The sequence below is a fragment of the Sturnira hondurensis genome, unplaced genomic scaffold, assembly GCF_014824575.4.
Source record: "Sturnira hondurensis isolate 20B ecotype Veracruz unplaced genomic scaffold, ASM1482457v3 Scaffold0009087, whole genome shotgun sequence".
NCBI classification, from domain to species: Eukaryota; Metazoa; Chordata; class Mammalia; order Chiroptera; family Phyllostomidae; genus Sturnira; species Sturnira hondurensis.
Window position 1 is genome coordinate 517019 of NW_028081718.1, and position 137152 is coordinate 654170.

General features: G+C 50.5%; 9 protein-coding genes and 2 long non-coding RNA genes across 27 annotated transcripts in view; 5 read left to right on the forward strand and 6 right to left on the reverse strand.

Annotated features, from left to right (window-relative positions):
- The first annotated feature begins 5897 nt into the window (after positions 1–5897).
- On the forward strand, positions 5898–21703 carry TIMM44 (translocase of inner mitochondrial membrane 44). 2 transcript variants are annotated; one of them, XM_037056601.1, is made up of 13 exons: positions 5898–6030; positions 7668–7769; positions 10149–10319; positions 11311–11391; positions 12134–12262; positions 13994–14133; positions 14429–14514; positions 15133–15225; positions 15332–15456; positions 16870–16920; positions 19899–19988; positions 20724–20834; positions 21132–21703. In XM_037056601.1, the coding sequence occupies exons 1-13, from the start codon at positions 5986–5988 to the stop codon at positions 21249–21251; spliced, it is 1344 nt and encodes a 447-aa protein (XP_036912496.1). In that variant the 5' UTR covers positions 5898–5985; the 3' UTR covers positions 21252–21703. The 2 variants fall into 2 exon arrangements, with proteins under 2 accessions (XP_036912496.1, XP_036912497.1); XM_037056602.1 differs by lacking the exon at positions 7668–7769.
- A 357-nt stretch (positions 21704–22060) lies between these two features.
- CTXN1 (cortexin 1) lies at positions 22061–23662 on the forward strand. The gene is made up of 2 exons (XM_037056603.1): positions 22061–22366; positions 22702–23662. Exon 2 carries the CDS (start codon positions 22722–22724, stop codon positions 22968–22970), a length of 249 nt encoding a protein of 82 aa, XP_036912498.1. The 5' UTR covers positions 22061–22366; positions 22702–22721; the 3' UTR covers positions 22971–23662.
- A 1331-nt stretch (positions 23663–24993) lies between these two features.
- Positions 24994–27990, reverse strand: SNAPC2 (small nuclear RNA activating complex polypeptide 2). The gene is made up of 5 exons (XM_037056604.1): positions 27654–27990; positions 26775–26894; positions 26548–26616; positions 25989–26259; positions 24994–25894 (listed from the first exon to the last, which is right to left on the reverse strand). The coding sequence occupies exons 1-5, from the start codon at positions 27834–27836 to the stop codon at positions 25563–25565; spliced, it is 975 nt and encodes a 324-aa protein (XP_036912499.1). The 5' UTR covers positions 27837–27990; the 3' UTR covers positions 24994–25562.
- Positions 27991–29714: 1724 nt separating this feature from the next.
- On the reverse strand, positions 29715–32303 carry TGFBR3L (transforming growth factor beta receptor 3 like). Of its 2 annotated transcripts, XM_037056609.1 has the most exons (6): positions 31927–32303; positions 31535–31828; positions 30800–30920; positions 30534–30692; positions 30255–30345; positions 29715–29775 (listed from the first exon to the last, which is right to left on the reverse strand). In XM_037056609.1, exons 1-5 carry the CDS (start codon positions 31993–31995, stop codon positions 30278–30280), a joined length of 711 nt encoding a protein of 236 aa, XP_036912504.1. In that variant the 5' UTR covers positions 31996–32303; the 3' UTR covers positions 29715–29775; positions 30255–30277. The 2 variants fall into 2 exon arrangements, with proteins under 2 accessions (XP_036912504.1, XP_036912503.1); XM_037056608.1 differs by having other exon boundaries at positions 29733–30692.
- A 2966-nt stretch (positions 32304–35269) lies between these two features.
- On the reverse strand, positions 35270–43237 carry MAP2K7 (mitogen-activated protein kinase kinase 7). Of its 3 annotated transcripts, XM_037056606.1 has the most exons (12): positions 43039–43235; positions 41251–41298; positions 38102–38243; positions 37858–37924; positions 37636–37749; positions 37429–37548; positions 37169–37276; positions 36894–37073; positions 36697–36777; positions 36432–36574; positions 35824–35869; positions 35270–35690 (listed from the first exon to the last, which is right to left on the reverse strand). In XM_037056606.1, exons 1-12 carry the CDS (start codon positions 43160–43162, stop codon positions 35556–35558), a joined length of 1308 nt encoding a protein of 435 aa, XP_036912501.1. In that variant the 5' UTR covers positions 43163–43235; the 3' UTR covers positions 35270–35555. The 3 variants fall into 3 exon arrangements, with proteins under 3 accessions (XP_036912501.1, XP_036912502.1, XP_036912500.1); XM_037056607.1 differs by lacking the exon at positions 41251–41298; XM_037056605.1 differs by lacking the exon at positions 41251–41298 and having other exon boundaries at positions 37636–37924; positions 43039–43237.
- Positions 43238–45066: 1829 nt separating this feature from the next.
- On the forward strand, positions 45067–54124 carry LOC118994077 (uncharacterized). Its single transcript, XR_005067988.1, has 3 exons — positions 45067–45078; positions 47230–47234; positions 53880–54124. It is a non-coding gene; the product is annotated as an uncharacterized LOC118994077 (long non-coding RNA).
- On the reverse strand, positions 45261–52417 carry LRRC8E (leucine rich repeat containing 8 VRAC subunit E). Of its 5 annotated transcripts, none has more exons than XM_037056612.1 (3): positions 52252–52417; positions 49336–49474; positions 45261–48008 (listed from the first exon to the last, which is right to left on the reverse strand). In XM_037056612.1, exons 2-3 carry the CDS (start codon positions 49471–49473, stop codon positions 45765–45767), a joined length of 2382 nt encoding a protein of 793 aa, XP_036912507.1. In that variant the 5' UTR covers position 49474; positions 52252–52417; the 3' UTR covers positions 45261–45764. The 5 variants fall into 5 exon arrangements, with proteins under 5 accessions (XP_036912507.1, XP_036912505.1, XP_036912506.1 ...); XM_037056610.1 differs by having other exon boundaries at positions 49336–49478; XM_037056611.1 differs by lacking the exon at positions 52252–52417 and adding an exon at positions 49666–50349 and having other exon boundaries at positions 49336–49478.
- Positions 54125–55005: 881 nt separating the features above from the next.
- On the reverse strand, positions 55006–60820 carry LOC118994079 (uncharacterized). The gene is made up of 2 exons (XR_005067989.1): positions 60736–60820; positions 55006–57921 (listed from the first exon to the last, which is right to left on the reverse strand). It is a non-coding gene; the product is annotated as an uncharacterized LOC118994079 (long non-coding RNA).
- On the forward strand, positions 57560–61867 carry PRR36 (proline rich 36). The gene is made up of 6 exons (XM_037056615.1): positions 57560–57638; positions 58173–58441; positions 58550–58649; positions 58862–58974; positions 59068–60876; positions 61035–61867. Exons 2-6 carry the CDS (start codon positions 58180–58182, stop codon positions 61553–61555), a joined length of 2805 nt encoding a protein of 934 aa, XP_036912510.1. The 5' UTR covers positions 57560–57638; positions 58173–58179; the 3' UTR covers positions 61556–61867.
- A 2376-nt stretch (positions 61868–64243) lies between these two features.
- Positions 64244–97038, reverse strand: EVI5L (ecotropic viral integration site 5 like). 9 transcript variants are annotated; one of them, XM_037056620.1, is made up of 21 exons: positions 96866–97038; positions 90899–91042; positions 85338–85521; positions 82822–83038; positions 82210–82434; positions 82032–82106; positions 81229–81354; positions 79670–79813; positions 79434–79523; positions 78225–78322; positions 78081–78141; positions 72202–72255; positions 71050–71082; positions 69927–70067; positions 68135–68263; positions 66665–66805; positions 66398–66553; positions 66155–66301; positions 65977–66072; positions 65800–65895; positions 64244–65663 (listed from the first exon to the last, which is right to left on the reverse strand). In XM_037056620.1, the coding sequence occupies exons 2-21, from the start codon at positions 90948–90950 to the stop codon at positions 65385–65387; spliced, it is 2544 nt and encodes an 847-aa protein (XP_036912515.1). In that variant the 5' UTR covers positions 90951–91042; positions 96866–97038; the 3' UTR covers positions 64244–65384. The 9 variants fall into 9 exon arrangements, with proteins under 9 accessions (XP_036912515.1, XP_036912516.1, XP_036912511.1 ...); XM_037056621.1 differs by lacking the exon at positions 96866–97038 and adding an exon at positions 94995–95052; XM_037056616.1 differs by lacking the exon at positions 96866–97038 and adding an exon at positions 94961–94975.
- A 39326-nt stretch (positions 97039–136364) lies between these two features.
- Positions 136365–137152, forward strand: part of CD209 (CD209 molecule) — a 2696-nt gene continuing 1908 nt past the window's right edge. The window contains 3 exon segments of the mRNA XM_037056554.1: positions 136365–136395; positions 136569–136649; positions 136769–136855. Of these exon segments, the coding sequence (XP_036912449.1) occupies positions 136365–136395; positions 136569–136649; positions 136769–136855 (199 nt within the window).

The window sequence follows — 137152 nt, forward strand, 5'->3', positions numbered from 1 at the left end:
ATACTCATTTTAAACCATTACAATTTCTGGATGCTTCTTATAAAAGTGCCCCAAAGCCCTGGCTGATGTGGCTCAGTGGGTTGGATGTCCTCCTGCAATCCTAAAGGTCACCTGTTTAATCACCAATTAGGGCACATGCCTGGGTTGGGGGCCAGGTCCCCAGTTGGGGCGTGAGAGAGGCAACTGATGGATGTTTCCCTCACACATCGATGTTTCTCTCCCTCTTTCTCTCTCCCTCCCCCCTCTCTAGAAGTGAATGAATAAAATCTTTTTTAAAAAAGTGTCCCACAGAGATCTCTTGCCTCGTCCACTATGTGAGGTTTATTGAGGTATAATTGATATACAAAACCTGAATTTAACACATGTGTATGCATAATGTATTTAATTAATACATTTTAATGTATACAGTTTGATGAGTTTGGATATATGCCATAATCAAGGTAATAAACATATCTATCACCTCCAAAGTTTCTTCCTATTCCTTTGTTTCTTGGGGCATTGTGGGGGAGAGTAAAGAACACATAACACAAGATCTACCCTCTTAACAAAATTGTAAGTGTACAATAGTGTTGTCAACTACAGGCACTATGTTACACAACAGTTCTAGAACTGATTCATCTTAAATGTCTGAAACTTTATACCTGTTGAATATCACTCATGGAACATTTCTGGCAAAATGTGAAACTAATCATGCTGTACAAATCAGTTAGCTTCAGAATGTGGGACATTTTTACAAGACAACAGGATTTCAAGACTCCCCATCCTCCCCCCAAAATTGAGGAGATTTTTCTAGATTAAAGGAAACTGAAAGAGATGTGACAACCAAATGTATATAAGTGAAATTTGATTGAACTCTAGATTTGGGTTTACAAAGCTGTAAAGAGAAAATTGGGGAAAGGATAGCATAGTTTTATCTGATTGAATTTGAATGATTTACTCCACGGTAATAACTGGCTTGGGGTGAGACTGGCATTGTGGCCTTATAGAGGATGCCTTTAGGGAATACATGCTTAAATATTGAAGGGGAAGCATCATGATGTCTGCAATTCTTTTTTTTCTCAGAAACATGATTTTTTTCTTTTAATATATTTTACTGATTATGCTATTACAGTTGTCCCATTTCTCCCCCTTTATTCCCTTCCCCACTGCATACCCCGTCCCACCTGAATTACCCCACCCTTTAGTTCATGTCCATGTTTCATACATATAACTTCTTTGGCTTCTATATTTTCTATACTATTCTTAACCTCCCCCTATTTTCTACCTACCATTTATGCTACTTATTCCCTGTACCTTTCACCCCCATCTCCCTGTCCCCCTCTCCATTGATAATTTTCCATGTGTCTGTGATTCTGTTCCTGTTTTAGTTGTTTCCTTAGTTTGCTTTTTTTAAAAAAGGTTTGGTCGTTAATAGCTGTGAGTCTATTGTCATTTTACTGCTCATATTTTTTTATTTTCTTCAGTTTCTTAGATAAGTCCCTTTTTTAAAAAAAGATTTTATTTATTTATCTTTTAGAGAGGAAGGAAAGGAGAGAAGGAGAGAAATATCAATGTCTGGTTGCCTCTCATGAGTCCCCTGCCGGGAACTGGCCTGCAACCCAGGCATGTGCCCTGACTGGGAGTCGAACCACGATCATCTGGTTTGCAGGCCTGCATTCAATCCACTGAGCTACACCAGCCAGGGCTAGATAAGTCCCTTTAATGTTTCATACAGTAAGGGCTTGGTGATCATGAACTCCTTGAACTTGACCTTATCTGAGAAGCACTTTATCTGTCCTTCCATTCTAAATGATAGCTTTGCTGGATAAAGTAATCTTGGATGTAGGTCCTTGCCTTTCATGACCTCAAATACTTCTTTCCAGCCCCTTCTTGCCTGCAAGGTTTCTCTTGAGAAATCAGCTGATAGTCTAATGGGAACTCCTTTGTAGGTAACTGTCTCCTTTCCTTTTGCTGCTTTTAAGATTCTCTCCTTATCTTTGGTCTTGAGTAATGTAATTATGATGTGCCTTGATGTGTTCCTCCTTGGGTCCAACTTCTTTAGAACTCTCTGAGCTTCCTGGACTTCTTAAAAGTCTATTTACTTTGTCACATTGGGGAAGTTCTCCGTTATTGTTTCAAATTAGTTTTCCAGTTCTTGCTCTTCCTCTTCTCCTTCTGGTACCCCTATAATTTGGATGTTGGGACATTTAAAGAAGTTCTGGTGGTTCCTAAGCCTCTCATTTTTTTTTGAATTCTTGTTTCTTTCATTCTTGTTTCTTTGAATTCTCTTCATTCTTTTCTGGTTGGATGTTTCTTTATTCCTTCTAGTCCACGCCATTGATTTGAGTCCCAGTTTCCTTCCCATCACTGTTGGTTCCCTGTACATTTTTCCTTATTTCACTTTTCATAGCCTTCATTTTTTCCTCTAATTTGAGACCATATTCAACCAATTCTGTGAGCATCCTGAGTGCTAGTGTTTTGAACTGTGCATCTGATAGGTTGGCTATCACTTCATTGCTTAGTTGCATTTTTTTCTGGAGATTTGATCTGTTCTTTCATTTGGGCCATTTTTTTTGTCTCTGCACACCTGTCACGTAGTAAGGGGCAGAACTTTAGGTGTTTACCATTGTGGGGCAACCCACATGGCTGTGTTGTGACACTGTATGTGGAGGAGGGATCCGAGAGGGAACAATGTCGCTTGTTCTGCTCTCTGCAGGTTTTCAGTCACTTCCCCTACTACCCACAATCAAGTTGGGTCCCTCTGATGATGATTCCTGGGTAGGTGGATTTGTGTATATTCTAGGACTCCTACAAACTCTCCTGTGAGGCTGGGGGTTTCTCCCACTGTGGCAACCCCCATAGGTGTTTCCAGTCAGAGGCTTTGAGGCTTTATTTCCCAGCACTGGAGCCCTGGGTTGCACGATATGTCTCACTCCCCAGTTGCTCTTCCCAGTTTATCTGCATGGGAGTGTGTGATAAACACTCACCACAAGCTGCCACCTCACCTCAAGTCCTCTCCACCCAACTGCCAGTCTCTGCTCCTTCTACCAGTCTGGGTGAGTGCTTTGTCTCTAACTCCTTGGTTGTTCGTCTCCCATAGTTTGATTTTCTGTCGGTTCTGGTTGTTTTTGTTTTTTTTTTTAATTTTATTTTTTTAAACGATTTTATTTATTTATTTATCTTTTAGAGGGGAAGGAGAGAGGGAGAGAAACATCAATGTATGGTTGCCTTTTGTGCATCCCCTGCTGGTAGTTAGCCTGCAAGGAACCCGCCTGCAACCCAGGCATGTGCCCTGACTGGGAATCAACCACGATCGTCTGGTTCGCAGGCCCGCGCTCAATCCACTGAGCTACGCCAGCCAGGGCTGTTTTTGGTTTTTAAATTTGTTGTTGTCCTTCTTTTAGTTGTGCCAGGAGGCACAGTGTGTCTACCTATACCTCCATCTTGGCTAGAAGTCTGCAATTCTTTCCCAATGGTTTAGCAAAACAAACAAACGTTTTTTTGTTCCTTGATTTACAGTGGAGTTGTGTCCTGATAAATCCATCATAAATTTAAAATGTCTTAGGTCGAAAATGCACTTAATACACCACATCTACCTAATGTCACAGCTCAGCCCAGCCCATCATGACCATGCTCAGAACACTTACATTAGCCTCTGGTTGGGCAAAATCCTCTTCCTGCTGCCGCCTATGGGAGAGTATCTGACTGCATATTGCTAGCCCAGGACAAGATCTAAATTCAAAATCTAAAATATGCGTATCCCATTTGTACCATTGTAAAGTCAAAAATCATAAGTTGAACCATCAAAATTGGAAGCCATCTGTGTATATTTGTATAAATATATTTGTATATATATAGATGTACAATACATAATGCTAAAAACAAGTGTGGCTAGGTGAAGGGTATATGAATGTTTATTATACTATTCTTGTAACTTCTTTGTAGCTTTTAAATTTTTCAAAAGAGGAGGGAAAAACAAACCACTCTCACTCCTCCACATATGTTTCTCAAGCTGTTACCATTTCACATACTACTCACAGCAAAGATCCCTGGAAGGAGTCTATGCACACTCCGTGTGCTGATTAAATGTTTAATAACTGGCCCTCAAAACAAACCAAAAAGCTCTGTCAATTTCTGTGGTGTAAATACTCCCATGGCCAATTTCAAACTACTAATGTGGCACCATTAGACACAGAATTGGTAAGCAGTGCATGCAGCAGCATAATATCATACAGTGTTTCCAGCCTACAGATGTGATATATGTAAATAACCTCAGCAGTGTATATAGTAACATGTAGTAAAATAATTAAGAAGCGTTGAGTTTTGATTACCTTTGTTTTATTTATTTTATTTTTTAAATTTTTATTTATTAATTTTAGAGAGGAAGGGAAGGAGAGAGGTATCAATGTATGGTTGCCTCTTGTGAGTCCCCTGCTGGGAACTGGCCTGCAACCCAGGCATGTGTCCTGACTGGGAATCAAACCGTGATTGTGTGGTTCACAGGCCTGCACTCAATCCACTGAGCTACACCAGCCAGGGCCCTGATTACCTTTGTTTTAATACGATTCATTTGATCATAGTTTATACAATCAATTTTTAAATAATGACTGTGTTTAGCAACTGGTTCCAAAATTTCTAAAAATTTGACAGTTGTTTCTCACCAGCCAGTACATGCTGGCTCCAGCACATCCCTGTAAAAACAAAAACAAAAACTCAGCCACTGAAACCTGGCTTCCACAGCACTTTTCAACAAAACCCTCCTGCTCACCCTACCAAGGACCTCCATATTGTAAATTTCAAAGGATGATGATTACAGCTCTGCCTGACCTGCCTTGCCTGAGTTATCTCAGCATTCAGCACTGTTTACCCCACCTACCTTCTCCAAGGCCCTCCTGTTTTTTTTCCTACCTGTTGACAAGTTCTGCCTTGCCTCCTTTAAGGGCTCTTCTTCCTCCACGGTACCTTTGACCCTTTGATCTGCCACTTTGACACATTCTCCGTGGGTGCCGTTGTCCAGCTCCATGGTCCCAACAATACCTAAGAAGCCCAGACCTTCTCAGTTAGTTTGCTCCTCTTGGAATGAAGACATTTCAAAGCCAGAGTGGAGTTCGCACCCCTTGCTCCCACCACAAGGAGGCGCTTGGGAAGGTGAGTGAACGCGGAGGAGTGTCTGTTCACTTACTTTCAAGTCCCTTATCACAATTTAATAATGCAAAAGGCTTCAATAGGGCAAACGCAACATAATTAACTCCCCCAAGTAGTAGCTGGGTGCTGACAGGACACAGGCGTAAGCTTCTTTAGTGCAAGGTGTGTCACTTCACACCGAACCGATGGAGGGAGGAATGATATACACCAGCCTGGTCTCAGCTTCCCCTTCCTGTTTCGACCAAAACCATCAGGAGCTTTCCCAAAGTGCTGTATACTAAAATGGGCTCATTCACTCATGTTTTTGGAGCACCTCAATTATCCGTCTGGCAGTCACTGTCAGTCAACCAGTCCTTGGAGTAGATAGATCACTATCTGGCTGGTTCACTGGCAGGCCAGTCACAATCCAACTGAATTCGTTCTTGGGGTGGGTTGCTCGTTCAGTCTGCCCGCTCTTCTCGCCAGGAGAACCCTGCGCACTCCGCCGGGAAACCACCTATCTCACAAAATCCGAGCTCTTAGGCTCCGCCCCTTCGTAGTCTTATCCAATCATAGGTCTCTGCCTCACAGGAGTTCCCGCCCTCCGGATCACATCCAGTTACAGGCCTAACTCTCTCCAAATCTTATACTATCAGACGCCTAGCTCTCCAGGAATTCTTGGCCTCCATTAGGCATAGCCCCTATTGGAGACCTCTCTCCAAGCCCGCCTTCCTTGGAAGTTCTACCAAATCTGAGAGCTTTTCTCCTCTCAACACCGCCCCCAGGGCCTCCAGCTTTTCTCAGGCCTCCAGCGTTCCTGGCTGACGCGATAGATGACGCCATCAAATCGCGCGGGAAGAAGGTCACGCGGTATCCTCCAATATGGCGGCGGCGGCGCTGAGGAGAGGCTGGTGCTGCTGCCCGCGGGTGAGCGGATCCGTGGGGGTGGGGGTGAGGAAGGAGGCCCGCCTTAGGGAGCTCTCGGCCCACGACCTCTAGGAGCTCCTTCTTCTCAGGCCTTTGGTCCCGACGGCCCTTTGCTGGTGTCCGCGAGACGCTTGGGGTCATCTCGTTTGGTCAGCGGAGCCTAGGACAGGGTCTCGGAGCGAGGGCTCCGAGCGTGACGGGCTGGGGCGGCGTTGCGCGCGGCGGTGCTGGAGCGGATCCCTGCCCCTCGCCTCCTGGTCACATCTCAGTGGGTTGACGCCTAGTAGAGAAAAAGTAGCGAGGAGAAGACGAAATCGTGACAGTTAAGGCTCACGTTTATATGCCAGATTCTCTACCGAGAGCATTTCCTGTATTGCCTCTCCTATCCGCCTCTTGCCTTAGTTAACAACTGTCTCAGATTTGCGATGGGGGTTAGGCGTGTAAAATTCACTTAAAAATAGTACTTTATGTTGTTGCTTATCAACCAGGTTAATCAACCTGCCCACAGTCTCGGAGCTAGGGGGGTGGCAGACCCCCATCCAAAGCCAAGGTGTCATTGTGACTCCAGAGGAAGTCTGGAGGAAGGAAAATAATTCATTGGCATCTGAGTGCTGGGAGAAAGACGTTGTTTTTGACCCTGGACTGATTTTTTTTTCAACTGTTGCCTTGAGTCAGCGTTTAGAGGTTGAATTTGAATGTGTTTGAGAGAACCATCTTCAGGTTTAGTGTGTTATGGGATTTTTGTCCCAACTTAGACAGCCATCATCTTGTTTCAGACTGCTGGAGTCAGTTGCTCCAGGATCCATAAGTGTGGGCACATAGAGAAGTCCAACAAGTTATTTAAACTCCCAAGCGTTAACTCTAGAACAGCTATAGGAGATCGTGGCATCTGTTTAAGTTTGGGATGTTGCCTAGGGTGTGAAACAGGGAGAGGGAAAGGCCCAGGGAATGTGGAATTGGAAGGCTGGTTCTATCAGATCATTGACCATCCATGTGCCTGGCTCCGTGCTCGGTGCTAACATGCAGCATTGAACAGGACCAGCACAGGCCCATCTCTCATGGAGCTTAATCATTTGGTAAGAGAAGAAATGCCTTACACATGAGGTTAGCAGCATCTTTGCCCAAGTTGCCCAGCTTGAAGCCTGGCCCTGGACGAGGACGTGGTAGGTTTATTCCAGGGTTGTGCCTGGTACCATAAGTTTTCAGTGTTTGTCTCTCAATGCCCAGGTCTCTGGTCTTACAAGGCCAGCAGAACTGGGGTGGGCTTGTGAGAAAAGACTACTTGCCACCGGTATTGAGGCTCAACCTCCCTCAATAGTTTTCAAACTAATGGATTAAATTGGGGATTTATCCTTGTTCCACCATAGGTTGCATTACCCGGGACCCATCTGTGTCCCCCTATTCAGAGGCTGGAGGGAAGATATGGGCCCTAAAGGTGGGGATCCAGTGTTTTCTCTTTCCACCAGATTCCGCTGGCTTCTCAGAATTTGGGAAGGTTGTCGAGTGTTCAGAAAGCAAAAGGCGTATGTAAAAATTGGCAAATGAGTCCCAGGTGATTCCTGTTTTTTAGCGTGGCCTGCTTTCTTCCTAGTCACCCTCTTATCTGAATAGAGCTTTCTCGTTTCTCCCCCAATTAGAGATGCCTTGTCAGTGGAGTCCGGTTTCTATCCAGCCACAACCTTCTGCCAATACCTCGTGGTACCTATCAGATACGCCGGCCTGATGGAGAACTGCCCCTGGTGAGTAACTCGGGACAGGAGCAAACGGACAGAGGGAGGAGCCTGAAAAATTAGAACCAGCTGATAGGAGAGGGCTCCAGGATATTGCCCATGCTGCCATTAGCATCTGATTGGCAGGCATTCCATGTCCAAGGCCTTTGCAGTTACAGAGCCTGGTGTACCTGGTCCTTTCTGTATCCCCAGAAGTGCTGGGCATGGCTCAAGGTAGGAACCTTGCCTCATAGAGTAGCACATTGTAAGGCATCCCTTGTGTCTTCCACCAGTGGGGCTTTTACGGAGCAAGGCTGTTCCCTTTTCTAGGTAACATCCCTGTAAGTGCTTAAGCAGAGTGACCCAACATAGCCTGGGGCTCAGCTTCCCAGGCTACCTCTTCCCAGCCTTTATGTTGTTCCCAACAGGTAGCATTTTCTAGAGCTTTTGCCCTCCCCATTACCTCTCTTTAACCACACTTCTGTGGGTGCTTCACCACCACAAGAGGAAAGCCCACCACCTGCTACTCTTCCCCAATCTGCAGCTGGGGGCCACGCTCCCTTTCCAGCCTCATCTCACCTGTGTCTGTGCAGGCAGCTAGGACCTGAGCCTGACTGTCTCACTCAGGCTTCATCTTCCAGATCCTTTCCTGGGGCTGATCCAGGCATGGGATATAGGCTCTGTGGCCCACCCCTTAATTGTCCAGCCCCACTCATCTACCTACAGTTTGTAGCACCTGAATGAGTGGTAGGGCTGCTGCAAGGTGGCATGGTCTTAGAGCTCGGAGTCCCCTGGAGATAAATTTGGGTCATGGTGCATCTAGAAAAGAGGGCAGCCTGCTGGCAGCAGGCCTGGATGTCCCTCTTGTGGAGTAGATCCTGGGCCTATTGAAACTTTCCTTGGGACTTGATGGGTGGGGAGGCAGCGGCTCTTGAAACCAGTAAGTGGACCCGCAACTATGGCAGCATGCCCAGCACAGTGTGGAGAGTGATGGGAGCAGCTGAACGCACACAGTCACTTCACTGTGACTTGACTCTCTCATGGTCACCCTTGATGCATTCTCTTGCTCTTAGTTATATAGATGCCAAAGCAGGGATCTAAAACAGGCTCTGGCTGACCTTGAAGCCAATGTCTTTTTTTTATTATTATTTAATTTTTTAAATTGATTTTAGAGAAAGAAAAGGGAGGGGGAGAGATAAAGAGAAAGAAATACTGATTCATTGTTCAACTTATTTATGATGTTTGCTGACTGGAGAATGAAACCTGCAACCTCTGCAGCCTTGGCATATCAGGACGATGCTCTAATTAACTGAGCTACCTGGCTTAAGCCTGTGTCTTGAGCAGTGTATGGCACTGGTACTTGTGCCTGGAGCTGGGCCTCTTCTGGCTTCCCTGGCCTCTGGTCTCTGACCTCTGGGTGTGTTGGGTTTTCTGGTGGAGGGAAACTCGTAGCTTGAGCTCTAAGTGATTGTGATCCTGTGGGCTGAGAGAGGGAGGTTTGGACCAGTCCCTGGGCCCCTGAGAGACATATAAGTCCCGACTGGGGACTTGGTAATGGCTCCCAGAGAAGTTACCTGACCCTGAAAGCCCGGGGAGCAGGACCCTGTGCCAGCTTCTTTGGGATGAGGGGCCACAGAGGCCTTTCAACTCCAGTCCTGGGGCAAGGGCCCCTCTGGTGTTGACTTTGGCCTTGGGTGAGCATGTTGGAATCCTCATGATGATTCTAGGCTGCACCTGTTTCTTGTCGAATGTTTCCTCTGTTGGTAAAGGAGCCTGGCATTTTGTTATGTTTTTAATAGAACTTTTTTTCAAGTTTTAGATTTACAGAAAAATTGAGCAGAAAATACAGAGTTGCCATATACCTCTTCTCCCCATCAGCACAGTTTCCCTATTATTCTTGTCTTGCATTAGAGTAGGATGTTTGTTGCAACTGATAAGCCAGTATGGATACATTATTATTAACTGAAGTCCATAGAGCACACTTAGGCTCATTCTCTGTGTTGTACATTTTGTGAGTTTTACAAATATAATGATGTGTATCCACCAATATAATATTACACAGAATAGTTCTGTTGCCCCAGTAGTCCTGTGGTCTTCGTCTTTATCCCAAATCCTAACCTCTGGCAACCACTGATCCTTTTACTGCCTCCATAGTTTTGCCTTTTTCAGAATTTCATAGAATTGAAATCAGATTGGCCCCTTTCACTCAGTGACATACTTTTAAGGTTCCTCCATGTCTTAACATGAATTGGTAGCTCATTTCTTTTTATTGCTGAATAATGTATACTTTATTGTCTGGGTGCCTCACAGTTTATCACCTGTTGCCTTTTAAATTTGTCTTCATTGTTAAACCTGTAGAAACAGAAAGGAGAAAATTAAAAATTTTTTATTGCTTTTACATCTTTTCAGTCCAAATCCTATTCTTCTGGAAACAGAAAAGGCTTTCTCTCAGGCTTGCTAGATAATATCAAGCAAGAATTAGCCAAAAACAAAGAAATGAAAGAAAGTATAAAAAAATTCCGAGACGAGGCCCGGAAGTTGGAAGAGTCGGATGCACTCCAGGAAGCCAGGAGGAAATACGTGAGTCCCTTTGCTTTGAGTCTCCCTTGCTGGGGCACTTGCCTTCAGAGTTGGGATCTTGCTGGTCCCAGACAGTATGGAGCTCAGTGCTGGTGTGAAGTGGGGCAACAGCTTGTGAGGAGGTGAGGTCATTCATTGAGGATAGCTGCCTCGGCCTAGTTCTCCAGTTTGGCCGTGTGACAGGGTGGAACCCTCTGTGCCCCATCTGCACTGGCCTCTGGGTACCTATGAGGAACACAGGGCCTCAGAGGCCACTCTGCCTGCAGAGTCAGAATCTGAGTCCTCACTGGCCCCTGTGACCCCTCAAGCACTGGGTTCGAGGTGAGCTGCTCCTTAAAGCCTCCTAGTTGTGGTCCTCTGGGCCAAATGGGTACTAGTGTAGTTACTAACTGCCACCTCTTACCAAGTAGCTGCCATGTGCCCGCCACTATGCATGGGGCCTCACACACTGGCCGGGTCCCTTGGTGTTTGTTCTCTTGGCTTCCCTCCCAGGCTGAATGCAAGCCCTGTTCCCTCTGGGTGTCCCTAAGCCTCTCACATGGCTATAACCACCTGTGGGGGGATTCCACCCAATGGAACATCACCCTTCATTTTCATTAAGGAGGGGATGAGCTGGGGGTCCTTTGGGGGCAGAGCATGCTGAGGTTGGGTGAAATGGCTAGGGTGTGGGAGATGCCACAGGAGCTGGTGGCTGGGTGGAGGGTAGGGTGGGGCAGGAGAGTGCTGAGGAGCTGGTAGGCAAGACCACCCCCTGCTGACCAGAGAGATGCTGGGCCAGGGTGCCTTTGCTTAGAAGTTTCGGTCGTCCTTCAGCTGCTGAGACCCACAAGCCAGGCAGTGGGGCAATAAAGGGCCTTTGGGATGGGGAAGAGGGAGGCTGCATGAGGGGAGTTTGAGGAGGAAGGAGCTGCTGAGAAAATGCTTCTTTGACCCTTTGGATGTCCAGTAACTACTGTGTGGTAATAAAAGGAACCAACATCCTTTACTATAGAAAACCATTGAATCCGAAACCGTGCGGACGAGTGAGGCAATCAAGAAGAAGTTGGGGTCAATCACTGGCACTGTGAAGGAGGTAATGGCCTCTGGGTCCCCCTCAGTTTTCTGGCAGCAGCTCCCAGGGCCCACCTGTGCCTCACCTCTGGAGAGAACAGTGGTGCTGGCAGCCCTGGATGAGCAGGCATGAGTTTGGGGCTGGGTGACTGACAAGGGAAGAGCCAGCCAGGCCTGGAAGCTTCCTGAGATCAAATACTCAACCCCTGACAAAGGAGGGGAAGTCAGATTTGCCCACCTGCAGGGCAGTTTACTCCTTAAGTTAGAAGTGGGCGGCTCACCAGCCAGAACACTGGGATAAAATGAGGTTTTTTTCCACTTGCCTAAAAATAGAAGGGGTGAGGATGGCTCTCCCCAAGGAGAGGGTGGATATGGGGGTGAGACCCCCCCCCCCGGATGCTGTGAGACCTTTTCTTCTTATTGCTTCTGTTGTTTGTGTGGGCAGGAGAAGAGGGGCAAGTCTTTGCAGAGTCTGGGCACACCTCACCTTTCTTAACACCTGCTCCTGAGCTGCTGTCACTGTGGCATCCTGTGAAGACTCCCAGCTCCTTCCCATTCTGGGAAAGGGTCCAGCACACCAGAAATTGTAGGCAGTGTTCTTGAACATGCATGCCTGAGCCCTGGGGCCTCAGGAGCCAGATGAGTTCAGAGTGCTGGTTCCCACCCACCCTTGGAGGCCAAGGACTGGCCTTAGTTCCGGGGATGCTCCTGTGGTTCCCTGAGAGAGCCTGTGCTGACATCCTCACCCTTTTCTGTCTCAGTAGAGTCTGGATGAAGTCAGTAAAAGCGACCTTGGCCGGAAAATCAAGGAGGGTATGGAGGAAGCAGCCAAGACGGCCAAGCAGTCAGCCGAGTCCGTGTCCAAGGGTGGGGCCTTCAAAGCCCTCTCCCAGGTGAGTTAGATGCTAGGGCCTGTGGCTGAGGACAGTCTGGGCTCTGGCTCCCTCTTACACTCAGAGCAGAGTTCCCCCCTTGGAGCTCAATCCCAAAGAGCACTGGCTGCACTGAGGGGGTGCAGTGGGGCTGTGAGGAGGGTCCACCCAAGGGGCCAGGTCCTGCTCCTTTCTGGTTGGGTGGCCTTGTGCAAGCCATAGCCTGGGGGGTGCTGCAGTTTGATACGCTGAGAGCCTCTTGCCCATTCTCAGCTGCCAACACCCTGAGCTTAGGTCCATAGCCCAGAGGTCCGTCATGCCAAGGGTGACTCGAGATCCTGAACTCATTCCAGTAACGCTTGTTGGACCTTAGCACACAGCAGGCCTTCTGTTGGCCAAGGGAGCCACAGGAGTAAAAATCCCAAGTTTCTGCTATCAAAGGGTTTTAGGACAGGGAAGGGGACAGGCAGTTCCTGAGTGACATGTGACAGGAGCACACAGGGAAGGGGCTGCAGGCAGAGGGAGCAGATCCTGCAAGCACCACCAGCCTGGGATATGCCCTGCAGCCTGGTACAGCTGGCACGACCGCAGGGGTCAGAGGGAGGCTGAGGCAAAGTAGGGACTGTTGGCATAGCCCTGCAGGTCACTCAGAGGACCTCTGGTTTTCTCCCAAAAGTGACAAGGAGCCGAAGAAAGGGTATAGGCGAGCTTGGAGATACTGCAGGCTCAGCTCCAGACCATTGCACTAAAGCAAGAACCACAATAAAGCCAGCCACTGAAATGTGGATTTCCAGGGCATATAAATGTTATGTTGCACTGTGCTGCAGTCTGTAAGCATGCAGTAGTATTGTGTCTAAAACACACAGTGTACATAATTTAAAATGCTTGAGCCCTGGTGGTTGTAGGTCAGTGGGTTAAGCACTGTGAACCCAAAGGTTGCTGGTTCAATTCCTAGTCAGGGCAGTTGCCTGGGTTGCAGGCCAGGTCCCCAGCCCTAGCCCAGGGCATGTGAGAAGCAACCATCTACATATCTCTCCTTGTCTTTCTCCCTTCCCTTCTCTCTAAAAGTAAATAAGCCTAAACAAACTAAAAATAGTTCTCTGTTAACAAAAAATGCTGACCATCCTCTGAGCCCTTAGCAAGCTGTAATTTTTTTTTACTGGCAGAGGGTCTCACCTTCAAGTTGTAAAAAAGGAGTGTCTGTGACTGCAATAAAATTAGGAGTGCCTGTACTGGGTGTGGGAGAGGCACAGCCATCCCATCTGGGCTCTGGCAGTGGCACAGAAAAGGCCTGAGAGTGTCTTGGGAGGCCCTAATGCAGCTGCCCTTGGCAGGTGGCGGGGGTGAGTTCCAGAGATTTGGGAAGGGTGGCTCACAGACTCAGTCCACTCTAATGGGAGCGTAAGGTATTGGTAGAACCTAAGATGTGTTGGGTTTCCAGGGAGAGCGAGATATTGGTTTTGAATCTGAGGGTCACCTGGGGGCAGGGGAGGTATGTCTGCTGCTCCTGGATTGGCGGGGGATGGAAGTCAGGCAGAACTGGAATCTCCCTGGAGGGCCAGGCCTGCTATTGCCCTGCACCAGGCCAGGTGAGTGCTCTGGGGAAGGCAAGGCCCCAGAGTGCCATCAGGCCCAAGGCCGGGGTTCACAGCAGGTACTCCCTACCTTCCAGGCACAGTTGCATCAGCTGATACTGGTCTGGGGGTATCATGAAGGTCCCTGGTACCCACCCTGAGCTTTATTCTCCTCCAGGGGGTGGAGTCAGTGAAAAAGGAGATTGACGAAAGTGTGCTGGGCCAGACTGGACCCTACCGGAGGCCTGAACGGCTCAGGAAAAGGAAGGAGTTTGCTGGAGAGAAGTTCAAGGAAGAGAAAGTGTTTGAGCCCAATGAGTAGGTACCAGGCCGAGCGGGGATCCCCTCACTGCCTCCCTTTCAGGCTCCCAAAAGTCCCACCCAAGTCAGTTATCAAGTTTGTTTCCTGCTTTAGGTTCTCTGGCTCTCCTGAGAGAATTTGGGGGAGAGTAGGTGGTGGGAAGGGCAATAGAGAAGGCAGAAAGCTGAGAGACAAAGGCAGGGTCACCTCAGCCCCTGAGCTGGGGCCATCCTGCTGTCCCCTCCCTGCAGCAGTGGGCCTAGACCCAGTGGCTCCCCAGCTGCTGCTCACTGGCCACTCCATCTTCCCCAGGGAGGCCCTGGGGGTCGTGTTGCACAAGGACTCTAAGTGGTATCAGCAGTGGAAGGACTTCAGGGACAACAATGTGGTGTTCAACCGTGAGTGTTCACATTGCCGACACTTGGTCACAGCAAGGCCATGACAGGGGACACTTACTGAGCATTCCTAGGGCTCTGGGCACAAGCCAGACCCCCGTTTTACAGAGGAGGAGACTGGAGTGAGAGTGGACCACTCATTCCTGCATGGTTACCCAGTGAGTGGCCATTGGGCGGGCACATTGCTCTCAGGGCTGGTGGCCACAGCAGGGCAGCAGGTGCAGTGGCTGTGCATTCCAAGAGATGCTCCCTCATCAGGGAGAACAGGAGGACAGGAACCCTGGTGCTTGTAGAACTAGAGCCTGCTCAGGCCTTGGAGTTCTCTGCTCTCTCTGGGGCGGGGGCCTTCCCAGATGCTGACAGAGCGTGGGGCTGCACCACCTAGAGGCCTGAATTTCATAGTTTGCACATTTCCTGATGCTTACAGTTGAGCAGCTTCTGCAGCCTCTGAGGCCAGTTGGCCTCCGACTGTGTGCCCAGCTGAGGAAGCCAGCTCAGGTCCTCTCACTTACCCAGCCTCTGTCTGGAACAGTCATGCAGGGGCCACAAGGCACTCACAGAAGTCAGGGGTGAGGGGTATGTTGCTGGAACAGAGCCCTGACCCCGGCTTCTCTCCTACAGGGTTTTTCGAGATGAAGATGAAGTATGACGAGAGTGACAACACATTCATCCGAGCCTCCCGAGCACTGACAGACAAGGTCACAGACTTGCTGGGTGAGTGGGTGGCTCCAGGACCATCCTGCCCCACACCTGCACCCCTGGGCTGGCAACGGGGTGGGGTTCCTGCCCCCCTGCCCACTCCTGCCTTGGCTGCCCTCAGGAGGCCTATTCTCGAAGACAGAGATGTCAGAGGTGCTCACGGAAATCCTGCGTGTAGACCCTGCCTTTGACAAGGAGCAGTTCCTACAGCAGTGTGAGAGTGACATCATCCCCAATGTCCTGGAGGTGGGTGCCAGACCTTGTAGGCCACTCCTTGGGGCCCTCACTGCCCTGCCTTTGGGGCACCACCAACCTTGAGACCAGACCAGAACTTCCTCCGGGATTACTTGGCTACAGGGGGCTGTTTTCTCAGCAGAGGTAAAGCTTCAGTCTTCATAGCCTGAGCACCCGAACTCCCGGACCCTGTCCGTCAGGTACCTCTGAGAAGGCACGTGACCTCTCTGGTCCCAGTGGTGGTAGCTCCAAGCCATGCTGTAGGTCTGCTTCTGGGACTGAGTCTCTCTTCCCGCCTCTTGCTTCTCCCATGTTCTCTGCCTGGAGCTGTTCCCTCATGGCTGCCAGCGCTCAGGTATTTGTCTTCCAGGTACCAGAGCCTTTCAGGAGTCAGGGAGAGGCTGGCTGCTGGCCCTTGGAGAGAACTGTGAGGAGGCCTGTGGGGGTGCACAGAGCTCAGGCTGGACCTCAGGCAGGGGAACAGGACCTGGGCCACTATCACAGGAGGGGGCTCTCTGCCCTCTTCCCTCACAAACCTCTCTGGAACCCCTGAATCCTATTTTTCTGGGCCCCTAACCCCTCCATTTGGCTCAGAAATGAGGAGAGGGCCACTTACTCAAGGTCCCGCTTTACTTGAAGCCCCTTCCCAAAGCTGCCTTCTGTCTGTCCGACCACAGCCCCCAAGACATGGCCAAAGCCTTGGCAACCTCTAGCCCAGCCAGCCCAGGGCTTCAGGAGGCCTCTAATAGGACAAAAGAAAAGCTCTTGACCCCAGGTGGATGCCGGCCCCTCTGCCAGCCCCCTTCCTCCTGCCAGCCTCCATGTGGTTCCCTCTCCATCCTGAGTCTGGGTCTGGGTCTGGGTCTGGGTCTGTCTTGCCACCTTGGGCAGGGCTGGGCAGAGGTAGGAGTGGGGCAGTTCCTGAGAGCAGCAGCCTAGGCTTTGGCGGTGCCCTCTGGGGTGAGGGTAGCCTAGCACCCAGCCTGTCTGTAGTTTCCCACGGGCATCTGGCCCTCCCCTCTCTGGGCTCCTCCTAGATGCTCCCCAGACCCAGCCCTGACTCCAGATTCCTATGGAAGCATCCCCACTCCCCTTCTGCTCCCTGGCCATCCAAAGCATCATTTCCAGGGGAGGCAGAAAGCTGCTTGTCACCTCCTTGGCTCAGTGTCCCTGCCCAGGTGACAGCCTGGTATGCTGCCACCTTCCTCTCCTACCAGGCCCTGGGGAACCCACCTTAGACCACCCAGTAGTCACACCACAGGGGCTTTGCTCCCCGAGGCTTCCCTACTACAGCCTGACTCAAGCTACACACATACCCCTTCCTTCCTCAACCAGAATCTGTGGGCAGAGTGGGGGTAGCGGGGAGGGATGTCTGTCTACAGAGGAAAGGATCACATTTACGTTTTTTCGTATTTCCCTTTGTAGGCCATGATTTCTGGAGAGCTTGACATTCTCAGAGACTGGTGCTATGAAGCTGTGAGTACTTTTTTTTTTTCTGTTTAGGCCTAAAAAGAAATCACAGTTTAGAGATCTGATCGGATAACTGGGCTGGAAAGACTATGACAGGGCCTGGCATCCTGGTCAGATGGGGGTCCTTACATCTGACACAGTCTCGGGCATAGCCCCTTCTGCCCCTTATGCATATTCGTGCAGTAGACTGGATGCCACGTAACCCACAGGACTCACCAGGGCCCAGGTGGCTGGTCTGTTCAGGCTAAACGGGATGGTTTAGGGATGGTCCTTCTAGCTCGCTCTATCCTCCTTCACTTGGCCTAAAGGATGGCTTGGGGCTGAACCGGGCTTCCTGCTTTGGCATGCAGGACCCTTTCTCTGTCCTGATGCTGGTTAAGGAGGCTCATAGGGCAGAAGGGTGATCCTGGGGAAGGCGTCTGAGTGAGATGAGGATTCAGTGTGGCCTTTTCTGTTTCAGGTGGCCTTAAGTGACATAAAGCAAGGCCCCATGGCCAGGTGGGCTGGGGGCCCAGCGGTCAGATGGAAAGGGACAATGATTAATTCTCAGGTGCATTAGATATTCCCCCAGAGCCCATGGGCGCTGAGGAGAGAGCAGTTGGAGGCCCCAGTGGACTGCGTAACCTCCGTTTTCTGAGCCAGAGTTGTACTGTTTCCTGTCTTGTGGGTACAGCATGAACACAAGTGATGTTTTTGACGTACACAGTGCTAGGTGAATTCATTAGCTAGTCTTGCTTTGATATCCCAGAAAACAGAGCAAAACAGACTGAAACCAGAATAGACACTGGCGTTTGTGCTGCCTGTCACATGTCAAACCCAGTAAGCAGAAACAGGGATTGAATCTTTATGGGCACTTTTTTCAGATGGCCAGTGATCTGAAAAGATGGTGGGTTTGCACCCTAACAGACCATCTTACATTTTTTTTCCAAGCCAACATTTTTATAACGGAATAAACAAAGTGCAGTGAGGGTTTTGAAATTCAGGGAGGATTAGGTGAAAGAAACTGTAGCATTCTTGTCCTGGGCAGTTAGCTGTTCCCAGGGTTGGGTAGTTGTCTGTCTCTCCATGGAACACAGTGGCCTGGATGCCTCCAGTTGTCCCCAGGTGGTAATCTCTAGTGATGCCCCTGGAGGTTGGCTGTTTTCGCAGGAGCCAGGACAGGCCTTATCTATAGTTTCTGAAACAAAAGTTTTGACATATGCATCACCTAACTAAACTTATTAACTACTTTAAACTAAAATTTTTCAACTTTCAAATCCTGTCAAGATGTTAATGAATTTCCTGCCTAGGGAGGAGCCATGGGTCCTGATGAGGCCCCAGTGCTCCCCAGGGTCAAGGCTCGGGGGCCTAGGGCTCCAGGCTATGCTAGACTATGAGGAGCCAGTCAGGTGTCCCCAGGAGTCCATTGATAGCCTCATCCCCTCAGGGTTCTTGTCTCCTCTGGTCACTTCTCCTCACCCCACTTGCTCCCTGACCTGTGTCTTCATGGGGTGTTTTCTTCCATCTTCTTTGTATTAAGAAACCCAGAGGCTTTTTTGACTGATTTAATTCTGTGCCCGCTACAACCAACTTGGAAAAAGCAGAGACATTGTCAGATTTTCTTCAAATACTCCCGGACACAGTGACTAATTCAGCAGTCAGTTATGAGTGTTTGTTTGTTTGTTTGTTTGTTTTAACTTCAGGGCCCTTAGGGCGTGACAGACTCTTTCCAGAGAGCTGCCTAGCTGGTACTTTTAGAAATGCAGATGAAGCTATAGCTGCTCACAGAGGTGTGGGTTTGGGTTTTGTTTTTTTTCTAAGAATTTATTTATTTACTTTTAGAGAGAGGGGGTTAAGGGAGGGAGAAAGAGAGGGAGAGGAACATCAATTGATGTGAGGTCTCTCCCACACCCCTAACCAGAAACCTGGCCTGCAACCCAGGCATGTGCCCTGACCAGGAATCAAACCAATGATCCTTGGGTTTTGTAGGTTGGCGCTCAGTCTACTGAGCCACACCAGCCAGAGCCACAGAGAAAAGTGTTATCTTTAACGTCCTGGCTTGAGCACCGGCCTGCAAACCAAAAGATCGCCCATTCAGTTCCTGGTCAGGGCACATGCCTGGGTTGCAGGCCAGGTTTCTGGTTAGGGGTGTGGGAGAGGCCTCACATCAATTGATGTTTCTTTCTCCCTCCCTTACCCTCTCTCTACAAATGAATATATAAAATCTTGTAAAATTTCATCTTTAAGAAACCTCACAAGAAGTAGGATGGGCACCATTTTTTTATCTTGGCAAATCAGTTATTTCGATAAAAGTAGATGCTATTGGAATGTCTTCATGCTTGTCTGTTGTGATAATGAGACTGCACACATCCCAGAAGTGGCGTTTTGGTCTTGGGAACAGGCACGAGGGGATTAAGAGTGTCATTTGGGGTGCCACTGTCCCTGTAGGGAGAACAGGTTGCCTGTGGCAGTCAGCTGCCTACGAGGGACTAATCAGTGAGAAGATAGTTTCAGAGCCACACATGGGTTGGGGCAAATCCTAGAAAAAGTGTTGGATTCCAGGCCAAGACTTGGAGGGAGGTAAATGTGGGGACATTTAAGATCAGCCAGCAAGGCCTCAAGTCTACCCTGTGAGTGCATTTCAGGTGGCTTTCCAGGGGAGCTGCCTGCTTCGCTGATGAATGCCACTCTCGTTTGGCAGTTGTGACATGGCACCATCTTTGTAATGAGAAGGAAGCGGGCCAGCAAATGGGCAAGCAAATGGGTAGTACTGGCCTCTGTGCTTAGAACCATGCTCCTGGCATCCGCTGCTCCTGGCATAGCACATCATTCACCAGGGTGGTTTCTGGAAGGTGCAAGAGCTGAAATCAGGAAATTCCGCCAGCGAGCTGCCTGCAGAAAGAGTGCCCCAGGATGCCAGCACCAGCCCTCACTTGTGGCACGGTGTCTTGATGTGGCCTGGGCTTGGGTGGTCCTCAGATGGTCATGTTGGCCTCTTGTTGCAGACCTACAGCCAGCTGGCCCATCCAATCCAGCAAGCCAAGGCGCTAGGCCTCCAGTTCCACTCTCGTATCTTGGACATCGACAATGTCGACGTAAGTGTCTCTTCCCGAGTGGGCTGGACAGACCCTGGGGTTGGGAATGTGAATTGATGAGGAGTGAGCTCCCCATCCCTGGAAGACTTCCAGCACAGGTGGGCATTTTGATTAAATGACCTCAAGGGTCCATTACAGTGAAAAGTTTCCATAGTCCTGTGGTTGGAATATTCTTAGGCTAATGGTGGGCCTAGGGGGTGCTGCACCTCGACCTCAGGACCCCCCAGGGACTCCCAAGGTGGTGATATACCTGTACCTTCACTGGGGAGGTTGGGGTTTTGTCAGGCCTGCTGAGGCTGTTGCTCTGCCAGTCATCTTGCTTTCTCCATTTGGGGCTGAGGGCATGCCAATGCCAGCTTCCCTATCCCGTCTGTGTGCCAGGTGCCCAACTCTGAAGTCCTGAGGCCCCTCAAGGCCCCCATTCTAGGGACCAATGCTGCCAGGGTGTTGGGAACCCACACGGGTTCTCAGCAATGCAGACTGCATCTTGTAGTGGAGGGCTTGGACTGGTGCATGGGGAGAGTCTCCCAGGAAATCCCTGCGTGGAAACAGGCCAGCAGGTGACTGATTGGGGTGGATCCCTGGAGTCCCTCTAAGGGGATGAGTCAAGATGTTGAAGTGCTGGGGCTCCCTCCTGGCAGCACCCCAGGAAGCAGGGTAGGGGATTGGGTCTCTGCATCAGGGGGAGCAGCAGGGGACTATTAGTGCCACCCGCCCTGTTGGCTCCCCTCACAGTTGGCCATGGGCAAGATGATGGAGCAGGGGCCTGTGCTGATCGTCACTTTCCACGCCCAGCTGGTGATGGTGATCAAGAACCCCAAAGGAGAAGTGGTCGAGGGCGACCCGGTGAGTGAGGGTGGAGACCAGGTAGGGCAGGTGGCCAGCCACCTTGCACAGGTGGCAGTTCAGAGCCAGCAGGTTCTGTGACTGGGAAGGAACAGCAGGGTGGTGCCTTGAGAAGCCCCAGGGTCTGTATTGGGCCTGGTAGAGGTCAGAAGGTGACTGACGTGTTCAGTTTCACCAAAGCCTAACTGAGCCTCTGCTCTGGACCCCAGGCCCAGGTTGACACTCAAACACTCCTCCGCCTGGCAACCTCATCCCACTGTGCCTCTCTCTGCCCTGGGGCCATCCCCATCCTTGCAGGACAAGGTGCTACGCATGCTGTACGTGTGGGCACTTTGCCGGGACCAGGATGAGCTCAACCCCTATGCGGCCTGGCGGCTTCTGGACATCTCTGCTTCCAGCACAGAGCAGGTCCTCTGAGCTCGGCGGCAACTACAACGGGGACTCTGAGCTGTATCATGCAGGGCAGCTGCACGGCTTGGGACCGATGTCCACCTATGGCAACAGACCTCTGGGGATAAGACTGTGGACTCTGGTCCATTCTGCCATAGTGGCTACAAAACCAGCTGGGCAGGGAAGGACCAAGGACTGTGGAGGGATGCTCCCCACAGTGGCAGCCCCTGTACCACCCTGTGCTGCACAGGGTCTGCTGGCAAGCAGGTCACCAAGGCACACAGGCCAGACAGTGCCAAGAGGACGTGGCCCAGAAACAACTCTGGAGATGGGGTGGCGGGGCCCGCTGGCCACATTAATCAGGCTGCTTTAGCTCTGTTAAAAAAAAGATAAAACATTAACAGTGCTCTTGTTGCCCTGTATGTATGTCTGAGATTTGGAAGTGATAATAAAACACCAAAGGGTAAGAGAGCAACTTGGATGATCTGAGGTGTCTGTCATTGGGGTGGCTGTGCTTTCCAGGTCACTGAAGGAACTGGGGACCTAGTGGGGTGCCTTGTCTGGTTGGGACCCTGTACCTCTCAGGGTGAAAGGAGACCAGTGACAAGAAAAGCTAGGGAGGGGTTCCTCTAGGGTGGGATCTCAGGGTTGGGGTTCCTCCAGGGCTGTGAGAACTTGAGCGGCCATGAGTGGTGCTGCGGGTGGCATTGGGATTCCCCAAACGGGAAGTCTGGGTGAAGGTTCCATCGGGAAGAAGGGGGGATGCAGGAACTAACAACTGGGTGGAGGCATCTGGGGTGCTTGGGAGGACGGGATCCTAGATGCCTGCAGATCCGCTAGGCCTGGGCACCGTGATCCTGAGGCTGGGCAAGGTGGCTGCCGAGCAGGCTCCCGGCGCAGCCTCCGCCCCCCCTTTCCCGCCACCGCCCCGCCCCCGTTGCTATGGAAACAGCCGCGGCGGCCGGCTTGCTCGCGCCTCGCCCGCCTAGGTTTCTGCTGTTTCCAGGGGCGGATGGGGTGGGCTGAGCACCAGCTGCCTCCACTGTCACCACCACCGGGAGAGGCCGAGAGCGGAGCCAACACAGGTCCCAGAGGAGAGCGAGGCTTCTGGGCACTCGGTCCCCATCTCGGTCGAGGCCAGGGTGAGGGAAACTGCAGGGATGGTGGGGGAAGGGGTCTCTGGGACGGAGAGAACAAAGAGCGGGCAGGAGCCGGGCCAGACTCCACTGCGCACCCCACCCGGGCCGCACGGTCGCACCTGTTGTGTGCTGGCCGCCGGGTCAGAGCTCCGTCTCCCAGCTTTCAGCGCCCCAACCTGTGCGGAGTTGGGTCCCCTGTGTGGCGGTCGCGGCGTGTCTACGGGCGGGGGCATGGGCGTTTCCCGGAGACGAGAGAGGTGGGACAGGCTAGGTTGGGGGCGACGTGGGAAGGCAGAACCTCATCCCCGTGCCGGGCCCGGCCGACCCCTTGCCCACAGGGCGTGCGGCGATGTGAGCCATGAGCACGACCTGGACACTGTCCCCCGAGCCGTTGCCGCCATCGACGGGGCCCCCGGCGGGCGCGGGCCTGGACGCCGAGCAGCGCACGGTGTTCGCCTTCGTTCTCTGCCTGCTTGTGGTACTGGTGCTGCTGATGGTGCGCTGTGTGCGCATCCTACTCGACCCCTACAGCCGCATGCCCGCCTCGTCCTGGACCGACCACAAGGAGGCGCTCGAGCGTGGGCAGTTCGACTACGCGCTGGTGTGAGCCAGGCATCCCCCAGTGGCCCTCCACTGTACAGGGGTGCCGGCTGGCCCGACTACCCTCAGGATCCCACCCCAGAGCTCAACCCAAGGGTGGAACGTGAGAAGTCCAACCCACCCCACCCAGGCTCTTCCCATCCTCAGGCCTCTCCTGTCACCCTTCCCGGCCAGCCCGAGCCCCACTCTGTGCCTTTATCCCTCCCTGTCCTGGCCCCCCCAAATTAACCGAGCCCGCATCGAGTAGGTGGCTTTGCTATTGTTCCACCGCCAGCATGAGTGGTCTGTCCATTCCTGGGTGCGGGGGCTCTGTCTCCTTCCCTTCCCGTCTGGCCATCCCAATGACATCCCCGCTGAGTGTTGAGCCCCTGCATGGGCTCCCTCCTGTCCCCACGGGGTGGATGTTGCACGCCCCACGCAGGCCACCCTGGGACCTAGCCTGAAGAGTGACAGCGGCTGCTGTGTCCAGGATGCGTGGCGCCTTCCGTGCGGGTAAAGTGCGGGCAGGCTCACTCCCGCCTGGGGCTCAAGCTCTAGTCCAGATCGGCACACCCCTCGCTCAGTCACTGGCGACCCTGCTCCTTCCCCAAGTCCTCCTCCCACACCCCAGAATCCTCCCCCGCCCCTCCCCATGCGTCTCACTCCTACCTGCCTGAGCTGACAGTGATAATAAAAGCTGTTGTTGAGCGCTTACTTGAGCGAGCTGAGTTAGCACCTTTTTGCCCAGCGCTGTGAAGACCCAGACCCACACTTTGGGGAATAGATGTGTATCCACCTCAATTTCCCCAGCTCCAGGCAATCAAGATACCCTCCTCTTTCCTGTGACCTAGGGAGACTCTAGGGGCTGTGAAATGGACTTAGCCCAGTGGGGAGTTGGGGTGGTGTGCCCTCAGCCAGCCCTGGAGCATGGCCTCCTGCTGCGATGACCACATCTTCAGCTCCAAACCCTTCTGACCCTGCCTGGTCCCTTCTTCCCACCATGGCTGTATGCACTTGGGTACCCATGGGTCTGGTGGGGGCAGGGTATGATCATGGAGTGGGCCGGCCCTACTCCACAGCCTGTGTTGTGCACTTTGGAGGAGCTGTGTGCAATGTGTGTGTGAAGTGAGGGTTTCTATATCCCTCACTGTGAAGTGAGGGAAGGGTGAGTGAATGCACCCTTGTAATACATTTTAATAGCTCTCAGAGGGCCAGGTTGGCCTGGGGGAATGCCATTCCAAGGACACCTGGTTCCTGCCCCACCCTCCCAACCTGCCCCTGCTCCACGCCCTCAGAGACTGGTGGAGGGTACACCCCTTGCAAGGAAACGTAATGGTACCTCCAAGAATTCAGGGCCTTTGACACAAGCAGCTGGGACTACCGTTCCCTCCTTTACCCAGTTCTGCTCCTCCTCCTCCCCTTGCTTCCACACGTCTGCCTTAGAGACCCTCTTTCTAACCTGCAACATCTGACAGCCCACCACTAATGCTTAGGTCCCCCAGCTTTGAGCTTGGCTACTGGCTGCCCTGTTGGAAAACCAGAATATCAGGAATTCACTAAGGGAACTTCAGACAGAAGTGACGTTACACAAAAAGGGGAGAGAAAGCATGATATAAACAGCCAAGTGCCAATAGGCCCACTTGTCTATGCAAGAACACTCTTTTCAGGTGATACAACCCACCCCTCTCAGGGTGCACTGGCAGCCCTGGTGAGGGTTTTGTTAAGTACAAAGAATCATTTGCCTAACACGCCCTCACTCTGCTGGTGTCGCCCCTCCATCTGTATCAGGTAAAGTTACTCTGCTCAGAAAACCTTTCTCTGATACCTGTTGAGCTCAGGTTGGCCCTGACCCCTCCATCAGTCACCAAGGGCTGCCTCGTAGCCAAACTGAGGTCATCACTCCAAGCAGCTTTGGAGCTAACCTGGCGGTGGTAGTCTTTGGTTACTATACCCTCCTCCCTTGGTCCCTAGGATGCTAAGCTCTGCCTCTCCTAACCTCTCTGACATCTCTCTCTGCACTTTGAACCCCCACTGCCACTTTAATTCAAATATCAAGACAGACAGACAACTTTATTCAGTTGTAGCAATGCTCCCCAACCTTTTGGCACCAGGGACCAGTTTCATCAAATACAATTTTTCCTCAGATGGTAGGGGGGTGGGCAATGGTGGAAAGCAGGAGGCAGAGCTCAGGCGGTGATGCTAATGTGAGTGAAGCTTCACTGGCCCCCTCCCACCTCCTGCTGTGCAGCCTGTTTCATAACAGGCCACCCAGACCAATACAGGTCTGAGGCCAGGGGCTGGGGACTCCTGAGCATAGGACATGGGCCACAGGATGCAAAAAAGCCAGGAGGACCCAATGTGGGGGAGGTGCCAGTGATGGTTTTTAGCCCAGCCATGTGGTGGTCCTCACCTCAATTCTGTGGCTGGACTTCTGTATAACTGGGTTTCCACTTCTGAGACACTTGCTGTATGGAGGGTCTTAAAGGCCACTTGGTACTGCATACCCATTCAAGGACTTTCCACCATGACCAGATCCCCAGGCATACCCAGTGCCAGCCCAAGCAGAATTGAGGGCCAGGGGCTAAGAGATGTTTGGTGTGTCCTCTGCCTGCTGGGCCCCTCACTTTGCAGAGGTAGGCACCTGGCCCAGAAGCTCCAGAGGCACCAAGAATGGGTTGAGGGGGCAGATCCCAGCTGCTTGCCAGGCAGATCTTGGTTCATCAGGACTGGTCTTCTCAGGGGTCTGGGGCGTAGCTGGGCTGGCCTCCTCTTGCCCCCTAGGGCCAGTCCCACAGTCCTTAGGCCCTGGTTGCAAGTTCTCACTGCTGGGGTCAGACTGGGGAGCCATCAGGCGTAGGTATGTATCCATCATATGCTCAACCAGGGCTGCACAGGGCAGGCGAGGCAGCTCCTCGGGTAGTGCCATGAGCAGGTCAAGGACCACTGCTGACTCTGGTGATGGATGAAGAGGGGAGGGATAAGAGAAGAGCAGGGTTTGCTGCCTGGAACCCCACCCCCAGAGCTCCCACCCCCCCATTCTTCTCACCAGCTGCGGAAAGCTCAGGGCCATGGCAGCTGTGGGAGATGGCAGACAAGTACTTGTAGATCTTCTCAAAGTCCACTACAAGGTCCTCCTCAGCAGAGAGGCCAGCCAGGAATTCAGAAGGTGTCTCAGGGCCGGGGCCAGGAGCCTCAGTACTCTGGTCTTTCTGCCCACTAGGGATGTTGAGGGGCAGCAGTTTCCCACGTGCCTGAGTGGGCTTAGAGGGCTTGGACTGCAGGAGGCTGGTGGGCTCCACAGCTGCAATGGTGAGCGCCTGGCAGGCAGAGAGATCAGGAAGGAAAAGGCAGAAGTCCTCCCTCAGCCACTCCCCTGCCCTGCAAACTGTGCTGAACCCTCCACCTCCGCCTGCTCACCCAGGGAAGGTGTCACATATAGGAAATGGCCTCAGAGTGGGGGATACTGAGGCTCAGGATGTCTCCTAACTGGCCAGTCACAAAGCTGGTAAGAGGAAGGGCCCAGGACACACCTCCACCTTATTTAGACTCTTCTATATGACCCTGTCCCCAGGGACACCCCCGGCCTGCCTAGGGGATGGCTGTACCTGTGAGAAAGCCACAGTCAGGGTTTCCTCCAGCGGGCCTGTTATCTTCTCTGCCAAATCCGTCCATACCTGGGCAGGGCAACCAGAAAGTACATGGTCAGCCTTGGGATCAACCCTCAGGAGTCCCCCAAGGTTTGCCCCTCCTGAGGATCACCTGACCAGTTTATCCTCCCAATTCTCACCCCATCTTCCAGGGACTGGCCCTGGGGAGCCTTGCCCTAACTCACCTCAATGGGGGCCGGAATCTGTGTTTCCAGGCGCCTCTGACCCTTTGGGCCACCTGAATGCACCCTCTGAATGGCTTCCCGGGCGACCCGGCCCTTGAGCTGCTTGAGGAAATCCCGAATCTGGGGAAGACAAATGAGGAGGATGAATGGGCCTTCTACAAACCCAGGGCTGGGGCAGAGAAGCCAAAGACCACTGCCTGCTCCAGAAGCCGGCCACTACTCCTTGCTTCCTGCAACCCCGTCGTTAAGGGCCACACAGATTGTGCCCAGGGTGTGGGAACAAGACGAAGATGCGAACTAACGAAAAGGTATGTATGGTCCAGGCCCTTCTGACTCCTCCCCGCAGCCAGGGCCCGTCCCCATTCTAAGCACTACCCTATTCACCTCCTACACTTCGTTCACTCCGCCCTGCCCCCCCCTTTTTTTTTTTTAAGATTTAGAGGGGAAGGGAAGGGGAGAGGGAGAGAAATAACAATGTATGGTTGCCTCTCATGCGTCCCCTGCCAGGAACCGAGAACTGGCCTGCAACCCAGGCATGTGCCCTTGACTGGGAATCGAACCGCGATCGTGTGGTTCACAGGCCCGCGCTCAATCCACTGAGCTATACCAGGCCAGGGCTCCCTGATTCTTATCTCTACCACATTCCCGCCTAGTCTCGCTGGGCCCAACGCCACGGATGCCCAGTGCGCCGCGTCTGGGTTCTACTCCGCGGGCGCCCCGCCTCTAAATTTTGCTTTTGCCTAGCCCCCAGCTCGTCCCGCCCACGCCCCGCCCTCAGACCCGCATATGCCCCGCCCCCAGCCTCGCGCTCGTCCCGCCCGTCCCGGAACACATCTCCAGGTCCTCCTCCAGCCTCGCTCTTTTCCCGGAGTCCCTCACCTCCGCCTCACTCCGGTCCGGCAGCTCCCCGGCCAGCTCGGCGGCGTCCGGCTCCGGATGGCCACGCCGCGTTTGCAGTAGTCGGAGCAGCTGCCGCTTCTCGCGGGCGCTCCAGACCGTGGTGCCGGCTACCTCGCCCAGATAGCGCGCCGGGGCAACTCGCCGCCGTTGTGGGGGCTTCATGCCGAAGAAGGCGGAGTAAGGTTTTCAGGCTCACTTCCCTGGAGGGCGGAGCTACGGAGGCCGCTGGGTCCGGAATGCACCAAGCGGAAGCGGAAGCAGACGGGGGCGTAGCTCTGTGACGCGAGTTAGAGGGACCCTGGTTGATAGGGTTTGGTAGAGGCTCTGACATCCGTATTGGCTGGGACGTACGTGATCCCCCCGCCCACATTTTATTTCATTAGTAAACTGGACTTCAAACCGCACATCTCATGCCTTTTCTCCATTTCTGGACTAAGTCTTGTGAAACTCCAACAGTGGGCTTTGCTTCTGGAAGAGGGGTGGGACCTGGCAGGAAGAGCAACTGTCCAGTCAGAGCCAAGAGCCTGGGCTGTGGCGTCGCCCGTCCGTGGGGACCTTGAGCAAGTGATTTAGATGTACCCAACTTCTGTTTTTTCGTTTATAAAAATAGAGCCCTGGCCGGTGTGGTTCAGTGTATTGAGTGCTGGCCTGCGAACCAAAGGGTCCCCGTTTGGATTCCTAGTCAGGGCACATGCACGACAGAAGGGGGCGAGATGTTTCTTTCCTTCCTTGTCTCTTTAAACATAAATTTTAAAAAAATTTTAAGGATTTTATTTATTTATCTTTAGAGGAGAAGGGAAAGAGAGAGGGAGAGAAATATCAATGTATAGTTGCCTCTCGTGCATCCCCTGCTGGGAACTGGTCTGCAACCCAGGCATGTGCCCTGACTGGGAATCGAACAGTGATCTCTGGTTCACAGGCCCGTGCTCAATCCACTGAGCTACACCAGCCAGGGCCTAAAAATATTTTTTAAATTTATTTTTAAAAGAGGGAGAGAAATATCAGTGTGTGGTTGCCTCTCACATGGCCCCCACTGGGGATGAGGCCCACAACCCAGGCATGTTCCCTGAGTGGGAATTGAACTGGCCACCCTTTGATTTGAAGCCTGCACTAAATCCACTGAGCCACACCAGAACTATGAAAACATTTAAAAAATAAATAAAGTCATCTCGTTTTTGTCAATGCTCGGGGGAGGAAGGAGCTGGGACAGGAGAGATTTACAGAGCTTTGCACTAGACAGAGAGGAGACTGGAGCAGAGGCCAGAGGTGGAGTCCCTAGCTAGGGCAGGGTTTAGACGGTGAGAGTGGAGAAGGCCTGGATTTGAGAAACTCGTAAGAGACAGGTGCTCCGGTGCTGGGATGGAGGAAGGAGGCAAGGTTTATTTAAAACCTCTGGGCTCTGGCCAGTGTAGCTCAGTGGACTGAGCACCAGCCTACAAACTGAAAGGTCTCCTATTCGATTCCCAGTTAGGGCACATGCAGTTTTGGCAGCCCTGGTCTTGTGAGAGGTAATCAATCAATGTTTTTTCCCCTCCCTTTCTCTCTCTCTAAAAAATTAAAATACAGCCCTGGCTGGTGTGGCTCAGTGGATTGAGTGCGGGCCTGTGAGCCAAAGGACCACGGGTTTGATTCCCAGTTGGGGCACATGCCCAGGTTGCAGGCTGGCTCCCCAGTGTGGGGTGTACAAGAGGCAACCAAACATTGATGTTTCTCTTCCTCTCTTTCTCCTTCCCTTCTGTCTAAAAATAAATAAAATATTTTTTAAAAACACAAAAAATTAACCTAGTAGAGTCTGGTACCCCTTTCTGTTTGGGAGAAAACCCCCTTCGGTCTTAGCAAAAGGGCCTATGAGCCCCACTGCTCCAGCCTGGACCTCTTGCAGCCTGGAATCCTCCCAGTCCTGATGCCAAGTCTTCATTTCCTGCCCCCCACCCCAACCCCTGTGCACAAGCATACTTCAGAACTCTAGGTAAGACCAGATGTTTATTTTGAGCCCTGGTGGGAGGAGAAGCGAGGAAGGCTGGGTGCAGGGATCTTGGTCTGTGATTCAGTGGGATCCGAGGTCTGGTCTGAGGAAAGTCTGCCTGGTGTAGCTCTTGACCTGGGAGTAGGCCATCCAAGTGTGCTAGGCAAGAGGATTCTACACATACTACTCAGACTACCTCCTCAGCTGATCATTGGCCTCCCCCATCAGAGTACATGCAGGAGTGAGGATGCTAGGTCTGAATCCCGAATTCTCACCTAGTGTGGTCCTAGACAGAGCCCAGGGTCCACCACAGGTGACCCAGTGCCTGAGTTCAAATCCCAGCTCCACCAAATTTTGTCTCCTTTGATAAATTCAGAATGCGCCGTTTTTAATGAGGGCTATAATAGAATAGTATCTATCTGAAGGTTTACATGAGGATTAAATTAGTTAATATATGTGAACTATTAGACACTTGCCAAAAGGCTGAGAAGTGGTATGTGTTAATATTTAGAATGCTGCGTGGAACAGAGAAGTGCTATGAAGTCATTATCATCACCTCCCTTCCTCCAGCTCTTTGGGCCCCATATTACACCTACACCTACACACACACTTACCTGCCTCACTGGGGTCTGGTGGGCTAGGGGTTGCTAGGCGAAGCTCTCCGGGCTGGGCCAGGAGGTAGGGGCGCTGGCACGGTAAGGCAGGCTGCGGAACAGTAGGGGTTGCTGAGTACTGGCGTGGTGCAGGGGCGCCCCCTGGGGGCTGCTGCGGGCGTAACGGAGCAGGTCTATAAATCATCAGCCCCCACTGGCTGGGATCGCAGTGACCCGGGTCTCGAAGCATGGGAATGGGCTGGGGACCCAGTGAAAGTCCAGGAGGGCCAAGGTTGGTACCTGAGGGTGCACACACGAGGCCGAACCCAGCAGCCACCACAGCGCCCAGCAAAAAGGCAGCCACTACCAGCGCCACCACTGGTGCGGGCTCCAGGGCCACTGGGGTGGGCACTGGAGGCTCTGGACGTACGGCTCTGCTGGGGATGTCCTTGGGTGGCCCTGCAGAGAGTACAACGCTGACACTGGGTCCACGCCCCAGCAGTCCTCCCCACCCCAGTTTTCTGGTCCCAGGGACCCCCCCCCCCCAAGAAAGACTGCACGCTCACTGAGGGGTGGCTGTGGAACGGTGACTACGATGGGCTGCGTAAGCGTGTGCATGTGAGGGCCATTGGTGTCCAGACTCTCGCTGCTGCCACTGCCCACGCACGCCTCATTCTGAGGCAGACACTGGAGAAGAGGGGAAGAAAGGGGCGGGGACATGAGGACCCTGGGAACCAGGGGCTGGTCACCAGGGCTCCCAAAAGATCTAAGTACACAGTACTCTTTGCAACCAGGAGCCCTACCACTAGACCCCTGGAAATCCAGTCCCTTGGGAGTCCCTGAGTCTAGCCCATAAGATATACAAGCAGTCAGACACCCAGGTCCTGAAGACTCTAAATTTCAGTCCCTTTAAGTTCACACAACCCAGTTCTCTAAGCATCTAACCTGTGAAGTCCAACATTAAGTACACAGTGATTCGGCCCCTTGCTGGCTTTCTTCAACCATCCGACCCTGGAGGGACCTCAAAGCCCAGCGCAAGGGATCTGAGTGCCCTGTCCACGGGGGAATTCAGTGCCCATGCCCTGTCCCCCGAGGAACCTTTATGTCGAGCCCCTTGGGCCCCTCGACGGCCCTGTGCCCAGCCACCAGCCTGAGACCCAGTCCCTACCCCCAGCTCCAAGGCACCCTGACCCCAAGATCCCCAAATTCCGAGGGGCCCTTCCTTCAGATGCTGGAAACGCTCTGGTCCAGCCCCTTGACCAGCCCCAGGAGCCCAGACTCCCTGCTGTGCGTCCCCGCACCGGCGACGGGGGTGACAGCGTCAAAGGCCCTGGAGTTTGGTGTGCTCCCCGAAGGCAGCGATGGCGGCTCAGCTGGCAATGTAAGAATTGTACAGAGGCATTGAAGACCAGGCGCAGACGGAAGCTGAAGTGGGCGGCCCAGGGTCGAGGTGGCGGGAAGGTGACAGAAGAATCGGCAGGACAGCCGCCATGCAGTAGTGCCAGGGCGGGCCCCGGGGCCGGACGCGAGGACGGTGTCACCCAGCAGCTGTGCAAGGACAGGCCCCAGCGCCGGGAGGGACGGGCCAGGGCTGCCTGAATGGGTTTGGGAGGTGTTATGGGGTGAAGTGCCACGGTCAGGATCGACTGTCCCCACCGACCCACCCCTGGGCCTAGCGCACCCCAGTCCACACCTGCACAAACACGCGGCTGTCCGCTGGGACCTCGAGTGGCCCCGCACGGCACTGGAAGGTATCCTCCATATCTGACAGCTCTAGTCTGAAAAGGGGTCCGCGCAGCCATGGCCCAGGCGCAGCTCGGAAGGGGGATACTGGCGAGTAAGAGAGTTGCAGAGAAGGGAGGACGCGCTGCGCCTTGGCCCCTTGGGTACATGCTCCAACCTCCTAACCTGCTTTGGAAAATGGATACAGTGCAGGATATACTCTTAACGCTCAGCTCCTCGCCTTGATCAGTGCCAGTTGGGACAGCATGATGTCCTCCCTGGAGGCCTGGATACTTCACAGCCCAGCAACTGAGGCTGGGCACAAAGCTGCGCACCCCTTGGGGGGGTGCTCCCCTTTCTGGACCCTGAGTTCCTCCCCCACAGTGAGTGAGGAAATTCCAGACTGGAAAGGGGGTGAGGGGCTATGGATTGCAGCAGGGTTAGTCTCGGGGCAGGAGTGTTGGCTTCATCCTTCCCTAAGGGCACATAGGTGCTGTCATCAACTCGGGAGGTGGGGGAGGAAGGGGTAGGACAGGTGCTTTCCCACAGCCCTTCTGGCACAGCCTAAGCCCCGCCAGGCCACCAGGTTCTGGGGCTTTTGCCTTACTCCCAGGCTTGAGGCGGCAGCAGCAGCAGGGAGCACAGACAGGGGTCTCCTAACACCGGATGACATGGGCAAGCGGCGCACACACAGACATATGGAGGTCTGCCTTCAGCTGGGTCCTTGTCTCTGACATGCAGGACCACCCCCTGCCCCACACATTCCCTAAAAGCATTTGCACAGCCTTCTCCTCCCCCCACCCCCAGTCCTTGCCCTAACTGTGACTGCTGAGGACTTTGAAGAAGCTGGGGATCTTAGAGAACCTGGAAATGGGGGACAGGGATAGACCCCACCACTCACCCACCCCTTCCCACGGGCAAAATACACTGGAGGCTGAGGAAGGGTGGCACAGGAATCGGTGCACGAAGGCACACGTCTCCCAGCCCCACATACCAGGAAGCCTACTAGGCGAGGCAGAGACCCCATGGAGCAGGACCAGCATCAGGAGCGTGGGGCACAGCATGCTGGACTTGCTATGTCGTGTGTGTGGGTGTTGGAAGCTGAAGCACCAGCTCCGGTGGCACCCAGGCCCGGCAGATGGCCCTGTCCTTGGCTGGGCAACCACGCCCCAAGGCAAAGAGCGGGGCGGGGGCGGCAGGCTGAGGGGCTGACACCAGAGCCCTTGCCCAAGGCCTGCCAGGAATTAAGAGCTCCTCTAAAGCAGGATGTGTGGCTACTGGGGGTCAGACGTCCCTCTATAGTGCCTGCTTGGTATCAGGCAATTCACTACAAAAGCCACCTTGCCAAGCCCCAAATGTGCCTGTTTTCCTTTTGATGTAGAGACCTCATCCACCACCAGCATGACACCACTCCCCAGCGCCCCCACCCCAAAGTCAGGGTTTACAAACCCTTTCCATACCACACTCTGCAGAGGCTCAGGTCACACCACACACCCAGTGGAAGAAAAGGGAGGGGTTTTATTCTCAAGCATCTAAGGATTTACAAAGAAGGGTGTTTCATTTTAAAAAGAGAAGGGGCAATACTGGCAGCCTGAGAAGGGGTTGTGGGCTGGGCCAGGCTGCCCCAGTCTCCTGCCTGCCTGCTCAAACCTCTGCCTGGTCCAGAAGGATGGCTGGTGACTGGAGACAGAGGGGGGAGAGGTTCCCCCAGGGCTCCCACTTAACACTAAAGGGGAGGGGCAGGCGGACACACTCACGAAACAAAAGTTAAATAAAAACACACCTGGGCAGCCGGCCCCTGGCGGTTGCTGGCCCTGGAACCAGCCACTTAACCTTGCGGTTACAGGCCAAAGCCTCCAGGGCTGGGACCCCGTAGGGTGGAGCCCAGCCAGTTGGCCCCCCACCCTGCCCCAACCCCTCACAAAGGGGACTTGGGCAAGAGAGGGGCCACTCTCCACCCTCTCCCCAGGAGGGGGGGGGGAGCAGAGAGAAAATGCAGAGTACTTTTAAACATGCAGCCTTTTGTGACTATGTTAGGAAAATGACAGGAATTGACAGGGTGGAGAGAAGTTGCAGCAACGCCTAGGCTGAGCTTCGACCGTTCCAGCTATGCCCAGGGAGGCTCCTCTCCTTGGGTGCTGGTTGATTTCTGTGTGCGTGTGCGTGTTTTGTCCACTAATTTGCATGCATCACCAACATAAGAAGGAAAACACCCCTCTCCTGCTCTGGCTGCTGCAGAGGGGCTGGGGGGAGGGGCCCTATGGGCCAGCTTTAAGGTGGGCTAGAGGACTGGCCAGCTCTGGGGGAATCGAGGGGCACCATGTAGGTGGTGACTGCCTTTACACGCCTGGCCCTCAGTTTGTCCCACCTCTGTCCCTGTCACACATCCTCGAACCCCCACATCCATTCCCTGTACCCTCCATCCCTACCTCCCATCCTCCACTCTCCCCTCCCTGCCACACCTGCATTTCCTGCCACCCACCACATTCCATACTCACCTTCCCTGAAGGCCACCCTGCGTGGCCATGGCCCCATGGGCTCCCTCTGAACTACCTGAGGTCCTCAACTCATCCCAAGCTGTGGCCAGTCTCCAGCCCCAAGGGAAGAGCTCCTGTCCCCAGTACCCACTTTTGGGACTAGTTTCTCCAGGTCAGGCTGACAAGGCACAGTGGCCCAGACCCCTGCCTGACTCCTGGCCCCAGCCCTCCAGTGCCCAGGGTAGGTTGTGGGCTATACCACAAGCAGCTAAACATGACTTTGGTAAAAGTTTCTGAAGATACCAACAAGCCCCATGAGAACAAGCTCTTCTTCCTCCCTCTGTCCCCCAAACACCCCACCAAGTACAATAATTTACAATAAACTCCAAAAAGGACCCCCTGAGTTCAAAGAGAGAGAGAGAGAGAGAGAGAGACAGACAGACAGACAGACAGACAGACAGAGCGAGCACACACACACACACACACGCAACAGTGCGCAGCCTGGGTCAGCTGCAGTCACAATGCCCAGACTGCCTTCCTGGGATGAGGATGCCAGCCAAAAGACTCATTGCTCACCACAGGCCTAAGAGGACTGAGGGGTCCCATTGTGGGTGGCAGAGCCTGGGCGTGGGCCAGGAGAGAGACAGAGGCAGGAAAGGAGACAGCGGAAACCAGAGAGGCAGGAAGGGATGTGAAAGAGGCAGGTGGAGACAGAGAATGTGTACCACGGAAGGCGGAAAGGGCAACATGGGGCGACTGTGGGACGATGCAGGACAGGTGACTCTCTCCTGGCCTGTGGTGGCCACCCCAGCCCAGAGGTTACGACTGAATAAATAGTGAGTCTGCTCTCGACCTGTCGTCTTCCATTCACAGTGTCTGTAGGGGGACTCGTACAGTCGGCTGACCCCAGGACTGGAGGGGCTAGGGCCTGGCAGGCCCATCTGTCCATGGCTGCTGGGTAGGGAGTCAGGGTTGGGTTGGCATCCCATACTTTGTCCTCAGCCCTCGGCGGCCGTCCAGTTCCCAGGTCTCCCCTGGTGGGTAGCTGGGTGGCCAGGTAGGGAAGAGGGGGCCTGTGGACACTTCCCCGGCCCCCATGATGGGGCTGGCCGCCACCATGCAGCTACCTGAAGAAGGGCAGGTGGTGTTGGTTTAGGACTCCACTAGTCCTCGGTGACTCGGTCTTCGCCATGACATCCTTGAACCAGGATGCCACATCCACCTCCAGCGTCTCATAGTGCTTGATAAAGCTGTGTTCCTGCAGTGCCCAAGAGGGGTGTTTAGGACAAGGGCAGCTTCCCTGCTGGCCCCACCAAGGCCCTGGGTGTCCAGAGCAGTGAGTTGTGGGGAGTGAGGCTGGGACAAGGTAGGGAGGGGCTTCAGATACTCACAAGTAGCTTATTGTACTTTGGTCTCTTCCTGTGATCCTTAGTAAGGCTGGAAACGGAGAGGAGAGGGAGGTGAGGAGCTGGAGACAGGCCCAGCCATGCCACCTGCTGAGCCAGGGGTCTGCAAAAGCTGTGGGAAGGAGATTGTCTTCCCAGCCCTGTGCCATGAGCTGAAACACCTCAAAGGACCCAGGGACTGCACTGACCTGGGTGGGGGCCTGAACTGTGTCATGAGGTGCCAGTAGGAGGAGTTCCCCGGAGAGAGAATCCAACACAGACATCCTGCCTGTGTAATTCTGCTTGTTGGTGCAGAATGCTTTGAGCCCTCTGACATCTGACCTCTGACGCCCATGGCCATCTAGCCAAATGCTCTGGAGCCAGCTGTCCCCTCATGCCCAGTCTGAACCCAGGTCATGGGTCATGGCTCCCAGGGCTCCAGCTCCTGCCTGCAGCCCCTGCCCTAAGTTCCTTCTGGCCCACAGCTGCCCAACCCCCATGAAGGAGGGCTTGCCATTCCCCTCAGGCTCCACAGCTTCCCCGCTGCCCTGAACTTGGGCCACACCTGACCTGCCCACCTCCCCCAGCAGAGCGCTGGGGTAGAGGCTCCTCACCAGTCTTTGACGAAGGACTGAAAGTCCCCCGAGAAACCCATGTGGCTGGGCAGGAGCGGGGGCTCTTCCTGCAGGACCTTGGTGAGGACCTCAAAGTCCGTCTTACAGTTCTTGTAGGGAAACTGTCCTGTCGCCAGCTCCACCTGGGGAGAGATGGAGGGCTGGGTCGGCCAAGGACGGGCCCCTGCCCGCACCCCCCCCCGCTGTCCTTCTGTACCCCAAGAATGGGTCAGCCCAGCTCTCAGAAGGAGGGACGCCAACTCACCAGGGAGATGCCCAGGCTCCACACATCAGCCCGGATGTCATAGTCTGGCTTAGTGGGATCCGGGGGGTCAATGCGCTCAGGCTACAGGGAAAAGGCAGGGGAGAGTAAACAGGGAAAAGGGGAGAAGGAACCCCTGTGGCTGGGGCAGGTGCACCGCCCAGGTCCCCAGGCGGCCTGCCCACTGGGCCCCCACTTACTGCCATGTAGGCAGCACAGCCAGCGCTCCGCGTTTTGGCCTTGGAGTCGACAAGGCGGCCACTGATGCCAAAGTCGCAGAGCTTGATTTGGCCCCGCTCGTCCAACAGGATGTTGGAAGGCTTGACATCCCGGTGGATCACCCCGTGCTTCTCTTTCAGGTAATACAACGCCTTCACAATCTTTGAGGAAAGGGGAGGGTGCTGTGACTAAGTCAAGAAGGGGGTAGATGGGGCCTGGGCAGCCAGCCTCAGCCCTTGCCCAGCTGGCCACTCACCGCTACCGTCATCTTGCCCAGGATCCGCTCAGGGATGGGGCCCTGCATCCGCTTCTTCAGCTTCTCAGCACAGGTGCCCATGAGCTCCATGGCAATGAAGACATCTGTCTGCAGGGGCAGCAGGCATGGCTTTGGGGCAACTGTACCCTCTTTCCCACCCCAATCAGAGGAAGAGGGCAGTGGCTCAGGGACAGGCTCAGAGTGGCGAGGGAGACTCGAGGAAGTGGGCAGACAAGGTGGGACACGGCAGTTGGGCTCACGTTAGTGATGAAGGTCCCAAAGCACTGCACAATGTATGGGCAGTCATGGCTCTTGAGTACCACGTCCAGGTCCATGAGGATCCGCTTGTTCTCTTCTTTGTTCCCCGAACGTCGCATTTGCTGCACAGGATGGCGTGGGGAGGAGAGGAGATCCTAAGCACCAGACCTGAAGGGCATGGGATTTACTTGGGCAGGGTGGAGGCTCACCTTCACAGCAATGATGTGGCCCGTCTTTCTGAAGCGCATCTTCCATACTTGGCCGCAGGTGCCACTGCCCATCTCCCCCAAGTTCTCCAGGTCGTTGATTTCCGCCTGGTAGCGCTGGTGAGGAGAGTTGGGGCTGGGGGTCTGCCTAGCCTCTGTCCCACCACACAGACCCAGCCTTGCTGAGACCTGCCCACACCCTGTGGGCTGGGGGAAGGGTGGTACCTGGCCGCCGATGGTCAGGTAGCCTGTCTGCTTCATGATCTCCTGCAGCTTCTGGTCAATCTCAATACTGAAGGAACAGGGAGCACATGTGGGTGGAGGTGTGTCCTGACCAACCTGAGGCCACCCCAGCTCCCAACAGGCAGGGATTCCTACAAATTTCACCACCCCCTCCCTGGGGCCAACCCAGAGGCTCTCCCCCACACTGACCTCCCACAGGTCAGCTGGCCCTGCTCCGAAGGCTCACCTCTCCATGCTTCGGGGTGTAAACAAGGTGGATGGGAGCCCCAGCATGTGACGGGGCCTTGTCGGGGGCGTAGGTTGCTGTGGGGAGCTCTCGGAGGATGGTGAGCGGCTGCCGCCATCGTTGGCCAGTGGGAGCTGCAGGGCTGGGAGGAGGCGAGAGCCAGGGGCGTGCAGAGGGTTAGTATCCAGCTGGCCCCACCTCCAGTGCTGACACTCTTTGGGGCTAGGGACCTTAATCTTCCCCTCCCAGGCATCTTCGCATTGGCTAGCATAGCCTTCTGCCCTGCTGGGTGGGAGGAACTGGGGTCTGCCCCCTTGGCACCACTCTCAGGGTACCTCCTCCATGCCCCTGCTCTGAAAGTAGATAGAGTGGGCTGGCTGGGAATGGCGGTCCTCAGAGGCTGAGGGTTTATGCCCAAGTCTATGCTGCTAGTGTCATGAGGTCTGATGGTGAAGACTAATGGTATCTCTCAGCCAGGCACCCTCCCTGGCATGCCCCCTTTCCTCCCCACCTCTGCCACAGTGCCCATGCTTGGGGCCCTGTGAGGAAGGACTGCCTGCCAGGAGCAGCCTGAAATTTAGTCCTGTGGGCTAAAATAAATTTGGCTGCCCAACCAGAGTAAGGCAGACTGCCTTAGGGAGACAATGGGCGATGGACCCAGACTTCCCACGTCCCATGTTCTGTTCCAGAGTCAGGGAGGGCCACCCTCTGGGGAGCAGGTTCTTCTTTGAGCTTCCCAACCTGGCCTGCAGAGCTGGGGCTGACAGGGACGGGGCAGGGACAGGATCCCAGACTGGGCCTGTGTGCTGATGATGGAGGGTTCCGACTGGCGCCGCCCCTACAGAACTGGCGGGATTTGGAAGGGGTGCTGGGCCAGGCAGAGGTTTGGTTCTTTCCAGCAGCCTGCATGCGGATGGCTTGAGCATGCTGCAGGCAGCCAGGCAGGCAGGCAGGCAGGCAGTGGGCAGGCAGGGGACACCCCAGGACAGGCAGGGAGCGTTAGGGGATGGGATGGCAAGAGACAGACAGACAGGAGCCAAGACTGGGGCCCAGCTGCCCAAGACTAGGGTGCTACACAGACAGGCCAGAGAGGCCCAGACAGGAGAGCATGTTTGCTGAAGGGCTGGGAGCCTCCCTTGGCTGGGCTGGCAACAGGATGGAGGAGCAGGGGCCACTGTGGCCCCAAGAGAAGACTGGCAATCCTCCATTGAACCTTCATCCCCCCAGGCCCAGCACTCTGGCTGGAGAGGGAACTGGCTACAAGTGCCCTTCCAGGTACACCTTTCCATGGAGAGCAGGCCTTGGGCTTGCTCCCAGCTGATGCCCCTCCTCTCTCCACACCTCCTGCCACAGCCCACGAAGTCCTCCGGCAGTTCTGTGAGCACCTGCTGACGCAGGCCAGTGACCATGGGGTGTGCTTGAACTGCTGGCAGTTGGGCACTTTCCTTGCCCTGTTGGTCCAGGTCCCCGATCCCAGCCAGAGTGCGGGGGCAGGTATATGACCTTGGCCTGCAGGTTCTAGAAAAGGTGCAGGTGCTGCAAGGGCCTGGCAGCAATGAAGAGCTTGGGGGACCACAGGGACAAAGTCAAACCCAGCACCCTTGACTTCCACGCCCTGCCCCATCCTGGCTGTGTAAAGAATGTCCTTATACCTTGGCTCTACCATGGCCTGAACCATAGTGCTAAGCCCCTCTGCCCCACACTGAACGGCGTCACCTGGTACTCCTACACTTGGACCCTCTTGAGATACTTCCAGGTTCTCATCCCAAGAGGTATCTCGACCTCTTTTCTGCCCTGAACTATCAGCTCTCTGGGGAGAGGACCACATTCCTACTCTTGAAACACTTTGGTGCCCCATGTGTCTCCTCCCTCACACAGGCCACTGGACGTTTGTGAGCTGCCCCAGAGCCTCAGAAAAGGCTGCAGGCAGACAGAAGCTACCACCACCCCTGCAAACTGAAGCACAGTGGGATGTGAAGTGGCTGGAAGGGAGGTGGGGTGGGGAGAGTAGGAATACATAATGTCCCAGCATGGTCACTGAGCACCGAGCTGGTGATGGGCCACACAGCAGATCAGGGGAACAGAGGGAGAGCATGAAGATGAATGAGAGAGACGAAGATGAATGAATAAGAGAAAAGGCGGGGACATGAGGGCATGCGGCTATCTGGAGCCACAGGTGTACCAGGTTGTCAGCCAGCATACATGCCCACACACATAAGTCATGGCAAAACCCCCATATGCAGACAAGTAGACAGTACAACCATCTTACACACACACTCGAAGTTGTACACATACAACTGTCCAATCTAGTCCCATTTACCCACAAGGACCAACAGGACCAGACCTCCAGCCTGGTCAATCTCACAAAGACCCAAGCATGGGCTCGCCCTGTACACATCCATTCCCAGTCCCACTGGCACCTGCACTCAGGTCTTGGCAGGGCTATTCCTCCGCCTCCATTTGCACACCCCTCACCCTCGATAAGACTTTGCTCAATCCCTCCCATCTCCAGAGGCTTGCCTCAACCTCCCTACTACAGCACCTTTGCCCCTGCTTTACTTTGCCCTTAAGGCTCATAGCCTCCTCTGCTCTCTGACCAGGAATCCTCTCATTGTTCCCACCCCCAGTCCACCCCTAGTGCAGCATTAGCTGCTCAAGGAGAGGAATCTGGTCCATTTTATTCATTGCTGTGTCCCTGGAGCCTGGAGAAGGCACAGCACATAGAGGCCAAACATGTTCCCTTAATTGCTGAAATGGATCTGTAGGCACAGCTCATGCACTGGTCCCATTTTCTCTCCTTCTCACCACACACACATGTACACACATGGGACTCTCTCATAAGTGACACACTACCAGTCAGTGAGGGAGCCCAGTTCCTCCTCCAGGGAGGCCAAACCTGCATCCAAGAGGATGGGAGAAAGGGGAGGTGAGAGGACACAGAAGAGGAGGCAAGGTAGGCCTGATGTGGCTCCCGTGGAGGGAGAGTGAGAGTTCAAGAAGATGCGTATGTGTGTGTGCGCGTGCACACACACGTGTATACACACAAACACACACAGCACAGAGGGACAGGGAGATGGGATTCTGCGGCCAGGGCAGCGGTTAGGTCAATGGTGCAGATGTCCAAGCAGCAATGATAAAAAGGCTGGTACCTGCTCGTTGGGACGGGGCAGGAGCAGGGCTTAGAGTGATCACAATAACTGGATGGGGAGAAGGAAGAAAAAAACAACACCACGATAAATCACAACAGAAACAATCGATTTGTCCAAAAGAAAAGAAATCAAATCATAATGAGGAGAAGGGGGAGGCACAAGGCACCAAACTGCAGAGATGGGTAGAAACCAACAGATGGGAGGACTGGAAGGATGGATGGAGCTGACGCAGACACAGATGCCTAGAGTGGGGTTCCTCAAGGGCCTGCCTGCCTTGGGCCTTGCCGTGCCTCACTGTGCACCTGGGACAGCCACCCCCATAAGGCAACCCAGGCCCCATACCCAACCCTGTCTTGTTCACTTGGGGCTGGGGTGGGGGGAGGGAAGGGCAGCACCACAGATCCAGCAGGGATCCTCCAGTCCTGGCTGGGCTTCCTGCCCCAGAGTGTGTCCAACACTAGCATCGCTACTTTGTTACTTTTTCTGGGCTTCCCAAGAGACCCCCTCAGGGAGGAATCCAAGCTGACCCAGAGAGGGTAGGAGGCAGGGAAGGGGCGTGGGCCCTATACACAGACAGGTGGGTGTCAGGCTATGAAAGTCAGGCTGGGGGAGTAGGAGGTAGTCTGAGTACCCAGATATAGGGCATCTTCTCCCTCCTGTCGGGCTGACCCCATTGGAACTACATAAGCTACAAGGGTCAATCAGAGAGGATACTGAGGAGGGCAAGAAAGACACCGGAAGCATGTGGGTTGCTGTTCATCAGGCCTGCAGGGAAGGGGGAAACTGATGCCCTCCAGCTGAGAGGATTTGAGAAGAGAGTTCTGTGGGATATAACAAGAAGACTAAATGTGGTCATGGTGATCCCAAAGCAGATGGGTATGTTGGGGGAACCCTCGATTTCAGATGCCAGGAAAGTAGGCACTGAGATGGTGGAATCAGAGGATAGGTGTATGAGTACTGGGATGCTAGATATCACCATATTGGCCTCAGGTGTCTCTAGGCCAGGTCAGTGAGTGTGTGGGGAAAAGGAAGTTACCTGAGTCCAGATGACAAAAACTCCAGGTTGGGGGTTGGGTGTGTATTTTTCAGAGGCTGGACAGTCACCAGGATGCTGGTAGTGAAACTGGTCAGAAGAGTATAGAGGACTGGGGTATGTGAACAGAGTGGGGATCTGCTGAGCCCAATGACAGTCTAACTGTGGAGTAGGGATCCCCAATCACAGGGAGGGAGTGGGAGAATCACTTGGTCAGAGGAATAAAGAGGGGTTGCATGTGGTCAAGTAACCTCAGGGGTCCCCAGGCCAGGTGTTGAATTATGAGTGGATCATCCCTTGAGCCCGAGTGACAAGGATCCAGCAGTGGGTAGGAGCCTCTTGACAATCGCTAAGATGGTGAGAGTTGAACCACCTGGTGAAAAGGGTTGTATGCGTTGTTTCCAGGGGACCTGGATGTAGTCAGGATCGCGTGGAGTAGGGTGACAGAGGCTCCGCAGATCACAGTGATGGGGGAGGGTCACCAGGTGGGGGTGGTCTTCACCTGGAGCCCGGTAACTAGCCTCCCGGGACCCATAAGGGGAAATCCCCCAGACCGGGAAAAGGCCGCCAGGAAGCCCGCCAGCCCCACGGCCCCGGGGTCACCGTGACCCTCTCCACGTAGGCCGACAACTGGGGGGGTGGCGGTGAGAAGCAAGAGCGCCCCGGAAGCGGGGGCGGGGCTAAGAGCGGGGGCGGGGCCTCCCGCAGAGCGCGCCCCGCCCCGCCCGCCCCCTCCCCCACGCCGCCGTGCTTACTGGGCCTGGGCCGCTGGGGACTGATATCTAGGTTGAGGTCGATCCTCCGACGGGCCTCGCGGTTCTCCTGCTTCAGCTTTGCTTCCAGGCGGGACAGCTTCTGCTCCAGGGAGGACGCCGCCATCTTCCCCGCCGCCGCCGCCGCCGCGCACCTCCCCACCGCCCGTCAGCCCGGCAGACAAACACCGCACTGCGCCTGCGCTTGGATGACCCCGCCGAGCCGCCGTCTTGTCCCGCATGGCGCATGCCCCTGGTGCTCACCCGCTAGTCCAGGAGCGAACCTCCGCGCGTGCGTGCCTCGTTCCAGCCAAAGGGAAGACGCCACCTAGAGCTCGTGGCTGGCAACACGCAAACCACCCGCCGAGATGCACTTGCGCAAATTCCCGGTTGCGATGATGAGCCGGTCTGTGTGAAAGACCCGTCCCCGATTCTGCAGAGAACGATGGGCTGGGAAAGTGATGCGCCAGCGTTCTGGAGGGGGAGACGAGGGCTCACGCTTGGTGTCTGCTGCGCGTGCGCTGGCTGTTTTCCTCGGCGCAGTCTCGAGTGGCTCCCTCGGTTGTGTTCTCAGTCTTCACTGTTCTTGACTGGGCCCTTTCTGGCCCCTACTCCCTCTCAAGACTCCTTTCTCACTTTGAGCTTCATTAGGATCTCTGTTTTGTTTAATTGCTCCCTCCTCATCCTAATTAGGCATCCATGCCAAGGCACTCCTTCCATTTCAGCAAGCTCAGGGTTGGCCAAGGACAGGGTGGAGAGACGGGGTAGGTCTCAGGCCACTGTCGGGGCACCGGGAATCCTGCAGCGTGACCCCTGACCTCGGCCACGGGCCAAAGTCAAGGCTAGAGTTTGAGGTCATATTGGCCTGGGACATTTTAACACTTTTCTTCCCCAAGACGCCCCGCCCTCAGAATGTGAGCCCAGCTTCCGGACGATGCAGACTGGCCCTGGAGTTAGATGCTTCAGCCTGGTGTCCCTGCAGCCTAAATATTTCTTGAATATGTCTTAAGGGTGCTGGGGAAATGTCCCCATCTGAAATCCTGAGTTCTCCAAGATTAGCGTGCTTCTGTTCATAGGTGCCGAGAGGAGAATTGCATTTTGCAGACACATGGGAGGTGGCCAAACCCAGGAGGTCAGGGTCAGGCCTGCTGTGCCTAGCTAGTGCCCTACAGGCCACTGGTCCAGCCTAGGGGACCCCTCTGGTGATTACTTACAGATGAAACAGATAAAAAAAGTATGGAGTCAGGAGGATAACAGGGAAAGTATAAGAAAGGGGGTTCTCCAGAAAAAGAGCTAGAGAAGAGATGCCACCTAATTTCTCCTGATTGTCTTGAGGTCTCCAGGACAGAGACTTTTACCCTTGATTGTGGTACCTGTGGCCACTTGCCTATAATTGGTCTGGTTAAATGGCTTAGACAATGACAGGGATGGACACAGATCAGAGTGATAGTTCTGATAATTAGTATTTTTTTAAATTTGTAACACTTTATTTGAACACAGATATAGGAAACATTTCACAGACCTCAATTTTAACAGTTTAAATGCATTTTTCAGTCAATATTTTTAGTTTTCATTAAGTGATCATGAAGTAAAATAAACAGAAGTGTCCACTGCCTGGCATTGAAGTGGGAATTTATTTTTTTAAAGCTATGGGATTTTGGTAGGATTTAATTTGTATTTATTTATTTAAAATATAATTTTTATTTAATTCTTGTTCAAGTACAGGTTTCTGTCTTATATTCCCAACCCTGCCCACCCCCCGCCCCATGCTCCCCGCCTCCCTCCCCTTGATAATTAGTATTGTTTATTTTTTAACAAATACACCCTCCACAGCAAGTATTCTTAACCTGGGGTCCACAACCCTTAGGATATCCATGAATAGCCCTTAGGGATTGGGGGGAATTTGTTGACTGCCTGAAATTGTTTGCAGAATAGTGCATAAATGTATACACAAGCATTTTCCTGAGGAAGGAGGTGCCCCCAGCTTACATCAGATTCTCAAGGGTTTAAGGATCTAAAAAGGGTTCAGAATCCCTGCTCTAGGTATCCAGATATCTCCTCTGTAGGTCATCATTTTCCAACATACAGGCCTAGGACCACGTGCATCAGAATTACCTGGATTGCTTATTTACAGGCAAGTTTCTGGCCTCCAGCCAAAGCTCCTGAGTCAGTCTTTCAGGGTGGGGCCTGGGATGTTTTCTGGGAATGTTGATTTTGATGCATAGCCAAATAAGAGAACCTTGTTACTGAATTCACATGTAATATATAAGGGCTTAAGGTCAAAGTGGGGGCAGTGTGTGCTGGTCCTTTGTGTCTGTGTCCCCTTCTTAGGAGAGAACCCCTGAGGTAAGCTGTTTGGTGGAGGGAAAGAATTGAAATCCTACTGGTATGTGTCCCGCCCATTTTTGTGGCACAGATTGAGCTAGAATGTCCAGGGGGAGGGCAGCAGTTCTAGCCCAGGCCTGGGGCAGGCAAGCCATGCGAAGACAGAGGTGTGGTTTCGGTCTGAGAATCTTATGCCTGAGTTAATCCTTCCACGATGTTCCACCCCAAATTCACAGCCTACCATCTCACCAGATAAACCAGTTCCAGGATCTTGCCTGGGCTCCACAGGCTTGCGTGTCTGCTCCTCCTCCCTGGCCTGGGCCCACCTGCCTTGAAGACAATGGTAGAGATTTTGGGACTGAAGCATCCAGAAAGCCTCTACCTCAACGTACCCCTCCCTGGCTTCACTCTTCCTCCAATTTTTCCTGAACCTCTGCCGGCAGGCCCTCATAAAGGGTGTCCTCCACCAGAAGCCCTGCCTTCTTGAGCCCTCTACAGTTGCCCAGTTCTTCTGGCAGTGCCTCCAACCTGTTGCCCTTGAGCTCCAGGCGGCTGAGGGCACTGAGGTTCCCCACCTGGGGTGACAGCTGACTCAGGTGATTGTGGCCCAGGAGCAATGTTCGAAGCTTACAGCAGAAGAAGAGCTCATCAGGCAGGGCCTCTAGGGCATTGTAGGAGAGAGCCAGGTGCTGCAGGTTCTGGAGGAGACCCAGCTCAGGTGGCAGGGAGTGCAGCCCATTGTGAGTGACATCCAGCAGGCGAAGGCCAGAGCACATGCCCAGCTGAGGTGGCAGGGCCTCTAGCTTGTTGTGGCTGAGGTAGAGCTGCTCAAGGACCCTCAGCTTACGCACATGTTCAGGGACATAGGCAATCTGGTTGTGCCATAGCTTGAGTGTGACCAGCTTGCGACAGTGTTGGAAGCTGAGGATTTCCTCAATGGACCGCAGGTGGTTGTCCTTGAGGTCAAGTTCCTGCAGTGCACCCAGGCTAAAGATGGCATGGGGGATGCGCTCTAGCCCACAGGCCACCAGCTCCAACTCCCGCAGCACTGCTAGCTTCTTGAGGCTGTTAAGGGCCAACAGGCGGGACCCATCATTGTGCAGGCTAAGCCGCTGCAGGTGGCTGGCTACGTCGGTCACGCTGGCTGGGACCTTGCCAGCATTGCTCCGAAGAGACAGCACCTTGAGCTGCTTCAGCTCCCGGAGGCTCTCAAGGGTGGCTGCCTGAGCCAGCTCTGGCGAAAAGAGCCCCTCAAGGTGCAGCTCCTCCAGGCCACGCAGCCCAAACACCCAGAGGGGCACCTCACGGAGCTCCTCGCACTTGATACGGATGACCTTCAGGCGGTCCCGCAGAAAGATCTGCAAGGAGAAGGGCAGCCTGGCAGGCGAGTGGAGCAGGGTAAGCTCCTGCAGGTGCACCAGCTGTGACAGGCTTGGGGGGAAGATGATATCGCAGATAGCCTCCAGGCGGAGCGCCTCCACCTCTCGGAGCTCAAAGATGGTGTCAGGAAGTCCTGGGAGCATGCAGAGTGCCAGCTCCAGCCGGCCCTTGGCGTTGCGTTGCAGCTTCTGCCGAAGTTTCTCAGGTGTCCACTCATGGTTGAGGTTGAGCTGCTTCAGTCGGCTCTCGCTGACCTCAGAGAGGAAGACGGCAAAGCGCTTGGAGTAGAGTGGGTCGTACTGGTCGATGAGGTGCAGCATGAAGGCAAAGTCATTCTTTACATCGGGGATATCATTCATGCCGGTCTCCTCCCGCACAGAATGGAAGGAGTATTCCTTGAGGGGCCGGTGGAAGAGCCAATAGAGTGTATAGAGGCAGGTGATCCCATAGACACACACAAAGGAGATGTAGCAGAAAGCCAGCTTGGAGAAGAGGTGGGCCTTGGTGTGGTTGCAGCAGAAGCTGGCATAGCCTGTGAACCTTGAAGTCTCCACTGTGCAGGCCACCACAAAACTTATTTTCTTCACGTAGACAAGATTGTAGACCAGGATGGCAAAGAACTTGCAGACTTTGAGCACTGTCTGCCTGATGTACATGGTGTATAAAATGTCCCCCTCTTCCACATGTATGCGGAACTTCTTGACCTTCTCAAAGAGGGCTTTGGCCTGTTCACCCTCCTTCTTGTCCAACAGAGTGACAGCTGGTGGCTCAGTCACCATTTTCTCAGGCTCCTTCAGCACCTTCTCCTTCTCACCCTCCCCTGCTTTTCCTGGCCCTGCCTCAGCTACCACAGTCATAGTTGCTTGTCTAGTGGTATGGCCTTTGCGGTTCTCCCCTGAGACCTCAGACAGGGCTCTTGTAGTCCATGGTGAGTCAAAACACTTGCCCAGGATGGAGGTGAAGTGTTCAATCTTGGAGCTGGTGCCAGGGAACTTGAACCAGAAGCTGGTGCAGACCATGAAGATGAGTGTGTGAATGACAACCAGGTAGGGGAAGTACTTGGGGTACCAGTGGAGGGCTTCCTCATAGCAGAGCTGGTTAATGAAGCTGTACTGCTGTAGGTCCAGGTTGTTTTTGAGGCCACTCACTTCATGGAGACCCCCCATCTGTTCGGGGACCCCCTGCAGCATCAATTGCTGACATGGGGTCTCAGATAAGTTCTCCTGGGGTTCATGACTGGGTAGACAAATGATCTTGTCCTGTGTCACCTGGGGATAGGGAAGAGGGTGAAAGAGGGTGCAGGAACTGGGGAACTGGGGGATAAGTAGCCTGAGGTAGGAGGCCCTGATCCTTGACTGTCCCCAGCTGGCTGTGGCTTTGGTAGAGTCATTAAGCCTGAGCATTGGTCTTTGTCTGAAAAAAACACATTAGGTTGACTTGTGTCCCCCCTGAAAGATGTTGAAGTCCTAACCCCCAATACCTGTGAATGTCGTGGTGTTTGGAAATAGTCTTTCCAGAGCAAAGGGAATCCAGGTAAGATGAGATCATTAGGGCATGCCCTAAACCAATATGACTGTGTCCTTTTAAAAAGGGGAAATCTAGCCCTGGCTGGTGTAGCTCAGTGAATTGAGCGAGGGCCTGCGAACCACACGATCGCGGTTCGATTCCCAGTCAGGGCACATGCCTGGGTTGCAGGCCAGTTCCCAGCCGGGGACTCACAAGAGGCAACCATACATTGATGTTTCTCTCCTTCTCTCCTTCCTTTCCTTTCTAAAGATAGATAAATAAAATCTTAAGAAAAAAAGATTCTTGAAAAATAAAATAAAAAGGGGAAATCTGGACACACAGAGAGGGAAGATGCTATGCAGATATAGGGAGAACATCATCTATGAAGCAAGGAGTGCTTGAGGCCATCCGAATCTAGGAGAGGCACAGGACACATTCGCCATGACAGCTCTGGGAAAGGTCCAACCCTGTCAGTGTGTTGATTTCATAGTTCTAGGTTCCAGAACTGTAAGAAGTAAATTTCTATTTAGGCTACCCAGTTGGTGATACTGTATGACAGACCTAGCAAACTAATAAGGTAACTGCAGGTATTTCTAGGTCTGGGGACATAAGTATTACACTATAAAAGTATGGCTGTCATAGCTATGCAAAAGACTTGAGTGCTGCTGCCAGTGGTGGAGAGAATGGGAAGGCATCAGAATTGGTCTGGAGTGTAGGGGCCTCTGGTTTCCACCTCCTTGGGTAGGGAATTTCCCAGGCCACTCTCCCGTCCCTCCAGATCACGCCCAAAGCCCCCCCCCCCCAGATAGACGTTGCTTCTCCTGCCCCTCACTCAGCCCGGCCCCTCCCCTTACCTGAAGGGTGCAGCCAAAGACCCCGATCATGAGCATAGCCACCGTGAGGTATTCGGCCAGCACGTCCCACNGCATCAGAATTGGTCTGGAGTGTAGGGGCCTCTGGTTTCCACCTCCTTGGGTAGGGAATTTCCCAGGCCACTCTCCCGTCTCTCCAGATCACGCCCAAAGCCCCCCCCCCCCCAGATAGACGTTGCTTCTCCTGCCCCTCACTCAGCCCGGCCCCTCCCCTTACCTGAAGGGTGCAGCCAAAGACCCCGATCATGAGCATAGCCACCGTGAGGTATTCGGCCAGCACGTCCCACCAGGGTTTGAGCAACTTGAAGGCAGGCTGCTGCTCTGAGAAGTGCTTGAACTCGGCCACCGGAATCATCCTGCCTAGGGGAGAGGAGGCGGTGGAAGTGCAGAGACCTCAACCAGGGCCCAGAGGAGCTGGACCAATGCCTCTGCTGTGGGTCTGCACCCCGCCCTGTCAAAATCTGGCAGGACCCAGGACCTGTGCATCCCTTCTCCCCCTCCCCAAGATCTCACCTCCTTCCTGGAGCCAAGCCACTACCATTCTTACCGTTTCTGCTCCTGGGACCTCTGCCCCAGTCGGAGCCTGTCTGCCCTCTCAGAGCTCAGGAGGCACTGTCCATCCACTGTCCATCCTCAGGGCTGTCCCTGAGCTAGCCTGTGTGTCCTTTCAGAACCGGGCCATCTCTTCCCACCCCTAATGCTAATCCTAGAAAAGCTTCCTCTGCTGCTCTCCGGACTCGAGACACTGGTGTCCAGCCCGGCTCTCTCCACCACTGGACCAGAGGATGGCCCAGGGCTCGGGACTTCCGGGGCGTGGGCCGCCACCTCCTTGAGGGGAGCTTTGGGCACCACCTCCAAACTCTAACTGGAAAAGCCGGCTGGTGTCTGGCTCTGGTTACAGGCCTCAGGGGCAGGGAGTGGCAAAACTGAGGGCTGGTCAGCCCTGGGGGTGTGTGTGACTAGGACACCTGGGTTTCTAGAGGGGCTGGTGTCCAGGATCTAAGGCAGAACACAGACACTTGGACTCAAAGGCAGGAGCAGGGGGTTGTCAGGGTGGGTGAGGCTGTGGCAGAGGATCAGGAAATGAAAAACTCAGAAGAGAGAGCCAGTGTGACACCTACAATCAGGATAGGACTGGGCAGCCAGCCCACTGCCTGTCCCTTAGTTTCATTTTAGACCAAGGTATCATTATTCTAGATACAGATGGCCAGGTGTAAGTCACACAAAGGCCACAAAATGGACCCAGGAGTCTCCCTCTTCTCTCCTGGAGGCTGGAAGTGGAAGGAGAGGGAGGCAGCAAGGCGCTCACTGCCTGAGGGTGCTCCTAGGCCACCTGCCCCTCCCAGCACCCATGGTCCCCAATATACAGTCCTCATTTCTCCCAAAGAGTTTTGGGAACCTGCTGCCCTCATTCTGACAGCCAAGTAAAAGTGCCCCAGAGCATGCCAGTCAGTCACCAGGGAATCACATGGAAACACACCCAGAGCACTTTAACAGCCCCCAGTGCCCAAAAGCACAATGCAGCCACATAAAGGGTCCCTGGGACGACATTCCAAAGTGTGCACATTGGTGCATTTGGGCCCGAGTGTACACACACTGAGCAGAGGGGGGTCCAGGACCAGGGAGACACAACACACTTTCCAGTCCCTGCCACCCCCTGTCCCCCTGCCCTGGCTGCCTGTCCCTGCAGGGGATACTGCTCAGCTGCTTAACTGAAGAACAGTAACTCGGGGGCTGTCGCAGAAACGCCACACACAGTCAGGCTCTAAGTTCCTACCTAAGTGTCTGCCACACTTCCAGATCCATCTCAGTGGTGGAAGCTCACTTCTGGAGTCCACAATCAAAGGCAAGAAGGCAGAGACCTTCACGTTGCCTAGCAGATGGCGCAGTGGTTCCCATGGAACAAGGTGCGTACATAACACCATCAGAGGCAGACCCGAGACATTATCATTATGTGTCTCCATGACTCAAGCTTGATTGTCACAACCTACCATTAAGCTTCCACAGACACAATGCTGCCCCCCCCCGTCTGAGTAGGGCTAGTGGGAGGGTCCAGAGAATAGGACTTTTGGGGTGGGGAAGGACCCTAAGAAAAATAACAATGGGGCCATGAACTCGACTTATAGCCACCAGATGCTTTCAACGCCCCGGTGAGTATGAGTGTTGGAAACTCTCTTTCTCCAGACTCAAAGGGAGGGAAATGACTTGAGCAAGTTTCTACAGCCACAAATGGCATTTGAGCCCAACTCCAAAGTTCCATCTGTCTGATTGCATCCACTCTTCCATTTTGGGAGAAAACCTCTGGCAGACACCAGCATCTTTGCCAAAAGAACCTCAGTAGGGGGATGTAGGAGTGAGATGAAGGGATTGCTGCGCTAAACTCCAGGTCGGAGAGGCAGTCTGCCAGCCTACAGCCAGGTACAGGCCCCCTACCCAGCCTTAGCTCTGCCCAGCCACACCTCCCCAAGCCCTCACACTGTCTCCAAAAACATGGCAGTGATGGGTTCTCCTGGCCCAGCCCTGTCCCCACTAACAGTCCATTTTAAGGGTCAAGGAAGACACAGCGGCAGTCGTCAGCCCTGGAACAGGCCTTGGAGGGCACAAGGGCCCACCTTTGACTTTTACACAAGGGAGAAACAGGCCTGGGTTGGGGAGGGTGCCCCTTAGTAGCAGATCTTGGTCGGAGGTCCCGTGCCTGGGAACTCTCAACCTAGTACTTGTCCAAACTGCCCTTCTAGGACTTGAGGGTCTGGGGAATCCTTAGGTTCAAGAGTCCTGAAGGAGGCAACCTGGTGAAGACCCCAAGTGGTGGTTCTGCTGCCTTGAGGGGCTCACAGAGTCAAGTTGTCACTGTTGTCTCTGACCAAGGAGAGGGGAACATGATGAAGATCAACCTGCCCCCAAGGGTCACACCCAGCCTGTTGATATTCACTCTGTCATTGTCTGGCCCTGTGTCCTGTCCTGACTAGAGCCTAACCTTTTTCTGCCCCTACCTCCTCCTCAGCCTCCTGTACCCAGGACTGTGGCTGTGGGCCCCAGACACAGTACCAGCTGTACTCGGGGCAGTTCTCCCTTGGGCCCGACCCTCACCCTGCAACCTGGTTCCCAGCCGAGGAGAGAGGCACCTACTCACCGCTCAAGGCAGAGCTGGGCCCAGCTCCTGGGTCCCTGCTCCCGCAGAGTTAGTCCGGGGCCAGCCTGGGTGAATCAGAGCGGGCGGAACAGTAACCCGGCTGCCCTGAGCCGCCCTGTCCCGCCCCGCCCACCTGACGTCTCAGCCCTGCCTCTCTCCCAGGTGTCCCCCGACTCCAGGCGCTCCGGGACCACAGAGAAGTGTGAATCCTTCTCTACCCGAGGTGGTCCGAGGGCTGGCCCAAAGAGCGGGGGCCCTAAACTCAGGGCTCTGTTGCCATCAGGTGGGACCTGGCCTGGGGCAAACGTATGAGGAGGGTTGGAGGCACCACGCCCCCGCTAGCTCGGTCCTTGGAGCCCAATTGTGTAGACGGGGTCAGAAACCGTGGAAGCGCCTCCTCCTTCACCCACTCCGAGGTGCAGCCACCTGGTTTTGAGGTCTAAGCAAGGAACCAGTGACCGAGGTCCATGAGAGAGGAAAGGGGTTTCCCATTCCTGTTCCAACCACCCAGTCAGGGAAACCCAGCAGAGTGGGAGTGCTTACCTGTCTGACCCTGCCCAGCCTTGAGGCTGGCTGTCCACTGGGGGTAAGACGGGGAGCGAGGTGCTGCCAGGTCCGTGGGTGGTCCGCGGGTGGTCTGTGGGTGAGTGCAGGGAACAGAGGGCTCTAGGAAATGGGACTAGAGTCCAGTCTGGGAGGCTGTTTTCTAGAAAGAATGACTCTCTCCGTGCCCACCCTGTCCTCCCTGGCCAGGGTCTTAGACTTGCCAATTCCCAGTTCAGCCTGGAGGTGTGGGCAGTTGAACCTTGGTCTGTTTTGTCTACAAAACAAGGAAGGGGATCCAGACTAGAATGGGAGGGTGTGACCCGGCCTCCCCTGGGACAAAGAAGCTCCAGAGTTCACCAGATAGACACCTCTTGAGACCCTGAACCCTTGAAGGTTGGAGCTTCCTAAGCTCAGGTTCCTCTGTGAAACTGCAATGGGTGCCCCTTCCAGGACTCCACCTCCATGAAGCCCTGGGCTCCCTCTGAAGAGCCATCTGAGGCAAAGCACTTTCTCCCTCCCCTTCAGTGGACTCTTCCTGCTCCAGGGAAGCTCCTGGTATCAATGCTCTGGGTTTGTTCCCAGCTTTTTTCTGGAATGAGCTTCCAACTTGGCACACTTATGCAAGAGTCTGAGGTCACTGGGCTGGAAGCCTTGTTAAGCCCAGGCAGGGGTCTCTTCTGCTCCCTGCACTGTCCCCAACATTTGGAATGGTTCCAGGAACATAGTGGTGGGCACTCAGTTAATCATGGATGGGTAGATGATTGAGCTGTTATCTTAATTTGGGCTCTTCTAATTGCAGATCGTGAGACAAGGAACTGGATGCAAATAGTTATCTGAGTAGTAATCCCCACAAGCACCGATGATGGAGTAGTGGGGATGTGATACTGGACAGGGAGGGAAGGCAGTAAGCCTTAATCAGGGGACATCAATGAGGGTGAACTACCAGGTTGCCACTGTGGGCAATGGGGGCTCCTTCTGGGGAACACTGGGAGGTGATGGAAGGCACCTCCCAGTTGGAGTGCTGATGTGCCAGGTCTTGTTTGTCTTGGCCGAGGGCTGCTCTGGAGAAGGGGCCTGGAGAGGCATTAACTCCTTGGTACTTTTGAGTTCCCTGCAGTGGGAACCATGGGTGCTCAGGTGATAGGGAGGGGCCCTCAAGGTGTCTGCTGCAGGTATTGACACTGAAGTGGTATGGCAGCGTCACAGGACACACATACTCCCAGTGCTTTCCAGTGGTTCTCCAGGAAGGTCTCCCACTCTGTCCCCATTGGGAATGGGGGAGTTTCCCCACATCAATAATACCGCTTTAAAAACAAATTATTTATCTTTAGAGGGAAGGGAAGAGGAGAGGGAGAGAAACAACAATGTATGGTTGCCTCTCATGCGTCCCCTGCTGGAAACTGGCCTGCAACCCGAGCATGTGCCCTGACTGGGAATTGAACTGTGATCCTTTTGTTCGCAGGCCCTCGCTCAATCCACTGAGCTACACCATCCAGGGCCATGCCGAACTTTTTAAAAAATTGTGGTAAAATACACATAACAGAACTTGCCATCTCAGCCATTTTTGAGTGTACAGTTCAGTGGCACTAAATGCATACACAGTGTTCTACAACCATCCCCATTGTCCATTTCTAGAACTTTCTCACCTTCCTGAACTGAAACTCTGCCCCTGTTAGACATTAACTCCCCATCCCTCTTCTCCGCAGCCCCTGACACCCACCAACTACTTTTTGTCTCTATAGATTTGATGCTTCAAGGGACCTCTTATGAATAGAGTCATACGATATTTGTCATTTTATGACTGATTTATTTCACTGAGCATAATATCTTCAAGTTTCATTCACATTGTAGCCAGTTTCAGAATTTCCTTCCTTTCAGACTGAATAATCTTCCATTGCTGGGATGGACCAAATTGTGTTTATTCATTTATCCATTGATGATACTTGAGTTGCTAACATCTTTGGCCATTGTGGATAATGCTGCTATGATATGAGTGTGTAAATATCTCTGGGAGTCTCTGCTTTCAGTTCTTTTGGGTGGAATTGCTGGATCATATGGTCAGTCTGCTTTTACCTTTTTGAGGACCCTCCATATTGTCTTTTACAGCAGCTGCACCATTTTACCCCCCACAATGGCTCTCAAGTTTTCCCATTTCTCCAACATTTTCACCAGCACTTGTATTTAATGCCCAGCTTCTAAGGTTTTGTGAACTTGAGGTAGTTAGCTATTGCTGCATAACAAATTACCCCCCACCCCCCAGCAGTGTAGCAGCTTAAACCAGTAAGTATTCATTGTCTCACAGTTTCTGAGAGTCAGGAGTCTTAGTGTGGCTACAATGGGTGGTCCAACAGTCATCCTCCCCTCTCTAGCTCCCAGCAACCAGTTTTGCTTTCTGTCACTATAGATTAGCTTGCATTTTCCAGAATGTTCTATAAATGGAATCATAAAGTGAAGTGTGTGTGGCTTCTTTTGTTCAGCACAATATTTTTTGAGATTTGTCCCTGTTTTGCATTTCTTGATACTGTAGTTTGTTGCCTTTTATTGCTGAGGCATATTCCATTATAGGGAATTCAGGGTGTGTCTGATTTGTGTAATGCATCCCCTTGTTGATGCACCAAATTTGAGAAATGTTTTTATGTGAGGGCAGAGTCCAGATCTCAGTGAAATGCAGGGAGGATTCAGTTTGGCCCTGGAGGGACCCTGGTATCATAGAAGACAGCAGGGCAGGCCTCTGGGCAGGCAGCTGTGGCTCAGGAGAGCACTACTGGTGACCGGGTGAGCAGGCAGGCAGGCAGGCAGCAGGGGAACCAGGCTGCTGCCACACCAGAAGGGACTCACAAGGGTGGCCCTCAGTAGACCTTGGGATGAGATGAGGCCCAGAATGATCCAATCCAGAGAGCAATGCCCTGGGGCAGTGAGGAGCACCCCTGCCAGGCAAGAGGCGGGGGCTCCTTGAAAAGATGGGTTTTCAAGGTTGGCTTCCACTGCCCAGAGCAGGGTATTCAGTTCTGACCCTGGCCTCTCTCTCTCCCATTCCCTGAACCTCAACTGTGGATACAATCCCGGAAATGAGAAAATACAAACCCCTGCTTCTGGCTACACCCAAGTGTTTGGAGCTGGTCTAAGCCATTTAAACAACCAATGTTGTGACTGACCCAGCCCTGGTGGTTCTTATCATGATTGCAGGATTTCTTACAGGACCTGGACATCACGTGGGGTTATAGAGGGCAGGGGCAGGGACAGAGAGAGGAAGTAGCCTGGGGTTCTTTCATTGAGGTAGAGGCTGGGGGCCTTGGGTGTCCTGAGCTCATACATACATTCTTTATTGGTGGATTTAAAGTGTGGAAAGAAAAAAAAAGGTCAACCAAGATCTTTAAAACAAAGAAGCCTCAGTGCGGGAGGGAGCCTTGTACGGTGTGGCCGGCAAGGTGTTGACTGGAGGTAGCCATCCTTGAGGTGGATGCCTCTGCAATCAAAGTTTAATTAGATCTTTGCATTACAAAAATAGAAAAACACAAACTTGCATGGCTCACATACACCTAGTTAAGTCCACTCTTCCCCCCCCCCCTCGCAGGCTCACCAGGGTGCTAAGTGCCACTCTTCCGGGTCCTGTACTTGGAAGCCACTCTTCCCGGTCCTGTACTTAGAAGCCTCCTGAGTTCCAGGCAAGGATGAGCTGCTCCTGTAGTTGTGTGTGTGTGTGTGTGTTGGGGGTGAGGGCACGTACACATGTGATGGGGAAAGGGATGGGCATAGGGAGCTGGTTCTTTGGGATGGGGACAGATAAGGCATGGTGCAGAAAGCACAGTATGTATGTGGGGGGAACAGAGGTGTGGGAGGACGCCTGGCCTCAGTTGGCCATCACAGGACACCTGATGGCCACCTCCCTCTAAATACTCCCATGCCCTCCATGCCACAGTACCCTATCAAGTCCCTCCACCGGGACTCCTGCAGAGTTGAAGTCACTGGAGAGTCTGGTGCATCTCCATCCCACTGGCTGGGCTGGGAAACCTCCAACGGGATCTTCTCAGCTCCTTCATGGCCCTGTTTTGACACCTCCCAACTTCCCACAGTCTTGGGCTCCCTGGCTCTGCTGGGAAACCTTTACTGACCTGACCTTGCTTGTTCATGGCATTTAGGAGGATGTGCAGGGTGGGGGTATCTTGCCTTGCAGAAGGCTCGGTCATCACTCATCATACTATTTCTCTCTCCCTTTATTTCTCTTCCCCCAAATTCAGGGTTTGTCCCTTAATTCCCAGGCTGCATTCTCCCAATAGTCCTCTCCACCACCAGGTAGGGAGTTTCCTGAGGTCTGGGAAAGCTTTTGGATATGATAGGGGTGGATGTCTCCGGGGACTCTGGGGGGTCTGGCTTCCCTGGTCACAAAGGCCGGAACAGTGACCAAGGAAACTGAACAGCCGGATTGGTCGATGGGGCTAGAGGCATGATGGTCCCGCCCCTGGTTGCCAGGGGTGTGTGTGTGTGGGGGGGGGGCGGGGTGTGTGTGTGTGTGTGTGTGTGTGTGTTGTGGTGGGGAGGCCTGATCAGTCACCTCAAGGGGTTCCTTCCTCCTCCCAGTCCCCTCGGGTTGGGTCCCCAGTACTCAGGCGCAGCCGCGGAGTAGCCGCCCCTCCCTCCAGTGTGCTCCGTCGCCTCCCTGGTCTGGATGCGGCGCGTGCGCCCCCAGTCTTTCAAGCCCGCGGTCGAGGGGCGGACCCGGCTCCCTGCGCCACCTCCTGCAACCCCCTCCCCTCGCCTGTGGGTTGCTTTCGGCCGCTAAGGCACTGCTACACAGCCCCACCCCAGGCCACCCTGCGTGGAGCAGGAGACTGGAGAAGAAGGTGAGCACGGCGCTAGCAGGTGGAGTGGATGGCGGGGACCGGGGCTCTGCTGGGTGAGGCGGATGTGCTCCCGACGCCGTTCTTTGTCTCCCTGAGCCCGTGCGCGGGCAGCCGGGCCGCTCCTCCTCCCGGCAGGTGCCGGCGTCCCTCGAGGCTGGCGAGGGGACCCGGGCGTTCGCTGCCGTCCCCCAACCGTCTGGAGCCTGTGGCAGTCTTCTGTCTCCAAGGCTGTTGGTCTGGGTCCCTATGGGTCGAGGGGTAGTAGGGTCGTGGATCTCAGGTGCTGGAAGGGAGTAGACAGGACAAGGAGGGTGGGTTGGGGCAGGCAGGGTCTGTAGGAGGGTGATGGGGGTGGGACTTAGGGACAGCCGTGAGCAGCTGGTCTGGTGAGTGTGTGGCTGGGTGGGAGGGAAATGGATCGAGGCCGAGGTTTGTGTGCCCATGGGAAGGGGCAGTGAGGTGCCAGGACCTAGGACCTTGCAAGCTGGGTATGGTGCAAGACCTGGGATGCTGACAGGTCTGTTTCCTCATTAGGTGCGGGATGGACAAGAGGGACAAGGCCAGGGCAGGGGCTGCTGTGCAGACTGCGGCTTCTCGCTCTCCCGGCCTTCGGAAAACCCCCAAACTTCCAGGGTCTGTTCGACCTCCTCCCCCAGTAATCCCCACAGCCCTCCGAGTTCTTGGAGCTGCGGGGCGAGTGCCCCCAGCCGAACGATCTGGGGACATTCGGACAGCCGCCCTCCTGGAAGCGACTCCTCGAGTGGGACCCACGCGGAGCGCTGGGACAGGTCCCAGAAGCCCAGGTATCCCAGCCTCTTTTTCTGATTCCCACCCTGTTTCCCATCTCCTTCTGAGGTACCAACTTGCCCTGCTTTCTGGGGCAACATTTTGACTCAGTCTTCTTCCAACAGCCCCCAGGCTCCCAGCAGCACAGAGAGGGGCGCAGACGCCTGCCAAGAACCCTGGCCCAGGCTCTATCTCTAGTCCGGGACGTGTCAGCGGGACCACCAGGTAACACACGCCGAAGGTTAATGTCACTCTGTGGAATCACTTTACACGTGAATTGGGGCATGGGAACACTTGCAGATCGCTGCGTATAAATTGGGGGAAAGCCATTCTTAGGTGCAGAGTCCATATGCCCCATTTCACAAATGAGAAAATGTGAACTTTGGAGGTTGAACAAGGAGGGGGTGCTCTGCACTGAGCATGCCCCTCCCCCCCAGGCTAGGCCCTCTTGGGCAGAAAGGGCCCCGGCCCCCAGCTGAGGAACCTATGGGCAGAGGAAAGCCCCCAGAAACTTCCAGAAGGACTGCCCTGAGTGCCGGGGCATGGAGAGGTACGTGACCTGGGGAGGAGTGGGGCTCCTGGGCAATGAGGGGCACCAGCCTGGAAGTATCGATGACCCTTTGGCCTTCTGCTTTGTCCCTAGACTCATCCGAGCCCACTCCAGGCGCTCCTTCCCCAGCTATCTCCCGTCGGTCTCGGGGTGGGGGTGCTGAGGCGGGGCTCCCCCGGGTAACTGCGAATGCGCGGCCGCGACCGCCAATCGAAGTCTCCAGGAAATCAGTGAGCAGTGCCCCGGAGCGTAGTACCAAGGAGCCGAGCCCCGCGGCCAGGAGGCGACCCAGCTGCGGTGGGAGCCTCCAGAGGCCAGCCTCGCGCCCCCTGGGCTCCAGCGCCACCCTTTCGTCCTCTCCAGCCCGCACCCAGGCCTCGCCGGGTGGGACATCTGGGGCGCTGGGGCATTCCTCGAGGGTCAAGCCAAAAGGGCTGCAGGCTCCGCGTCCCCTGCAGGCCGCACTCTCAAGGAAGGGCGCAGCTATCCCGCAAAGCCTTTCTCCTCCTTTGGCTGTATCACCTCCACCGTATTTGACCGCACAACTGGCACCGCCTGTCCATAACACAGGCACTCCTCTGAGGAACACGTCTCCTACCTCTCCACCCACTGCGCCTCCTTCCCAGGCTCTTACCTGTTCGTTGGCCACGCCCTTTCCACTAGGGCCTCTTCCCTCTGCTCCACCCTCTCCGCAGCCCCTCCCTTGTCTGCCAGACACACTTCCTTTGCCAGCCCCATTCACACACCTGGATACATCCTTTCCTGAGGCACCCACGGCCAATTTTCTGGCTCCATCCTCTCCTTCAGGTTCACTCCCTCTGCAGAATACGTCCCCCACCCAGGTTTCTCTGGCTTTGCCCCCTCTTCCAACTCTCCCCTCTCCCTTGACCACACCTCCTTTGTCTCTGCCACCTGCCACGCTCCCTCTACAAGCCCCTGTTTCTCAGGCAAGGCCTCCGCGAAACTTACCCTCTCCCTTAGCCATAGACGCTCCGCAGGACTTTTATGCCCTGACCACGCCCCCTCTTCTGGCCTGTCCTCCATCTCCAACGCATCCTCAGGCCACTCCGGATATACCCGCCACACCTCCCACGCAGTACCCTCTTCCCCTCGCGTCTGCCCCGCAGGCCCCTCCTTCCATGGTCACGCCCCCACCACAGACCCCACCTCTGGCCGGCCACCCTTTTCAGACCACGCCCTCTCTGGTCCTGCCTCTACAGGCCCCACCTTTTCTGACCTCAACTGTTCTGCAAGCTCCACCCTCTCCCCTGGCCACGCCCCCTCCACAGAGTCTATGTTCTTCGGTCACAATTTCTTTACAGGCCACTCTCCCCTCTCAGACCCCGCCCCTTCTACAGGTCTCACTTTCTCTTGCCTCGTCACCCCTGCAGGCCACTCCCTCGCCGGCCCTGCCCTCTTTGCAAACCATGCCTTCTGTCCTGGCTAGGGCCCCTGTGCAGACCCAAACTATGACTTTGCCTTCTCTGCAAGAAGACCTGCCCTCTCCCATGGCCACGCCCCTTCCTCCCGCACCACCTTCTCTAGCCTTGCCCCCTCTGCAGGCCCCTCCCTCTCCTCCTGCCTCACCCTCGCTTCAGGCCCCACGCCGACCCCCGACCCCCGGTCCCGATGCCCCAATCCCGGGCCCACGGCTGACACTGGCGCTGGCCTCTGCCCCGCCACCACCGCCCTCGCGCAGCCCATCCAGTACACTGAGCGGCCCGGACCTGGCGGGCCACAGCAGCAGCGCCACGAGCACACCTGAGGAGTTGCGTGGCTACGAGAGCGGGCCGGAGAGTGGCGCCCCAGCCTCCCCGCCCGCCGACGCGGAGCTTGCCGCCTGCCACCCAGCTGCCTGGAGCCGAGGTCCCACTCCGCCACTGGCCGTCTGCGGCACCCCAGGTAAGCAGCCCTTCCGATCCGGCCGAGCTGTGCCAAGAGCCAGGTACCAGAATGTGGGTGGGCGGGGTGGAAGGCGCGGCTGCACTAGATCTACGGGGCGGGGCCGGCGGGGCTGGCGGGGCGGGGCTTCCCTCCTAGCTTCCGGCCTCTCGCTGCAGGAGTGTCCCTGCCTTGGTCTCCGGTTGCTGGGTCCGGCTCTGCTGATGGGTTGTGCACAATCTACGAGGTTGAGAGGCCCGAGTCCGCGACCTCCGACCCGGGACCTCTAGATTCCGGGCCCGGGCCTGGCGTGGGTGGTGGGAAGGAGGTGGCCGGGGCGGGGGCAGGGGTGGGGGCGGCCTCACGCAGTGTGAAGCCTGCACGCCTGGGCGAGTTGCCGCTGGGGGCTCTGCAGGCAAGCGTAGTGCAGCACCTGCTGAGCCGGACGCTGCTCTTAGCCGCGGCCGAAGGTGCCGCTGGCGACCACGGCGGTGGCCCGGGGACCACTGGGAGTGGCGGCGGTGGCGCTGCAGGTTCCCGGACTGCGCTCAGCGATGCTGAACTGGGTCGCTGGGCCGAGCTGTTGTCTCCCCTGGATGAGTCCCGCGCCAGCATCACCTCGGTCACCAGCTTCTCCCCGGATGACATGGCTTCCCCGCAGGGTGACTGGACCGTTGTGGAGGTGGAGACCTTCCACTGAGCCAGATCATAGCCCGGCTCTCCACACTCCAACCCTGCCTCTGCATCCGCCCCGCAGTTGCACCTCTTTGTCTTAGATGCTGGTCCCCTGCTTCTGGAGTCTGGATCTCCGTGCACTGGTCTCAGCCTCCTAGAACCCTACCCTAGAATTTTGTCCCTATTTCGCGACCCACCTACACCTTTGGCCAAGGTCCTCCCTTGGCCTAGGACATACCCGGGGTTCCCTCGAGCCCTGCTCCCTCCTTCCTCAGCCTAGGCCCCATCCCGTGCCCAGTGTATTGTCTACCACAAGCAATAAAGCTGGGACAATCTAGCCTGTGTGTCTTTGCTCTCTGGGCCAGGGATGGGGGTAGGGTGGGGCAAGGATAAGGTCATTACCGGCCATGTGGAGCATGGTCTAGTGTGGCATACCCACCCACATGCGCAAAGGTAGGTTTTTTACTGTTTGACTTCTGGTGGAAACTTGAGGTGCAGGAGGGACCCAGGTGAGTCCACACCACCAAGTGGGTAAGCTAGTGCATAGCCAGCATGGATGAAGAACACAAGCTTTTCCTACACTGGGCCAGGGGAGCCAGCACTCCCTGGGAAAGGCGAAAGAAGTGGGAGGGTCTCACCCTCCTCCCAGTGTGTACCCTCCTACCTTAGGAGAGAGGGATGGCCTGAGACCCTTGGCCTCTCCCTTCCTGGGAAGGAAGTTACCCAGGATGCAATGCCCTGTGCTTACCGGGAGGCTGCAGTGCAGGGAAGGCCTGAAGCTGGGCTGTGGCCCCCTCAAAATGACTGGACAGAGAGAGTAGGGCCCTCCTGGGACAGGATGGGGAGCGACCTGTAGGGAAGGAGCAGCCTCTTCCAAGGCTGAGTAGGCAGACTAGGCTGTCCTCACATTGCCCCATCCCCTCCAGGTGTCCTCACCATGCCCCTTAATGGCTCTCAACCCATGGGCCTCACCTTTCATCCCAACTTAAGGTATTCTCCCCAAATTCTTCCAGCCAGGCACCTTTGCCTGTGCCTTACAACCAGGGATCCTCACCAGAGTCAACCAGCTCCTGGACTCCTTAAACCGCTGCCCAGGCCCTTCTTCCCAAGTGCTCCTTCAGGAAACACTCCCAGGCCTTTCCTCCATAAGGGCATCCTACTTCACACCAAGAATGATGGAGGCCTGGCAGGGACCTCAATCTCCAGGCAGGTAAAAGAGCAGGGCTCCGTGTTGTGCCCTTGGCCCTGTTTCTGCCCCTAGACCCAGTTCTCATAGTCCACCCTGTAGCCAGGTTCCTGTGAGACACTGATCACCCGGTCCTGCCTGTCCCTGCCCCAAATGCGGTGGCCTCCCAACTTAGGGTCTGAGGAGAAATGAACCTGGTCCCAGCTGAGCACTACTTCCACCCCTCGAAGCCAATGTGTGCTGTGGCAAACCAGTTTTTTCTAGTTGAGCCATGGCAAGGACCCATGGGTCTTTTGTAGAATGTGAGACATGCCCAAAGGTAGGGATTGGCTCATAACCTACTGTGCAGCTGGCACCTCAAGGACAACCCCAAGAGTGAGCAGGGCAGAACCTTAGACAGTTCCCCCTGGGGTCCTGTGCCATCGTGGGGTAGGAATTACCCTGTGGGAGCAGGGGAGATAAAAACTGGTGGAGTCTTACTGTTAAATCTCTGTGATGGGAATGGTGCGTGGCCCATAGGAGCTGTTGAATGATGGGACAATATGTGGAACTTGGCTGTCCCAAGGCGTAACTGGCATCCTGCCCTGCTGTTCAGAAGTCCCCTTTCAGTTGAGGGGAGCCCCCATTCACTCTCCCCACACTGCCCAGCTCAGTTTGGTCTTCATCCTGGCCTCCTCACTAATCCCCAACACTGTGGTCTGTCTGATGGTACTCCCCTCACCTAAGCCCCCCATAGCACCCCTGTGTCCTCAGTTCAAAAGTGCAAACTGGCTCCCAACTGAAGAAACCCCTTCCTGGTCTGGCCATGCCCACTTTCTCCTGTTCCTTCTATCATGTGCTTCCTCTGGTCCCTGCCATGTCTTGCCTTTATGCTTTTGCCTTTGGATCTGGCTCTGGCACCCCTCCTCCAGGAAACCTTCCCTATCTCCTGCTCATTCACCTACTGGGCACTTTTCACATCAGCATGAAGGCTCAGCCCCCCATCCCTGCACCAGTGTTTTCACCTCGACTACCCTGGGGATCACTTAGAGCCAAGAATGGGGCAAAGCCCCTGGAAGGCCTCAGGAAGTATGTGCTGAATGAACACAACCAGACCCTAAGACTCCAAATTGCTCCACTTGTCTCAGAGGAGGCCCAAGCTGAGTCACCCAGAAGGGAAATCACGCTCCTTGTCCTCACCATCTCCAGGGCCACCCTTCTGAAAATGCCAGGCTATCAGTGTTCACCTGTGAGCCTGACATTGAGAGCCTCTCTGACCTGTTCTCTGCATACTGTCCATCTCTCCCCAACTGCACACTTTTTCTCACACTGAACCAGCAAGTACTCTTCCCTCTTCATGCTGCACCCCAGCCTGGGCACCTCTTTGGACCCCCTGCTGGCCTGCTATGACTTCTGCCTCTCTGGGATGCTCCCAAAGACGAGGATGGTCTGCTCCCCTCCCTGTGCTTTGCTGGACAACCAGCTGGGGCCCTGAGGTTGCTTGCAGTCCTTTTACTCCCAGGCCTGCCCCACTCAGTGTTCCTTGTCTGTCACTGTGTAAATACACTTTATTTTCTATCCCCACCTGGGCAACATGTGGAGTATGAACAGGCAGTGTGCAAATGGTGGTGGGCAGTGTGGGAGGCACATGGGAGAGCCCTGCAGTGCCCACCCTGGTCCCCAGGCTTTGTAACACTGAGAAGTGGGTAACTGGGAAGTGGGCACTGAACATGAATTCCCCACTCCAGGAGGCGCCAAGGAGGCTGCTCCAGGAGCCCCAAGAGCATCAGAAGTCCTTTGCAGGGAGACGTCTGGGGAGCATAGTTGGACTTTGGCACCGTTCTTGGCTCTGACTCTGCAGAGACGACGGGACCACCACGAGGAGGGAGGCATGAGGACACCACTCCTTTGAGCAGCCTCCTCCCCTGGGGCCTGGCCCTGGCTGGAGGGTGGGGCTGGGGACCCAGGGAAGGAAGGGAAGTGGAGGCTGGGAACCCCCTGCAGAGGCTAGACTGGGTGGGGAGCCCCTCCATCAAGATGGGGTGATAGAGGTGTCTCATAGAGGGGCACTGGGGACAGGGTTTCCTGACTTCTGTACTGCTGCTCTGGCCCCAAGAAGCAGGGACAGACATTGCCCCTGTCTGGCTCCCTGGCTGTGTGCACCCCAGGTGGCCCTGCACACAGTAGGGGGCACTTTGGTTTCTGCTCAGGGGCCACGAGACCTGCATCAGGCAGGAAAGTCCAGCTTGGCCATCTGTCCCTGGCTGCCAAGGGTCCCCAGGGGCACCATGGGGTATTGACATCCAGCCCAGAGTGGCCCCTTCTTCCTCAGGCCTCCTCCAGCTCCTGGGCCCTTCCCAGCAGGGCCCTCCTTGTCCCAGAAGGAGGCTGGGTAGGAATAGGGAGCTTTTTGCTCTCCAGTCCTGGGACCTCTGTGTCCTCTCATGCCCTTGCATTCACAGGGGCAGACCCTCCAGATAACTGGACCTGGAGGGGTGCAGACCATGATGGTTAAACAGTGCTGGGGAGGGTGAGTGTGACAGGTACCCTGAGGATCCTCAGGCTCCAACTCTACCCTCTGCACCCTGCCACACCCCTTGGGGTTGGTGTGGAGTTTAAGTGTGGCCCTGGAGGCCCAGGGAGGTGCCCCCAACCCCCCACCCCAGGCACTGGGCTCAAGGACAGGGCCTCAGTTGTCCAGGCCCTGACTATAGGGTGTGGCCAGCTCATCAGCATCGCTGTCCGAGCTGCCCTCGCTGTCCTTGGCTGGCCGCTCCAGACGGCGGAAGAAGCGCGCATCTTGAGGGGACAGCGGGTAGAGTGCATCCTGCAGGGCTGCGCCCACACCCACGCCCAGCAACTCCTCATCTGATGATGGCAGAGAGTCCTCATCCAGGTGTCGCGACAGACCTAGCCCATCGAAGGCCAGCGGGTCCTCAAAGGGCGGCGGGCCCTTCAGTAGCCGCACCTGAGGCAGGACCAACACGTTGGAGGTGTGGACTCATGCGATGCTGGGCACCCTTCTCTCCCGCACCCCAGGCACTGACTCCTGGCCTGACACCAGCTGAGGACACGCGGGGCTCTCTGGCCACTCCTGCGCTCACCTCAGCCTTTAGCTCCTCGATCTGGTCCTTGAGCTCGCGGATGTACTGTGAGGAGTCCGAGTGGTTCAGCTGGCCCTGGATGCGGCCCTCCTCCCTCTGTGGGAGAGCCAGGGTGCAGGGGTCAGGTGGCATCCTGTACCCACATTGCCCTATACCCTGCCGTGCCCCACCCAGCACCTGGATTTCCAGCTCCGCAATGCGTTGCCGCATCTCAGCCACCGCCGCCATGCTGTCCGCCTCTCTCAGGCGCACAGCCATCACCTCCTCCTTGCTCTGAGGGTAGTGGGGAGAGGGCGGGTCAAGGGCGAGGCAGGCAAGGGTGGGGGTGGGAAGGCGGGATCCGGGAGAGGGGCACCTTGCACTCGGCCTCAGCCTGCTTGCGGCGGCTCTCGCTCAGTTGCGTTTGCAGCCCCTTGTTCTGCGCAGCCAAGTACTGCAGCTTCTCCTGCAGCGCCGAGCGTTCTGCCTCCACACGATTCAGAAGGTTGCGGTGGATGTGGTCCTGGGGGATTGAGGACGAACAGGCCGGGGTCATGGGCTAGCCAGGAGGCCGACTGTGGACACCAAGTCCCTCCCTGAGAGGGCGGCTGCAGCCCACCTGTGTCTCAAGCTCTACCACACGCTGCCGCAGCTCCCGGCCCTCTGCCAGAGCCTGGGCCTCGCGGAGACGTACACTCATCAGCTCGTCCTGCAGCTCGCTCAGGACCAGCTTCCTTGGGGACTCCTTCCAGCGGCCCCCGCGGGACAGATGGGCCTGCCGACAGAGGCGGGTGGTCAGCCCAGGGGCTCTGAAGCCCCCTAGGCCCAGAGGGTGGCAGACCTCCTGATTGCAGGATTGCTTCCTGCTCTCTGGCCAGGCCCTCACCTGCCAGGTGTCTGAGAGCTCCTGCAGCTGTAGCTTCAGCTCCCTTGCAGAAGCCACTGCCTGGCCCTCTCGCACCTTGAGCGCCTTCAGCTCCTCTTGCAGCTGGGCCACATTGTTCTCATCAGGCAGTGAACTGTTCCTCTGAGGAGGATGGGAGCAGTCAGAGCCTAGGGCAGCCGGTAGTTGTGCAACCCCTACCTGAGGGCTGAGATGCCACCTCTCATTTCTTTTGGGCTGCACCTTGGGCAGTGGCCAGGAGAGGGTGCACCCTGAACCCAGGATTTGTTGGGAAGGTGGACCAGGCCCGTGGGGAGCAAATCGTCCTCTGTGGCCCCAGCTGCAAATCCTCACTTACAAAATGGCTCTGAGAACAGCACCTGCTCTCTCAGAGGACTGGCTTAGGGCAACCCCATAAAGTGTAAGGCCTCTGTAGTGTTACTGTTGAGGATACCAGACAGGCTGGGTGAGGACCAGCACCTACCCACCTGGGACTCTGAGACCACCCCCATGGTGCCCATGACCAGCATGAGGCTGAGAAGACTGAGCCTCCAAACCCTGTACCCTGCTCCCTCCCAGGCAGCCCTTCTTCCTGAAAACCCACTGAGGGTCAGTCTTGGCCCTGTCCTGGCCTCCCAATGGCTCAGGGATGGGAGATTTATGTTCTGGCCTCCTGGAACAAAATCCAGCTTGCTGCCCTAGGACCTCACTGACCCTTGTTTGGATCTGGGAGGCAGGGTCTACTCGTGCACATTTCTCTCTGAGGTGGAGGAAGGTGGAAGGCAGCACAGCTCTGGACTGGGGGACTGAGAGGCTATGGTAGAGACACCCGGCAGGGGCAGGCTCCAGGTGCCTGGGGTGGCTGCTGCTCTCATCTGGCAGCTTTGTGGAAGCTGAGTCAATACTGACTGAGTCGGTGTGAAAGAAGCTGGGGAGGGATCCCGCAGGCCTGGGGCCCCCTTCAGGGCTGTAGGCAGAAGGGGGTGGCCCTTAGTTGTCCCCTGGGTGATGTCTCTTTGAAGGTGGGGGTTGGGTGAGCAGCCCTGCTGGGCCGGGGCCTTTCTTCCTTTTCTCTCCTTCTTGGAACCTAGGGACTGAGGGACGCACAGGTGGGTCAGGCTGTCTAGGAAGCCCATGGAAGCCATTATAGTGCTGGTACATAGTGCACGAAGGTGGGGGTGACCTGATGTGTGTGTGTGTTTGTGTGTTTCCCTCTAGGACCTGAGAGGGTTTTAGAGGTGAAGGACTCACTTCCCATCTTCCCAGACCCTCCTGGGGAGACGATGGGGGAAGTGGTCTTGGGTTCTTCAGGGACTACTGATGCAAGGGAATATGATGCCAGAACACTCTCCTCTGACCCTTCTGACAGCCCTTCTCCTGGGCTCAGACCTGGTTGTGTACCTCCTTAGACACATGCAGCACCCCACCTCCCCTTTCCCAGAGTCCCCCCAACACTGGCCTGCCCAGTCCCACCTTCTCCATGTCTAAAACCTTGTCCTGCATTTCCCGCAGGGCTCCCAATGTCTCTGTTTCCCGAAGCCGTGACTGCTCCAGCTCAGTCTCCAGGTGGGCCACAAAGTCCTCGGTAAGGCGAGGGTTATCCTGGGGGCAGGTGGAGGGCTGCATCAGGCCAGGCTGCAGCTGGAGGGTGGGGAGCCTTCCTGCTGGCTGGCTGTGAGCCCAGGACTTGCCCCCTACTTCCCAGAACCCCTGGGCTAGAGGAGGCTCAGTCTGTGGGTGAGGAGAAACCCTGGATCCTCTTCCTGTGCCTTCTGTCCTCTTGGGAGGAGAGCTGAATCCCATCATGGGGACCCTGATGGCCAGACTTAGCCTCCTTTCTGGGAAAATCACACAGAGGGAACCTTCAGAAGGGGACCTTCCATGGCCTCAGGATAGCCCTGAGGGATGCTCTTGGCTGTTCCCAGGATTGCTGGACTGGGTGTGGAGGATGGGTTCTCCAAGGAGGATGGGTTCCTGCTGTGTGGCTTGTGGCCTAGTCACGTGGTGGGCTGCAGTAGGGCAGGACTCAGGGCTATGGCACTCGTGTCCCTCTTTCTTCGCCTTCTTCCTTCCCCCTCCTCCATTTCAAAACAGGAAAGATGGGAAAAGAGTTTTCTGGGGTACTTCTTTCTCAGTGCTGAGGCTTCTCAGACAGGTGCCACCTGGGCCCAGTAAAGGAGACTGGCAGCTGGAGCTGCAGGAAAGCTCCTGGGGCTGGAGCTGGGTCCCCATCTCAGTGCCCCATGGCCTGGCAGGGTGGTTCTCTGGGAGACTGCCTCAGCCCCACCGGCCCAGACCCCATCCCTGCCTGATACCACCTACTTCCCCACTGGTCTCCTGCCCAGTACCCAGGTTTGCTTGCTGCCCTCCATCAGTTTGGCTCTCTGAGATCCATGGGTACCGAATTCCTGAATTAAGGCCTGAGCCAAGGTCTCCAGGTCTGGTTGAGGGGGTCTCCCAGGGGACAACCCCTCCTTCTCCCCACCCATTATTTCTTGGGCACCTGTGGTTTATGTAAATCAGGGATCCCACCTCGCTGCCATGCTCTGCTGAAATCAGGCCCAAATCGCAGGGGTCTGAGGAACCTATGGCATCTTTCCCTGCCCCTCCAGGGCATGTGCCCCCACGAACACTCAGCTTGGGGGCTGCAGCTGCTGGCAGGTCATCATGTAAGGAAGGAAGCCTGCTGGGTAGAGCTGAAGGAAGGTTCTAAAAGCCACCTTAGGGAGAAGCAGACCCTTTGCCTAGTGTTCTAGCCCTGTAAGCCCCACCCAACACTATGTTCAAGACCCCACAACAGACTCGCAGGGTTGCCTCATTCCCACCCTGCCAGCTCAGGGCATTGGGCACAGACCAGACTCTCTTCTGAGTACTGGAGGAGAGCACCTCCTCCTGTCCTTCATCCTCATTCCTACCCTGCAGGACTGCTCCCTGGGGAAGCCTAATAGCCCTGAAGACTTTGGGGAGACACCAGGAAATCACAGTACCATCCGTTAAGGTTGAATGCCTGTGCCAGGAAGGGAGCCTGGTTCCTATTCTGAGACCAGAGGCAGAAGAGGCTGGCTGCCTCGGTCTCAGTGCGGAGGGCCAAGCACCCAAATGTGTGGTGGAACATGGAAACCGCAGGGGTCTCCCTCAGGTCAGGGGCTGATGGCTGGGAGAGAATATGCACTCAGTTCTGAGTGCGCCCCCCCCCCCCACTAATGAGAAACTATAGGGCTGACTCCCCAGTCCGAAGTGGGTGGTGGTGAGCAGCTCCTGGTACCTGCTGCTCCTGCAGCTGCCGGATGGTGCTCTGTGCCCTCTGCAGGTCCTCTGCCGCTGAGCTGCACTGCTGCCGCACCACCGCCAGCTCCCGCTTGATGACATAGTTTTCCTCAGCCTCCTGTGCCCGTGTCACCTGTCCCTGAGCCCAGTGAGGACAGGGGGCAGTGAGGGGGAGGCCCGAGGAGAGTCAAAGCGGCACAGGAGAGGGAGAGGCCTCCTTCACTTAGAGTCTGGGATGGGTGCCCCACGGGGCCTGGGGACAGGAGTGAGGGGTAGGCAGGTACAGGACACCAGGAGAAGCCTGGAGAAAGACATGCACCGCCACCTGGGCCCCAGGCCCTGTGAGGGATAAATGGAGACCCCAGGGCTGGGGCTGCTGACAGCTCCATCCCCTCTCAGCTTCTGGTGTTCAGCCTCTGTCCCACAGGAGGAGAAGCAAGTCCTTATCCATGGACACACCAGAGGCTGGGCTCTGCTGCTGAGGGTGGGGATAGCTGAGTGCTGGGGGCTGGAATACACCTGCCCCCGGCTTTCCCCAATCCTGGACCTTGGGGCCCTTACCTGCCAAGGGATAAAGATCTACTCCACCAGCCTCATCCCCTCACCCCACCCCACGTGGGTCCCCCCATTCCAAGCTCAGAGCCACCAGGCAGCAGGCAGAAGCTTCCAGATAAAGCCATTCAAGATGAGGTGGCAGAAGCAGGTGACTGAGAGAAGCTGGCAGGCCTTGCAGAGGGCAGCAGAGAGGAGCGTGAAGGGCCAAAAGGGGTGGGGCTGTGTTCGTGGGTGGTGGTGGGGTAGGGCTCAGCACATGGCAAGGCCTGTGCATATACGGATGCACCCTCAGGGTTTCTGACCCCTCCTGTGTCCTCTGGAGGGAGGGGGCTCTGTGTCCCTGTGCATATATTACACTCACAGACACACCCAGATGACACATTTGCATATGCACAGCCCCCTCCTCTAGAAGGACACCTCTGTCTTTGAGAAGTAGTCCCTAGCCACCCCCATGCATGGTACCAGTCCTTCACCCCTTGCCCCTGGGATGGCAGTGACCAGGGAAAAGCCCATTATTGGCTGTCACATGTAGAGACTAGGAAGAGTGAGATGAAAAGCTACAGTACCTGGATTAACCTATCAGCCAGAGCAGCGCTCTCCTACCAGGCGAGGGGGTTTCCAGCAACAGAGGGAGGAGGCAGAGCGGAAGGCACGGGGACAGGAGAGGGGGAGAGACAGACAAGAACCACTTGTCACTAATGCAGTGGACTATCTCTAGAAGCAGGGCAACAGGAGTGAGACCCAAGAACCAGAGAACCAGCAGGAGAGGACCTGGAGGTAGACCAAAGCTAGAGCCAGCTCTTTCCAGGAGAGGGGTCTGTGTGTATGAGCTGAACTGGGAGGCGAGGGTGCCCACAGCTGCCCCGTCTAGGTTCAGCCAGGCTTGGGCCAACTGGGAAAACTCAGAAAGTTTCAATTAGAGGCTGAACAAGAATGAAGGTCTTGGGGCAAGGGCAATAAAATCCTGTGGACAACCTGTGGTCAGTGGAGGATCAAGTGAAAATGAGGGTGGAGCAAGAAGTGGGGGCCTCCCCACCACCACTTCCATCTGTAAAAAAAAGTCTGGGCTGGCCCTTGCTGGTGTGGCTCAGTCAATTCTGTGCCAGCCTGAGAACCAAAGGGTCTCTGGTCTGATCCCCAGTCAGGGCACATGCCTGGGTTGCAGGCCAGGTCCTTAGTAGGGGGTGTGCAAGGGGCAACCACACACTGAAGTTTCTTTCCCTCTCTTTCTCCCTCCCTTCCCCTCTAAAAAAGAAAATCTTTTAAAAAAAGTTTAAAGATTTTTAAATGGGGCCAGGATCAAGGTTGTGGTACCCCACAATGGAGCTGGTGGCAAGACCACCCCCTACCCCTCCACTCCCATCTTTTTTCTTTTGAGGGTAAGGCTTCCAGATTACAGGATGGGTGGGGTGTGCTTTATGGCCCAGTTCCAGCCACCACAGTCAAAGTAGCAGTTGCACCTCCTCCTTTCCTCCCCGGCAGCCCCGGAGGGCACCAGACACAAATGGGTTGTAGTGTTTGCAGGTAACCAGGTTATAACTCAACCCTGAGCCCTAAACTAAGTTCTTCCCTGGCCAGATTATATAGCAGCTCAAATGTCAGTGGGGCTCCTGGTGGGGCCTGGGCCTGAAGCAAGGGGCTGGCTGGGCCTCTGGCTGCTGGGTCCTGCCTGGGTCCTGGAGGGTTCAGGGCCACAGGCTGATGGTCACACCCCTCACCTTCTCCAGGGTCTCAATCCGCTGTTTCAGGAGCCGGTTCTCCGTTCGAAGCCTCTATGTGGGGAGACGGGAGAGCACATCAGACCCTGTCTCCACTTCTGTACAGAAGCCTGTCCCCCAGGGCACCACTGGGCAGGACAGACCCAGAGGCTTACATTCTGGGCCAGTGATCCCAGAAAAACAGGGCTAAGCCCCATTTAGATGGCTCATTATGTTTGTTTTTTTTTAAATAAGCCTTGGTTCAGTAAAAATAATGTGAGTACTTTTGTGGATACACACTGTGGGATGCATGCATGTCCTCCTTGGGGATCTGTTTCTATCCCCTGCCTGGGCCTGTCTACCTCCTGCAGGGCAGAAGCCTCTGTGTTTTGGGAGAAGCTGCTGTCAGACAGACAACCCCTGCCACTCACTGCTTTGCCTCCAGCCCCAGAGTCCAATCTCAGTAGACAAACTCCTCTCAAAATTTGGGTCCAGGAAAAGGGGTCTTGCTGAACATCCATGCTTCCTTCAGTTTGACAGCTACATCTCTGTGACCTACTGAAAGCCACCTAGCTGTGCCAGAGCGTTGTCACTCCCCCCCACCCCCAGCTAGGGGGAGGCCAGCTTCCTTGCTTTTACCTTGCATCCTGCCCTGGTGGATTCTGGTTAGATATTTGTGGTTTTAGGTTTCCCTACAGCAGGTGAGGTTTTCATATGCCTTATAATTAGTCTCTACCTATGTGCCTGTTAAGAAGTAGGTGCACAAACAGTTTCGATCAGCAGATTTGTGAGGGCTCTGCCTCCCTGTAGATCACACAGAACAGTTCCTGGTTTCTTCCAGGGAGAAAAAGATGATGGAAACATCCAGAACATTCCTAGGAAGCAACTGGTCAGAGAGGTGGCAGACTTAACTGATGTCCATTGACTCATGTCACAGATGGGAAACTGATTGGAGGGGGACAATGTCTTGCCTGAGTCTCCCAAGCTGTTTCAAGCACAGTTCTTTACCCCTCACAGTGATCTGGAATCCAGAGTCTTGACCCATGACCTTTCGATTTCTCTGATGTCTCTTTGGCATAAGCACAGGCCATCCTTGGAGGAGCTGGATAGGCCCTACCGAAAACTCATCTCTCCTGCTTATTAAAAAATGAGAATGAGGAAGAAAGAAAACAAGATCTATGGGGGGGTGCTATGTAAGACTGGAAGTTTTACAGAAATACAGAAAAAATTTTTCTGTATTTTTGATGCTTTGACATCCTTCGGCCTTGCTAATCCTGGAGACACTGCCCCCCAGGACTAGTTAATCCCTACAGATAGTAAACAGCCTGCCTGCCAAGGCAAACCAGCCCATCCAGAGTGACCCCCCTTTCTTATTTAACTCTCACCCACCAAGCCAATATTTCCCTTGTCCTAAATTGCCATAGGACAACTAGGGACCACTCCTATAACTCCTGAAATTATTCAAATTGGTCAATCCTGAACTCACTGAACTTGCTTACCCTGCTGTGCCCATGCCTTTGCTGCAAAGCCACAATAAAGGCTGTGGCCTCTGCTCTCCCCCTTGATCCCACTGTCTCCTGACTGACCCTGGTGCTGATCAGCACCATGTGGCCTGCATGGGGTGGTGACCCCGATTCTTGGGAACCATGAGCAACAAACTCTTCTTTCAAAGGCAGTTGTCTCTGTGTCGGCCACCCTACCATACTTGGTTAAAACAAAGCCCAGGTACATTTTCAAACAGACTAAAGGTGAAAGAGCACACAGGGCAAGGCCAAGGGAGAAAGTCCTGCTTGAGTCCTGTAACACCTGTGCGGTGCTAAGGATCTTCTTGCAGGAAGTTTCCAGGCTGGGCATGTGGTTGAGGGTCTGGGCCCTCATAGTCACCAGATGGGAGCATGCCCTTGTCTGCTTATGAGCAAGACATGTGTGCACACACACACACACTTTTGGACAGGTGCATCAGTCAGGTTGCCACTCCTGAGAAAGATAGATGCTTAAAAATTCAGGACACAAAACTATTTCTGGAAGCCCAACAAACAGGGACAAATGATGCCCTGTCTCCCCCTCAGGTATGGGTGGCAGGTGACCTGAATTATAATCTAGCTTCTGTCTCTGCATTTCCGGAGAAGGTTGGGATGATAATAGCAGTGGTGGTGATAAGAATACTGATTTGAACAGCAGAGCAAGTGTCATTCCCATTGTGCAGAAGGGGACACTGAGAGGTGTCAGAGAGGTGAATTCACCTTCCTAGGCCACACAGCTGGTCTGCAATAGAGCTGGGATTTCAACCCTCATCTGTGGGACTCCAGTCCCAGCCATTGTGGGATTCTGCCAGTCTGTACACAGGACAGAGCAAGGCTGTGTTGGCATTTGTGTTTATATTGGTGCCTCTATCCCCATTGGACTGGGGGCCCTCAATCTCTGCTGTGATTGGCACAAAGTAGGTGCTCAATAACTGTTTGTTGAATGAATAATTAAAATCATGTTTGGAGGGATGAAAGCAGAGGGAAAGAGGGTGGGAAGACTGGGTTCAGGCCAAGATAGAGGCATAGGTGGAAACACTGTATCTCCTCGCACAACCAAATTTAAGGACAATAAAGATTTAGAAACAAAAACACAACTAAAACAGGCAAAGAAATTGAACTGTATGGAAGTCCAACAACAACGAACCATTCATCCAGACCGGTAGGAGGGGTGGAGTCAGCAGCCTATAGAGAAGGGTCGTGGCAGGGAAAAGCAGTGGCTGCCAGACCAACCCAGGCGCACAGGAGGACACCTGGGCAGACCCAGTGAGGGCGCAAGGTGGCTGGCTTACCGTGGTCACACATTCATGCACAGATAAACCAGGTGAAAAAATGGTCAGTGAGACAGACTGCGCAACACAGGGCCCCAGTGCCAAAAAATAAAGCCTAAAAGCACCAAATGAAATAACTTTTGGGGGTTGAGATGCTGGGAGAGGCTCCCAGACTCACAGAAGAGTTCGTTGGAGATACCCACAGAGTCCTAGAATGTACACAAGCCCACCCACCCGGGAACCAGCACCAGAAGGGCCCAATTTGCTTGTGGGAAGTGGCAGAGGGGACTGAAATCCAAGAGAGAGTGGAACAAACGCCATTTCTCCTTCTCTGACCCTGCCCCCATCACAACCCAGTAACTGGATTGACTCGCCCTGGTAAACACCTAAGCTTTCACCCTTCACACGTAACAGGCATGGACAGATCAAAACATTATGGCTCAAGCAGAAGAACAGCTCAAAGCCCCAGAGCCAATACTTCTAAGCAACCAAGAGATAGCAACCTATCAGATGCACAGTTCAAAATACTGGTGATCAGGATGCGCACAGAACTGGTTGATTTGAGTCACAAATTAGATGAAAAAAATGAAGGCTACACTAAGTGAAATGAAGCAAATGCACAGGGAACCAATAGTGATGGAAAGGAAACTGGGACTCAACTCAATGGAGTGGACCAGAAAGAAGAAACATCCAACCAGAAAAGAATGAAGAAATAAGAATTCAAAAAAATGAGGAGAGGCTTAGGAACCTCCAGGACATCTTTAAACATTCCAACATCTGAATTATAGGGATGCTGGAAGGGGAAGAGGAAGAGCAACAAGTCGAAAACTTATTTGAACAAATAATAAAGGAGAACTTTCCTAATCTGGCAAAGGAAATAGACTTCCAGGAAGTCCAGGAAGCTCAGAGAGTCCCAAACAAGTTGGACCCAAGAAGGAACACCCCAAGGCACATCATAATTACATTAGCCAAGATTAAAATGAAGGAAAGAATCCTAGAAGCAGCAAGGGATAAGGGGACAGTCACCTACAAAGGAGTACCAATCAGACTGTCAGCGGATTTCTCAAAAGAGACCTTACAGGCAAGAAGGGGCTGGAAAGAAGTATTCCAAGTCATGAAATCCAAAGACCTACATCCAAGATTGCTTTATCCAGCAAAACTTTCATTTAGAATGGAAGGGCAGATAAAGTGCTTCTCAGATAAGGTCAAGTTCAAGGAGTTCATCATCACCAAGCCCTTATTATATGAAATGCTAAAGGGACTTATCTAAGAAAAAGAAGATAAAAAATATGAGCAGTGAAAGGACAGCAAACTCACAGTTATTAACAATCACACGGAAAACAAAAGCAAACTAAGTGGACAGCTAGATCAGGAGTGGAACCATAGAAATGGAAATCACATGGAGGGTTAGCAACAGGGGAGTGGGAGGAGGAAAAGGGAGGAGAAGATACAGAGACTAAGTAGCATAGACGGTGGGGAGAAAATACACAGGGGGAGGGCAAGAGTAGTGTGGGAAATGTAGAAGCTAAAGAGCTTGTGACACATGGACATGAACTAAAGTGGGGGGAATGGGGGAAGGAGGTGTGCAGAGTGTAAGGGGATGAAGGGGTGGGGAATGGGACAACTGTAATGGCATAATCAATAAAATATATTTTAAAAAAGACTGAGTTCAGAGACTGCACACTCAGGAAATCCCTTTTGACATTTTGATTTATAGCAAGAAATATGTATTTGGTCTTCCATGCAGTCCTGGCTCAGAGTGCCTAAAATCCTGGGAATTCCCTAAGTGAGGAGAGGGATAAAGGTGTCTTTTGTTATGTTAACCAGGTGACTTTGGAAAGCCCCTCAGTCACCTAAGGATGGGGGCTGGTTGCCAGGGGACCCAACCATGTGTCAGAGGGTTGGAAATTTCAGTTCTATGCCCAAATCTCTGGGGAAGAGAGATGGATTGGAGGTTGAATCAGCTGCTGATGGCCGATGATGTAATCAGTGATGCCTGTGTAATGAAACCCCATAAAACTCGGCAGGACAAAGTTTGGAGAGCTTCCAGGTTGGTGAGTGGTTGGTGGTGCTGTGAGGATGGTGCACACAGAAAGGGTGTGGAAGGTCTGTGCCCTTTGCCATACAGGCCCTGCACATCTCTTCCATCTCTAAGTCAGGTTGTTCCTGACTTAGACCCTTTATAACAAAGCAGTGACCTAGCAAGTAACGTTTCTCTGAGTTCTGTGGGCCACTCTAGCAAATTAATCAGGCCTGGGGAGGGGATCACAGAAACCTGTGATTTATAGCCAGCTGCTCAGGAGCAGAGGTGACTATCTGGACTTGAGACTGGCTTCTGAACAGGGAAGCAGCAGTCTTGTGGGATAGTACCCTTAACATGTGGGCTCCGATGCTGTCTCCAAGTAGATGGGGTCAGAGTTGAGCTGAATTGTAGGATACCCACTGCTGTTGGAGATTTGCTTGGTGGTGTGGGGAGAAACCCACATAATGGAGTTCATGACAGAATTGTACCCCCAAACCTAGTGGGGCTGACTGGCCAGGCACCAGGGGATCCAGGGGCCATGGGTGAGTGCCATACCCTGGCCTGTCCTCTTGGCATCTGGCCTCTACCTGCCTCAGGGCTTCCCGCTTGCCCCTGGCCCTGGGGCTTCCACAATCGAGGGCAGCCTTCCTGATGTCCCCCCAGTTCCTTAGGCCCACAGCTGGTTGCCAGGGGACCCAACCTTGTGTCAGAGAGTTGGAACTTCAGCACTCGGTTCCCTAGGCCTGCAGCAATCTGCCCTCAACATTTTGCCCAGAGCATTTTCTAGCATGCATACTCTATACTTTACTGGTTCACTGACTGTCTGCCCACTGCAATGGGAGCCCCATAAAGGCAGGTCCACCTTGACCACTGCTGGGTCCCCAGCACCAGGTGGGTCCTCAGACTGGTCAGGCAGTAAGTGAGGGGCAGCTGGTGGAGGGACACCTCCAGAGCCCAAGGACAGTCTGGGGTGCCTGGTATATTGGGTAGGGTCACCCCTAGTGGCTGCCTGCCTCTTGTGTGGGGAGGGATGCTCCCAAGGGCCTTGGTCCCTGTCCCCTGTCCCCGTCCCCAGGGACTCACTTTGATCTCGATCTGCTCCTCCATCTCTTTACTCTTCATAGCAGCGTACTCCTTCTCAAGCCTGCAGAGGAGAAGGCTGATGTGGACACTGTCCCACCCTTAGAGACCCCTTTCCTGCCAGCACCCTGGCTACTAGGTACTGACCTCTTCATCTTCTTAGGATTGTACTTGACCTGGTAAGCCTTGAGGATCAGCTTGTCTGGGCAGCTGTCGAACTGATGGGGGATCACCCTCTGGAAGTACTGTGGGGACACAGATGCTCAGTGACTGTGGGAAGTGGGGAGGGGTCGTGGAGACCCTGCTGTGCCTGCTGCCCTGGAGGAGGGCCCAGGTACTCCAGGAGGGAGGGTGGGAGGAGGTCTGCCTGGGGTGTCACCATGTACCCAGGGCAGTGCCCAGCCTGCCTGTTGTGGGTGCTCCGTCATTGTGAAGCAAGTGAGTGTAAGAAGCAGGCACCTGGGGAGAAGCTACCTGCACCCACAGCTTCAGTTTGCAGGGGAAAAGCAGGCTGTAGGAGAGCGAAGGCCCAGGGGTGGGTTGAGGTGGGGTCTGAGCACAGGGCACCTTCATGGAAGAAGGAGGAGGCACATTGTACCCCGTGGCAGTCAGAGAATTAAGAGGTTCTAGAATTGGGGTAGCAAGGAGCAACCTGGAGGGAAGACCCCTCAGTGGTCCACCTGTTTGCCTGGGGTCCCCCAAGGCCTCCACAAAGGGTTAAGTGTGAGCCACCAGTGGACACAGCTTGCTGTTGGCTGGGGCCAGGCTGGCTCCTGCTCCCAGCCCAGCTGACCCCCTCTGGCAGCTGGAGACAATGAACACTCGTGTTTGTGGACACAACCATGGCCTTTGTGTATTCTTTCCTGAAGTACCAGCTGGAGGACACTGGGAGGGAGCAGGGGCCTGCATGGGGGAGCACAGCAGTAAGAAGCAGGCAGGAAAGCTGGGGTGGGGGGCAGGCAGGCCAGACCCCTAACTCCCTCCTGTGCCCTCACTGGCCCAGTTGCTGGAGTCAACAACCACACCCAAGGCCTTGGTTGGGCTAGTATAACTATATTTGCCACAAAGGCTTTGAGGAACACAAATCTGGGGCAGGTGGGGGGGGTGGGATCTTCCAGAGCCAGGACCTTCATCTCTCCCCACTGCCAGGCTGCTGGCCCTGGACTGTGTCTGGCAGAGCGTGGGGCTCCTTAGGGCCTACTCTGGTTCTCCACGGAGGCCTCAGGAGTCACAGAGGACAGGGAAGGATCAGGCTGCTCAGAGCTCCAGGCCCTCTTATCTCACAGGAAGACTCACCTGTCTAGGTACCCCTGCTGGGGGTTGGCAACCTTATCTTTCCCCGGGTCCTTGACTCACCTGAGACATGCCCTCCATGTCCAGCTGCATCAGCTCCACCTGGTTCACCTGCAGCAGGGCGAGGCCCACCCGGAACACAATCTCCAGGCCCTGCAAAGGTGGTGGCGATAGTGCTTCTCTGGTCCTGCTCTCCTGGGGAGCTCTCTGACTCCTCCCCAAGCCCTGGCCTTTTCCTGGCCAGTATTTGTTTCCAGCTTGGGGCTTTTGGGAGAAGAAGGAGCTGAAGGGGTTCTGACCTCATACATGAAAATGTCGAAGACACGAGTGGCGACGGACAGTGGGAAGGTGGTCAGGAAGAGTGTGAGGAACCAGGATGAGGCGTACATGGATGTGTGGAAGCTCTGGGAGCGGAAGTGGGTGTTCAGGTCCGGGAGCTGCTCCTGAGGGTAGGTGGAGGAGGCCAGCACTGTGAGGCCAGCACCAGGCACAGCTGTCCATGCCCACAGGCTCCCTGGATCTTGCTGCCCCTGCCTTCAGGAAGCCTTCCCTGATTTGCCCTTGGCTCCCTTCCTCTGTGTGCCCTTGGCACTGTGTTTGGGTGAGGCTGAAGCATCCCAGAACACTGAGTAGCATGAGGTGGGGACACAGGCAGGGGTGGCAGGAATAGCAGCAGCTCATGGGTGCTGGGTGTGCACCCTGGGCAGGAACTGGCCCGACTGCTCTCCTCCCAGCTCATGGGATCCTTACAACCAGCCGACAGGGAGCTTCTGAGGCTTGGGCTGGGTTTTCCTAACTCCTCAAGGTCACCCAGACAGTGAGAGGTGGGCATGGCATGAGCTCACTGCAGCTCAACCTATATTCAATAACCTGCCAGTTGCTGTGTCTCCCCACAGCCTCCTCACGATGCGCTGTGCCCAGCAAAGCTCAGGGGATGCCAGTCTGATTGGCCTGAACTTCAGACTGCTGAAAAGCGACAGAAACTGGGGAAAGAGGCTGAGGAAAGTGTTAGGACCCCCTGGATGTTCTTCACTGGCAGAGGGACTATGGCACCCCCCTCCCTATAACCTGCCCTGGGGTTCCCTGCAGGCCGAGGAGCTCCATGGTGCTGTTTAGCTACTTTGCTGTGGGAGCTTGCAGCTACCCTGCTGGGGTGGGGCCACTTCTCTGCCTGCTCTGCCCCCTGCTTATTGGCATTGCCAGGTCCCCTTGATCAATAGTACCTTCCAGTCCTTCAGGCCTGAGGAGTGGGGCTTTCATGACCAGGCTCATCCTAGGGTCCACCTCCTGTCCCCCTTAACCCCTGACCCCCAACTGCTGTGCAGTGTCACAGTTCCAACTGTGACAGGCTTTGGAGCAGGCCAGGTATGTATGTGTGCACATGTATGTGCATGTGCGTGTTTTTCTCTTGCATGCACCCGCTCTGCCTGCCAGCCAAGAGCAGCCCCTGTGGGGGCTGCTGTTTATCAACAGAAAGATCTGCAGCTCTCCCCTAATCATCTAAGGCAGGCAGACAACACTTTCCCTCCTTCTGCCACCCTGGGGTTAGACAAGGGGGCTGTGGATGTGTCTGGTAAGAGCCAGCCTAACCCCTGTGCCCTCAGGCTCTGGGAGCCCAGAGCACTCAGGAGCTCCCACCATGGATGGCTGGCCCTGCCGTGTCCTGGAAGTATACTTGGGGACAGTGCCACATGGCCCCCTGGAGACTAGAGCTGCTTTCTGAGCTGGGACATCTGGACCTGATTTTTCAGCCCTGGAATTTTCAGTTAAAGAGACCCACTGGGGCAGCCCAGGTTGGTGTCCATGGCTGTGTGCTGCAGAGGAGTGGGAGGGGCAGGGCCACCCTGGTCCCGCTCACCTGCAGCATGTACTCGAACTGGTAGATGCAGAGCCCCAGCTCAGCCATGCTGGGCTTGAAGAGCTCCCGAAGGCGGTACTCCTGCATCAGCCGCACAAAGACACAGAAGGCCTCCTCCTCAGGCATCTGGGGATGGCAGGCCAGCAGGGGCTGTGAGTGTGGGAGGGGCAGGAGGGGACACTCGCTGCTCTTTTCATGTCCCCAGAGTACTGTGCTTGGCCTGTTTCTATTCTCTTTACGTCTATTAAATGTGGACTGTGTGGGCTGCCCGAACTCTCACAATAAACTTCTGGTCACCCTTGTTTACTGATGGGTAACCTCCTGAGACTGAAGTCACTTGCCAAAGGCCACTTGGCAGGGACCAGTGGGGCTGGGACTTGAGCCGCTTGTCTGGCTGCCTCCAGAGCAGAATGTTGGGACATTCTCGGTCCACTCATAGCATCTCTGTTCTCCCCTTCTGAAGCCTCCTGGATTCTCTGGACAAAACCCCCAGCCCCATAAAGTTCACATTGGCCAACTTAAGTTCCCTCCTGGAGTTCCCTGTTCAGCCCTGGGAGATGACTGAGTAGGACAGCCTGCCCCTCCATCCCCTGCATAGTACAGCAGACAGGACAGGAAGTCAGCCCGTCTGTGCTCACCCACTAGGGACTTGGCCTGGGGACCATCAGAGGTCACAGGTGGAAGAGGATGGAGGCTCTGACTGTAGAATTCTGGATAGAGGGTTACATCCTACTTCTGTCCACCTTCTGGATGCAGAGCCCAGATGGGCTGGCCCTTGCCATAGCCCAGCCCCTGCCACCTACCTGCATGAGAAGCAGGCCCACGATGAAGGCACTGCCCTGGCAGTAGCCCACCTCCCGGTCCACCAGTGAGTATGCCTGCAAGGGGACGTCAGTGTCAGGGTAGAGTCCTGCCAGGATCCTGCCAGGGCAGTGACAGCAGGCAATGTGGACAGTGCTTGTTCCTGTGGGGTGAGCTTACCTTCATGACATTGAAGAGGACCTCCTGGCCCAGGCTGTCCTGGCCCTTGAAGAACTCGTGTTCTGGGTAGGTGCGGGCAATGTCTCTGCGGATCAGCTTCTCACACGGGGAGGACATTTTGAGCAGCTCTGAGTACTGGTTCTTGACTGGCATGTTTGTGGCGCTGCACAGGAGCTGCCACACGATAGCCCGGAAGTGGTGTGGGATGCCCTTGTGGATCAGCTCCTGGGGACGGGGTGGGCAGCAGGAGGCCAGGCTGGACATTGTCCCAGTGCAGCCTCCTCACAGCTACCCAGTCCAGTCCCCAAGACAAGGCTTGCCCACGCCATGCATGCGGCTTAGAGCTCGGCTGCATCTTTGCACTGCAGACAGAATTTACACTGCTTAATCTACTACCCCCAGTCTGTCGCAGAACATAGTGGGGCAGGAAACAAATGGGTCCCTGAGATGTCAGTGTGATAGCTACTTACCTGGTCAGATCTCTCTCCCCTCTCCCTCTGGCAAAGCCCTCTGAAAGTGCCCGCACACTTCCACTTCCATCCCTCTGCCTGGGCCGGGACCCTGCCCCTGCTGGCCGCCCAGCTGCCCACCCACCTCCACCGTCCCTGCCACCTTAAGCAGCTTCTCCTTCCTGCGCCGCCACTCCTCCCACTCGTTGGCAATTCGGCCCCACAGGATCCATGTGTCCTCCTCCAGGTGGCTCAGGTTGGAGGAGGCTGAGGAGCTGGAAACCAGCGAGGAGCCACTGTTTCGTCGGGAGCCATTCATGGAGCGCATGGACTTGGAATCGGCCTCTAGGAGCCTAGGCAGAAAGGGCCAGTAGAGGCAACTACGGGGTGTAGGCACCTCCCACCCAGATCTCTGGGCTTCAGTAACTGCCTAGGGACAGGTGGCTGCTGAGGAGCCTGGCCCCTCCTCCTGGGGATTCCAGAGGCCACCAGGGATTGGGTCTAAAGTGTTCTTGCTGTGTGGCACTTGTTGAATGATGTTGGCCAGAGTCCTAAGCTCTCTGAACTGTGGTCCATCTTGGGTCCTTGCAGAGGCTGCCATTTGTTTGTCCCATTCTGTGTCCACTGGGCTGAGAAGCATGTGGGTTAATTCAATGAGTCTTGTACTACCCCTGAAGGGCAGGTTTTTGTTCAGATCCATGTTTTATAGATGAGGCGCAGAGAGGGTGAGCTGCTTGCTGGAAGCTCCTAGCTAGGGAGAAGTTGTATGAAACCTGATGCTTTGACAGCTAGGTCCTGGCTGACTCTAGAGGGTCTGCCCCTCCCAGTCCTCCCTAAATCTTAGATATAAGGTTTATATCTCACCTCCCAGTGTATCTTTCATGTGCAAATCACCGAATCTAGAACCCACAAAACTACTACCCCTCCTTTATCAAACTCTCACACTCAGGGCCACCATCTCTCCATCCTGATCACCACAGGGCCAGGTACCAGGCAACCAGAGCCACTCCTATACCCCAGAGCGTGTAGAATTATTCCAGAACTAGACCAACCCAGGCCTACCTCTCCCATTGCTTCTCTCCAAAACCACAATGGAGGTACTTGCCCAAATTTCTCCCTGGCTCCGTCCACCTTCTGACTGACCCTTGTGCCTCCCTGTATGGCCTACGTGATGTGCCCTGCCTCCTGCTTCTAGGGGACTGTGAGTGACAAACTGTCTTCTCAGTGGCAGTCCTTTCATGATCTGCTGGCCTTGCCATAGCTGAATGATAAGGAATCTATGATTTATTTAGTTATTTATTAATATTTGAAAGATTTCCCTTTAATTCAAAGCTATACTTCAGGAGAAAAGGGGTAAGTTTTGGAAATGAAAAAAACATAATTGATCAAAATTCTAATTACAATTAAGTGAATATAGTAATTTTTATACAAACTTATCTTGCTATTGACACTGTTTGTGAAAAAGGACAAGTCATATAACAGGTTCGCTTCAAAAGCTCAAAAACCATGATTTGAAAGTTCTTTCAGTTGTTGCCTCTGTTCTGCTAGAAAGGTTCACTAAGTGCACACTGAGAAAGTGTTACTATTTTTAGTCACCTTTCATTTAATAAACATTCCTACTCATGAATATAATCCTATCCTCCTACAACACACTATTGAAAATTAAAAGTACTTACATGCCAAAGGAGGAAAGCCAGGGCAGATTTAAAGGGCTTCAAGGAGTACTTGCCTGTTAAGCACCAGTAACACTCCTTTTTAAAAATTGTTGTTTTTTCAATTAGTTTACATTCACTATTATTGTGTATTAATTTCAGGTATACAGCATAGTGATTAGACAATTGTACACTTCAGAAAGTGTTCCATCCAAAATTTCTAGTCCCCACCTGGCACCACTCAGTTATCAAAACATTATTGACTGTACTTGCTGTGCTGTGCTTTACCTCCCCATAACCGCTTCGAACTATCAATCTGTGCTTCTCCATCCCTTCGTCCTTTTCACCCAGTTCCCCAAATCCCTTCCGTCTGGCAACCATCCGATGTTCTCTGTATCTATGTGTCTGTTTCTGTTTCGTTTGTTTGTTTACATTGTTCATTAGATTCCACATATAAGTGAAATCATATGGTATTTGTTTTTTTCTGACTGACTCGTTTCACTTTGCATCATACCCTCTAGGTTCATCCATGCTGTTGCAAATGGTAAGACTTCATTCTGTTTAATGGCTGAGTCATATTCTATTGTGTAAATGTACCACAGTTTTTTTATCCATGTACCTACTGACAGCCATTTCAGCTGCTTCTAAATCTTGGCTATTGTAAATAACACTGCAGTGAACACAGTGGTGCATATATTCTTCAAATTAGTATTTTGGGGAATAAACCTACATTTTAAAGCAAGGGAGGGCCAGAGGAAAAAGGTGGGAAGCCTGACTCTGGAGTCAGAGGCTGGACTCTCCGGTCCAATAAAGGCCTGAGAAACATGGCCAGGTTTGCAGATGAACTCTGCCTCTTGAAAGCTTGGTTTCCTCACTTGAATGGGGAGCTGTCTGTTCACCTGGGGTTAGGAGGATGACATTGCCTCTTCAGGGTGCTATGACTTTGCCCAAGGCCACACTCAGAAACTGTGGTTTGGGGCCCAGGATGTACAGTGCATCCCCTCTCCATGCCCAGGCTCCAACTCACCGGTTCTGTTCTTCGAGCTTGGCCAGCAGCTCCAGCTCATCAGGGCTGAGGTTCTCAGAGTCAGAAGTAGGGGAGCAGGTAGGGGCTGACAGGGCTTCCTGGGATGAGGAGTCAGGGCTCAGAGTGGGGCTTGCCATGTTGGGCAGGTTCATCAGCTGCAAGCGGTGCCAGGTCACAGCTCTGTCTGGGGGCCAGAGACACCCACACATGGTCAGCACTAGGTAGGGTCTCCACCCCATCCTGCCGGCTCTAGGCTGCTGAGTCTGCTGCTCACTAATGAACATTTCCTCACTCTGGGCTCCCACTTCTGGTTTGTACACTTGGTGCACCCCTCATTCCCACAAACCTCAGCCTAGCTGACAGCTGCACCAGTACCTTCTACTCAAGACTCTGGCTACCAGGACCCCTGACTGTGTCCTCCAGGTACCTGGACAGAGACAGTAGGACCACGACAGGGCCCAGGCTGTCATGCTGTCCAAGGGCATGAAGGCCAAGGCTCCAGTCACTCAGGACCCCTGCTGGGACCTTGAGATATAGCAGCCCTGCTTTGGTGGCCCTTCCTGACAGCCTTGTTGCCTGTCCCCTACTGTGGCCTGCCCTGGGAGGCCTGTCTCATCAACCAAAATGGGCTGCTAGCACAGCCAGAAGCAGTTATTCTCTACTGTTAATTGTCTAGTGCTGCCAATTGCCAGAAGAGTAGACTCCTCTTGGGCTGGGAAGCCAGGGAGGGACACATCAAACTGCTGGGCATCTATACCCTGGTGGACACAGAGTGAGAGCTACAGGCTCTGACCCATATCCTGATCTTGGCCTGCCATGTGTCTGGCAGGTGTTGGCCCTGTTCTTCCTGGGGGTGGTCTGGCCCTGCCCTCCTGGGGGGCTCCAAGGACACTGGTCTCTTGCCTCCTGCCAGTTGCCTTCCATGAGAGGCAGCTCAGCACCATTCCTAAAGCTAAGGCTTCAGACTCAGACAGACCTGTGCCTAAGGCATGGCACCCCCTCAACCAGCAGTATGGCCTTGAGCCAGGCACTTGAGCCAGGGCTGAGGGGTTACGCTTCTCTGAGTCTCCAGTGACCTCAGATGGTAACTGTGAGAACTGAGCATGCTACTGCAGACAACGTGTGCTAACAGTGCCTGATACTTAGTGGTTACTCCGCAAACATCAGCCATTGCTATCCATCCTGGGACCAGGGCTGAGGGCTAGCCAGGGCTCTGGGGCCCTGCTTTGCCTGGTGCGGGGTACCTGGAGGGGTTGGTATTCCCCTGTGGAAGCTTCTAGGGGTCAGGAACTGCTAGGAAAGGGAAGGCCACTAGGAGCTGGGGATGGTGTTCCTTCTACTCAGCCATGCTGCTTCTGATGAGGCCAGGTTAGCACAAAGGGTCTAAGAAGATTGGAAACCCCAGGGTCACAGAAGCAGGAAGAAAGTCCTGCTCCCCACCAACCACCACTGTGGGAAGCTTCTTTATGCCTACCACTTCCCTTACATGCTCTGTACCAGGAGTCCACCATGTGCCCTTGGACCCCACCTGACCTGGCTCTGATAGCTCGGCCTGCATAAGGGCCCATGCCCAGTCCCTGAAGAGGGAGAAACTGGTCCTCTAGCAGCAAGGGGATAGTGACAGGATGAGAGCAGACCCTTTCATACCTGCCTTGCCACCTCAGGTCACTTGGTATCTTCCTGCAGCTTGGACTTTGTTGTCAGCCAATACCCAAGAGCTGGCTGGACTTGACCCTGGCCATGCACTTGATTCTGGCCTCCTTCCCTGATGCTGCCCTGTCATGGTGGGGTGCCATTTATCTTTCACCTTGTGAGGGGGTCCAGCACCCTCCCTTCCCAGGGCCACTGGTTCTGTCTCTGGCTCATGAGGGCTGTCCTAGTCTGTTGAGTGCTGAGGGCTCTGGCTTTTGGTGAGTGGTACAAACTCTAGGTGGTGGCTCCTGGCAGAAGCAGAAGATCTTTCCATCTCATTGCCCAGCTGGCCAGGGACAACCTGCTCCAAAGATCAAGCCACGTGCACCACCTAACCAGAAGTTAATCATTCCTGAGAGAGGGACAGTGAGGGCTGCTCCGGGGCCTCCTGTAGAGTCAAAAAAGTGTGTGGGCAAGAAGTGCTGATCTGGAAGGATCTCTCCAGGTGGGGAAGGGCTGGAAAGGCCTCATGGATTTCCCAGCTTCAGGACTGAGATATGGGGATGTAAGGATCAGCACCTCAGAAGCACAGCTGGATTTGGGGCCTCAGAGAAAGAGCTCACATGTGGCCAGGGTCATGACCTGGGACCACTTTCTCCTTGCTGAGACCAAAGGATCTAAGCCTTAGAGCACATTGGCTTTCCCCTTCCCTTAAAGAGCATGAGAGAATGGTTCAGTTCTGAGTTTCTGGTTAAAAAAAAAAAAAAAAACAAACAAACCAAAGCAACAACAACAAAAACACACACAAAAAACAGGAGCCATCAGCTAAGCAAAGTGTGTTCAGCTGTTTATCACATAGTAATGTGTATTTCATTCAGGATATAAAATTGACTCAATGCACAGAGCTGAAATTTGTAGTCTGACAGGAAGAAACTTCTGATCCCTCAGGAACTTTCTCTTGACCCATCCCCAGACTCCCTAGAAACACTGCTTTGCTGTGTTGGATGTACACAAACTCACACACACAGCTGTATAGGCACACACACACTCATACATGCAGATACACACTCCAAACAACTTGCACACTCAGAAAAAGAGACAGACACACACTCATATACATTTACACATACACACCATCTCATATCCATAGACACCCATGTATACTTTCTGCACCTCACCATCCTGAGAATCAAGTGGATTGGGATAGATGCTGCTTGCTGCCATCCTAGCTTTGTGGGCAGTCTCTCCTCCCTCTCCAGAGTGCCATGACTCTTACTGGCACAGCCATTTCTTCCCTGGCACCTACTGGGGGCCAGGTGCTGTTGTAGGCATGGGAAATGGAGTAGAACAAGGTGATGAGAACACAACCCCACAGGGTGCTCACCATCCTCTCCTGACTGCACAGGCACAGAGATGCAGAGACAGGCGGCTCCCCTCCAGGGCTGAGGGGCTACACTTCTAAAGCCTACACATGGGACCCCTCTTAGTCAGGGATCCTAGCCTCTCAGCATCCCTAACTTAAAAACCCTTTGCCTCTGCTCTGCCTCAGCCACCCAAAAGCAGAATCCTGGCTCCTGAAGGGCAGACCATGGGCCACCTAACCCTGCTTTTGCTGCTACCACCATCCACCTCACCCCCATAGGGTGGCCTGTGGTTTAGGAAGCTAAGCCAAGAACGAGGGTGCGAAAAGACTCTGCTGGTAAGCTGGGGCAGGGAGCCTGGGGGGAGTCCAGATGCTGGACATCTCCCCCTTCTCCTTTTCCTTCTTAGGGCATTTGGACACTGTCAGTCATGCCTCCTCCTTCTTGAAGTCCTCTCCCATCTAGTTCCCAAGAGGCTAGGCTCCTGGCTCTCCTGCTTCTCTGCCCAGGGCTTCTCAGCTTCCCATATAGTGCCTGTTTCTCTATAGGCTTTGCCTTGGCCCTTGACCCTTCATGCCCTTGGTGATTTCACTCTCACGTCTTAAATGACCAAATATATGCCAGAGATTGTGACACCTCTGTCCTCAGCTTTCCCTTTCTCCTGAGCACCAACCAAGATCACCGACTTGGCTGGTGCTCAGGCTCCCGAACATCTCCATTAGACTCCTGGCCAAAGCAGTCATTGCCATTGTCTGGGTTACTGCTGAACCTGGTACAACCTAAGAGTCAAGAAATATTTGGGGAATTGAACCAACCTGCCCACCCACCAATATTTATTGGGTTCCTGCTAGGTGTTAGGTACCAGGCTAAGGACTAAAGGCTAGTGGGCAAAGACAGCCCCTACTCACCCAGAGCATACAGGGGAAGAGACCAACAAATGGTCATCCAAACTTTCTACTACAGATTAGACAGGTACTCAGAATAAAAGAAGGCAGAGTGGAAAACAGTCTGGCATTCCTTCAAAGTGTTCAACCAAGTTACCACATGACCCAGCAATTCTATTCCTAGATGTCTACCCACGAGAATGGAAGCCACACATCCACATGAAAACTTGTACACTAGTGTTCACAGCAGTATTATTCACAAAAGGCAACAAGTGGAAACAACCCAAATATCCAAAGATGGATGAATGGATACACAAAATATGGCCCATCTATATAACAGAATATTATTCAGCCATTAAAATGAAGGATGCTCTGATACGTTCCACAACATGCAAGAACCTTGAAGACATGATGTACAGTGAAAGAAGCCAGACAAAAACAAAAAACAAAAAACAAGTGACATGATTCCATTTACATGAAATGTCCAGAGGCCTGGGGGTGGGGCAGTGGGAGGAAATGGGGGAGGAAGTGCTAATGGGATTTGTTTTGGGGGTAATGAAGTATTCTGGAATTAGTGGTGGTAGTTGCACAACTTTGTGGATATAGTAAGAACCACTGAATTGTTTACTTTAAAAGGGTGACTTTTATGTTATGTGAATTATATATATCTCAGTTAAGAGAAGGTAAGGAATGGAGTGGGCTGGCAGAAGAAGCTGGTACAGGAGCAGTGGGGAAGTGTGGCTGCAACTCCAGAAGTGAAAGTGACTAGGCAGTTCTGTAGCAGCCAGAACCCCACAGGGCCCTGTGGGAGAGGGCAGGAACCCTACTGAGCTTGCATTTTAGGAAAACCCTCCTTGCCTCCAGTCAGGAAAGTTAGCTCTGTCCTAACTAAAGCCAGCCCCTCCTCCCACCACAGGTGGGTCTGTCTGAGCTTGTGATGCTGCCATCTATTGGCCCAGGCTGGGCTTGGTACCCTCCTGGTGTTTGCTCCAAACCCTTTGGCCACTCCCTACTATGACATGAAGCTCAAACATTTCTGCACTGTGCACACAGCCCTGCCAGCCTCACCTCCTCGTCTCTCTACACTCGGCCCATCCGGAGCACCTCCTTCTTCTCGCCTGTCTTTGCACATGCTGTTCTCTCTTGGAAAAGCATTCTTCAAGACTTGGTTTGAAGTGTGTTTTTTTTTTCTGTGAAATATTTCCTGTCAACACCCTGCCTCCAGTGTCCTGGCTCACTTCTCTGTCTCTCTCTGAAAATACCTATCCCCTATACCCCAACCCAAGACATATTCTCTGGCAGTTATATACTTCTGCACATGCCTGCCTGCTCAACTGAGTCATGAACATTCTTAGCACAAGGGTCTATTTTTTAAACTTTCTACTCCAAGCCTATAATGCAGCATCTGGCATTTAGTTAGGTGCTCAATAAATGTCTGCTAAATAAATGAAGACAAAGATTTCTGTGCTACTCAGCCAGGTGATCAAGGTCAACATTGGCAGTAGTAAAGTCAGCCAGTTTACTACTGCCTGACTTTAAAACAAAATTTCTGTGCTACTCAGCCAGTAGTAGTCATGTTGAGAGCATGTGTCCTTGATAGGATGAGAAGGGCATTTCACCCCTGCGTCTTTCTCCCCAAAAACACATCATTCCAGTTTAACTATGAGAAAAATGTGTAACAAACCCAGAATTTTAGAAAATTCCTGACCAGTCCTCCTCAAAACTGTCAAGGTCATCAAAAACAAGGAAAGTCTGAGAAACTGTTCCAGCCAAGAGGAGCCTAAGCAGATGTGCTGATGAAATGTCACGTGGGATCCAGGATAGGGTCCTGGAACAGAAAAAGGATATTAGGGAAAAACTGAGAAGATATAAATAAACTGTGGGCTGTAGTTAATGCTAATATATCAGCGTTGACCCATTAATTATAACAAAGGTACCAGACTAACCTGGGATGTTATTGGTTCAGGGGTCTTGTGGGAACTCTCTGTACTGTCTTCTCCTGTAAATCTAAAACTGTCTAAAAAATAAAGTCTATTTCAAACATAAAAAAGCGATTCTAGCCCTGGCTGGTGTAGCTCAGTGGATTGAGAGCGGGCCTGTGAAGCAAAGGATCAAGGTTCGATTCCCAGTCAGGGCACATGCCTGGGTTGCAGGCCAGTTCCCAGTGGGGAACACATGAGAGGCAACCACGCATTGATATTTCTCTCCCTCTCTCTTTCCCTTCCCCTATCTCTGAAAATAAATAAATAAAATATTTTTAAAAAGCAATTCTGTATCAGTATAGACAGAAAAGTAAAGGATAGTTTTAACACATGAAAGGTGTTACCTTGAACAAAAGGTCACTCAAAGGGTCCCTCAACTAGGCTAGGGGAAGAAAAATTCAAACTTGGATTTGTGACTCCCACACCTTCGCCCTGCAATGATCCGCTGTGCTGCCACTCTCTCTGCCTTCTTTTACTTTAGAAATAATATACATGAGGCACCGAGTGTAGTGAGCAGCATTATTTTTTAACAGGGAGAGCATATAAGAGCCATCTTTCAGAGTTTGGTATTTTCAGAGGCAAGAATAAAGGTCCCAAAGTTTCCTTTAATTCTGGCTCCCTCATTGCCTCCCCCTGGCTGCTGATCTCCCACATCGAATGATTATGGGGACACAGAATCATTTCTGAATCTGAAGCCTTGAAAGATGCCAGCTGACCCCATTTGCCCAGCAGACCACCATGGCCCTGCCTAGCTCCTACTCTGGGGAAAATGGCCTTTTTTTTTTTTTGCAAGGAGTAGTCAACGGATGGGCTAGCTGCCCCTGGGGTAACAAGGACAGCAGTTAGAATTCAGAGGTCACTACCTGCCCCCTTCTTGTCCCCAGTTCTTACTGCTCCTCATTATCCTGGGTATTTCCACATCCATGTATCATGGCTATGTATGTGGCTAACTGATCCCAGACCTCCTGGCTTCCTGTGAGAACTTCAGAGCCAGTAGCCTGGGTTCAAATCCTTCCTCTACTATTTTCTATCTGTGATCTTGGATACGATGCAGTTTGCCTCAGTTTCTTCACCTGGAAACAGATCTAATAATAGCAACTACTCCACAGGTTTTAAAAATTGAAAAAAATTAATTTGAGAGAGAGAGAAAAACATCACTTTGTTCCATTTTTTAAAGCATTCACTGGTTGATTCTTATATGTGCCCTGACCTTGGTGTATTCGGATGACACTTTAACCAACTGAGCTACCTAGCGAGAGCTACTTCACGGGTGTTGTTGGAATACCTAAGCAAAAACCAGTCAAGTGATTAAGACAGGAGCTGGCCCATGATGTTTATTCCTGCTGGGGAGAAATTTCCATGAGAACAGGGTCTGTCCAGCCTATTACTGGATCAAGGCATCTAGTGCACTGTCAGGCATCAAGGCATCTAGTGTACTGTCATTTTGGATCAATAAACAAACCTCCCCTCCTCAGTAGGCCTAGCCCTTATGTGGTGACCCTGTTTAAACATTAAACTCAGTAAAATTATAATCATTGTTATTGATATTAGTTGCAACAGCAGCAAATACCTTCAGTCTAAAATCTGAGGAGGGGACCATTACAACCTGTGAAGTCCCTTCTGACCTAAAAAAAAAAAAGGTTTACTACTCTGTATTATCATCAGCTTACTTTCTGTTACCAAAACAGATTCATTCCTAGCAAATCTCTCATTTTCATAACATTTAGGGTCCCCGAGAATAACAAAGGAAAAAAATGTAAAGCCCTCATAAGCCTTCCAGGGATAGATGAATAAAAGAAGCACCATCTTGAGAAGGTTCTCAGCTCTTCAAGACCAAAATGGTATTCCTGTTACAAAGGCTTACTGGTGTGGGGTAGAGGTGAGGTGGGGATCTGCCCTCTCTCTGGAAACTCTCCAAGGCTGATGGATGGAGCTCTTTCTGCGGAAAAGTTCCAGGCCCTTTTTCAGAAGCAAATGAGTAGAGAAGACTGTCAGCTTCTAAAACCAACCAAATATTTACTGAGCATCTCCTATGTGCCCTAGATTCAACTGTGAGCAGCTATGTGCCCTGCCTTTGTGGGGCTCACCACCTGGTATGAGAAACAGACACCAATAAAACAATTTCACAAGCACATCCAGGGCACTGAGAAGTGGAAGAGAAGTGTGGTGAGTCAATCTCTTCCTAGCAGCAGTGGGTTAATTCTCCTAACTAACCCCCTTCCTTCCACTGTCTCCATTACCCAGTGATGGGCTCCTAGAGCACGTGTGCTGCAGATTTCCCTGGGTGGTAGGGTTTGCTGCCTTTCTGAGTTCTGCCAACTATGGATCGCTATGACCAGGAAGTGTCCTGGTGTGTGCCCTGTGAATTGCCTTTGAAACATGAAGGCTTATGGGATGAGGCCCACCAAAGAGGCATGCTTCCCTGAATGTACCATGCTTGCTGGGCCTCTGTCCAAGCACTCTGGCTACCTGGAACACTCCATACATCATCCCTGCTCCACCTTCCCTGACACGCCAGAAATGCACAGGGCCCTTTCCTGTGTTTCTCACAGCAGCATGCCATACATAATTCTGTCTCATGCTTCCACAAAGGAGGATGTGATGGTAAGGGCATGGTGCCAGAATCCCAGTACCTCCAGGTTGTCTGGAGGATTAAATGAGATACTAAACAAATAGTGCCTGGCATAGGGCCTAGCATGTGGCATGGGCCTGATCAGTGTGCACTACTGTTGCCAGCTTGTCTCACTGCATAGAGAGGGTCCTTAGATGCAGAGCAGGCACCACCTTTGATATTCTTTTAGACCCCGGAATCTAACTCGATTCCCAGTGTGGGGCTTCCCCAAGAACAATCAGCATCTATATTTTGCATGAGGAAGTTGAGATCACCTTCCCATTTGGCCCCTGCACCCATTAAAGCACATACACAAAAACACAGACCTGTACCCCAGTCTAGGGTAAAAGTGCATCAGTATTGTTCATAAGCCCTCCTGGGGAGCCTTCTCATGTTTTCCTGAGGAGTTCACAGTCTCTCCCGGGGAGCCCTCTGACCCCACTGCCCCCATAGAAGGTCCTACCCTGGGGAGGCTGTGTTTCTTGTTGCCTCGTGACCTTCAACAGTCTTCATTTACTTTCTCCCTTCAGCAAGTAGGCAGAACAAACTTCTCCCTACCCAGCATCAGAGGTCCATTGTGGGTAGGGGTAGAGGTGGGATGGGCACTGCCAGCAAGCAGGCTCCCTACTGTCCTCTGTCTCCCAACACAATAGACCATCTCTCATCCCTGATTCAGGCTGGCTTCCTGTGGGGCAGCTGGGTCACAGAGAGACAATCATTACCCAGTGATGTATCAACTAAGTACAGCCAGGGTACAGGTTGGCTAGTGATTCTGTTAAGACTCTTAGATGGACAAGTGCCCCCCTGGACTCCAATGACTCCTTCTGCATGGTGCCCAGGGGATAGTCAAAGCCACATCCTAACCTCATTGCTCCCCTGCAGTACAAACTACTGTTCTAAGAATTTATCTCCCCCCCCGCCCAATTTTCCAGATGGAGAAGTTCAGGCCCTAAGCCAAGATGTCCTTTTTTTCCAGGCCATCCAGAATTCACTGGTGAATATCCACAAAGAAGCCTGGTCTTGCTTACCTAGAATTTGCTAGGGATGCTTGAAGGAGCCCAGACAGGCAGTGCTGGGACAGGACTGATCTGGAATCCATATAGGGGGACCTGGGGTCCTCCTTACTCCCTGCAGTCTGGTCTTGCCAGCTTACCAGTTCTGTTATCTGCTCTCCTCTCTTGGCTCACCTCATTCCTGTGCAGGGCCAAGCCAGCTGCAGTTCCTTCCAAACGACCAGCAGTCAACAGCAGAAGCCCAGCGGAACCCACAGGTTGGACCCAAGAGTAAGGTTTGTGGGGTAGCGGGACAGGCAGGAAGAGCCAATACAACCCCAAAAGATACTTGGACACAGGTCCTCTAGTTCCATCACTGCCCAGCTGAGGGAAGAACCACCCTACATTTCTCCTTTTGCAAATAATCCTTAACAAAGAGCTGTCTGCTTCTGGCAGGCCCGAACTCAGCTCCACAGGGTCCCAAATGCCAGGAGAGAAGGAAGCTGTTTCATTTCGGCATAACATATGGGTTGAGGGTAAAAGAACTGACAGGGATTGTCAGGGGCTGCCCCTGGACAATAGCACTGGCCCTGCCATCTGAGGCCAATAGGCGTGATGAGGTCAGCATGCTGGTTCTACCCAGTCTGGGCAGACTTCAGGCCCAGGGCAGTGAGCAGTCTGAACTTCCCTTCCCTGCCAAGGGTGGCATAAATCAGGGGGTAGGCAGGGACTCTTTTAGGGACACTTTGCTGTAGGAGAGAGTGTCCTTCCCTTGGAAGAAGGGCAAAGTGGGGAGAGATGCATAAAGGGGTAGAGGCCTGCAGCAGGTTTCCACAGGGTGCTGGGAGATTCCGGGTCGCCCCACTACCTCCAGGTCCCAGTGGGGGTGCCAGCTCAGGGAGGTTGCTGTGGCTAGATAGACTGGCTGCCTGGGGTAGGGCAGCCATAGTGTCTGAGTCTCAGCCAGAGCTGGGAGTGCTGTGGCCTCTAGGAGGACCTGGGAAGTTAAGGTACAAGAAGGAGTGTTGAGGAGACCTGTGTGAGTGTGTGTGTGTATGGTTCCAACCGCCTGGTCTGTGTTGGAGGTCCTGAGTTTCTCTGTGTATGTGGGGGGTCCAAGTGTTTGATTGTGTGTATGTATGTGTATGTGTGCATATCAGGGGCTCCTGAATAATGTCTATGGTGGGTACCAGGATGCGCTCATTATGCTTTTTTTGGGGGGGATGGTGGTGGTTCATGAGTATCTCTGTGTGAGAACTGTGTGTGTGTGTGAGCTATATGAGGCTCTCAGAAAGATGTGTCTTTGGGTGGGGAGGGGTAGCTCATAACAATTGGGAGGTAATGCTGAGCAAGAGGTGAGTCTGGACTTCCAGGAAGCAGGGGTCAAGATGAGTCAGGGTCAGGTATGTGTGTGTGGAGCTGCTGGAGTGTTCTGGGAGGACCCCAGGAATGATTTTCAGGGGTAGTGAGGTGAGGCCTGTGGACAGGAATCCTGATTTACAGAGGCTAGGCAGGGGTCCTGTGGGGTCAGAAGTGAGAGACAGGGAGGGCCCTGAGGCTGGTATCCTTGGGGGTGGGGGCAGGTGTAGGCCGATAGGATGGGGAATGAGAGGAGGGACGCGGTGGCAAGGGTTCTGCAGATGGGAGGGATCCTAAGGGATCAGAAGGGGTGGTGTTGTCCTGGGCCTGCGGGGGCAGGTCTGCGAGATAGGGGATGGGGGCGGTCCTCAAGGGTCCCAGGAGGGGTCCTGAGGGTCAGTAAAGAAGGTGGGCGAAGGTCCTTGCCCTGAGGGCACCCCTCGGGAGGGACGGGTGGGGGTGGGGGGACTCTCGGGAGGGTCCGGGGAAGGGCCCTGAGAAGTCGGGAGGCGTCAGGAACAAGGGTGGGCGGAGGTCGGAGCCCGAGGCTGACGGCCAGAGTCCGCGCTGGGAGTGCAGGGGGCTCCCAGCGCGGGTTCCGGGAGGAAGACGCCCGACTCCCTGTCTTGCCCGGCCCCCGTGGGCCACAGCGCGGAGTCGCCGGCCTGAGAAGGCACCAGGACGCCTGGCCCACGCCGCCTCCCTACCTGCGCTGAGCGTGCCGCCATCGTAGTGCCGACCCTCGCAGTCCCGGGCTGCGCCGCCGGATCCCCGTCGCGCCGCTAGCACCGCAGCACGGGCCCGGCCCCCTCAGCCGCCCCCCGGGACCGCTGCGGCCGACCGCTCAGCCGCTGCCATTTCACCGGCTGACAGGAGCCTCTGCCCCGCCTCCGAGGCCCAGTCAGCCAATTCACCGCCCCTAGTTACCCTGGCTCCGCCCACAAGGCAGGAGTGACGGGATGTTTGGCCAGTCCGTGGCCATTCCGTGAACAGTATTCTGGCTACGGCCAGAAGATTGCCTCCTCCAAAGAGAAAAGCGAATTGAAATTAGGAAAGCAGTGAAGGACGGGTTCTTTTGCCTATCAAAATATGGAATCCTGTTGATTTACCACCTGGAGAGACCAATAAGGAGGAAAGAGGGGTGTGTCCCTGAGAGAAGGCTGCGGCCTTGAGGAACCCCAGACTGAGGCAAGAAGCTTTTGGCCCTAAGACCCGCCTATAGCCGGGCTCTCTGCCCTATAACGAGACATCCTGAGATGTTCATTATCATCTGCCCCTCAAACCAAGCTGTGACAACTGTTGGGGGAGTCTATAAAGAAGATTGACAACTGAAGGAGGGCGGTGAAGTAACACTCTGTAGCCAATGGGAGCTTGATATTGGTGTGCGGTTAGCTTGAAACCTATATTGACTGACGTAGGAGAGGGGCTTAGGGGGCGAGACCTAGACAGCGGTGGGGCGGGGCCAGATAAGGGAGCGACCAATGATTGGGTCTGGTAAAGGGCGTGGCCAGAAATCCCTAAGGCTGAAGGTGGAGATGAGGGACGCCTCTTCTTTGAGCCGGGCACTGCTGGAGGTAGGGCTATTGGTGATGGAGATCACACCGAAGACTCTGGCCGGTCCCTTCCCCTAGTCTGTCTTGTCCGGATCTTCTCTGGGACTCACAGTACCTTATGTTTCCTCATTAAAGCTCTGATCAGACTGTGTTATCGCTGCTTACACGGCCCTCCCTCCCATTCTCCACCCCTGATGGCTGTGGTGGGGTAAGCCTAATTCAGGTCTGGAGGGATTCCCAGCATTGTTGAGTAGAGGCCCCGCACATAGGACTGCTTATAAATGTTTGCTGAACGAATGACTAAATGAATGGTGCGCCCAAGGCTCAGGCCTTGTAGGGACAATGACTGACAGCCTACAAGACTTAGCAAAACAGGCAAGTACCCACCCCACGTTGCAGAGATGGGTCCTACGGGGTGGGGCAGGGAAGCACCCTGTCACAAGAGGGTGACATCATAAATTCAGAATGGGGGCTGAAAATTGAGAACAGGAGGGCTGGGACCCAGAATGGGCATTCCAGGACCTTCTAAAGTCTAGCTCTCAACCTTCTAAATAGAAGGGAGTTCTGTTTGGTTTGGGGAGCAATGGCTGACACTTCTTTGCTCCCTGTCCCTGTCCATCAACCTCTGCCTTTCTACACTCTGTCCCATCTACATTTTGTCTCTGTCTGCACTCTCTGCTGCTCTCTACTCTCCCTCTGTCTCTGTATGTGTCTTTCTCTCTCTTTATCTACATTGTAGCTATGAAAATTCTGGAACTATTAAGAAAAGCCTCAAAACATTATTTCTAAAAACTCTGATGGTAAAAATACATATAATACATTCTGTCTCCCTCACAAGCTTCTCCTTCATCTTTTTTCCTCTCTCCCTCCCTCCCTTCCTTCCTCCCTTCCTTCCTTCCTTCCTTCCTTTCTTTCTTGAAAGAATAGATCTTTATGTCTCTCCTTTAAATCTCAGCTATGGACCCGACTAGAGTAGCTCAGTGGGTTGAGTGTTATCTGGCTAACCAAGAGATCTCTAATTCGATTCCCAGTCGGGGCACATAGTTGGGTTGCAGGCAGGTCCCCAGTTGGGTGTGTGTGAGAGGAAACCAATCAGTATTTCATCCATGTTTCTCTCCCTCTTTTTCTCCTTCCCTTCCCCTCTCTCTAAAAATAAATAAATAAAATCTTAAAAAGATAAAGTGCTTAAAAGTCAACTTATTTGGGCATTCTTTTTTAAAAAAATATATTTTATTGATTATGCCATTACAGTTGTCCTATTCCCCCCTTCATTCCCCTCCACCCTGCACACCCCTCCCCCACCATTCCCCCCCTTTCATTCATGTCCATGTGTCACAAGTTCTTTAGATTCTATATTTCCCATAGTATTCTTGCTCTCCCCCCGTCTATTTTTGATCTACTGTCTATGCTACTTATTCTCTGTACCTTCTGCCCCCTTCTCCTCCCACTCCCCTGTTGCTAACCCTCCATGTGATTTCCATTTCTATGATTCCACTCCTGATCTAGCTGTCCTCTTAGTTTGCTTTTGTTTTAGGTGTGGTTGTTAATAACTGTGAGTTTGCTGTCCTTTCACTGTTCATATTTTTTATCTTCTTTTTCTTAGATAAGTCCCTTTAGCATTTCATATAATAAGGGCTTGGTGATGATGAACTCCTTGAATTTGACCTTCTCTGAGAAGCACTTTATCTGCCCTTCCATTCTAAATGAAAGCTTTGCTGGACAGAGCAATCTTGGATGTAGGTCTTTGGATTTCATGACTTGGAATACTTCTTTCCAGCCCCTTCTTGGCTGTAAGGTCTCTTTTGAGAAATCTGCTGACAGTCTGATGGGAATTCCTTTGTAGGTGACTGTCCCCTTATCCCTTGCTGCTTCTAGGATTCTTTCCTTCATTTTAATCTTGGCTAATGTAATTATGATGTGCCTTGGGGTGTTCCTTCTTGGGTCCAACTTGTTTGGGACTCTCTGAACTTCCTGGATTTCCTGGAAGTCTATTTCCTTTGTCAGATTGAGGAAGTTCTCCTTTATTATTTGTTCAAATATGTTTTCCACTCGTGGCTATTTCTTTTCCCCTTCTGGTACCCCTATAATTCGCATGTTGGAATGTTTAAAGATGTCCTGGAGGTTCCTAAGCCTCTGCTCATTTTTTTGAATTCTTGTTTCTTTACTATTTTCTGGTTGGATGTTTTGTTCTTCCTTCTGGTCCACTCCCTTGATTTGAGTCCCAGTTTCCTTTCCATCACTATTGGTTTCCTGTGCATTTCCCTTAATTTCAATTAGTTTATCCTTCATATGTTCCTCCAATTTGTGACTAAAATCAACCAATTCTGTGAGCATCCCGATCACCAATATTTTGAACTGTGCATCTGAAAGGTTGGCTATTTCTTGGTTGCTTAGAAGTATTGGCTCTGGGGCTTTGAGCTGTTCTTGAGCCATAATGTTTTGGTATGTTCGCACCTGTTATGTATGAGGGGCGGAGCCTTAGGTGTTCACCAGGGCAGGGTGACCCAGTTGCTGGGTTGTGGTGCTGTCCTTGGGGGCGGGGTCAGAGAGGGAAAAAATGGCACTTTGCTCTGCTCTCTCTCAGAATTCTGTCCCCTCTGCGGCTTCCTACAAGCAAATTGGGCCCTTCTGGTGTTGGTTCCTGGGTGTGTGGGCTTGTGTATCCTCCAGGACCCCGTGGGTCTCTCCAACGAACTCTCTGTGAGCCTGGGAGCCTCTACTGGCACCTAGACCCTGAAAGTCTTTCCAATTGGTGCTTTCAGGCTCTAATTCCCATCGCTGGGGCCCTAGCCTGAGCAGTCTGTCTCACTGTTCGCTCTTTTGCTTGGTTTATTTGCGCACAAATGTGTGACCACTGTCAGCCAGCTGCCCTGCGCTCTCACTGGGTCCACCCGTTGCCACCCCACGCCTGGGATCTGCCAACCACCGCAGTCTATGCTCCTGAGTCAGTACCAAACAATCTTTTCTGCCCAACCCCACTCAGCCACTGACCCCGCCCCTCTTACTGGTCTGGCTGAATGCTTCGTTGTTGTTGGACTTTCGTACAGTTCAATTTTCTGTGTTTTGGCTGCGTTTTTGTTACTAAAATCTCTTTAAACTTAGTTGTCTTTAAACTTAGTTGTGCGAAGAGGCACAGTGTTTCCACCTACGTCTCCATCTTGGCTGAAAGTCCTATGTGTTGGGCATTCTATAGTCCCAACAAAGTTAAAGGTGACTTTAAAATTGGTGAGCTTAAGGCTGAAATTAATTTATGGACATTGTCCCCTGATTTCTGAGTAGGTCTAGGAGGGGGTTACAGATCCCATGGACATGGTTGGAGATGAGATGCAGGGTGTTGACTCAGGAGGGCAAGGGTGACATCAGGATGTGGTAAGGGCCAAGTAACCAGCATGGGACAATTTTTTAAAAAAGATTTTATTTATTTATTTTTTCAACAGAGGGTGAGGGAGGGGGAAAGAGAGGGAGAAAAACATCAATGTGTAGTTGCCTCTCATGTGCCCCCCACTGGGGACCTAGCCTGAAACCCAGGCAGGCACATGCCCTGACTGGGGATCAAACCTACTGCCCTTTGGTTTGCAGGCTGGTGCTCAATTCACTGAGCCACACCAGCCAGGGATGATTTTTTAAAAAAATTTTATTTATTTTTAGGGAAGGGGAAAAGAGAGGGAGAGAAACATCAATGTGAGTGAGAAACATCAGTTGTCTATGCACCCCAACTGGGGACCAAACCTGCAGCTCAGGCATGTGCCTGGGATCAAAGTGTGATCTTTTGCTTTGTTGGATGGCACCCAACCACTGAGCCACACTGGTCAGGGCCAGGCTGCCTGATTATTGATTCCTGCCCTCAGTCTATAGGGATCTCCTTCTGGTCTGTGGATGTTAGCTGAGGTTCTGGAATTCTTCTGTGGGCAAGTTTCTGAGTGGCCAGTCCAGCCTGGCCCACATTTCAAAGTAGGAGAGACATTCCTCTAAAACAGCAGGTGGCGTTTTTCTAAGAAAATTGGGGAGGTAAGTGGGGTATGACCTGGAGTCCATCTTTGGGGAAAACCTCCTGCTGCCAAATCAAAGCTTACAGAGTGTGGCCCTGAGGCGGCCAGGACACGCGTACACGCCTGCAACCTGGGAGAGTGCACCCTGAGGAAGGTCCCCTGTGCTCACACCCATAGCCCCAGGGAGAGTTTTCACCTGAACCTGTGGGACCAGAGGTTGCTTGGGATCTGGGTTGGAGGGTGAGTGACTGCCAATCTAGAAGGAATAAAAGCAAAACCAATCACCCCTCAGCCTGCTGCAGCCAGGAAGAACAGCAAAACTAGCTTGGCCAGTTTGATGCTAGCAGGAGGCTTTTTTTAAAAAAGCAATTATTTATTTATTTATTTATTATTATTATTTTTATCTTTTAACTCCTTCTTCCTCTCTTTCCTTCTTTCTTGTTTTATTCCTTATTCCTTTCTTTCCTTTTTCATATCTTCTTCCTTCCTTCTTTTTTAAAAAATAATTCCCACAAGAGACAAAAAAACCTGGAACTGTGAAAAGACCAGAGTTGGACCCAAAGAGGGGGCACCCTAACAGCTGAGACAGTGAGACAAATTTCACTTTGCTACTACAGAGAACTTGCAAGTTATTATGTATTTGTATTATTATTTTTCATTATTCTTACATCTTTTATTTTATTAGTGTTTTTGTATTCCTCTTCTTTCTGTTTAGTCTTCTTTGCTTGGCTGTTTAAATTGCATTGTCTGACTGGTTTCCTGTGGCAGATCCTGGCCGGAAGGATCCATGTATGTTCTAGCTGCTCGTGAACAAATACACAAGGACTACAGGAATCCTGTGGAAAAAAAGGGATGGCATGGCCTCTCTCTAAGTCAGAAAGAGAGTGCCCCAATCCTTGCCTGGGCAGGCTTTTATTGTTTTCCTGGGTATATTACATGGAGGGTGGTCCTCATTTACTAGGCACAGGTTCACATTAGGTGGTTACCTTTTACAGACAGCAAAGGAGAGGATATTGCTAATTACATCAAAGAAGAAGGGTATTTGCAAATGTAAAGGGAAAAGTGGTTGGATTGTTAACACCCCATACTTGGGAGGTTTAGCCCAGATTTTAGAAAGTTGCTGTAAGCCCTTTCTGCTTCAATCCAGGGGAAGGGAGTTTTGGCAAAAGCAAGCCTCATAGCAGCCTAGGTACAATGCAGGCCTGATTCCCTGTGGGAAAACCTATCCATGGGCATGGTCCTGTGTGCCAACTCATACTGCACTGGTTTTTCCACATGAGGGCTGTACTACATTTCCACGACACGTGAAACAGTCCCCTACAGTTTCTCTCAGTTCTCTTTCATAGTGTATTATTAATTTACTGTCTTTGACTTTGCTTGTGTTCTATTAGCACATTACTTCCTATACTTCCTATTCTGGTTATCCAGGTCACATAGATTCTGTCATGTGATTTTGCTCCATTATTGTTGTAAGTAATAGCTATTTCATACAATTGTAAATACTACACAACACCACTCTATATCTTGGCCCACCTTAAGGTTTCCTGAACTCTATTACTGTGTGGTTAACTCTACTCTCACACACACGACACCTGTTTTCTATCCTTTACTCTTACTTCACCTCATAATCTGATCTACCACAAGCTCACTGCTTTCTAGATTCAACACACAATTCTCCCCCCCAACAAGAGTCTTATCTCCTTTCCACCCTTCTTAAAAAGTGGCTAAGTGGGTGAAATATCATGTATATTTCATAATTCTATACATATCAAAAGGATCTCCTATCTCTTCTCTATGGTTTGGTACTGTAAATATTATAGAATACACACTTGCTGGCTTAAACCATTTTGCCTTCCCCCTCTGCCCCGGTCTGGCCGCAGCAGGGTCCAGGGATTCCTGAAAGGTGGGTAAGGCATTGGCGATGGGTAACAGACGACAACACGCCTCAAAGGACAGTGAAGCTCTGTTCCGTTTATTGCAAGTACAAGCAGGTTTTTATATTTTCATTTTTGGTAGTGATTAATATTTACAGGTGCATAGCATGATCAGTTAAGCAGAAAAAACCAATACAAAGGTAACCAGGAAAAGTACAAAAGTTCCCATGGTTTCAGTTATGTTAAACAAATGTTATTTTGACCAGGAGAACCATTAATCAGAAAATTTGAAATAGCTCTATGTACAGAGTTTGAATATCTTATTGTTTATTAAAGGTCTTAGAACTCAACATGGGGCAAAAAGATACGCTAGATTGAGCAGAGGTTAGGAAACTCATAAGCCTTTGTGATGTCTAACTTAGCTATCTATCTTTCTGTATAACATATTTCTCTGTGTACTATAAACTCTGTCTCCCTAGTAACTGTTTTCTACATGCTTAATAGCTAACTAGCTTCTCCTGTTTCTTTGCCTGTCTAATTCTAATAGATATATATTCCTATTCAAGGTAAAGGAGGGGCTGTTATTCCAACAACTTTAGACATTCAGGGGCTATTTCACTAGAGGGTATTTGCCTCGGGACTTACTTAAAGGGGCTGCCTTGGGTATTCCAGGCCCCCTACTAGCTGATATCATCTTATCCTACAGTTGCTTAATTAGGTCAGGGAAGGAAGTGTTATTTCCCCTGAATTCACTGGACATCATGGGCCCTTTCTCCTTTGGGGTCTCAGAGGAGGTGTTATTTTGGGGAAAGGCCAAGGTGATATTGTTCTCAACCTGACCTAGTTGCTGTTCAACTTTGAGAATGGTCAGCATTTCTAGGAGATTCCAAATTATCAGAAAGGTAAAAGTTAGAATACCAAGAGACAGCAAGATTAAAATCAACACCACATATCCATTCATGCCACATCCGCCAGGCCGGAACATGCTTCTTTGAAGTTGTCCTCCCCATGCTCGGACTTTGTCAGACAGCATGGTTGGTGGAGCTGGACGTGGCACCCCTCCAACTGATCACAAAAAAGAGTAGGTGGAAGCTGTGAACACCATGATACCTGCTGGAAGAGGAAACCCACCAACAAAGGAACCACCAACAGATAACAACAGAAGAAGGTGAAGGAAGGAGTGGGAACCACACTAACTCAACCCAGGACCTATCTGAAAATACAACTAAATAGTACAGAAATTACCCGGAACAAATGACCAAACAAGAGCAAGAGAGAATCCTCAAAACCTTGTACACACAGAAGAACCAACTTCAATACAATCTGCCCACACCTGCACAACAGACTACAGGAGGTGGTAGACAGAGTGACCCTCAGTTAACCAGCTTGTTGGAAGGACCCACCAAAGAAAGATCCAACAGCAATCAAAACCCAAAGACATACATAGAGCCAGCCCAAGACCAGTGAGCTCAGGAGATCAAGGAGACATCACCAATGAATCTCATAGGTATTCTACCATAGAAGTTCACACCACAAACCCAGGGAGCCAGAATGGATAAATTTAAGAAGCACAGGCTAACAAGAAGAGTCTCACAAACAATGGGAAGATGAAGAAGCAATTCCCAAGTGAAAGGAAAGGAGGAAGTCTCAGAAAGAATGCTAAATGAAATAGAGGCAAGTCAACCATCAGATATTGAGTTCAAAGCAATGGTTAACAGGAAGCTCAATGAGATCACAGAGAATTACCGAAAACTACAGGGAAACTACAATGAACTCACTGCAAGCTATATCAACATAAAAAAGGAAATAGAAACTGTCAACAAGGATCAAGAGGAAATGAAAAAAACAATGTCTGAACTGAAGAACACAGTAGAAGAAATCAAAAGCAGGCTCAATGAAGCAGAAGATCAAATCAGTGAGCTGGAGGACAAGGTAGAAAAAGACACCCAGAATGAGCAAGACAAAGAAAAGAGGCCCAGAAAGAATGAAGATGAATTAAGGGGAATGTGGGACAACATGAAATGTAATAATAACTATATAATACAGATACTAGAAGGAGAAGAAGAGCAAGGGCTAGACAACCTGTTTGAAAAGTAATGATGGAAAACTTTCTGAATTTGATGAGAGAAAAGTTCACACAAATTCAGGAAACACAGAGAGTCCCAATCAAGAGGAACCCAAAGAGGTCCACTTCAAAATACATCATAATTAAAATGGCAAAATTCCAAGATAAAGAGAAAATCTTAAAGGCAGCAAGGGGAAAACAAGAAGTAACATACAAGGGAGCTCAGAAAGACTAGCAGCTGACTTCTCAATAGAACTGTTCCAAGCCAGAGGAAATGGCAAGAAATATTCCAAGTAATGAAAACTAGAGACCTGCAACCAAGACTACTTTATCTGGCTCTCAACCAAAATGGAAGGCCAAATAAGGAGCTTCATGGACAAAAGAAGCCTTGAATAATAGACCTCCTCCAAACCAGCTCTGCAGGAAATAATAAAGGGACCTCTTTAAGAACGGGAAGAAAAACAGTGAAAGAGAGAGGAACACAGGTATGAAAAAATGGCAATGAATAAGTACCTATCAGTAATAACCTTAAATATGAATGGATTAAATGCCCCAACCAAAAGACACAGAATAGCAGAATGGATAAGAAAATATGACCCACACATATGCTGCCTACAGGACACCTACCCCAGAATAAAATACCTACACAGATTGAAAGTGAAGGGTTGGAAACAAATATTCTAAGCAAATGGGAAGAAAATAAAAGCTGGAGTAGCAATACTCATATCAGACAAAATAGACTTCAAAAAAAGAACCATAAAAAGAGATCCATAAGGTCATTTCATAAAACTCAAGAGAAGGATCCATCAAGAAGACATAAACATTGTAAATATATATGCACCCAACATAGGAGCACCCAAATACATAAAGAAAATCTAGGAGGACTTCAAGAAAGATATTGACAGCAATGCAATTATAGTAGGAGATTTTAACACACCACTTTGTTTGGAAGATGGACAGATCTTCCAAACAAAATATCAACAAAGATATTATGGTTTTGAACAATGCCCTAGATGAAATGGACTTAACTGATATATATAGAGCCCTTCATCCCAAAGAAGCAAAATACACATTCTTTTCAAATGCACATGGAACATTTTCAAAGATAGACCACATGATAGGACACAAAACAAACCTCAACAAATTCAAGAAAATTGAAATCGTATCAAGCATTTTCTCTGACCACAAGGGACTGAAACTGGAAACCAACCTCAAGGAAAAAACCCTCAAACTGTCAAAATCATGGAGATTGAATAGCATGCTATTAAACAATAAATGGGTCAAGAATGAAATAGAGAAGAAATTAAAAAGTTTCTGGAAACAAATGAAAATGAACTCACAATAGTCCAAAACTTATGGGACACAATGACGGCAGTCCTAAGAGGGAAGTTTGTATTAATACAAGCCTACCTAAAAAAGATACAAACATTTCAAATAAACAGCCTAATCCTACATCTACAAGAACTCGAGGAACAAGAACAAAGACAGCCCAGAGTAAGTAGAAGGGAGGAAATAACCAAGATCAGAGAAGAATTAAATGACATAGAGACTAAAAGCACAATTCTAAGGATCAATGAATCCAGGAGCTGGTTCTCTGAAAAGATAAACAAAGTCGACAAGCCTTTAAGTAGGCTCATCAAGAAAAGAAGAGAGGGGACCCAAATAAACACAATCAGAAATGAAAGAAGAGAGATTACAACTAATACCATAGAAATACAAAGGATTGTAAGAAATTACTATAAAGAACTATGTGCCATGATATTTGAAAACCTAGGTGAAATGGATAAATTTCTAGAAAAATATTAATTACCAAAACTCAGTAAAGAAGAAGCAGAAAGCCTGAGCAGACCAATAGCACCTGATGAATTGCAACAATAATTAAGAAGCTTGTGACACACAAAAGCCCTGGACCAGACGGTTTCATAGGAGAATTTTACAAAGCATTTAAGGAAGAGCTAACCCCCATTCTCCACAGATTACTTCAAAAAATTCAGGGACTTCCGGCCAAGATGGATGCATACGTGGAAACACTGTGCCCCCTCACACAACTAAATTTAAAGACAGCAAAGTTTTAGAAATAAAAACAGCCAAAACAGTGAAAATTGAACTGTATGGAAGTCCGGCAAAAATGAACCACTCAGCCAGACTGGTACAGCGTCACACCCAGCAACTGGGTTGCCCCGCCCTGATGAACACCTAAGGCTCCACCCCTCATACATAATAGGTGCGAACAGACCAAAACATTATGACTCAAGAACAGCTCAAAGCCCCAGAGCCTATAAATCTAAGTGACCAAGAAATGGCCAACCTTACAGATGCACAGTTCAAAATATTGGTGATCGGGATGCTCACAGAATTGGTTGATTTTAGCCACAAATTAGAGGAAAATATGAAGGATAAACTAATTGAAATTAAGGGAAATGCACAGGAAACCAATAGTGATGGAAAGGAAACTGGGACTCAAATCAAGGGAGTGACCCGAAGGAAGAAAGTAACAACCAAACAGAAAAGAAGGAAGAAACAAGAACTCAAAAAAAATGAAGAGAGGCTTAGGAACCTCCAGGACATCTTTAAACATTCCAACATCCTAATTATAGGGGTACCAGAAGGGGAAGAGGAAGAGCAAGAAGTGGAAAACTTATTTAAACAAATAGTAAAGGAGAACTTCCCCAGTCTGGCAAAGGAAATAGACTTCCAGGAAATCCAGGAAGCTCAGAGAGTCCCAAACAAGTTGGACCCAAGAAGGAACACCCCAAGGCACATCATCATTACATTAGCCAAGATTAAAATGAAGGAGAGAATCCTAGAAGCAGCAAGAGATAAGGGGACAGTCACCTACAAAGGAATTCCCATCAGACTGTCAGCAGATTTCTCAAAAGAGACCTTACAGCCAAGAAGGGGCTGGAAAGAAGTATTCCAAGTCATGAAATCCAAAGACCTACATCCAAGATTGCTCTGTCCAGCAAAGCTTTCATTTAGAATGGAAGGGCAGATAAAGTGCTTCTCAGAGAAGGTCAAATTCAAGGAGTTCATCATCACCAAGCCCTTATTATATGAAATGCTAAAGGGACTTATCTAAGAAAAAGAAGATAAAAAATATGAACAGTGAAAGGATAGCAAACTCACAGTTATTAACAACCACACCTAAAATAAAAGAAAACTAAGAGGACAGCTAGATCAGGATTGGAACCATAAAGATGGAGATCACATGGAGGGTTAGCAACAGAGGAGTGGGAGGAGGAGAAGGAGAGAGAAGGTACAGAGAATAGGTAGCGTGGACGGTAGGTAGAAAATAGGGGGGAGGGCAGGAATACTATAGGAAATACAAAATCTAAAGAACTTGTGACACATGGACATGAACAAAAGGGGGGGAATGATGGGGGAGGAGTGTGCAGGCTGGAATGGAGTGAAGTGGGGAATAGGACAACTGTAATGGCATAATCAATACAATATATTTTTTAAAAATACAAGAAGATGGAAGACTCCCAAACTCTCTTTATGAAGCCAACATCATCCTAATCCCCAAACCAGAAAAGGACATAACAAAGAAATAAAATTTCAGGCCAATATTGCTGATGTGCAAAGACACCAAAGTCCTCAACCAAATATTGTCCAACCACATCCAGTAATGTTAAAAAGTTCATACACCATGATCAAGTGGGATTCATCCCAGGGATACAAGGATGATAAAATATTCCCAAATCAATAAACATAACACACTACATAAACAAAATGAAAGGCAAAAATCACATGATCATATCAATAGATGTGGAAAAAGCATTTGATAAGGTATAGCACCCATTTATGATAAAGCACTAAGCAAAGTGGGAATAGAGAGAGCATTTCTCAACATAATAAAGGCCATATATGACAGACCTACAGCCAACATCATACTCAATGGACAAAAACTTAGAGCTTTTCCACTAAGATCAGGAACAAAACAAGGATGCCCACTTTCACACTCCTATTCAACATAGTACTGGAAGTCCTAGTCACAGCAATCAGATAAGAAAAAGAAATAAAAGGCATCCAGATTGGAAAGGAAGAAATAAAATTGTCACGGTTTGGAGATGACATGATAGTGTACATAGAAAATCCTATAGACTCCACTGAAAAATGACTTGACCTAATGAATGAATACAGCAAAATAGCTGGTTACAAAGTCAATATTCAGAAATCAAAGGCATTTTTGTACACCAACAATGAAACATCAAAAAGAGAAATCAGGAAAAAAATCCCATTTGATATAGCAACAAGAAAAATAAAGTACCTAGGAATAAACCTAACCAAGGAGGTAAAAGACCTGTACTCAGAGAACTATACAACACTGAAGAAAGAAATTAAGGAAGACACAAACAAATGGAAGCATGTACCATACTCATGGATTGGAAGAATTAACATCATCAAAATGGCTATACTACCCAAAGTGACTTATAGATTCAATGCAATCTCTATTAAAGTATCCATGACATATTTCACAGATATAGAACAAACATTTCAGAAATTTATATGGAACCATAAACAATCCTGAATACCTGCAGCAATTTTAAGAAAGAAGAACAAAGCAGGAGGGATCACAATACCTGATATCAAACTGTATTACAACACCACTGTAAATCAAAACAGCCTGGTACTGGCATACAAGCAGGCACATAGACCAATGGAACAGAACAGAGAGCCCAGAAATAAACCCAAGTCTCTATGGTCAATTAATATTTGACAAAGGGGGAAGAAGCATAAAATGGAGCAAAAATAGCCTCTTCAACAAATGGTGTTGGGAGAACTGGACAGCTACATGCAAAAAAAAATGCAACTTGATCACCAAATTACACCATACATAAAAGTAAATTCAAAGTGGATAAAAGACTTAAATGTAAGTTGTAACACCATAAATATTCTAGAATAAAACATTCAGAGGAAAATCTTAGACGTTCTATGCAGCAACATCTTCAGGGATATGTCCCCAAAAGCAAGGGACATAAAGGAAAGAATAAACAAATGGGACCTCATCAAATTAAAAAGCTTCTGCATGGCTAAAGAAAACAGTATTAAAATGAAAAGAGAGCCAATCGTATGGGAAAACATATTTGCCAATGACACCTCGGACATGGGCTTTAACTCCAAAATATATGAAGAACTCACACAACTCCACTCCAGGAAGACAAAAAAACCCCCAAAACCAATGAAAAGATGGGCAAAAGACTTGAACAGACATTTCTCCAAGGAGGGCATACAGAGGGCCCAGAGATGCATGAAAAGATGCTTGGCATCACTAGCCATCAGAGAGAAGCAAATTAAAACCACAATGAAATACCACCTCACACCAGAATGGCCAACATAAACAAATAAACAAGTGTTAGAGAAGATGCAGTGAAGAGGGAACCTTAGTGCACTGTTGGTGGGGATGCAGCCTGGTGCAGCCACTGTGGAAAACAGTATGGAATTTTCCCAGAAAACTAAAAATAGAAAGGCTTTTTGACCCAGCCATTCCATTGCTGGGATTATACCCCAAGAGCCCTGAAACACCAACCTAAGAGAGCCTATGCACACCAATGTTCATAGAAGCACAATTTATCATAGCCAAGTGCTGGAAGCAACCTAAGTGTCCATCAGCAAGTGAGTGGATCAAAAAGCTATGGTACATTTACACAATGGAATTCTATGCAGCAGAAAGAAAGAAGGAGCTTATACCCTTTGCGACAGCATGGATGGAACTGGAGAGCATTATGTTAAGTGAAATAAACCAGGCGGTGAGGGACAAATAGCATATTATCTCACCTTTAACTGGAACATAACTGATGAAAGAAAAAAGCAAACAAAATGGAATGAAAGTCACTGAAATTAAGAACACTCTAACAATAGTCAAAGGGGAGTGGGGAGGGGACAGTGGGGAAAAGGGTTTTCAGGAACTACTAGAAAGGACATGTGGACAAAACCAAGGAGGAGGGTAGAAGCAAGGGAAAAAGGTGGGTTTGGAGGGGGTGGGAAGGAGGGGTGGGGAGCAAATATGGACAACTGTAATTGAACAACAATAAAATAATTTAAATTTTAAAAAAGCTTACAAAGTGTGACAAAGTCTGTGCAGCCTGACAAGTTTGGGAAGGAAGGCTTCCTGGAGGAGGTGGTATAAAGGTGTGACTGTGTGTGATGCAGAAGTTAAACTGGGCAGTGGGATGAGCTAACATTTGCTCACTCACTTCATTTGTTCACTAGACATTTGTTGAACTCAGTCTACTCATGTGGAATTCATAGTTTAGAAGGCAAGACAGATGTAAAGCATGTGGTTTCTGTATGCCATGTAAAGAAGGGGTTAGGGGAGCCCAGATGAGTCACTGATCCAGTGTGGAGGAGATCTAGGATAGTTTTTGTGAAAGAATAAGAAATATACAACCAAAGGGTTGCAGGTTCGATTCCCAGTCAGGGCACATGCCTGGGTTGCGGGCCAGGTCCCCAGTGGGGGCCACATGAGAGGCAACCACACATTGATGTTTCTCTCTCTCCCTTTCTTCCTCCCTTCTCCTCTCTAAAAATAAATAAATAAAAATCTTAAAAAAATACATTATTTGATCTTTGTGTTCAGTTCCTGGCATTGAGCTTCTGAAACCCTTGTACGTACCTGAGTGATAGAGTGTCTTTTGTTATTCATAAGAAGGCTCTTTTGATCACACCAAAGTTTATCATAATGAGAGGGCTTAGAGTAGGGCCCCTTTATTGCCTCAGGTCAAGTGATTAGAGTGCTGGAGGTTAAACTCTAAAAATTTTGAACAATGAGTTGATGAGCTGGTTGGCAATGAACAGGGTGGTGCACCGCTGTTTCCTGGACACAGAGCTCTTGTGGCTGGGACTCCTCTGGACCTCACCCTATGTACCTCTTCATCTTGCTTTTCATCTGTATTCTTTAGCATGCCCTTTATAATAAACCAGTAAATGTAAGTTTAGTGAATGTTTCCTTGAGTTTTGAGAATTGTTCTTACAAATTATTGAACTGAGTTGAGTATCATAAGAATACCTGATTTATAGCCACTCTGTCAGAAATATGGGTGGTCTGGACTTGCAATTGGTGTCTGAAGTTGGGGACAGTCTTGTGGGACTGAGCCCTTAATCTGTGAGATCTGTTAAAGACAAGGCAACACTCCCAAAAATGGAGTCACTTATGCTAGGCCTTATGTCACCAAACTGAGACTTAAATTAATGATAGCTTTGGCTCTCCCAGAAATGGAATCTTTGTTTTTCTTTTTGAGTTTTTTAATTTTATTTTTTCCATTACCATTTAGTTCCCTTATACTCCCTCCACCCCTACTAGCACCACACTGTTGTCCATGTCCAAGAGTCCTTTTTCCTTTTTACTCAATCCTTCCACCTCTTACAATCCTCCCCTTAGATGTCATCCTACTTCCTATGAGTCTGTCTCTATTTTGCTTGTTAGTTCATTTTGTTCATTAAATTCCACATAGAGTGAACTCATATGGTATTTGTGTTTCTCTAATTGGTTTATTTCACTTAGCACAATGTTCTCCAGGTCCATCCATGCTGTTGCAAAGGCTAAAATTTTCTTCTTTTTTTATAGCTGAGTAGCATTCCATTGTGTAAGTGCCTCATAGTTGTTTTATCCACTCATCTACTGATGGACAATTGGGCTCTTTCCATATCTTGGCAATTGTAAATAATGCTACAATGAACATAGGGGTGCTTATGTTCTTTTGAATCAGTATTTTTGAAACAGAACCTCTCTGGTTATATTCCTCTGGGTTCTATTGCCCACCACCAAAAAACCATTACTCCCAATGCCAGAGTGTTATGAAAAGTGTAGGAGGGTGCAGCCAGGGGGGCCCAAAAGAAGAATTGGCAATGGGGTCCAAAACTCAGGGTGTCTGGGAAATATTAAAAATATGGGATGTCCTCACCCCCACAAGTCTGAGCTGTGGGGGATGGGATACATGGAGCAGGGCCATTGAGTTGTTTTGCATAGCAACAGTTTTGCAGATAACTTCTAGAATGGTCATTTAACTTATCTATAACCTTTAACTGGTTTCATAGATATGTTAAATGGCTGTGGCCATGATTTGAGCCAGGGAGAAGAGAGTGACTTCCATTCAAGATGTAACTGGAAGGCAACTCCCCCGCCCCGCCCCCCCTTACAGTGCCTGCATGAGAGCTTGGAGACGATTGGCTCCACACCATGGGGCCACACCTGCCCAGACTCACTATGGCAGCCCAGTAAAGCTGGGAGGACATGGGAGGCCTGGCAGGTGTAGCTGATTGTGGGAGGAGTCGGAAATGGGACTGCAGAGGAAGACGCTGGTATTTAAACGCAGACACTGCAGCCATTGAGAAGAGAACCACGCGCTTTTGGCCAGAATGGGGACTCCTGCAGCCATGTGACAGAGAATCACCATGAAGCTTTAGGAGAGAGAACCACGCAGCTTTGGCCAGAGTGGGGGGGACCCCCCCCAGCTATGAGAAGAATCATCATGCAGCTTTAGCAGAGAACCACCACGTGTCTTTTGCAGAGAACCGCCATGCGGCTTTAGCAAAGAACTACCACATGGCTTTCTATTTCTTATCCTGAGATATGGTACCTTGGACTGGGCAAAGGGGGAAAGGACTATGTGTATTTATGGGTGTTTTAAGGGACTTTGGGATTTTGATGAAGACATTAAGTCATTACTCTTAAGTCTGTATAACTTGAATAAATAATCCTTTCCTTTTCACCAATCTCTAACATGGAGAGCTATAATTCTCTGGCGAAGGGAAAGGCGAACCTAGTACAGGGGGACCCCAGGAGAAGGGCGCATCAACTAGGTAACATTGTGGGACCCCCCTTCTCTGGTGGCCAATCTGGGAAACCATGGGAGACTGCATGTGCAGTACCTTTACAACTACTCGTCACAGGAAAATCCTGCCAAACTAGCCAGGAAGGATCCGCCCTACAAGAATAGAGTCCCCCCAGCCCATGAGGTCAATCTCTGCTTGGAGTTGGCCTGCTCCCATGTTCTCTGCTATAAACTCTGGGTGTTTGGTTCAATTCTTTGTCCCGATCACCAAGAACCTGGCTACCTGTGCCCACCTGTGACAGTTTCACACCCATTTCCCTGGGTCCCAGGAAGCACAGCAGGCACAGTTACTCAGCATTACTAAAACAATGGACAATTTCTTTAGATATGCAAAGTAACTCTCAATGGCCCTTCTTGGCTTCCCCTTCCCCTAGCCATATTAGTGGGAGTTTTTCCTATATCCTGGGCACCCCAAGTTTTGAACACCTCTTACATTTTGTGTTCTTTTAGATATATTTCCAGAAGCAGGATCACTGGGTCAAAAGGCTGATCCATTTTTAATTTTTTTGAGGTATCTACATACTGTTTTCCACAGTGGCTACACCAATCTGCATTTCCACCAGAAGTGGCTTGATCAGCATTAGCCATCCCCTATAGGGAAGGTAACTTCTCAATAACCAACCCACTTTTTTTGCCTTGTACAACTTCCTTGTTTCTGTTCCCTTCTGCCTCTAAAATCTCTTGCCTTGCAGAGCTCTTCAGAGCTCCTTTCTAATGATAGATTGAGTGTTGTCAAGCTCATGAATCATTGAATAAAGCCAGTAAAACCTTTAAAATCCACTCAGTTCAATTTTTAAAGCTTTCATTTATTTTTAGAGAGAGGAGAAGGGAGGGAGAAAAAGAAGGAGAGAAACATTGATGTGAGAGAAAGATTTATAGGTTGCCTCTCACATGCCCCCAACTGAGGACCTGGCCCACAATCTAGGCATGTGCCCTGATTGGGAATTGTACTGGCAACACTTTGATTTTCAGGCTGGCACTCAATCCACTGAGGCACACCAGCTAGGGAATTTTGGTGTTTTTTTTGGGGGGGGGAGTGTTTTTTTCCAATAGTTCTGATACTATCTCCAGATTAATAATGTTGGGATTAAATTTGTGGGGCATTCAGGAAGCAATGGCTGAGAATTGTAGATCTGCTTGGTGATATCAGAAACCATGCCTCCAGAGCTTCCAGAAGGAGATTCAATTCTAGGGAAAAGGTTGCATTTTGAAGGATGATATGTTGCAGCAGAGATGGAATGGGGTAGAGTAAGGAGTGTTTCCTTTAGAAGGATCAGCACATGCAAAGATCAGGAAATGAAAGAGGATGTGAGTCCCTAGAGGAACTGAAAGTTTTTTCAGCAGGAATCTAGGGCCCCAGAAAGGGAAAATGGATGGCTGGTCTTGGATCTAACCCCAAAGTATGGAATACCAGGTGGAAGAGTTAATAATGAATGTGGTAGGAATAGCCCAAAGAGAGAGTATAATTTTTGGCCATCTGGAGAGGTTGATGTTCCTGTTCTGTTGATTTGTCTCTAGAGATGGAAAAGCCACTACCTCCTCAAGAAGTTTGGCTGGGCACAATGAGTATACCAAATTAGATAGTCCTGGTGTTGGACCCCAGCTCTGCCCCAAGCAATGTATCCATGAATAGGCATCCTCGATTCTGAGCCTCAGTTTTCCTCTATGTGAATTGGGGACACAGACTGTCTTAGTCTGTTCAAGCTGCTATAACAAAATACCATAGACTGGGTAGCTTAAACAACCAACATTTAGACTTCGGAGTTCTGGAAGCTTCAAGTCCAAGATCAAGGCACTGGCAGATTCCATGTGTGGTTGAGAACCCATGCCCTGGTTCATAGACAGCTACCTTCTCACTGTGTCCTCACAGGGTAGAAGGGCAATGGAGCTCTCTGGGGTCTCCGTCCTAAGGGCACTCATCTCATTTATGACCTAGTCACTTCCAAAATGCCCTACCTCCAAATACCATCATATTGGGGATTGATTAAGTTTCAACATAGGGAATTCTGAGAGGACACAAACACTTAGTCTATGGCATAAACCCACTTCACAGGGCTGTCATAAGAAAGAACTTGTCTTGGCACAAAACAGATGCCCAATAAAACTTGTTTCATTCCCCCCTTCTTTTAGAAACTAAAGCTCCTCCAAAGGTCCTGTAACATATTTCCCAGCTGCCTCTTCCATCCTCTATTCCACTAGCAATGGTCACTGTGGTCATGTCACTGTTCTCCACAGAGAACATACAAGCAATAATAATTATTTTAGTCATTCACTTAACACAAGTGAAGTACCTACTACGTGTTGGGCAGTGTACTTGTCACTGGGGATATAGCAGTGAAGAGAATAGACTCAGTCTCCTCCCTCCAAACAGCCCAGTACCCAGTTCTTTTTATAAAAACAGTTGACTATTGATCAATGCAGGGGTTAGGGCTGCCAGCCCCTCATGTAGAAAAAATTCATGTGTAACATTTGACTCTCTAAAAAACTTAAGTTGTCTTTAGGTTTCCACAGGAGTTGGTTCCAAGATCCTCTGTGGAGAGGGAAACCCACAGATGCTCAAGTCCCTTGTATAAACTGGCATAGATCAATGCACATAGTCAGTCCTCTGTACCTGTGGACTCTCAACTGTGGGTTTAAAATAGTGCAGGCACTTATTTATTTATTTATTTACTTACTTATTTATATATGTTTTTAAAACATTTTCATTTCATTTCATTTATTTTTATTTTTTTAAAGATTTTATTTATTTATATTTAGAAGGGAAGGGGAGAGGGAGAGAAATAGCAATGTATGGTTGCTTCTCATGTGTCCCCTGCTGGGAACTGGCCCCTTCTGGGAACTGGCCTGCAACCCAGGCATGTGCCCTGACTGGAAATCGAACAGCAATCTTTTGGTTCACAGGCCCGTGCTCAATCCACTGAGCTACACCAGCCAGGGCTCATTTTATTTTATTTTTTAAAAAATTTATTTATTTTTAGAGAGAGTGGAGAAAGAGAGGGAGAGAAAAATCAATGTGTGGTTCCCTGTCATGTGGCTCCCACTGTGGGACCTGGCTCCAAACCCAGGCATGTGTCCTGACTGGGAATTGAACTGGTGACGCTGTGAATAGCATCCACTAAGCTACACTAACCAGGGCTTAAAACCTTAAAAAAATATTTTGTTTATTTATTTTTATAGAGAGGGCAACAGAAGGAGAAAGAGAGGAAACATCAATGTGTGGTTGCCTCTCACATGCCCCCAAGTGGGGACATGGTCCACAACCCAGGCATGTGCCCTGACTGGTAATGAAACTGGCAACCCTTTGCTTTGCAGGCCAGCACTCAGTCCACTGAGCCACACCAGCCAGGGGAAAATAGTACAGGTATTTCTTGAAAAAAAAAATCCATGTATAAGTGGACTTATGCAGTCAAGCGTTTGTTTTTCAAGGGTCAGTTGTAATTTAATGAAACATATCCCTGCTCATTCAGTGACATCATATTTTCATGTAATAGTGGCAGAAACTGTATGGCCAACAGGGCCAAAAAATATTTTCTATCTGGCTCTTTTCAGAAAATATTTGCCAACTTTTTGTCTAGAAGGCTGCATTATGGGGGAGACAGATAGTTGACAGATAAATTTTGAGCCTGAATTTGGGCCCTTCCCACTCTCCCTTGGACTTCCCAAATATGAGAGGCAACACCATCAACCTCCTGCCCTGTATTTTGAGCTGGTGTGAGTTGGAGGCACAGGGGTGAATGAGAAACAATGTGCTTTCATGGTTCGATCCCAGCTTCAGCATTTATAAACTGATAGACCATGGGTAGGTAATTAATTTCTCAGTAATTTCTGAGCCTGTTTGTCATAGATACAATGAGGACAATAGTATTAGTGTTACGGGGATTAACTGAAATCATATCTATAAAGCATTTAGAACAAAAGAAGTGTCAAGTGGTAAGATTTCTTATTAGAGTGTAGAAAGAACTTAAAGACTTGCATTTCTGTGATCACAATTAGAAAAACACAGATGAAAATACATGCTTTACATCAGGGCTAGTTCAGAGTGGGGAATGCAAGGAAGCTTTAATGACGTGGACTCTGGCCCTCAGTGTCTGCAGCATTATGGCTGAGATGAGATAAATTCACACGGACTACCGAGTCCTATGGAGGAAAAGGGATGGCATGGCCAGTCTCTCAAGGGGAGAGCATGTGGACCCCTTGCTTTGACAGGCTTTTATTGGTTTTAATTTGTATAGGAATATAGGGTGTATCTGGAAAGCTCATCAATAATTGTCAGGCAGTAATGGTCAAATAGATAACAATCAAAGAACTCTGAGGGCCTATTTTGAGTCAGGGTCAAATAGATAAAGGGCCATGAAACTTTGGGGAAACAAACTCATTTCATGCTTGGACCCTTATCATTTAAATTGAGGGTGCTACCCTAAATGAAATGGACCTAATTGATATATATAGAGCCCTCCATCCCAAAGAAGCTAAATACACTTTCATTCAAATGCACATGGAACATTTTCAAAGATAGATCACATGATAGGACACAAAACACGTCTCAATAAATTCAAGAAAATAGAAATCATACCAAGCGTTTTCTCTGATCACAAGGGACTGAAACTGGAAACCGACCCCAATGAAAAAAAAACCCAAAACACCCAAAATCATGGAGACTGAATGGTAGGCTATTAAACAACGAATGGGTCAAGATTGAAATTAGGGAAGAAATCAGAAAGCTTCTGGAAACAAATGAAAATGAACTCACAACAACCCAAAACCTATGGGACACAGTGAAGGCAGTCCTGAGAGGGAAGTTCATAGCAATACAGGCTTACCTAAAGAAGATAGAAACATTTCAAACAAACAACCTAACCCGACGCCTGCTAGAACTCGAGGAACAACAACAAAGACAGCCCAGAGCAAGTACAAGGAAGGAAATAACCAAGATGAGAGCAGAATTAAATGACATAGAAACTAAAAGCACAATTCTAAGGATCAATGAATCCAGGAGTTGGTTTTTTGAAAAGATAAACAAAATCGACAAACCTTTAAGTAGGCTCATTAAGAAAAGAAGAGAGAGGACACAAATAAACACAATCAGAAATGAAAGAGGAGAGATTACAACTGATACCACAGAAATAGAAAGGATTGTAAGAAATTACTATGCGGAACTGTATGCCAAGAAATTTGAAAACCTGGGTGAAATGGACAAATTTCTAGAAAAATATAATCTTCCAAAACTCAATGAAAAAGAAGCAGAAAACCTGAACAGGCCAATAACAGCAAATGAAATTGAAGAAGTAATCAAAAAACTCCCATCACACAAAAGCCCTGGGCCAGATGGTTTCACAGGAGAATTCTACAAAGCTTTTAAGGAAGAGCTAACCCCTATTCTTCACAGACTATTCCAAAAAATCCAAAAGGAGGGAAAACTCCCCAACTCTTTCTATGAAGCCAGCATCACCCTAATCCCAAAGCCAGATAGAGACACAACAAAGAAAGAAAATTACAGACCAATATCACTGATGAACATAGATGCTAAAATCCTCAACAAAATATTGGCAAATCGCATCCAACAATATATCAAAAAGATCATACACCACGACCAAGTGGGATTCATCCCGGGGATGCAAGGATGGTTCAATATACGCAAATCAATAAATGTAATACACGAAATAAACAAAAGCAAAGACAAAAACCACATGGTCATATCAATAGATGCGGAAAAAGCTTTTGATAAGGTACAACACCCATTTATGATAAAGGTACTCAGCAAGGTGGGAATAGAGGGAACATTCCTCAATATAATAAAGGCCATATATGAAAGACCTACAGCCAACATCATACTCAATGGGCAAAAACTAAAAGCTTTTCCACTAAGATCAGGTACAAGACAAGGTTGCCCACTTTCACCACTTCTATTCAATATAGTATTAGAAGTTCTAGCTGCAGCGATCAGACAAGAAAAGGAAATAAAAGGCATCCAAATCGGAAAGGAGGAAACAAAACTGGCATTGTTTGCAGATGACATGATAGTGTACATGGAAAACCCTATAGCCTCTACCAAAAAACTGCTGGAACTAATAAATGAATTTGGCATAACAGCGGGATACAAAGTTAATATCCAGAAATCAAAGGCATTTTTGTATACCAACAATGAAGCAGCAGAAGCAGAAATCAGGAAAAAAATCCCATTCGATATAGCAAAAAGAAAAATAAAATATCTGGGAATAAACCTAACCAAGGAGGTAAAAGACCTGTATGCAGAAAACTACACAACACTGAAGAAAGAAATCAAGGAAGACACAAATAAATGGAAACATATACCGTGTTCATGGATTGGAAGAATTAACATCATCAAAATGTCCATACTACCCAAAGCAATTTACAGATTCAATGCAATACCTATTAAAGTACCAATGGCGTATTTCACAGACATAGAACAAACACTTCAAAAATTTATATGGAACCAGAAAAGACCCCGAATAGCAGCTGCAATTTTGAGAAAGAAGAACAAAGTAGGAGGGATCACAATACCTGATATCAAACTGTATTACAAGGCCACTGTAATCAAAACAGCCTGGTACTGGCACAAAAACAGGCACATAGACCAATGGAATAGAACAGAGAGCCCAGAAATAAACCCAACTCTCTACAGTCAATTAATATTCGACAAAGGGGGCAATAACATAAAATGGAGTAAAGACAGCCTTTTCAACAAATGGTGTTGGGAGAACTGGACAGCTACATGCAAAAAAATGAAACTTGAGCACCAACTTACACCATACACCAAAATAAATTCAAGGTGGATAAAAGACTTAAATATAAGCCGTGAAACCATTAAAGCCCTAGAGGAGAGCATTGGCAAGAAAATCTCAGATATTCCACGCAGCAATATTTTTACTGATACGTCCCCTAGAGCAAGGGATATAAAGGAAAGAATAAACAAATGGGATCTCATCAAAATTAAAAGCTTCTGCATGGCTAAGGAAAACAGTATCAAGATACAAAGAGAAGCAACTGTTTGGGAAAACATATTTGCCAATGATACCTCAGACAAAGGTTTAATCTCCAAAATATACAAAGAACTCACTCGACTCCACTCAAAGAAGACAAGCAACCCGATTAAAAAATGGGCAGAGGACTTGAACAGACATTTCTCCAAGGAGGACATACAGAGGATCCAGAGACACATGAAAAGATGCTCGATATCGCTAGCTATCAGAGAGATGCAAATTAAAACCACAATGAGATACCACTTAACACCAGTCAGAATGGCTATCATAAACAAAGAAACAAACAACAAGTGCTGGAGAGGTTGTGGGGAAAAGGGGACCCTAGTTCACTGTTGGTGGGATTGCAGACTGGTACAACCACTATGGAAAGCAGTATGGAATTTTCTAAGAAAACTAAAAATGGACGTGCCTTTTGACCCAGCAATTCCACTGCTAGGAGTATATCCTAAGAACCCTGAAGCACCAATCCAAAAGAACCTATGCACCCCGATGTTCATAGCAGCACAATTTACAATAGCCAAGAGTTGGAAGCAACCTAAATGCCCATCGGTCAATGACTGGATCAAAAAACTATGGTACATTTACACAATGGAATTCTATGCTGCAGAAAGGAAGAAGGAGCTCCTACCCTTTGCAACATCATGGATGGAGCTGGAAAGCATTATGCTGAGTGAAATAAGCCAGGCAGTGAAAGACAAATACCATATGATATCATCACCTTTAACAGGAATATAAACAACAAAACAAACAAGCAAGCAAAATGTAACCAAAGACAGTGAAATACAGAACGTGCTGACAGGGTTCAGAGGGTAGAGGGGAGAGAAGCACAGAGTAAAAGGGGATGGACTCACATGAATAAGTATGAAAGACACATGGACAATAACTAAGACGGGGGGCAGAGATGGGAGGGGGGTGGGGAGCACTGGGGGGGTGCAGGGCTGGGAATACAAGAAAGAAAACTGTACTTGAACAAAAGTTAAATAAATTTTAAAAAAAAGCAACACAAGCTCTTTGGGGGAAATGGCTGATTCCACATTGGGGCAGGGAAAGCCTGGAATATCCAGTTGGACCAGAAAGGAAACATTAGAGGCCATTGAGAGGATGTGACTGTCAGTCAACCTGTGACCTGGACCTGCACAATCAGACTCCTCACCCTTCCCTTGTCGTTGGAATGGATGTCACTGTTGGCACAGTGGGAGCCATTTTCAAGGGCACAGCCTTGAGAGAGTAATGTATTGTTGAGAACATCTAGATAGTATATGTGACTAAACCCAGTTAAGGCTTCTATACAAACTTCTAAGAATCTGGTGAGTAGGGACAGAGGTCTGCTCATTTGTGGTTACCTAAGAAACTGTACAAATAAGTTTCCTTGTGTATAAAACCTGCCCCCTACCAATCTGGAGTGGTCTGCCTTTTTCTTTGGTTTCTCTTCACTCCCTGTATGGGGGCCAGTTTCAGATTTCACCATAGAAATTCTCAAGGTTGTAACCAACAGGAAAAAAAAAGATCAGCAAAAAACTTATAGGCATAGGTCAAAAGAACACAGAAACCTGTGTGAAAGCCTTTCACTGGTCAAATTAAAGACAATTTAAGCATTAAAAAAAAATCCAGGATAAAAAAAGAAAGAGGAATGACAAAAAAACTGGCAGAGTAAAATTTTTCTTTCCATAAAAGTAATGAAGGAGAAAACAGCAAAATTTGTCAGAATCAACACTTTTAGAAGTTTGGAAATCAACCACAAGCTTACAGTAATTCAGAAAGCATTTAGTCAAGACAAATAGCTGAATCTCAGTAAAGAGCTCTGTGAAATTTTAACTTACCTTAGTCCCATTTCCCCACTCTCCAACACACAAGTAGCCTTGAAAAATAACAGCCTACATTTCTGAAGAGAGAAGAACAGAGTGGGAGTTCTCACAAAACCTCATTTCTAAGGAAGAGTTATTATTTGATGTGTCTAGTGGTTCCCTGTCTAGACCTCCCTTAGAAAGCTTGTCTGTAATTGGCATCACTAAAAGCGTTTATCAAACATTTTAACATCACAGCTGCCTGAGGCAATGAATAACAATTGGGGCAAATAATAGCCTAACCAAAAGTATTAAAAAGAAAAAAATTATGAATGAAATGTATTTAAGAGCTTTGAAAAATTCTAACAAATTCCTGGGAATCTGGAAGGCCATGTGCATCCATAGGGCTGTGTGCATGCCCAGGAAAGATTTGAGAAGGGCCTAGGTTCTCACTTCTGGTTGGCTCTGAGGCTTGGTGAAAGCAGAAAGGAAAAACTAAGGCAGAGTTGCAACTTTCCAGGCTAATTGTTTAAGTCATGTCCAAAAACACAGGGATCCTCAGCAAAGACTGGGAGACATTTTGTTTCAGGTATTTAAGGAAATCTCTGTTGAATTATTACCTAACTACTAAGCTGAGTAGTAATTTTACTGGCCGTACACAACAGAGAATATAGACTTTGCAGAATTAGTTCAGAAAAGTCATTAAATAAACAAAAACAACTTCAACAAACAGTAGTGTCATCAAAAGGAGGGAAAATATGATTTCCATAACTGTCATATTCTATTATTATATTATTTGAAATGTTTAGTTTTCTTTTTTCTTTTTATTTTTTAATTCTTGTTCAAGTACAGTTTTCTGTCTTATATTTCCAGCCCTGCCTCCCCCAGTGCTCCCCACCTCCCTCCCATTTCCACCCCCCACCTTAGTTATTGTCCATGTGTCCTTTATACTTGTTCATGTGAGTCCATCCCCTATTCCCCTGTGATTCTCTCCCCTCTCCCCTCTGGCCCTTGTCAGCCTGTTCCGTATTTGAGTGTCTTTGGTCATATTTTGCTTGCTTGTTTGTTTTGTTGTTTAGATTCCTGTTAACAGTGATATCATATGGTATTTATCTTTCACCACCTGGCTTATTTCCCTCAGCATAATGCTTTCCAGTTCCATCCATGATGTTGCAAAGGGTAGGAGCTCCTTCTTCCTTTCTGCAGCATAGAATTCCATTGTGTACCATAGCTTTTTGATCCAGTCATTTACCAATGGACATCTAGGTTGCTTCCAACTCTTGGCTATTGTAAATTGTGCTGCTATGAACATCGGGGTACATAGGTTCTTTTGGATTGGTGCTTCAGGGATCTTAGGATATACTCCTAAGAGTGGAATTGCTGGGTCAAAAGGCACGTCCATTTTTAGTTTTCTTAGAAAAATTCCATACTGTTTTCCATAATGGTTGTACCAGTCTGCAATCCCACCAACAGCGAACTAGGGTCCTTTTTTCCCCACAACCTCTCCAAATGTTTAGTTTTCAACAAAAATTTATAAAATACACAAAAATACCCCAACCAACCAACCAAACAAACAAACAAAAAATCCCAAGAAAAGATTACCCATACACAGTAGAAAAAGTAGTGAATAGAAACTATCCCTGCCCTGGCTGGTGTGGCTCCATGGATTGAGCACCAGCCTGTGAATCAAAGGGTTTCCAGTGTGATCCCAGTCAGGTTACATGCTTGGGTTGTGGGCCAGGTCCCTGGTTGGGGGTGTGCAAGATAAAACCACACATTGATGTTTCTCTCTCTCCCTTCCCCTTTCTCTAAAAATAAATAAGTAAAATTTTAAAAAAGAGAAACTGTCTCTGAGTAAGCCTGGATGTTGGACTTACTAGATAAAAACTTTATTTTTTTATTTTTTAAAGTATATTTTATTGATTATGCTATAACAGTTGTCCCAATTTTCTCCCTTTGTCCCCCTCTGCTCAGTTACCCCTTCCCTTTAGTGATTCCCTTCTTACTTCATGTCCATGGATTATTCATCCAAGTTCTTTGGCTTCTCCATTGCCTATAGTCTTCTTAACATCCCCCTGTCTATTCTGTACCTACACAATTATGCTTCAATATCCCTATACCTTTCCCCCCTTTCTCCCCCTTCCCTCTGCCAGATGATAACTCTCCAGATGATCTCCATATCTATTATTCTGCTCCTGTTCTAGTTATTTGCTTAGTTTGTTTCCGTTTTCATTTTTTAGATTCAGTTGTTGATAGTTGTGAGTTTGCTGTCATTTTAATGTTCATAGTTTTGCCCTGACTGGTGTAGCTCAGTGGATTGAGCATGGGCCTGCGAACCAAAGGATCACGGTTCAATTTCCAGTCAGGGCACATGCCTAGGTTGCAGACCAGTTCCCAGCAGGGGACGCATGAGGGTCAACCATACATTGATATTTATCTCCCCCTCTCCTTCCCCTCCCCTTTAAAGTTAAATAAATTTTTAAAAATCTAAAAAAATATTTATTGCTTTTATCTTTTCCCTAAATAAGTCCCTTTAACATTTTATATAATGAGGGCTTGGTGATGATGAATTCCTTTAGCTTTACCTTGTCTGGGAAGCACATTATCTGTCCTTCCATTCTAAATGATAGCTTTGCTGGGTAGAGCAATCTTGGATGCAGGTCCTCGCTTTTAACCACTTTGAATAATTCCTGCTGGTCCCTTCTTGCCTGCAAAGTTTCTTTTGAGAATTCAGCTGATAGTTTTATGGGAACTCCTTTGTAGGTGACTTGGCAGCTCTCTTCCCTTCTCTTGCTGCTTTAAATATTATCTCTTTATCTTTAATCTTTGTCATTTTTATTTATGATGTGTCTTGGTGTGGTCTTCTTTGGGTCCAACTTGTTTGGGATTCTCTGTGCTTTCTGGACTTATATGTCGATTTCCTTCACAAAATTAGAAAAGTTTTCATTATTGTTTCTTTCATTATTATTTCAAATAAGTTTTCAATTTCTTGTTCTTCCTCTTCTTCTGGAATCCTTATGATTCAGATGTTGGCCCTTTTAGAGATGTCCCAGAGACTTCTTAAACTATCCTCATTTTTTGAGTTCTTGTTTCTTCATTTTGTTCTGGTTGAATGTTTATTTCTTCCTTATGTTCCAAATAATTGATTTGGATCCCAGTTTCTCTTCCTTCACTCTTGGTTTCCCGTGGATTTTTCTTTATTTCCCTTAGCAGAGCCTTCATTTCTTCCCTTGTGCTTTTGCTGTATTCAATTCCTGCCTTGGGTATTTGCCAGGGCAGGACAACTCTGGCTCTGTGTGTGTGGGAGGGGTTAAAGAGGGGACAATGCCTCTGCTGGCTGACATCTTGGGGATTGCCTGGTCCTCGCCCCGTTTTCAGTGACTTCATCCACTTCCTATATGCAACTGGTACTCCTGCAACTGCTGTCCTGGTTGTGTTTTCCAGAGTGGGTAAGTTTGTGTATCTATAGGCAGTTTCTTCTGCTGCTCCAGCTCCCACTAGGTTTATAGCCAGAGTTATGAGGTTTTATTTTTCCTGGCACTGGAGCCCTGGGCTGTGTGGTCTGGTCTGCAGCTGGGTTCTCTCACAGGTGTCTCCCTGATTTTCATCCACCACACATGAATGTGGGGTTGCCCCTTCCACCAGCTGCCTCTTGATTTCGCTGCCTCACTGCCTCTCCACCCCTAGATTGCTGCTGCCACCCCGAGTTCTCTCTGTCCCGACTCCCCATCTCTGCCCTTCCTACCCATCTGGATAAATATAGCTCCCTTAAATACTTGGTTGTCCGACTTCTGTACAGTTCCAGGTGTTTTCATGGGTCATTTTCTGGCAGTTTTGGGTGGTTTTCAATTTTTAGGTTAGTTGTGTTCCTTCTTATGGTTGTGCAATGAAGCAAGGCATGTCTACCTACTCCTCCATCTTTACTGGAAGCCTCCTAAGATAAAGACTTTAAATCAGCTCTTTTATTTATTTTATTTTTAAAAAATATATTTTATTGATTATACCATTACAGTTGTTCTATTCCCCCCTTCATTCCCCTCCACCCGCACACTCCCTCCCCCACCATTCTCACCCCCTTAGTTTATAACCACCTGTCTCAAGTTCTTTAGATTCTATATTTCCCATACTATTCTTGCCCTCCCCCCTATCTATTTTCTACCTACTGTCTATGCTATTTTCTATACCTTCTCCCCCCTTCTCCTCCTCCCACTCCCCTGTTGCTAACNTGGCTAATGTAATGATGATGTGCCTTGGGGTGTTCCTTCTTGGGTCCAACTTGTTTGGGACTCTCTGAGCTTCCTGGATTTCCTGGAAGTCTATTTCCTTTGGCAGACTGGGGACGTTTTCCTTTATTATTTGTTCAAATATGTTTTCCACTCGTGGCTGTTCCTCTTCCCCTTCTGGCACTCCTATAATTCGGATGTTGGGACATTTAAAGATGTTCTGGAGGTTCCTAAGCCTCTCTTCATTTTTTTGAATTCTCGTTACTTCATTCCTTTCTGGTGGGATGTTTTGTTCTTCCTTCTGGTCCATTCCATTGACTTGAGTCCCAGTTTCCTGTTCATCACTATTGGTTTCCTGGACATCTCCCTTCATTTCAATTAGTTTAGCCTTCATACGTTCCTCTAATTTGTGACTGTAATCAACCAGTTTTGTGAGCATCCTGATAAACAGTGTCTTGAATTGTGCTTCTGAGAGGCTGGCAATTTCTTGGTCGCTTAGAGTTATCGGCTCTGGGACTTCGAGTTCTTCTTGCGGCATCTTTTGGGCTGTTCGTGCCTGTTCCGTAGCAGGATCAGAGCCCTAGGCATTCACCAGAGCAGGGCAACTCAGTCGCTAGGTTGTGACGCTGTATGTGGGGGCGGGGTCAAAGAGGAACAATGGCGACTCGTCTGCTGCCTCCCGCCACGGCCCCCACTGGTGCGGCAGCTGCCACCGTCACCGGGGCCCGCGTGTTTCGTCTCACTGCACGTGAGTGTGCCACCGCCATCAGCCCTTGCCCCCTGGGGCCTGCGTGGTCCGTTTCACTGTGCACGAATGTGCGACCGAGGTCAGTCTGCCCCACACCCTGACTGGGTCCGGGCCACTTGTGGGCCTAGGTTGGGGGATCTGTCCTGCCCAACCCTGCTCAGCTGCTTGCTCTGCCCCTCTTACCGTCCCGGTTGAATGGTTAGTTGTAGTCGGACTTCCATATAATTCAATTTTCTGTTCTTTGGCTGTGTCTTTGTTCTCCAAACCTTTGTTGTATTCAAACTTGGTTGTGGGAGAGGGCACAGTGTTTCCACCTATGCTTCCATCTTGGCGGAAGTCTAAATCAGCTCTTTTAAATATGTTCAATGAACTGAAAGAAGTCTCATCTAAAGAGCTAAAGAAAAGTATAAGAACAATATCACCAAATAGAGAATATTTATAAAGAGAGAAATTATAAGGAACTGGCTGGTGTAGCTCAGTGGATTGAGTGCCTGGCCTGTGAACCAAAGGGTCATTGGCTCAATTCCAAGTCAGGGCACATGCCTGGGTTGTGGGGCCAGGTCCCCAGTAGGGGCCATGCAAGAGGCAACCACACACTGATGTTTCTCTCTCTCTCTTTCTCCCTCCCTTCCCCTCTGCCTAAAAATAAAACAATAAAATCCTGAAAAAAAGAGAGAAATTATAAAAAAGGAATGATATAGAAATTTTGGAGTTGTAAGTTACAATAATTGAAATAAAAATTTGTACTAGAATCCAATAGCTGGTTTGATCAAGCAGAAGAGAGAATAAGTAAGAATCAAACATAGGTCCATTGAGATTATCCAGTCTGAGGAAGAGAAAAAAATTTTAATGGAGCCTCAGAGACTTGAAGGAGACCATCAATCATAGTGACATATGCATTATACAAGTGTCAGAAGGAGGGGATGAATGGAAAGAGAGAGACAGAATATTTGAAGAAATAATGGCTGAAAACTCCAAAATTTGATGAAATTGTTAGGCTACACATCCAGAAGCTCAAAAATTTCCAAGTAGGATAATCTGAAAAAAATCCACACTTAGACACATAGTCACCAAACTGTTAAAGACAAAGAGCAAATTTTGAAAGAAGCAAGAGAGAAATATCTCATCATGTACAAGTGATCCCCAATAAGATCAACTGCTTATTTTTCACCAGAAACCAATGAGGCCAGAAGGGAGACATTTGAAATGCTGAAAGAAGAAAAAAAACCTATCAATCAAGAATTCTATATCCAGAAAAACTACATTATTCAGCTACAGAAATGAATAAACTAATGATATGTTACAACATCGATGAACCTTGAAAACATTATGCTAGGTGAAAGAAGTCAGACAAAAAGAATGTAGTATGATTCCATTTACATGAAATATACTGAATAGGTAAATTGATAGAAATAGAATGTAGATTTGTTTTTCAGGCTCTGTGGGGAGGTGGGAATGGGAAGTGTCTTGTCAAATGGTATGAAGTTTCCTTCTGGAATGATGAAAATGTTCTGGAACTAGATGGTGATAGTTGTCCAACATTGTGAATATACTAAATGTCACTGAGTTGTATAGTTTAAATGGTAAATTTTATATTATGTGTATTTTACCACAATAAAAGAAATAAAGAGAGTCCTTCAGCACAGAAATGTGAATCTACATAGGTAACTATAATAGAGAGTATAAATGTATTTTTGTTTGTTACTCCTTCTCCCCGACCCATGTGATTTAAAAGACAACTATAGAACTTCCGGCCGAGATGGAGGCATAGATGCAAACACTGTGCTTCCTCGCACAACCAAGTTTAAAGACAACAATGCTTTAGTAACAAAAATGGAACCAAAACAGACAGAAAATTGAACTGTACAGAAATCTGACAACAATGAACCATTCAGCCAGACTGATAAGAAGGGTGGAGTCAGTGGCTGGTGAGTGGCATTGCACAGGAAAAAGCAGGCGAACTGACCCAGGCATGCAGGAGGAGGTTGGCAGATCCCAGGTGCGGGGTGGCAATCAGCAGACACAGTGAGGGCACAAGGTGGATGGCTGACTGTGGTCACACATTTGTGTGCAGATGAACCTGGCAAAGGAGCAAGCAGTGAAACAGACTGCGCAAACCAGGGCCCCAGTGCCAGAAATTAAAGCCTAAAGGCACCAACTGGAAAAATTTTCAGGTGTTGAGGTGCTGGGAGAGGCTCCCAGGCTCACAGAGAGTTCGTTGGAGAGACCCACAGGACCCTGGAGGGTGCACAAGCCTATACACCCAGGAACCAGCACCAGAAGGGTTCAGTTTGCTGGCAGGAGGCAGCAGAGGGGACTAAAATCCGAGGGAAAGCATGGAATAAGTGCCATTGCAACTCTCTGACCCCACCCCCGCATACAGCATCATAACCCAGTGACTGGGTTGACCCACCCTGGTGAACACCTAAGGCTCCACCCCTCATACTTAACAGGTGCAAACAGACCAAAATATTATGGCTCAAGAAGAACAGGTCAAAGCCCCAGAGCCAATTCTTCTAAGCAACCAAGAGATAGCCAACATATCAGGTGTTCAAAACACTGGTGATCAGGATGCTCACAGAACTGGTTGATTTTAGTCACAAATTAGAGGAACATATGAAGGCTAAATGAATTGAAATGAAGGAAAATGCACATGAAACCAATAGCAATAGAAAGGAAACTGGGACGCAAATCAATGGAGTGGACCAGAAGGAAGAAAAAAATAACCAAACAGAAAAGAAGAAAGAAACAAGAATTCAAAAAAAAAATGAGCAGAGGCTTAGGAATCTCCAGGACATCTTTAAATGTTCCAACATCTGAAATATAGGGGTGCCAGAAGGGGAAGAGGAACAGCCACGAGTGGAAAACTTATTTGAACAAATAATAAAGGAAAACGCCCCCAGTCTGGCAAAGGAAATAGACTTCCAGGAAATCCAGGAAGCTCAGAGAGTCCCAAACAAGTTGGACCCAAGAAGGAACACACCAAGGCACATCATCATTACATTAGCCAAGATTAAAATGAAGGAGAGAATTCTAGAAGCAGCAAGAGATAAGGGGACAGTCACCTACAAAGGAATTCCCATCAGACTGTCAGCAGATTTCTCAAAAGAGACCTTACAGCCAAGAAGGGGCTGGAAAGAAGTATACCAAGTCATGAAATCCAAAGACCTACAGCCAAGATTGCTCTATCCAGCAAAGCCTTCATTTAGAATGGAAGGGCAGACAAAGTGCTTCTCAGAGAAGGTCAAATTCAAGGAGTTCATCATCACCAAGCCCTTATTATATGAAATGTTAAAGGGACTTATCTAAGAAAAAGAAGATAAAAAATATGAACAGTGAAAGGATAGCAAACTCACAGTTATTAACAACCACACAGAAAACATTAAATATAAATGGGTTAAACTCTTCAATTCAAAGGCAGAGATTGACAGATGGATAAAAAATGATATAATTAGGACACTTCCGGTCAAGATGGCAGCGTAGGCAGACATCACTTGTCTCCTTGTACAACCACATCAAAATTACAACTAAAATATAGAACAACCACATTTAGAACCATTAGAAATCAAATTGAATGGAAGTCTGACAAATTAAAACCACATCCACCCAGACTGGTAGGAATTAAACACCACATCCACTCAGACTGGTAGGAGAGGCACAGACATGGAATGGGCTGGCCCCTCACTGACATAGGATAGATAAAAATTCAGGTGGGATATTTTGGGAGTGAGGATCCTGGCCCCATACCAGGGCTCCTATCCCAGGGTTCCAGTGCCAGGAAGATAAATCCCCACAATTTCTGGCTGCAAAAACCAGTGGGTATTGAGTCGGTAGAAGAAACTTCTGGAGTCAAGCAGTTCCTCTTAAAGAACCCATACAGGTACTCACTCAGACTCACTCCTTCAAAGCCCCAGCACCAGGGCAGCAGCTTGAAAGACACCAGCGGCATACAGAAATTGAAGTGTCTGACATTAAGGCAAGCACAGGCCATTGTCCCTTTTCTGAACCCTTCTCTAAAAGAGCTACAGAAGTAGTGGGCTGGTGGCATTTCTGAGACTCCATCAACCTGGCTAACAAGTGTTTGACCCACCTTGGAGATCGCCAGAGACTCCACCTCATCCATGTTACCAGCCCACCCAAGCTGCTTTTCCATATGGGCTAGTCCTGGCTCATGCCTTACAACTTCCTAAATCCTCTCAAACAAGCAACAGCTGGTCTCAGTGAGCCTCAGTCCTGGCAATAGCAGCAGCCCGTCTAGATTCACAGCTTGGCTTGGACTAGGAATCTATAAGCCCTGCACAAGTAGCAGCCATCTCAGATTGCTTTATAGCTCAGGCATGGTGTGGGTTGAACTTGCCCTGCACCACCTGGGAAATACCAGAGCCTGCACACCCAGTGGGCAGCTACAGACTATGTCAGAGCACTACTACCCAGCCCCCACATAGCTGATCCTCCACAGGGGGAAGAGGTCAGTGGTCAGTGGTCACAGCCAGTCTTTGAAGCTTGGGTGAATCCCTCTCATTGACCTGCCAACAGCAATCAAGACTCAACTACAAGAAGAGTGTTTGCTGAGCCCACATGAAGGGCATACCTCTAGTATCCAGCTTGGGTGGTGGGGGAGGACCCTACAGAACACCTGCTACATTAGGCCACTGTCAATGCACAGAGTCAAAGAAGTTCTACCTAATATATAGAAAAAACACAGCGAGCCAAATGGGAAGAAAGAAACATGGTTCAAATGTGAAAGAACAGATCAAAACTCCAGAAAAAGAGGTGAAAAAATTGGAGATAAGCAATCTATCAGATGCAGAGTTCAAAACACTGGTTACAAGGATGTTCAAGGAACTTAGTGAGGACCTCAGCAGCCTAAAAAAGATCCAGTCAGAAATGAAGGGTAAACTAATTGAAATAAAGAACAATTTACAGGAAAATAACAGTAGAGTGGATGAAACTGAGAACCAAGTCAATAATTTGGAACATAGGAAGCAAAAAGCAGCCAATCAGAACAACAAGAAGAAAAAAGAATTCAACAAAATTAGGATAGTGTAAGCAGCCTCTGGGACAACTTTAAGAGGTCCAACATGAGCATCGTAGGGATGCCAGAGGAGAAGTGAAAGAGCAAGAAATTGCAAATCTATTTGAAAAAATAATGAAAGAAAACTTCTCTAATTTGGTGAAGGAAATAGACATGCAAGTCCAGGAAGCACAGAAAGTCTGAAACAAGATGGATGCAAAGAGGCCCATTATAAGATCCATATAATTAAAGTGTCAAAGTTAAAGATAAAGACAGAATCTTAAAAGCATCAAGAGAAAAGAAATTAGTTTCTTGCAGGGGAGTTCCCAAAACACTGTCAGCTGATTTCTCAAAAGAAACTTTTCAGGCTAGATGAGATTGGCTAGGAATATTCAAAGTCATGAAAAGCAGGGACCTACAACCAAGATTTCTCTACCCAGCAAAGCTATCATTTAGAATGGAAGGGCAGATGAAGAGCTTCCCGGACAAGAAAAAACTAAAGGAGTTCATCATTACCAAACCATTATTATATGAAATGTTAAAGGGATTTATTTATGAAAAATAAGATTAAATCTATGAACAATGAAATGGCAATAAATACATATCTATCAACAGATGAATCTAGAAAATGAACTAAGTAAACCGGAAGGACAGAGACAGAATCATAGATTCAGAGATCATTTTGATGGTAGTCAGATGAGAGGGTGGTGTAAGGGAATGGGTAAAGAGGTGAGGGGATTAAGAAGTACAATTAGGTTATCCTGGATGGTGTGGATCAGTGGATTGAGCACTGGCCTGTAAACCAAGGGGTTTGATTCCCAGTCCGGGCGCATGCCAGAGTTGTGGGCCAGGTCCTCAGTAAGGGGCATATGAGAGGCAACCACAGGCCGATGTTTTTTTCCCTCTTTCCTTTCCCCTCTGTCTAAAAATAAATAATTAAAATCTAGGGGGGAAAAAGAAGTACAAATAAGTAGTTACAGAATAGCTATGGGGATGTTAAGTACAGTGTAGGAGGTGGAGCAGCCAAAGAACATATATGCATGACCCATATACATGAACAATGATGTGGTGATTGTCTAAGGGAGTGGAGGGTGCTGGATGAAGTGGGGCAAAATGGGAAAAATCAGGACAACTGTAATAGCATAATTAATAAAATATAATTAAAAATAAAATAACAAGTGATCTAATATGCTATCTATAAGAATGTATAGATATAGATGTGAACCAAACCAGCTTCATCTCTGTGTCTAGATTTCATTTCATTTTTAAGTTTCATGCCATGACCAACTTCATTGTCCTTAGAAAGCATATTAAAGCCTTCTGGTTGATGATTATCTGTGTTCTTTAATACACGGCCATATTTTTTTTGTTAGTAATAGCCACAACGGAGACAAATATCAAACTGGTGACAGTATTGATTTAAGCCATCCCCTGTCACAAAACCAGTAGGGAGTGTGGCTCCTGGCACTATTTCATTCTTTATCCCTTTGTCTTGTCAATCATTAGTACATAAGTTATACAATGAAAAAGTACTGTAACAGGAGTCTGGTAGTAAAGAATAATTTACACAGGTTACTAGGTCATCTGTGCTGCTCCAGCCCAATATTTCTGTAGGTAAAGAATATTGCTTTGTTCTTCTGTCTGAAGATAAATTCTCCTTAAGGTGGTCATTTTCCCTTTGCCCCACTGTTGCACACAGATCGACTTTAGATTAGAATTAAAGACAGTAAGTAACACAAAATTGATTGAATCAGATAGGAAACTAGAAGTCTGTTGCAGACCCCGACCTGCAGAGTCTGCCTGTTGTGGAATTCACAGGCGACAACAATCCTGTGTGGAAAAAGGGAACAGGCACGACTACTCTCTCAAGGGGAGAGTGCCTATGGTGCCTCCGCCACTCCCTAAAGAGGGGAGCACCCCGACCCTTGCCTAGACAGGCTTTTATTGTTTTCCTGGGGTCTTACATCATAGAAAGATTGTCTATCACATAGAACATTATTGTCTATATTCTATATACAATCAAGGAAATAAAAATAGCATGCAGAGAGGGATGGCAATGGGCTGATTAGCTCTGTCCTTGGAAGAGTTCACACAGGCTTTGGAAGTTACCTTGAGAATAAACAATATACATTTGTTGCTTTAGATCAGGGTGAGGGAGTTTTAGCAAGAGCAAGCCATAACAGTCTATAAGTATTTTCTAGGCCTGATTCCCACGGGAAAACTCGGTTTGAAGATCTGGCTCCTGCCCACCACTTTGCATCTGTAGGTTTTCCATACAGAGCTGAGTCACATTTGCCAGGCCAAGACAAACTGGTCCCCTACAGAAGTCCATACATAAATAAATTCAACGCTTGATAAGCTAGTTTCAAAGTGACTCTCTACAAAGCACTTAGTTATTATAGCAGGGGAAAGGGTACTGCTTTATGCAGTGGTTGTGCAGGGACTCAGGGGTCTACCTGCCTGAGGTCTCACTTCCAGCCCCATCACTTATAAGCTGTGTGACCTCAGGAAGTTGCTTGTCCTCTCTGTTTCTGTTCCCTTGTTTGTGAGTAGGATAATAACTGTACCCTTTTCATAGGAATATTGTGAGAATTGTTAGTGCTCCTCAGCTAAAGACCACCAAGAGTACACCTGTGGTGTTTTATTTGTTGCCGGGAGGGAGAACACACAGCACAGGGTGCTGGGGGCACATGGGCTAAGTGCTATTACTAGCACATGGGCTAATGAGTATTTATCATTGGGGAAGGAAATTCATACCCATTACTAGTGCACTGTATTAGACCTCACAATAACAGTCAGAGGCAGAGTAATTGTTCCATGTTACTGCTGAGGAAACTGAGGTTCTGATAAGGTGGGGCTGAAGGTCCTAAGACTGGGTAGGGATTGGAGCAGCGCCTTCTGGTGCTAGTGTTTACTGCAAAGCTTCTGCCACCCCCCCAAATGACTTCTCTCATAGCTGTGTCAGGCATTTCATTTCTACTCTCAACTTTCTTGAGAGGAAGTGGTATCCCCACATAGGTTCTTTGTTCTTCTTCCTGAGTTGTGGAAGAACAGAGGAGGGGCTGTTGAGGGCAATGTATGAGGCTAGACCAGAGTGGGACAGAACAGGGAAGGGAAGAGAATGGCAGAGATGTGTGTCCCCAAGGAGCCAGGTGGCCTTGATGAGGCTGAGCCCCGTTTCTGGCGTGATGGTGGGGAGGGCAATGCTTCAGGATCCTGGGGGTTCCAGGTCTGGCCTCCAGCCTGCAAGGAGGGGAGATGGTCTGGTCTCCAGCAGGGCTCAGCAGGCTTTGAAGTTCAGCTAAATGTATTCTGTCCTGTTTAGAGGAGAGGGAGGTATTCCAAAGCAAGAATAGATCAGCTGAGAAAGACCCTGGGCTATCCAGGATCTTAAGAAGTTTGCCAGGTACTGGGGTGGGTGGCTCAGGAGCAGGCACTTGGGGAAGGAGGCAGCTGGGTGGTTCCCTCCAGCATGGGTGGGTGGGGCAGGGTCTGTCTCTAGCCCCAGCTCTGCCCTTTGTGCAGGATGTCTGACCTGGGCCCCTCTGCTTCTGATTCTGCTTCTCATCTCTTTGGGTCTTTTCATGCTCATGCTGATCACCCTGGTTCAAGGTGAGTCAGGGGCTGGGGCCAGGAGTCCTGAGTCCCTTGGGGTTTTCCTCCTAGGATGGGGTTTTCCCTTTTCTAGTCCTCAGAACCACTAGGGCAGGGATGCTGGGCCGCTGTCACCTCCTGTGTGACTGTGGGCTGATTACTACCTCTCTGAGTCTGTTTCCTCACCTGTAAATGAAGCTCATCTTCTTTCTGGAGGGTTTGTGGGGTTAGCTAGGTTTTCAGAGACCTTGCAACTGAACTGGGTGCAGGGTCAGGCATTCAGTGGGCACACATAAAGGTGAAACTCTCTGCTCT

Bases quoted from the DNA above. Each gene is read 5' to 3' on its own strand.
- TIMM44 (XM_037056601.1), top strand. From the start codon at position 5,986: ATGGCGGCGGCGGCGCTGAGGAGAGGCTGGTGCTGCTGCCCGCGG. The intron at 7,770-10,148 runs GTGAGTAACTCG...ACATCTTTTCAG, and splicing joins CTGATGGAGAACTGCCCCTG to TCCAAATCCTATTCTTCTGG. The intron at 20,835-21,131 runs GTGAGTGAGGGT...CCATCCTTGCAG, and splicing joins AAGTGGTCGAGGGCGACCCG to GACAAGGTGCTACGCATGCT.
- CTXN1 (XM_037056603.1), top strand. From the start codon at position 22,722: ATGAGCACGACCTGGACACTGTCCCCCGAGCCGTTGCCGCCATCGACG.
- MAP2K7 (XM_037056605.1), bottom strand. From the start codon at position 43,162: ATGGCGGCGTCCTCCCTGGAGCAGAAGCTGTCCCGCCTGGAAGCAAAG. The intron at 37,925-38,101 runs GTGAGCCTTCGG...CTGTTCCTTCAG, and splicing joins ACACCCCGAAGCATGGAGAG to TATTGAGATTGACCAGAAGC. The intron at 36,575-36,696 runs GTGAGTTGGCGT...ATCTCTCCCCAG, and splicing joins GGAGCCTGGGCATCTCCCTG to GTGGAGCTGGCGACAGGACA.
- EVI5L (XM_037056620.1), bottom strand. From the start codon at position 90,950: ATGACCTTGACAGTTTTGAGGAGGACTGGTCAGGAATTTTCTAAAATT. The intron at 81,355-82,031 runs GTAGGTGGCAGG...TGCCATCCCCAG, and splicing joins TGGGCCTGCTTCTCATGCAG to ATGCCTGAGGAGGAGGCCTT. The intron at 78,142-78,224 runs GTCAGTACCTAG...TCTCCTCTGCAG, and splicing joins AATCCTAAGAAGATGAAGAG to GCTTGAGAAGGAGTACGCTG.
- SNAPC2 (XM_037056604.1), bottom strand. From the start codon at position 27,836: ATGAAGCCCCCACAACGGCGGCGAGTTGCCCCGGCGCGCTATCTGGGC. The intron at 26,617-26,774 runs GTGAGTTAGGGC...TGCCCTGCCCAG, and splicing joins AGATTCCGGCCCCCATTGAG to GTATGGACGGATTTGGCAGA. The intron at 25,895-25,988 runs GTGAGAAGAATG...ATCCATCACCAG, and splicing joins CCCTGAGCTTTCCGCAGCTG to AGTCAGCAGTGGTCCTTGAC.
- TGFBR3L (XM_037056608.1), bottom strand. From the start codon at position 31,995: ATGGAGGATACCTTCCAGTGCCGTGCGGGGCCACTCGAGGTCCCAGCG. The intron at 31,829-31,926 runs GTGTGGACTGGG...AAACCCATTCAG, and splicing joins ACAGCCGCGTGTTTGTGCAG to GCAGCCCTGGCCCGTCCCTC. The intron at 30,693-30,799 runs GTGAGCGTGCAG...TACTCTCTGCAG, and splicing joins CGTTCCACAGCCACCCCTCA to GGCCACCCAAGGACATCCCC.
- PRR36 (XM_037056615.1), top strand. From the start codon at position 58,180: ATGGACAAGAGGGACAAGGCCAGGGCAGGGGCTGCTGTGCAGACTGCG. The intron at 58,442-58,549 runs GTATCCCAGCCT...TTCTTCCAACAG, and splicing joins GACAGGTCCCAGAAGCCCAG to CCCCCAGGCTCCCAGCAGCA. The intron at 58,975-59,067 runs GTACGTGACCTG...CTTTGTCCCTAG, and splicing joins GAGTGCCGGGGCATGGAGAG to ACTCATCCGAGCCCACTCCA.
- LRRC8E (XM_037056612.1), bottom strand. From the start codon at position 49,473: ATGATTCCGGTGGCCGAGTTCAAGCACTTCTCAGAGCAGCAGCCTGCC. The intron at 48,009-49,335 runs GTAAGGGGAGGG...CCCTATCCCCAG, and splicing joins TCTTTGGCTGCACCCTTCAG to GTGACACAGGACAAGATCAT.